The 144,179-nt window shown below is 46.6% G+C and overlaps 1 protein-coding gene and 1 long non-coding RNA gene across 5 annotated transcripts; one reads left to right on the forward strand and one right to left on the reverse strand.

Moving 5' to 3' along the window:
* Positions 1-1,735: 1,735 nt before the first annotated feature.
* Positions 1,736-83,148, reverse strand: PTGFRN (prostaglandin F2 receptor inhibitor). 3 transcript variants are annotated; one of them, XM_036071023.2, is made up of 9 exons: positions 82,549-82,846; positions 45,188-45,556; positions 41,919-42,332; positions 37,465-37,845; positions 24,415-24,840; positions 19,904-20,323; positions 11,318-11,425; positions 6,710-7,015; positions 1,736-5,229 (listed from the first exon to the last, which is right to left on the reverse strand). In XM_036071023.2, exons 1-9 carry the CDS (start codon positions 82,595-82,597, stop codon positions 5,063-5,065), a joined length of 2,640 nt encoding a protein of 879 aa, XP_035926916.2. In that variant the 5' UTR covers positions 82,598-82,846; the 3' UTR covers positions 1,736-5,062. The 3 variants fall into 3 exon arrangements, with proteins under 3 accessions (XP_035926916.2, XP_077928690.1, XP_077928689.1); XM_078072564.1 differs by lacking the exons at positions 1,736-5,229; positions 6,710-7,015; positions 11,318-11,425 and adding an exon at positions 11,693-11,959 and having other exon boundaries at positions 82,549-83,147; XM_078072563.1 differs by lacking the exons at positions 1,736-5,229; positions 6,710-7,015; positions 11,318-11,425 and adding an exon at positions 17,850-18,067 and having other exon boundaries at positions 82,549-83,148.
* Positions 83,149-102,367: 19,219 nt separating this feature from the next.
* On the forward strand, positions 102,368-112,734 carry LOC118522178 (uncharacterized). Of its 2 annotated transcripts, none has more exons than XR_013447530.1 (3): positions 102,368-102,467; positions 110,590-110,760; positions 111,674-112,734. It is a non-coding gene; the product is annotated as an uncharacterized LOC118522178 (long non-coding RNA). The 2 variants fall into 2 exon arrangements; XR_004910514.2 differs by having other exon boundaries at positions 111,677-112,734.
* Positions 112,735-144,179: the final 31,445 nt, after the last annotated feature.

Genomic DNA, 144,179 nt, shown 5'->3' on the forward strand with positions numbered 1-144,179 from the left:
CCCGGAGCTAGCCAGTTCCTAGAGAGAGGAACTGATTCACCGTGAGCCCGCCTTCCACGTACAAAGCCACCGATCCAGAGCCCGCATCCCCGCTACCTTCTCCCCCGGTGCTCCCACTCAGGACCACTATCCCCTGCCCTGCTCACCCCAGGACCAGGTCCCAGAAAACTAGGGACAACCCCTGCACCCCAGAGCCCACTGAAATGATCCAAACGAATCATCCCTAAGCCTGCGGATCCTGACTCGCCTGTTCTTCCCGTGAAAACCACAATAAAGGCTATTGCCCATGCTTCTCCCTCCCTCTGCCTCCCAATGGCCCCATGCCTCCCAGACTGTGGCATGATGTGCCCCCTCCCCTTGGGATCTGTGAGAACACACTATCTTTTCAGTGGCAGTCATCTCTTGTTCTGCTATCCCTAATTACCTAATAACAAAACCTATATTTTAAAAAACAGGGTGCCACACGCACTGGGCTGTGGGTCCGAGATTAGTAGCTTCTCTCTGGAAGATCCAGCTACATGGAGAGCAGTTAAGAGAGCTTCTGCTGGAGCCACCCTGGGATGACTTGAGGCACTGAACCCGGTCCATGGCGTGTTGTAATAATCCCAGTGTTAGCTCTTGCCGTAATCAGGCCCTGGGGTGGGGGTGGGGGTGGGGGCACGGCAGGCAATGGTCCCTGCCCTCACACCACTTTGAGGCTCCCAGAGCATTTGTCAGGGGACCCTTGCCTAGCCTAGAGGGGCAGAAGAGGATTCCTGGGCCCTGAAGAAGTACGAGCTAGACAGGCAGGAAGAGGTTTCTAAGCAAGCAAACAGTACGTGCCAGGCCTGCAGACGCCTAACTAAGTGGCAAGTTCCCTGTGCTCATCAGCCCAACGCCGAGGCTCACAGTAGGTGTGTAAGTAAATTTTCGATTTGTTTTTAATTTAAACCGAGGCAGGAACAGTTCCAGTCATCAGAAGGGGACCGCGAAAACCCAGCTCTGTGTCCCATTCTGACGTGGGCAGCATCCTCCCAGTTCACCGAGAAACACGCAGTGATGGGCCATTTCCCACAGCAGAGCACTAATTGTGCATTGACAGACTGCGTGTACCTTCTACGTGTCCGGAACTCTCAATCTCTCGGCCAGGTTAGGAACTAGGACACAGCCCCAGCCGCTGGAGACCTCACGATGAGAGATGCTCCCTGCCCAGGACACACACAGGGCCCACAGGGGAGGTGGGGCGGGAGGCCAGCAGGGAGTCAGGGTTCTCAGTGTTCTCTCCAGTCCGGGCTCCGGAAGCCGGCGGCCTGGGAAGGAGCACCGTTTTTACATCACAGGGGCTGGCACCTTCTGGACCGGTTTGGCTCCAGACTGGGTCATGAGTCAGAAGCGCCGTTGTGCTCACCACAATATGATCACAGAACCTTGTGTTTATTTCCTCATCTACAGACAGGAACAACATCTAACTTCCCCCTTTCATGACGAGAGACCCAAAAGGTCATGAGAATTCACCAAAGAACCAGGGGACCTTGCTAGGCAACAGGACCCTGGCCCTCAGCTTCCCGCCTGGCGGGGATCCAGTACGGATCCTGTTAAATCCACTTCTTTTCTCTTGAGGGAAGACCTCTAGTGCTATCACAGCGTTCAGAGAGCCTGGAAGGTGCTGGAGATGGCCCTGGAAATTCAGCCACAGTCCCTCACACAGAGATGAAAGGGCAAGGAGACCAACATCAAGTTCCTCACACAACTTCAATTTAAATTAAACTTCCTTTAATGAAATAAAAAACAAACGGTGCATTGCATAATATTTGTGGTCACAGTATAAAACAATACAATTAGTTCGTATAACATCGGATATGGACAAAAATACACAAGACCCTTTCTTTGTCTACGTAAAATCCGGCAGATCCTTAATGTGCCACGCTAAGACAGACAGAAAGTCACCTTTTCTTCTCCTAGTGATCTGCACACAATATTTATCACTGAGAATTTGCTCAAACAACAGAGGAGAACTTACCCAAATCCTAGTTCCCTTCTTCCTCTGTTGTCATCGGTGAAGCTAAAAAAAAAAAGTTTTCTGAAAGTAGCAAGTTGTGTAGTATTGCTTATTATTCCTGCCAAAAAGGCTCAGTCTTTGGCTCACAGAAGTCAGTGACAAAATCATGGCTGCAGGCAGTCTGCAAAACAAGAAGCAAGAGCCGCCGGGGAAGACAGACAAGGGTCTGGGCAGGAGGGGCGTCCTTTGCCAGGATCTTGGGGGAAAGCCACATGGGTAGGGAGGGGAAAAAACACACAAATAAATAAATGTCTAAATTAAGGTTTAAATCCAGTTGGTGAGTCAGAGTTCCACCGTCCCATGAAAAAATCTGAAAAGTTGTTAAAAAGTCAGTTTGCATTTTTTTTCTTTTTTTTTTTTAAAAAGTGAAAAGTGTATGTAAACATTATAAAGTAAACAATTTAAAGTAATTTCGAGGCTTCTATCTGAACATAGCTCAGGCTCTTTCTGGGGATATTTTTGTGATTAGAAAAAAACCCAAACTTTTGATAAAGTTTCTTTTTGTTAAGAAGTGCAATTTCATCTAGGTTCTTCTTCCATTCATATGAGTGCTTCCGGCAGGAACCCCTTCCAGAAGAGCACTGTGTGGGGAGCCCTATTTGGTACAGCTAAAGAGTGTATCTCACACTTTTAAAGGGACACACATTCCAGGCCAGTTTCTCTCTGGAAGGAATGTGGTCCCTGGGACAAGACCCTGGGATTTCTTCCTCCTCTGGACCAGCCCCTCTAGGCGACTTGCAGTAGGGCCCAATGATCAGAGGGTGGGGTTGGGGTCAATGCCTGAACACCCCCAGCCTTGAGCTACAACGGAGTTCGAAAGGAGAAGGTACAGCGTGAGCACATGTTACTTCTCCTGCCGAGTGTTTGCTGTGACCCCTCCCTGGTCTCACATCGACCTGGGGCCACCTGGTCACATGTACAGCTAAGTATCCTTTCCTCTACCAAGAAGGGCCTGCACTACAACAATCCTGAATCTTCTTTTAGGAGCGATAACCGTGTAGGCTTGAAGGGCACTGATTCACTAATAGCACCTGTGAATATGTGGTCTCTCTTTAATTCCCTATCTACAATCACCTGTGACCCACCTCCTCTGAAATCGCAGGGTCCAGAAACGATAGGTAGAAAAGACCCGAATCTAGAGCTATCAAGGCCTCCCCCTCTTCCTCCGGTCGCCCGTGCTCCGGTGGGGCAGACGCTGGGCCGGGAACTCATCTGTGCTTCTACCGTTAGCATGGTGTCTCCCACGAGGGGTCCCCTGGGTGGGTAGAACAAAAAGGGGAAGCTGGGTGGCAGTCTGTACCCCCTTCCCCGGGGAGCGGGAGAGGAGACTCGGTGACAAGGGCAGAACGGACTGTCGGCAGCACAGTGAGGGAAGTGGAGGGGACGATGGTGAGCCGAGGGGGAGTGTGGCTCGTCCGGCCCATTGTGACAAAGAGCCGCACATGAATGGCCATCATTTTGTATGACTTTATTGCTCAAAACAAACGAATCTTTTTTCCCTTCGGAAGACAGAGCAGTGTTAGATTCGTCAGAGCCAGGATAAAAGCACAGAGGATTGCAATGCAGGGCATGAGTCACCAGTGAGCCTCAGAAAACCCCACTGGGACGCTTCCGAAAGGCCAGTCCTGTGCAGGGGCAGACGCCTCAGGGAGCAGAGGATCTCTTTTGGTCCGTGTCCTACTCCGGGTACGAGCAATCGGGCAAAACGGATTGCTCTCAGATCTACTTTGTAGGCTGTTCACACGGCAGTAAATTGCTGGTTTCCTCCGTGTGCCTAACAGGAAAGCAAACATATCACAAAGCATACCCTTTCTCGCTAACCCCCTGCAGGGGATCTTACAAAGACTTGAAGGACTGAAAAGGTCATGGAAAATGCATGGTTTTCTTCCAGGCAATTTCTGATTCTGTCAAGTCAGGCAGTCTTGCAAGCAGCAACACACCTTCACGTGAAGGAGCCCAAGCAGCCCGTGAAGGACGCGGGGCATCCGTGGGTGCCACTGGCAGTCCCTTGGTGGCCAAGGCCTTTGCCACCCACAAAGGGCAGGAGGGGGGCGGCGGTGGCCCCCTCCTCTGGACACAGCCCCGGCACGAGCCGCGGGCATCTAACTCCCAGGGCCCTCTTCCACTCTCCCTGGGGCCCCCCGAGGCACGGTGGCCTCGGAACCACTGCAGTGAGTGCCTCCTCCTCCCCTTGTCCCCATCCTCCTCTTCCTTGAGGACCTTCGTACTGCTCTGGACAGAGGTGGCTGTGTATTTTTCTTCATATTCATATTCATTCTTAAGGCTAAGGTGGCAAGATAAGGTGCTTGGTGGAGAGCCAAATTCTAGATTCCAGGGCCATGTCAGCACGCTCACATAAAAGCAAATACAAAAGAAATGGAAAGGGGGCAGAGAAGCATTAAAAAAAAAAAAAAGGAAAAAAAGAAAAGCATTTGGGCTCAGTAAGAAGTTACATACTGCAAGTTTAGATTTCAAATGTCGTCTAAACCCCTGAAAATCCGGGGTGGGTAGGGCGGTAAAAGCCACCAGTTAGCCTTCGGCACAGGTCGGGGCGGGGCAGAGGGCTGCATTGGCAGCTCTCCTCACACGGGCCCCCCACGCAGAAGCTGGCCCCGGCGGGCAGCTCTGTCCTCCCCCCCACCCCCCGAGACCAAGAACTCTGAGAGCCATCGTCCTTCCTCCCCGCAACCCCTCGAAACCAAACATATGAACACACATAGGTCAGAGATCTATAAACCGGCAGGAGAAAAAAAAATTAGACGAAGGGGTAACCATTAAAAAGCCGCAGCTGGGAACACACACACGCGATTGTTCTACCAGAAAGTGCCGTGGGAAGGAGAGCCGTGTGCTGGTAAACGTGTCCGCGCTCAGGACTGGACATGCAGAGAAGAGAGCGCGCCAGGTCCCACCTGAGATGAGAGAGGACTGGTTTTTAGTGTCACACACTGCGTGTGAAAAGCTCGCTGTCCTCTTCCCGCCCAAATCGCTCCTGCACCGCCCCGGTGGCCGCTCCCTGGCGGGGCCCTAGTCCATCTCCATGGACATGAGCCGGCGGCGCTCACGCCTTGTCTCCTGGACCTCCTTCTTGCAGCACCAGTGCGAGCTGCAGTAGCCGATGAGGCAGGACAGGAGCCCGATGACGGTGGACAGGCCCACGCCGATCAGCAGCGGGTACTTGAAGGCGTTCAGCACTGGGAGGAAGGGAACAAAGGGATGCCGGGTTAGTGGTGCAGGAGGCGGCCACGGGAAGCCCACCGCCTGGCCTGGCCTCCCCTTCCCTCCCCAGGAGAGGTAAGCCCCTTCCACCCCCGCCCCAGAGGGCTCAAGCTGTATCCAGCATCTAGCACAGTGCTCTCGAGACACGAGCACTCTTATTTGTGCACAAAGTGAGCAGATCACACCCCACCCAGTTCTGTGGGGGAGAAACAGAAAAAAACAGGAAAAAGAATTCATTTGATGTCTTTGAATGTCAACTTGCTTTTTAGGGTTTTGGCAGGAGATGGATTTTTAAAAGTCAGGATAAGGGCACCGTGCATTCAGCAGCAGATGCATCCTTAAAAAAACGGTTCATAAATCAATTCTATGCATCAAATAACTGAAGTGTACTCGGGGAGCTATTTTAAGTAACACTATAGTAAATTACCTAGCAAAGTGAATAATCGCTCCCTTGTTCGGGAAATCTGGGTTTTCATATGGAGCTACTTCAAGCAAGGAATTTCTAAGATGCAAATAGGGTGTAAATGATGAAGTTTCAGGAATGCACAAACACCGTACAGATCGCACACATTCAAATCCCGAGTCTCTTTGCCCAGAAGCACCAGCACTCCTTGGGCGGATGCTGGCATGCGGGCTGCTGCCTGCCATTTCACGTGGCTCACCTTTCAGAGCAGCCCGATGAAAAGACGGGTACCCCATTGTAGGAGAGAGGAAATCAAGGACCACAAAGGCTAAGTCATCTGTGGACAAGCTGGGGTTCCAATTCCAGTCTCCCCCAAACTGACATCCCATCAGGGAAACATACTCCAAGGCCCCTCCTAACCCTCGGAGGTGCTGGGGCTTTAATGCTCTCCATGGAATTTCCCCGTTAACATTTAGTCTGAAGCTTTTTGCAGAGAAGATGGGTTTCTCACTAGCCAAGGACCAAGTGCCCCCACTCTGGGATGCTTGGGGAGCAGAGGGGTGGGAAGGGGGCCTTCTGACCACCTAGTTAGAATGACTCTGGCTGCAGTGTGGGCTAACGAAGCAGGGAGCCCCCTTCCCATCTCAGGGTTCCGGAGAGAACCCCCTCTATGCTAACAAAACCAGGTAGAGCCTCCCTTTTCCAAGAAGCAAAACCAGGAGCAGGGCAGGAGTGGCAGGAACCCACTCACTGCCTCCGCTGGGGACCTGAACCCACTCTCTCGATGAGGTTCTCTGCCTCTGCCCGGCAGAGTCCGTGCCAACCCTATGACAAGGAAAGTGGGTTTGCACGGAATTTACAGAAAGCAGCAGAAATCTCTCCAGGAAGTCTTAAAAATCGTTTCCCAGTGGTGCCTCCGACGCACAGTACCACACCTGGGGAAACAGCTGCAGGCCCTGGCCAGGTCTGGAGAGAGCACAGTCTCAAACAGTGGCCACCTGAGCCCGTCAGCTGCGGCGCAGCACAGAGACTTCACCACGTGTCGGTCTTACCATCCATCTTCACAGTTACAAAGATGGGCTTGGAGTAGATCTCGGCCTCCTTCTGCCAGGAACCCGTCGGGGACTTGACCCACGGAGTCACAGAGCAGTAGTAGTTGCCAAAGTCCTGGTCCTCGGAGCCATGGACTTGCAGCAAGAATTCCAGCACGCTCACACGCTCCAGGCTGAGCTCACTCTTCTGGTCCCTCTCGGCCGTGGTCACAATCCCCTTCCGGTCCAGGGAAGACAGGAGGACAGGAGCCTTGTCCAGACCGAAGGAGTGCACCGCAAACCAGGACACGTCAAAGGCCATGTCGTCTGCGGGTGACAGACCAAGCCGAAACCCTGGGTCAGTGCAATGGGCAGAAATCGCACGTGTGGCTAACACACACGTCACGTCACTGGGGGCCAGCGTGGCTCGTCGTGTCTTAGGCCAGCCCCACGATGGAGGTCCTGTCACACTCCCCGCCTCTGTGGCGGGGCCTGATACCTCGTTCCAGGTCACAGAGCCGGGAGCAGCACAGCACACGGCTTCACCCACGGAGTGTAGCTCCAGAGTCCTCCCTCTAACCACGCCGCCACCACCACCCAACCTAAGGAGCACCCAACACTGTCTCCCACAGGGAACACAGGACGTAAAGCTGCTAGGTGGCGACGCTGCATGCTCTGTTTGCCAAAGCAGGGTCCTCTGACATGTCAGGCAGAAGAGCCCAAGACTGGGAGGACACTAATGCAGTCAAGAACAAAAGGTACATAAAGTGAACTGTACACAATTTAGAGTGGTAAATAGTTTAGGGCTTTTTTGTTTTTTGTTTTTTGTTTTAGATTTTATTTATTTACTTGTCAGAGAGAGAGAGCAAAAGCAGGGGGAGTGGCAGGCAGAGGGAGAGGGAGAAGCAGGCTCCCCGGAGCAGGGAGCCAGATGCGGGGCTCAATCCCAGAACCTTGGGATCATGACCTGAGCCGAAGGCAGACGCTTAAAGGACGGAGCCACGCGGGGCGTCCCAACAGTTTAGGTTTTATTGTTCACTGTGTTTTTTCCCTTGCAGATGTGCTTAAGTTCAAGACAAGAGGAAAAAACACGTTCAGCTGAGAAAGTGGAACACAGCTCAACAGTCCCGGAGAGGATGCTGCTGAATCTTGAAGCACTTTGCAAAGTTAAGGTTCTAACAGCCTCAAACCAATGAACATGGGCATAGGAGAAGGAAGACTCTGGCACGTTGAAGACGGAGCACACATCATAAGCCCCTGACCTTGTCTTCTGGCCCATTCCCTACTGACACCAGCCGTGTCGGGCCCGGGGTGCATTCAGCAGGCCAGGAAGGACTGCAAGGCCACACACACCTTTTATCTTAAATTCACCTGATAAGGCTTTCTATATAAATGTTAAACGACACCATTTTTGTTACACAAAAAATAACATTTATTCACTTCGTGAAAATACACTAATAACCTCAGAAAGCACTATCTTAAGTGCTGTAATATGAATACACAAATCATATTCAGGTGCTTACATACTGGAAAGGAAGAGAAGCAAAACGAAAAGCAAGACTTTCTACAAAATTATCCAAATGATGATTCCTTTCCAGCTCACTCTGAACATGTTAAGGGCCAGGGCAAACCTCAATCCCATCTACAGGATGACTGCTCTCCACTCCAACGCTCAAAGTACCTTCTTTTCCACCCCATCGGCCCACTGTGGCACTTGGGCAGAAAATCTGATTGTTGCCAGTGTTAGGGGTCATCTCGTCCCGAGAAGACCACCTCCCTGGGGGCAGGGGGAGTGCTGTCAACGCCCTCACGCCCTCACGCTGTGCTGCCGTCATCTGCAGGGGCTGGGTGGATCCTGAAGGCAAGAAGTCACGACTGTGTCCCCGTTACTTGGGTGCAGATTCTAGCCCCAGTCCTGCCATGCCTCATGGAGCTCCAGGCTACCGCGCCAGACTCCCAGCACCAGTACTTGCTGGCCATGTGGCCTGGACGAGTGACTTAACTCTCTGTGACTTAGGTTCCTCAGCTGTAGAAGGAACATTACAACTTCGCCCATGGTTAAGTGAGTCATCTCTGCGAAATGCTTATAAGTGCACCTGCCTGGTACATAGTAAGCACTCACTGCCTGCCCGCCGTGAACATCCTTATCTCTACACTGCAACATACACAGTCTACGAACAGATGCTGCCAACAGGGAGGGCCTTACCGCCGGCAGCAGAGGCCCTTGGTGCCCCTAACATTCTCACACCCATACCCTCTTCCGGAGGACTGGCTTCAGCTGATGTAAGCCACCTCCCGGAGGTTAAGAAACACCCTTGCTCCCCAAGCATTCGGCCTGTGGACAGTGACTGAGGAATGGCGGAGAGCTAAAAGCCTAGCGCCTTAGCTCACAGAGGCCGTACCCTGTGGGACCACCATGCTCCAGAGCTCCCTGGGGCGGGGGGGGAGTCAGACTTGTTCTGAATCTACATCTTTGCCTGGCTTCTTTCCCTGCTCTGTCTTGACTCCCTTGCTCCCTGGGAGCACATCCTCAATCACTTGCACGCTCATCTCAGGCTTTGCTTCTAGAGAACCTGACCTAAGACACTGCCTCTCAAGGGCAGTGATCTGCCCTGTCCCTCCCCCTCTCCGCACCGGAGCACCTTGGCGCTAGGCCCACTTACACGGTGTGTCCTTTCCAAAAGAAAATTCCTTCACAGCCCATCGGGTGCGTGAGGAAAAACTAAATTACAGTGTGCTTAATTATTCAGAATCTTCTACCCACACAGTCCAAGAGTGCGAAGTTCTGGAAAACTGTGATCTGCATGGTAACAGCCACCTATAGCTTCTGTAATTACCCTGGAGGAAAAGACTTTTATATTAAGGGCACAACTGGTGACCCATTAATTTACTGAGAAAGAACATCTAAATGATTTATTTTGGTATATATCATCCATGAGCTTCGAGGGTAAACATGGTACCTACTTCTGAACGGGATTCCCTCCCCCGTGTCCTGGCAGCCTCTTCAACTTTCACTTTCATTTTCACTTCTGAACCCCACTCTCTGTCCCCAATCCTCTGCACCTCAGCTTCCTCAAGACCTGGGCTCCCTACCCTGTGCCCCCGAGAACACAGCTCACCAACCGGTGGCTTGGATGGATTCCTTTTCCTTTTCTTCTACCTTCTTTTTCCTACCTCTGCAGCCCAGCCATGTTCAGGCTCCCTGAGAGAGCCAATTTGGTATCCATCAGCTCGTCCAGAGGTCGGTAGCCTAATCCAGCCCACCACCTGTGTTTTGTCAATAAAGCTTCACTGGAACACAGTCAAGCCCATTTGCTTACATGCTGTCTACGGCTACTTTCACACCAAGCGCAACAGGGCTGAGCAGTTGCTGCGGAGACCATCTGGCCCACGAGGCCAAAAAGACTTCCTACCGGAGTAACTGCCGACCCGGAGCTGGTGACCACCTGCACCTTTGACCGGCGGTCCCGAAGGAGCTAGATCTCAGCTGGTGGCCACCCAGGCCACTGCTCCTCGAGGCCAGCTCTGCCCAGTCCCCTGCTCATGCTGTCCACTCTCGTTCACTGCAGGCCATCCTCCCTTTGCTTACAACCTGCCCTTACTACAGAATGAAAACCCGCTTCCAGTTTCCACCCCAGGGCCACACGCCCAGTGGTCTCTGCACAGAACGTTGAGAGCCTTGTACACTTTGGCCTTTTCAAGGCGCCGATCGGTGAGAGGCCTGGGCTCCGCCTGTGGTGGGGTGGGCGGCACAAAGATGCTCAAGGACAAAGCGTGTGGGAGATAGCGCAGCTCTCTGTTCCTCCAGGGTAATTACAGAAGCTAGAGGTGACTGTTACCATGCAGTGAAGCAGGCTCTCTGCAGTCTCTTTGGGAGAAGGCAGTGGAGGGTACCGTCCTGCTCAGCAGCAGACACCTTATGTGCCTTTAATGTTCTTTCAAACCCCGGGGGTCTACGAGTGAGGCAGGGACACCAACTGGTCACTGAAGAAAAGGTGTTAAGATTGACGTCCCAAAGCTCTTAGGCCCGTTGGCAAATGCTAATAATTTTTGCAAAGAAAAGATTTACAAAGATTTCCCAAGAATTTAAACTACAATAACACCACGTGGTCCTTGCTACTCATTTACTCTGCTCTGTCCTTCACCATAGAGTTAACACCATCTGATATTATATTACATGAGGATTGCTTTGTTGTCTGTCTCCTTAACCAGATTGCAAGCTCCATGATGTGGAGCCTTTGGTCCCTCCTCTATTCCCAGTACCTGTTACTAGAAGAAGCTCAATAAATATCTGAATGAATCAATGCAATGAAAGATAAAGTAAAGGAGCTAGACTCTACTGGTAGGTTTCAAAGCAGCTTGAGCTTGAATCAGCCCTGGAAGAGGCCCACTGACCGCCTTGACAACTCAGATTCCAGTGTCTGGATGGGTTTCCAAATCATCTAACAGACAGATGCGTCCATCAACAATTTATTAAACACCTACTGAGTACCAAGTACAGAGCGAGGCAGTTTGGGGATTTAGACAGTCCAATCCCTGACCTCCACGTCTGTGTCACACAGTGGGGATGACACGAGGGGGCATTTACAGAAAGTGACAAGGGCAAGGAGAGAGGACAGAGAGAAATACCTGGGTCCAGTGCTGCTCCTTCAACAGTGATGATGCAAAACAATCTGATCAGATCTCCCCGGGTGACCGATGGTGTGTCCGAATGCACGGAGGCGTTAAATAGAGGCCCTGGGGAAGAGTGACAGCACCTCATTATTCCCGCTCACGCTTTTGTTTCAATTCCACTCCCAACGCTCTCATGGGCATCTATGTGCGGCCCACCTTCCTTGGAAGTGGGCGAGGTGGTGTTCTCAGGCTGCTTTCCTTTCTCTTCAGAGAGACACGTGCACCACGCACAGCCAAACGAGCATCATCTGAATTACAACCACAACAGAACTCTTCCTACAGAATGACCTTTGCTTCTGGCTTTTCCTTTACCCCTTCTCTGATGACAACCACGGTCCCCTTGGAAGGCCACCCCCACCTGCTACCCGGGTGCCGCTTCTGGTTCTGCGTGGTTCCCTTCCAGGCCGAGGTGGCAGGAGAGCAGAGGGCACGGGACTGAATCGGCGACACTTCTGGCCCCGATGGAGTGGGCGGCCTCGCTGTGCTGGGGACAGGGGCTCTGCCATTAGGAGGCTGAAATGCAGTCAGCAGCCAGACATGTCAACCATGACGACACTCTGTAGGGGACAGTGGGAGCACCAGAGGTACGGCTCCAATCTGTCAGGAGAAATTGAGGCAGCACGGGCATCGCTTCAGAACACTACCCAGACCCGCACCCCTTCCTGAGAACACCCCCTTGATATTCAATTTGCTTTAAAAAAGACTCTTTCCTTCTTCCAGAGGCCAAAAGACGTGTCTACCCAAAATGAACTAACTGTGCAAGGCAGAGATGCTCCCACTTTTTGAGTTGTGAGCATAAAAATGAGCAACAAACTATGAAGTATAAAGATTGAACACGTAGAATTTAGTGTTAGAGTAATATTTATCATAGAGTCAACTGGGTGCATTTGACTGTAGGTAGAATTATTATTATGCTATTTGATGACTAGGCATAAATAAGGGACTTATTAAATTAAAAAAAAAAGTATGCCTTGCATGGAAAGAATCTGGCTCCTAGTCGCTTCTTAGAGAGAGGGGCTACGTACTACATTCTTTTTTTTTTTTTCTTTTTAAAACCTTTACTCCTCAGTTTCAGGTGACAGCATTGCACAGCTTTAAGTCAACCTGATCCTAAGAGCCCGATATTTACCTTATCCTAATAAGAACAGGCAAGCCTGAAGAAGGTTCCTGAATACCAGTGCCATGGGATTTCCCCTGGGTTTCCTGGGAAGCAAAAAGAGATGGCCCTGGACACTGATTCTGAAACTCATTACAAGCTAAGAATACAAGTGCTACTACATTTTAAATCAGATCACCAAATAGGAAAAAGTACTTTAACATACAAAAAAAAATGACTGAGAAAGTGTGTAAAGGTCACGCAAACCAATGAGGCAAGTCACGAGAACCGATAAGGCAAAGAGCTAAAAAGGCTATATCTTCACTTCACCATGAGTGCGAAGATGAACTCATCAGACTGCTTTCCTCAAACCGAGAACCGGAGCAGCCGGTGTTCTGTTGGGAGAAAGGTGAAGGGCGGGTGGAGGAGATGGCAACCCAGGGAGGTGGGGCAGCCCTGAGCAGGTTGCGGTGAGAGTTCAGATTAACCAGAGCAGCAGGAGGGCATCAACTCTGGGTGCAGGGGAGAACGTAACAGAATGGTGGTCACGGGGCATCAGGAAAGGGAGGAAAGCAGAGAAGATGAGGAAACCTGACCTACTTGCGGGTAGCCTGCCCTTCAATCAACCTCTCTCCCAGCCACAGTTCCCACAGGTCCCGACCACCCTGGATTTGCTCTGCTTATTGGAGCGAGGCAGGACAGGATTGAGCCAGTGGCTCTGACCTGGCCCCGTGTTCATGACCGCAGAGCACTTCATACCACAACGGCCCCCTGGGAGTACAGGTTAGTAGCAACCCAGGTAAGCAGTGAAGACCACGTTGTTTTCTCTGACTAGAAATTTCATGGTAAACAGAGCTACACCAAGGGGTTTTCTTCAAGTGTCCGAAGCCCCTTCTAAGAAACCACAAAATGATAAAACATAAAGACCTCATAATGGATTTAGGTTCCTAAATTTGAAACCACACAGTAAGACTTACCAATTTGGACACATTTCACTTTCTTTTCTTTATATTTCCAAAGAAAACCCCAAATGCCTTCTAGGTCACAAGTTATGGTTCTCATTTCCCCTAGTGGCTATGGCTGTGGGAACAACAGAGCATTTGTGCTATGGCTCACCACGCGGACATGGGCCAGGGAGAAGGCCTTCATTGTAAAATATTCACAGCAGTGGATTTCCTTCGAATGAACAACTCACTGTTAATGTGGGTCATTATCCCAGGCTTGGAAATACTTTTATTATGGTCAATTTCTGTGATAATGCTGTTTTCGCGAGGGAATTTGTCTGGTTAACTTCATGGATGACAGACTACGGCACGGAGAATTTAAGTGAACCAGAGTCACTAGATGTCCCCTGATTCCTAGTCTGCGGAGAGTACATGGACCACACTCAGCTCTTAAATACAAACATTGACAGAACCATGTTCTAACTCCAGCCCCTAAAAAGGGCTGTAAATAGCAGTATTCTTGTGAAAGCCAAAACTGCAGACCATCTGCGTGTCCATCAATAGGGTAAAATGACTAAATTCTGGGAAGTGTAGTCATTAAAGTTGTTATTTACCTAGAATTTGTTTTAACGTGAAAACTGCTTATCTTAGAAGGTTAAAGGGGGGAAAGCAGATCACAAAACTGCACATACAGCCTGATCTCACAGCCATGAAGAAAACATGCAAGGGACGATTTCTAGGAAGACAAACAACACAAATTAACAGTGTCGGTAGGTTATGGCTAATTCTTTTCCTTCTTTCTACTTTACCGTATTTTCAAGTTTTTTCTATTAAGGAGAAAAACTTTATTATTATCCTTTTTTAAAGGCCAACATCTTGAACACCACAACATTTAATCCGTATTTTCCCCGACACTTTGGGTCAGTGAAATTCATGACTCAGCAGCACCCCTTGGGAAACATGGTCCTCATACCAAGAGGCAAGCACCCCAGAACCTGGGGATAGAAAGGTGGACACCAAGAAGGACCTCTTTGTTATGTGTATCTTATGGTGTTGCTGTTGATTTTTAGGAAGTGAAGACTCTTCAGTATCTAGTCAGTATTTGCTGGGAGCCATTCAGGGCGAGGGCACTGTGCTGGGCGGATCAGATGGCAACTTCTCCTAATTAAACCATGAACTGGACATGACAACTCCGTGGACTAAATAAAATAAAAATCTCAGCCAGTTCATTCAACCTGGAAGCTACAGTCATTTTATCTGTTATGCAGAGATGTAAAGAATTGAGAAAGAGATTCAATACCCATTCCTCATCCAGAAATACAAAAGATTTTATGTCTCCCCTATTTCCCATAACAATTCTAGAGAAACACCAAATAACAAATGTAAAACAAGATGGAATAACTCCTACATAGAATAAAACAGATACACAAAAGACAAAAACCACATAATCATCTAACTCTCAATAGACACAGATAAAGCATTTGACAACATCCAACATCTCTTCATGGCAAAAACACTCAACAAACCAGTAATGAAGGGAAACTTCCCCAACTCAATAAAGGGCATCTATTAAAAAAAAAACCCAAAACAACAAAAACCCACAGTTACAATGATTTTTTTTTTTTTTTTTTGACAGAGAGAGAGAGATAGCGAGAGCAGGAACACAAGCAGGGGGAGTGGGAGAGGGAGAAGCAGGCTTCCCGCGGGGCAGGGATCCCGATGCGGGGCTCGATCCCAGGACCTGGGATCATGACCTGAGCCAAAGGCAGACGCTTAACGACTGAGCCACCCAGGCGCCCCTACAATGCTTTTTAATGGTACAAGACTGAAAACTTTCCCTGTAAGATCAGGAACAAGACAAGGATGTCCACTTGTGCCACTACTATTCTACATTGTATTAGAGGTGCTAGCCAGGGCAATTAGGCAAGAAAAATAATTAGAAGGTGTTCAGTTTGGAAAGGAAAAGGTAAAATTGCCTTTATTCACAGATGCCATTTTATTGTATTTAAAACACCCTAAGGAATCAACCAAAAAACAATTAAAACTAATAATAAGTCCAACAAGGTTGCAGAATCCAATATCAATATATAAAAATCAGCTGTGTTTCTATATACTTGCAATGAATAAAGGGAAAAGGAAATTGAGAACAATTTCATTTACAATGGCATCAAAAAATAAAATACTTAGGAGAAATTGAATGAAAGAAGTTCAAGATTTGTACACTGACAACTACAAAACACCACTGACAGAAATTAAAGAAGACCCAAATAAACAGAAAGATGTTCCATATTGATGGATTGGAAGGCAATACTGTTAAATGGCAATACTCTCCAAACTGATCTACAGATTCAACACAATTCCTAGATGTCATCTTTGCATAAATTAATGGGTGATCCTAAAATTCATACAGAAATGCAAGAGATCTAGAACAGCCAAAACAATCTTGAAAAAGAACAAAGATGGAAGGCTCATACTTCTTGATTTCAAAATTTACTACAAAGCTACGGTAATCAAACAATGTGGTCCTGGCATAGGAAAAGACATACAGAGCAATGCAACAGAACTGGGAGTCTATAAAAATCCTTACATTCATGGATAAATGATTCTCGACAAGTGTGCCAAGACAAGTCAAGGTGGAAGGAAGAGGCTGTTCAACAAATGGTGTAGGAACAGCTGGGTGGTTCACATGCAAAAGAATAAAGCTGAATACCATCCTCTGCTACACACAAAAATCAGGGCGCCTGGGTGGCTCAGTCAGTTAAGCGTCTGCCTTCAGCTCAGGTCATGATCTCAGGGTCCTGGAACCAAGCCCTGTTTCAGGCTCCCTGCTCAGCAGGGAGTCTGCCTCTCCATCTCCCTCTGCCCTTCCCTACCCTACTTCCCACCCCCCACATCCCCACCTGGCTCATGTGCTCTCTCTCTGTCTCAAATAAATAAATAAAATCTTTTGAAAAATTAACTAGAATGGGTCATAGCACTAAATGTAAGAGCTGAAACTGTAAAACTCCTTAGAAGAAAACAGAGGCATAAATCTTCACAACCTGGGATCAGGCAATGGTTTCTTAGTTAAGACACCAAAAACATAAGCAACAAAAAGAAAAATAAATTGGACTTCATCAAGATTACAAGCTTGGGTGCTTCAAGGGACACCATGAGCAAAGTGAAAAAACTACCCACAGAGTGGGAGAAGATATATTTTTTTAAGATTTTATGTATTTATTTGATAGAGAGAGAAAGACAGTGACAGAGATAGTGAGAGAGAGCACAAGCCGGGAGGAGAGGGAAAAGCAGGCTCCGCACTGAACAGGGAGCCCGACGTGGGGCTCGATCCCAGTACCCTGGGATGACGACCTGAGCGGAAGCCAGATGCTCAACCTACTGAGCCACCCAGGCACCCATGGGAGAAGATATTTTTAAACCATGTATCTGTTAAGGGGCTTTTTCCAGACTCTATGAAAAACTTGACTAATCAACAATGAAAAGATAAATAACTCAATTTAAAAATGGGCAAACAATCTGAATAGACATTTCTCCACATACAACCAATAACCACATGAAAAGATGCTTAACATCAACAGTCATTAAGAAAATGCAAATTAAAGCTACAATAAAATACAGCTTCACACCCACCAGGTTGCCTATGATAAAAAAGACGGAGGATAACAGGGTTAGTGAGGATGTGGTGCACTTAGAACCCTCACACATCGCTGGTGGGAATATAAAACGGTGCAGCTGCTTTGGAACACAGTTTGGCAGTTCCTCAGAGTTAAACAGAGCTCATACGACCCAGCATCACTCCTAGGTGAGAAATGAACTCCGATGTCCATCCCCAAAACTTGTACACTAATGTTTATGTCAGCAGTATTCACAGTAGCCACAAGGGTGGAAATAACCTAATGTCCATCAACAGATGAATGGATAAACAAAATGTGGTCCATCCACATGATGGAATATTGTTCAGCCATAAAAAACCACGAAGTACTGACTCATGATATAACGTGGATGGACCTGGAAAACGTTATGTCAAATGAAAGAAGCCAGTCACAAAAGTCCACACATATGATTCAATTTACGTGAAATGTCCAGAAGAGACAAATCGATAGCAATAGAAAGATTAGTGGTTGTCAGGGGCTGGGGGTAGGGAGTGAGCACTCACGGGTACAGAGTTTCCTTCTGGAGTGGTTAAAAACTCTGGAATAAGATCGTGGCACCGGCTGCACAACTCCATGAACATACTAAAAACCACTCAACTGTACACTTCACATGGGTGAATTTTACATGTTAACTATAATTCAATGAAGCTGTTATTAAAAAACAAACAAGCAAATATACACAATAAAAGAAGCCTGCACTTTCTCTGCTCTTTCCAATCTAAGGGTTTAAATCAATATTTTCTCTTTATCAATCTAAATGTTAACAAATTGAAGAAACTAGAAAATAATTTCATTATACACTATTGAAGTTTATTATTTTTTTTAAGATTTTATTTATTTATTTGACAGAGAGAGACACAGCGAGAGAGGGAACACAAGCAGGGGGAGTGGGAGGCGGAGAAGCAGGCTTCCTGCCGAGCAGGGAGCCCGATGCGGGGCTTGATCCCAGGATTGGAATCATGACCTGAGCCAAAGGCAGACGTCCAACGACTGAGCCATCCAGGCGCCCCAACTGAAGTTTATATTAATACAAAATAATATTAATAAAAAACTTTAATAAAAATAAACTTTAAGGTCTAGTTTACCTTTACTCTAAAAGGTAATCATGTAATTCAACAAATATCTTGTATTCATTATGCTGATTCAATTAATACCTGAATTTTTACAGGTGATTATAAATTTATACATTCAGAAATTTCTAACTGGAATCCATGGCAGATTTAGTGAAAACATTCAATATTAAACTCATAAATGATGATCCTTCATCTTGATATCCTAAATAAAATTAGGGGATCAAAAACTTTTAAATATCTACCTGCTGAAATATACACGCATACACACACACACACACACACAAATTATTTCAGAGGAGTTTAATGAATTACATGGATGAATAAGAAATATTTCTATTTGAGAATATGTATCTATGCCATTAAAAAAAGTTGACCTTTCCGTCTTATAGCATAAAAACATTTTACTTAACCAAAAACAAAATCAATTCAGAATAGACACAAAAATGCTCTTGTTTTAATTAACCTTGCCATACATGACCACCACCAGCAACTATTCTTAACGAGCTGGTTGACATATATTCATCCATACCACCATAGCTCTGGCAACTCGACTAATTGATGGGAAATCTTTTTCCAGTCCCAAAACAAGGTGAGGCACAAGGCTGGGATACTTATCCCCTGTGTGGAAATACTGCTCTATAAGACGGGACAAAAATAGTGCCCATGACCGTCAGTCCTAGGGACCCCTGATGAACTTGTCTCTGAGCCTTGCACGTGTGGCAAGTCATGTAACCCCTCTGGAGGTCCAGTGCCCTCTTCTCTTTATTTATACTCCACTGTGTTCTCTAAAGGAGTTAAAATAGCTGAGTTTTGGTTCACCTATTAAAAAAAGGAAAGGAGGGGGGCGCCTGGGTGGCTTAGTCAGTTAAATGTCTGCCTTCGGCTCAGGTCATGGTCCTAGAGTCCTGGGATCGAGCCCCACGTCAGGCTCTCTGCTCAGCAGAGAGCCTGCTTCTCCCTCTCCCTCTGCTTGCCGCTCTGCCTACTTGTGCACTCTCTCTCTCTGTCAAATAAATAAATCTTAAAAAGAAAAAAAAAGGAAATGAGGATAGTGCGTGCACACAAAAATTTGTACACAAATGTTCACAGGATCATTTCTAATAGTCCAAGAACTGTAAACACCCAAATGGCCATTAGCCAATAAATGGATTAATAAAACATAGTGTCTCCACACCGTGGAGTATTATTCGGTCATAAAAATGAATGAAGTACTGATACATGCTATGACACGGATGATCCTCAAAAACACTGTATAACAATGAAGAGGAAAGAAAGACGAAAGAAAGAAAAGAAAGAAAAGAAAAAAGAAAGAAAGAAAGAAAGAAAGAAAGAAAGAAAGAAAGAAAGAAAGAAAGAAAGAAAGAAAGAAAGAAAGAAAAAGAAAATGCTATGTTACAGTGAAAGAAAACAGACGTGAGGACCATGTATTATATTCCATTAATGTAATGTGAAATGTCCAGAATAGGCAAGCTGATAGAGACAGGGAGTAGATGAGTGGTTGCTGGAGGGCTGGGAATTGAAGGGTGTCAGCTAAGGGAGACAGGATTTCTTCGAGGTATAATGAAAATGTTCCACAAATCAAATGTGGTGATGGTTGTACAACTCTGTGAATATACTGGAAGCCACTGAATGATACCCCTTAAATGGGTAAAACTATATGGCATGTGAATTACATCTCAATAAAGAAAGCTGTTTAAGAGAAATTAAGCCACTCGCTCAAAATCCTAGGGTTGCATTCTAGTTCAGTCTGTGGTTCAACAGGGTTCCTGGCTCACCTGCAGTTTGGAAGTCAATCTCAATAGGATTGGAGAGACTGGTGGCTGCTTCTCGCCACAGGCTGCCCCTGACAGGAGACCAGGCTGTCACCATGCAACGGTACAGCCCCGCATCCGAGACCTGAGTCTGGTACATTCGGTAGCGAAATTCATCTTCCTGCACTTTCTCCAATACAACGCCATCCACCCGCGACGCATCTGTCCAATTCTCCAGCTTCACCACAGAATCCTGGTCCAGGGAGATGATGTACTTGGTTTCATTGGGACTGGAAAGGTCCCCCACAGGCTTCTCAGCAGTGATGAGAACAGAGTAGCGTGGTGACTTAATATTCTTGGAAGACACTTTGCAAGTCATTTCAAATGTATTTCCTGCAGCAAAGAAAGGCTTCGGCTGCCTTGCCTTCACCACGAGCACAGAATCTGGAATGAAGTACCAGAAAGAGGTGATTTCCAACAGGACTAGTGAAAATGGATATGCATCTGAAAGCACAATGACAAGGAAATTGGAATTTATTTGCAAATTGCTGCACAATAGCACTTAAGAAAATCTGGAAACTCAGAAAGAAAATCACGTGTTATCTGTAAGCAGGCTACGAACCACCTCGCTAGATGAAGCAGAACAGTCTGAAATGATTTAATGGGTGTGAGGGAATCCAGGAGACGACCAGTACCCTCAAGGACGTGAGGCAGGGCTCACTCTTTGTGAATAGGAGGAGATGCGCCTGAACACAACACCCAGGTCAGGCCCTAGACCATGCCAGGGGCATCCTCTCCCTGAGGTTCTGCTGGGAAAAGTACAGGGAAAGTCTGCTTGGAAGATCAGAGCAAGGGAGAAATGGGTTCTTTCTGTTTAATCATATCATGGTCACAGTAGAGAACAGATTATTAGTCAGGTGACCAGAACACACACCTGTCCATCTAGTGATTTCCACAGAGATGCCATTTTAACATTTTGAGCAAGTGTCCACGGCTACACTAACTTTACGTTTAAGTATGTTACTCCCTGCTTCTCTGTGAAAAAAGAAATCCCTAAGCATATACACATTAGAAGCCATCTATATTATAATTGCTCAATGTCAGGCACTTGGAAGGTACTTAAATATTTGTTGACTGGATGAATAAATGAATTAAACACATGCTTTTTATCCTTTAATAAGATTATTAATTCTATAATCTGTCTAGTTATAAAATAAGATTTTTATGTTGGGTTTTGTGGGCTGTTCCACCAAACCTATTAAGCAGAACAAGTGTGTTATAGTGTCTCTCCAGTATCACAGATTCCTGAGGTTCCGTTGAGCCACCCACATTCTTTCCTGATTCTCCCGTGAGTTTGGTAATCCATCCATTCATTAAACAAGTACTTAGTGAGAGCCTCCCATATTCCAGGCACTGGGAACGCCACAGTAAACAAAGCATACAGAAGTCCCTCCCTCTACATGCTAGTGGAAGAAGATGAACAAAATAAATGAGTAAAATATATGGTACAGTTAGATGGTGACAAATGTTTGAGAGAATAAAGGAGGGAAAGAGGAGAAAAACAGTGTGTGTGGGGGGAGGGGAAGGTGGGGGCAGGGAGAGACAACACAATTTTAGACAGAGTGGCCAGGGATGGCATCCCTGACATCAAGGAGCTGAGAAGGTGAGGGAACAAGCCCTGTATCCATGTGGGGAACAGCATTCTAGGCAGAGGGAAGAGCAAGTAGAAAGCCAAAAGGCAGAGGTATGCCTGGCGTGTTGGAGGCACCATGGGAAAGGCAGAGGGGATGAAGAGGAGTGAGCACTGGGGAGAGTTACAGGTGAGGTCAGAAGGTAATGGGAGCTGGATGCCATAGGGTATGCAAGGCTACCACCAGGACTCTGGGATTTGCTTTGAGTGAGATGGGAAGTCTTTGAAGGTTAGGGCAGAGGAATTTCATGATCTGACTGACATTTTAACAAGGCTGCTCCAGCTGCCATTGCATGGGCGGGAGCAAAGAGAACAGTCAGGAGGGCAGTGATAAAATCCAGGCAGGAGGTGGTGGTGGCTTGCTAACAGGGGAGCGTGGCTGCAGCAACACTCTGAGTCCATCTGAAGAATGAGGAACTGAGGATGAAGGTTTTGGACTGAACAACTACAACAAAGGTGCTAGAGAAGGCCAAAAGACGACCAGAAGCACCATTTTGAACAGGAGTTTGAGATGCCCGTTAGACAAGTAGACGTGTCAACAAGGCAACAGAGTGTTGAATCTGGCATTCTGGGAAGAAGTCTGGGGTAGAAATATACATTCGGGAGTTAATGGTGTGTAAGCAGCTTTCAATTCACGAGGTTAGAAGACATCATCAAGGGAGGGAAGTCAACTAGAGAAGAAGTCCGAGGACTATGTTCTGAGGTAATCTCATGTCTCAGGGTCAGGAAATGAAGAAGATCCAGCAAAGGAGGCAGAGAAGGAGTTGTGGTGAGTTGGGAGGAAAGCCCAGAGGGGGTGGCATCCCACAGCCAAGGGAAAACCAAGGGATTTCTGGGAGGAGGGAATGACCACCTGCGCTAAATCCTGCTAAGTGAAGCAAGACAACAAACAATTGGATTTTGCAGGATGTCAATCACTACTGGTCTTAACACAAGGACCAGGGGCAAAAGTCTGATAAGAAGCAGGTGCCATAGAGAACGGGAAGAGAGAAAGTAGAGACACCCACTGAGTACAGACAAATCAAATGCTTTGGCTATAAAAGGAAAGAAAGAGCAATGGGTGGGGGCAAAGCGGTTTGGAGAAGGGGAAGACAGAGAGAGAAGTGAGTTCAAAATTATTTTATAAAATACTAAAACAGGAACAGGAGGTCTAACAATATTCAGAGGCCAACAGAAAAGGTCCAGAAAAGAGAGGAATATTGATGACATAAGAGAGAGGGGCCTCGTGCCTCACCAGTGAGAGGGGCTGGCCTTTGCTAGGACATGGGCTGGGGGCAAGCATGTGGAAATTCTCCTCTGATTGTTTCTGTTTCTTTAGGGAAAGAGAACCCAGGACCAACAGCTGAGAGTAAGGCTGGGTGAGGAGGTTTTCAGACAAAGAAGGTGGTATGCTATAATCATTTTGGAGAGTAGGGAAGCAAACGGATTATGGAAATGCAGAATGATTGCCAGGCAGTGTTGAGAGCCCCGTTGACATAAATGATCACAGATTTAACGTGAAGCCAGTCAACACATTTAAATGTTTTTATCCAACTACAAATGTAGGTAGGGAGGTAGCAGAAGGTTGGCTTTGGACTGGTTTGTGGTTTGGCCAGAGCATAATGCAAAACAAGAGCAGGGCAAGGGAGCTTGGGGTGCAAGGGGCTGTTCTGGCTGGCCAGGAATCTAAGTAGGGTAACTGTCCATCTTATCCTCTCTTCCACCCCTGGACATATCTAAGAATGGAAGATACATACATACATACATACATACATACATACATACAATCTTAAAAAGAAAAAATTCCAATGCCCAAGGCTGCACACACCCTCAGCCAACTAAGATAGGACCTCTGGTGGGACTCAAGCATCAGTGTTTTTTTAAAGCTCCTCAGGTAATCATGAGGTGCAGTCTAAGTGTGGGCCAGCGTTGTATGTGGAAGAGAAGCTACAAGTCAGTGAGAGTACTTGAGAGCATGGCTGTGAAACAAAAGTTAACCACTTCCCCAAGGGAACGAGGAGGACCCAGGAGTCCAATGAGGGGGGTGACACAAGCTGATGAACAGGCCCCACTGTATGAGGAGCATGGGGAGAAAACACTTCCGCTCAGGAGACCCCAGGGCAAACAGCGGCCTCGGGGGGAAGAGGAGAGCGAGGTTGGTCATGTTTAATGTGGGAAAGAGCAAGGAACATTCCAAGCTGAGCCTCAGGCAACAGGAGATTCTGCTGAGCTCCCAGAGGGCCCTGTTTGGGGCTGGGGATGGGATGGGGGGGGGGTGGCGGCAATCAGTCAACTAAGGCGTGTCGAGGGGCGTGTGATACTTCACATCCAGGGCACGAGGGGGACCTAGGAGGCCTGGGCTTCATGTAGTGATGGACTTGACAAGTCCGACGTCCCCACGCAGACAGTGCTCCGAGCATCGGGAGGAGATGTAGCAAAGAAACTTTCCCTCAAGTTCTTGTCACCCCTCTCCAGAAACGATCTCTCTGAAGGGATGACTGGCACCTCAGGAGCACGTGCAACAGTCTGGCCCCCACCCCCGTGCCCCCGGTATGTGGCCCTGCATCCAGCGGGAACTCGCAGACGTGAGCACACCCCCAAGGCCCGAGACCACCCTGCAGAGCAACAGCGTCAAGGGCCGTGGGAACCGATGAGCTACCACCCCCAAGCGCCAGCTCTCTCATGGGGACTGAGCCTTCGCCAGCGTCAGCATCTTGAAGGGGTCCATGCTGTTTTTAGAGCAGTAGTCATTTGAGCTCGCATTTTCTTGGATTCCTAGCAGGGAGACCCGGCATATAAAACCGCACAGTGCGACGAGCTGGGCCAAAAAACCCCAAACCTCAGTGAACAAGAATAAAGTGCCTACCTTCGGATGCCCAAAATATGGTGACGGGTTTGGAGAAGACATCCTTGCTCTTCACCCAGCTGTCGTTACGCTGCCTGGTCCACGCAGACACAACACAGTAATAATTGCCTCTGTCTTCCTCTGTAGTCCTTTGGATTCGGAAACTGAACGTGTCCGTGTGCTCTTTAGAAAAAATAAAGTCTCCGTCCTGGGCGCGCTGCTTGCTCCGGTCTCCATACTTGAGCGTCCAGTCCCCGCTCATGACTGCAAGAAGCTCGCTGGCCACCACGTCGTCGCTGCGCCGGTTCACCCTATAGTACCAGGACACGGTGAAGCGGACGCTGGCCTCCGAGCTCTTCATGTCCACTATCCGGCACTCCAGCTCTGTGAGGTCGTCGGAAAACTCGGGGACTTTCGAAGCATTCAGGTACACCTGGTAGTCTGGTTCTGAACGAGAGAGGAGCAAGGATTAAAAAAAAAAAAAAATCAGACATACTAAGAATGAGCCAGAGGAACGAGGCGAGTGCTACTCCTGTCCTGACAATCAAATGCCCAACCCACCAACTACAGTGATGGAAAGGAAAGTCTTCGCCCCGGATAGGAAGGATCCGGAAAGAGTCTGTTATGGCAAAACTCGTACAACGCTGCACCGCTACGGTCCCCAGGACACCTTCCAAGGCCAGAAGCCAAATGTCCGCAATCCGAGTCTGGACCTTTCCGTAGGGTTGGGAGCTGCCAGCAGTGTCTCCAGGAGGTCAGTCCTCCGAGAAGGATCTAAGACGGCTCGGGGTTCACACTCCACCAAGGTTTTGCGTGGAGTGCCAAGCGGTGCCCACAGACCTCCAAAGCCCCCGCTGGGCTGCACAGGGAAACCCCATCCCAGAGTACATTCCAGCACTCGAGGCCAATCCCCACGGGGCTTGGGGTCCTGCCATCCCTGGCCAGGCCCCAAACGCAAGGCCCTCGGGTTTCCCCCTGCCGATTCTCGTTCTCAGTTTCCTGGTCCTCTGCCTTTTTCCACTCAATCTGTGTTCAGTGATCAATAAGCACCCATCCTCACACTCCCCAGATGACATTCTTTTCACAGCCACATGTAACCCTCCCAACACAATTCTGCCAACCCTGAAGCCGGCTCCTGCGGATCCTGGCTCTGGGAAAGCCTGCTCCCTCAGGGCCACCCCCCCTCCCCTGCCCGGTACAAATTCTGACGGGGGTGGGAGGAAAGCCAGCCCTCTCCTGGGGTCCCCTGCCACTGTTGCAGCCCTCTTCATCTTCACTTGTGTGGAAACCCCTTCTTCCTCTGACATTCACTGTGCCGGTTTCATCCATTTTTGTAACTCCATGTTTCTGTCTTTGCTGACCCCTAGGCCTTCCTCCATGCTTGCCAAGAACTGGTACTGGAACCTTTGTCGCCTTCCTCCCTCTGCCCCCACCCCCTCCCCAGGTCATTCCCAATGACCTGAGGATCTCCAGCCCCCACACCATGTCACACCACTGTGGTCACCTACCAGCAGTGGCCTTCTCCTCTTGACCAGCACTCGAGGCCAATCCCCACGATTGCCTCCACTCCTTCAAACTTCCACTCCTTCTTCAATGTAACCTCCTCTGGGGTCCCCTCCCAGGTCCCCAGAGCGTGGCCCCCTTTCTCCATGCTCCCACAAGCCATGGAGGGGCACTTGGTCAGCAGCAGCCTCCCCCTGTTATCATGCCTTGTTGAAGGTCTCGTCCCCAAGCTCCAAACACACAGCCTTACAAGCTCAGTAGGCGCTCAGCCAATGTGTGCTGCCTGGCTTTTAGAGAAGGCTACACTTTTCTCTTGTGGCACGTGGCCTGCTAGGAGCATCCGAACTCTCCCTAAACAGAACTTTCCATCTGCCACCACTATCTTTATTCCCATCACCTCAATCAAACAGTTTAGTTTTATTTAACATTGTTTTTATTTATGACTCACTCAGATTATAAACTGCTGAGGTCAAGGAACTGTTCTTTTGTGATTTACGCTTCTAATAAAATGTGTAACATCATGACTTCCCTAAGAATGATTCAGTGGCCAGGAAAAGGAAAGCAGTCAAAATCCTGTCCCCTTCAAATGTCATCTTCATGAGCATTTAATTGCAATGAGGGTGGTCCCCACGGCACACACAGTTAAACCAACGGGCCCCGGCCACCAACAGGAGCATGCCGCATTGTGAGGGGGACACTGTGCAGAGACACCGCTGGCTGCTAGAGCATGACCCCCCCGAGCTGTACAGCTCGGGGGCGTCCTGCCTCGTGGGCGGAGGGCCAGCACCCCACACTGCCTCTGCAGTAACACCGACTGTGGAGGAAATACCACCGAAATGCCTTTAGGCCGTCACGTGCGTAAGACAAGGTGTCCCAAGGGACCCGACATCCCAGGCTTCAGCCCCTTCCCTCCTGGCGGACTCTGCCAGAGCAACGTAGCCGCAGCCAGGACCCTCAGGTTCCCTCACGTGGCAAGGACAGCCGCGGATTGGCTGGGCGCCGGGCAAGACGGCGCCCCTCCGTCAGGACTGGCCCGGAACACCGCACCGTCACGAGCGCTCGGGACACGGCGGCGGCCCGCCTCCCGTGTGGAGCATGACACGGGGACCCTTCACGTGCTCCCATGTTACCCTGAACGACAAACTGAGGCCGTGAAGAGCAGTGGTGAAGGGCCAGGGCTCTGCAGCCAGCCTGTTCGGATCCTGGCTCTGCCATCAGCTTGCTGTGTGCTCGGGCCCATGCCTTCACCTCTCTGGTGCTCACTTGTAAAAACAGAGGTCGTAACAGTAACTAGCTCGCAACCTGGCTGTGAGGATGAAGAGTTAAAGTATGCAGGGGCGCCCGGCTGGCTCAGTCAGTACAGCATGTGCCTCTTAATCTCAGGGTTGTAAGTTCGAGCCCCGTGCTGGGTGTAGAGATGACTTAAAAATAAAGTATTTTTATTTTTTATTTATTTTTTTAAAGATTTTATTTATTTATTTGACAGAGAGAGAGAGACAGCGAGAGAGAGAAAACACAAGCAGGGGGAGTGGGAGAGGGAGAAGCAGGCTCCCCGCTGAGCAGAGAGCCCGATATGGGGCTCGATCCCAGGACCCTGGGATCATGACCTGAGTGGAAGGCAGACGCTTAACGACCGAGCCACCCAGGCGCCCCAAAAATAAAGTTTTTTCTAAAAAGACTTAAAATATACATGAAAGTGCTTAAACTAGTGCCTGGTACGTGTGCAAATGTATATGTACACACACGTATTCATAGATATATATACACACAAACGTACGTATCTGTGAACTACTATTCCCCATCCAGAGCTCTGAAGAGTCAGTCACGTGCCTATATAGCTCAAAAGTGGCAAATCTGAACCCAGGGCCATGTCCCTTCTATCACCTTTCAAGGACATCCGCACCTCACAGATGAGCCAAGTTCCCTGTCTTCTAAACTCCATTATTTTCTCACGACCACCGACTGGCTCGTGACCTGCAGCAACACAGAATGCCGTGACTGGCAATGACATGACTATGGTCCTGCCACCAGGGATCTGACCCAGGAAGACCGCTCCCCACAGGCCGTCCCCTCAGCCTGGATGACCAGCACAGTCCAAACGGCCAGGAGGCAACCTGTCGTATTTCTCTTCTGTCTCATCAGTCACCAGCTCTTAAAAAGAAACCCTTTGGTCCTTTGGGGTTTACTTCCTTCCCTTGAGCATAGTCCTCTGAAGTGGCACTGTGAAAATAAAGGCTGTCCAAGTTAGCATGAAAGATGGTAGAGAAGCGGTGACATCAGTGGTCAGACCATGGGACACATGGAAGAGGTAGGCAAAACTAGCTCCCGCACCAACCACCTGAGCAGCCCTCTCCCTCTCCTCCTACACCCTGGCCTGGCCGCCCCCAGGGCGCCCTCCTTGTTCCAGAACCCAGCTGCTCCCCTGGGTTCTTCCTTAGGCTCAGACCCTAACACGGGCACAGAGCAGGCTTCTAGGCATCTCGGTTTCATGTTTCCATGGCATCACCAGCACAGCACATCTGCACCCTGATCCCCTCACTCTCCACCTGCCTCTGCCAATGCGCACGCGCATGCACACACACACACACACACACACACACACACGTGCAAGTATACATACACAAGCACATTCATACACTCATACATGCAGGCGTGCACACACACGCACACGTTCATACACAGGCACACTCGTTCATGAATGCACACATATATGCATATACACACTCACATATCCATACACACACGTGTGCAAACATACACACAAGCACACATTCATACACTGGCACTCTCGTCCATGCATGCACACACATATACATATACACACTCGTATATCCATGCACACACACAGTGTGCAGGTATACATACACAAGCACACATTCATACATGCATGTGCGCACACACAAGCACACACTCATACACTGGCACTCTCGTTCATGCATGCACACATATACATATACACACTCATATATCCATGCACACACGTGTGTAAGTATACACACAAGCACACATTCATACACTGGCACTCTCGTTCATGCATGCACACACATACATATACACACTCATATATCCATGCACACAGTGTGCAAGTATACATGCGTGTGCATTCATATGCTGGCACACTCGTTCATGCATGCACACACACATATACATACTCATATATCCATGCACACACACAGTGTGCAAGTATACATACACAAGCACACATTCATACATGCATGTGCGCGCACACAAGCACACACTCATACACAGGCACACTCGTTCATGCATGCACACACACAGTGTGCAAGTATACATACACAAGCACACATTCATACATGCATGTGCGCGCACACAAGCACACACTCATACACAGGCACACTCGTTCATGCATGCACACACACGTGTGCAAGTATACATACACAAGCACACATTCATACACAGGTACACTCATTCATGCATGTGCGCACACATGTATATATACACACTCATATCCATGTGTGCGCGCATACACACACACACACACACGTGGACACAGCTGACTCCCACTCCAAACAGACATGGCCAACTCCTCCTCCTAACTTCCAATTACGGTTCCTGCTGCCACACCCACCATTCACTCTCCCAGTCACCTCTGCTTGAATTGTGTGCCATCTCCCGACTCTCCACTCTGAGGGTCCCCAACTCTCACACTGCCCCCATTCCAGGACTTGCACACAGTGGATGCTCTATAAATATTTGTGAACAAAAGTGGAAACCTCATGAACACCATCCTCATTCAGGCTCTCTTTGCTTCCAGCCAAAACGATCATAACCTCCCAACGCACCTCTAGGCAGACAGTTATCTGCACAATAAACCTCCCGTGGCTTTTCTTCTCACTTTCTGAGTAAGAACACACTCCCCAGCCTGGCATGCAAGGTGCTCATCAGTGTGAGTCTAACCCATGTGTCCAGCCTCACCGCCTCCCTCATTCCGATACATAGTCTACACTCCACTGAGACCACACCTCTCACCATTCCCTAACCACCTCCTATGCTTCCAGGTTTTCTGTCTCCCTTCCTGCTGTTCCCTCTGCCTCAGCACCTGGGACAGCTGCTCGGTTGGTTGCTGAACAGATGACTGAACAGACTCTCCCATTCTACTCCATCCTCCACCTCCAAGTGAGTCAGTTTAAACCCTATGGATCCAAACACAGAGAAAGGAGAGCACAGCGGGGTTGCAGCTAGGGCATATACATACATATACATATACACACTCATGTGCATGCATGAACAAGTGTGCACATCTAGAGGAATCGCGGCCTGGCAGGAGAGGAGAATCTCTTCGTTGACTGGTTGGTCTCATTCTCTGTTAAGACTAAATCTCAGGCCCCCAAAAGGGAGGACCTTAATGCAAAGGCAAACAAAAACCAGTGGGTTCCTGGCTTGGGAACTCATAAGGCACAGGTTCCAGGGATTTAAAGGATGTTCAAAGGTCGTCTGGACTACCCACCAGCCTTTCAGGTCCACTTTGGACTTGGACTCCCGGAGAAGCCATGGCTCCACTATGTCACAGTGGCAGGAGCGCCGGTGGGCTCTTCTTTAGTTTTTGTTTTAGTGCACGTGTAGACATTTTCCTTTATTGTTGTTCTATTCTGTGCAGAAACGGCCTGTTCCCTGAAATCCATCATGCACGTACTTCTCCTATATAGCCTTTCCTACTTAAAGGAGAATGCCTACTTCGAACTTACCTGTCATACCTCTACTTCATGTTCAACAAACCTTCACAGAGAACCCACCACCCACCAGGCTTACTGCTCTCTAAGGATTTTATCTGAACGCTGCCTTGAACTTTGATTATTATTGTATATATGTCTTCTGGACCTTCTGTAGGACTCTGCCTGGGGACAGGGACCCCCTACCTAATTCATCCGTATGTGCTATGCCTGCAGTGCCTTGCACATAAAAGACACTAACACTCTTGCTGAATTGGAGTAAATTTAATATTTTGCATAAAAATGCTCATTTTTGGCATAAGCATTTCATCACTACTGATTACCGCTATATCCTGCTTGATCTCATCAAGAAATCAGCTAAGAATGCTATGGTGGTTATGTTTAAAAAATGCTTATCAGTTGAGGATGCATACTAAAGTACTTAATGTCAAAATGACATGTGTCTGGGATATGCTTTAAATTCTTCCAGAAGAAGAAAAAGTGCGTGTGTGCGTGCGTGCGTGTGTGTCTGCAGGAGGGAGGAGAGATGAAATAAGATTAGCAGAATACTGGTAATTATTGAAGCTGGTGCTTCTTTCTACTTCTGTGTTGGTTTTTTTAAAATTTATATTCCAAAAAGTAAAAAAAAAAAAACCTAACAAACAACCCACCCACACTGTAAGCCCTTTCACAGAATACTGAGGCCAGTCTCACCATGACATCATCACTTCTATTCTTAGAAATAAGGATCTGCTCCCTAATCGGGCTCCAGGACGCTGTCTGCTCATAGACACACCACCTCCTAAAGCTACGGCCTCCAACACGGCAACCCTCTCCCCACCCCCTGCCCAAAGAAAGACTTGGTTTTTTTAATACGGGTCATTAAACTCCCTTGTTACAACTTCCAAAAACAGTGAAAAGCTGTCAGAGTCCTTGGCTAATTTGTTAAAGCAGATACTTTGTGCCTACTGTGCGCAGGGACCTGCACTGGAGGTTTTCACAGAGACCGCCTCCTTTTCCTCTCACAGTAATTCTGTAAGGGCGGTGTTTCATCATCCCTGTTTGAGAACGACAAGCACAGCAGCTGGCCCTGACTGAGGGCTTCCTGTATGCCGGGGGCCGTGCTGTACATTTTCCTTGCCTTCTTGCTTAAGCTTAACAACCTTATGACACAGGTACGATTTTCATGTATGTTTCCTAAATGGAAAAAAAAAAAAACAACAAAGCAAAACAAAACCCAAAGCCCAGAGGAGTCAGGTTGGAAGCCGAAGGTCTCGCACGGCGCGTGTGAGCAGAATGACGGCTTGGCTCCCACCAGGACCAAACCGCACAACCTCCTTATACGCCCGGTTATTAATGCTTTCTCGAAGCCTGCTCCGTCCCAGAAGGCAAGAGTGGTAATCACAGCCGAGGCACTGATCCCAAACTGTGTACAACAGGGCCCTGTTCTAATACCCGCTTTGAAGCTTCGTTAACTTGGGAGAGCTCATCAGAGGAGCAGGCTGCGTACACGAGTTAGAGGAAACCAGGAGAAGGCGTGCCTTCGCCTCTGCTGAGGCCGGTTCTAGTCTCTTGAACTGGACAGGTACTCCGGGGGCAGCCGAGCAAGTTGACTAATTGTCAGAGTTGCTACTCTTGTCATTTGCCAAACAATTAAATGTTCTCTCCCGTCTAAACAGACAAGGCTCTAAAAGCCTGTTGTTTGGGGGAGACACTTTACCCTACGTGGGCAGAACCTTTATTAGGAGGTTGTTTTCAGCACTAGCCATTTTGGAGGAAATAGTAGTATCATTTGGATGACCCTTGTGCAGTTTTTCTCTCTTCATCCTCACTCACTGCTCCCAGAAGAGGAAGAGTGAATTCCCAGGTTTGGGAGCAGGGGCAGAAAGACGGCTGGGTGTGGTCAGCCCAACCCCTTCTCCTTGGGAGCGGCTGCTTCCAGGACACACATCCCTAGTCCCTCCATGCCCTGAGACAGACCTGTATGTCTTAGTTAGATAAGCGCTTGGTGCGGAAGAGTATGTTACATACTGACCCTGCCTTCCCCAAACACCAGTATCATTATTACCACCCTGAGAATGAATAGAGACCTTGAGTGCCAGGCACTGTGCTAAACACTTCATATGCATTCTCCCATGAAACCAAGGAAACCAAAGCATCACACCCAAGATAACACGCCTAGAACGTGGTGGAGCAGGACCCCAGCACTTGCCCAGTGCTACCTTGCCTTCAGAGATAACCATGGGCAGAGAGCTGATAATAGTTGCCCATAACAGTCTGCAGACCTGAGTCTGATCTCCCGTGGATGGCGCAGGACTCTGAAGTCTCTACCAAGTACTGAGCAGATTAGCAGCTCCTTTTAAAGAAAAATAATTGCCTCCCTTGCTGGCACACTGCTGGAAGAGGAGACAGTCCTCTAGTGGGGAAGAGTGCCAATCAGGTTCTTAAGACTAAAACGCCCAACTCGGCTCTGCCTTCTACTCTTGTAGCCGAAACCCGTGGAACGCCCCCCAGTTAACACCACAGAAGCCTGGTACTTTGGGCACAGAGCCCAACCATAAACTGATTAGTATCCAACTCGTGCCAAAGACTCATTTGAGACATCTGATCGCGGAGAGAGATGGCCTACTATGCAGACTAGCTAGCCACGCCTTCTTAGATTCTCTAGTTTTAGCCATAGACTAAATTGGATCCACACAAAGCAACGTTTGTCCTCCACAGTAACTCAGCTTCTTACAGAAACTCCTTCACACACTTAAGATTTACGCCCTCAGCTTTTATAGAGAGTGGATATGAGAAACATCCATTTTAACAATCACTCAGAGCCTTTCATAAAAGAACAGTTGAAAGCACTGTCCATTATGTTCTCCAATGCCCTTACATAAAAAAAGCACATGATGAATTCAGTGCCAACAAAAAGTTTGGCTCTCCCGGGCTTCCTTCATCAGAGGTGAACTGTGCAATCACATTTCTCTGTGCCCCAACTCTTCAAAACTTCAGAGGCAAATTCAGCGCTCAAGTACAGCTAACTAATGCATCCCAACCACCTTGCGGTATCTATTCTTTGATTTGTTTTTACTCCTTTTGATCTTGATTTTATTTTTATGTCTCTTACTTTAAATCGGGCTTCATTTTGCAAGCCAACTGGAATCTTTTTTTTCCCCCTCCTTCAAAAGTAGGACATAAATCCTAGTAAAAGAGGCTTTTTCTTACCTTCTACAAAATCATCACAGTCCTCCCAGCTGCTGCAAGTGCTCTTGGACTCGCTGGACCCACGCGCATCACTGCCCTGATCTCTGTCTGGTTAACACGACGGAACATATGAGAAGACCCCAATTAGCTTCAACTCCCTCATCTGCTCTGTGTACCAACCCCAAGCAAATAAGGACAAGAATGGCCCAGCTTTGAGGCCTCTAGGCTCTAGCGTTTCAGGAATAAAGGCGATTCCCAAAGCCAAAATATTTCCACAAGATGGCAATACTTGGGACAGACTTGACTTTGGGACATAATTTTCTAAGTCATTTTAAACATTTCTTTTGAAATAAAAGAAACAAGCATTCACACCAATTGGTAGATTCTATTTTCCAAAGACATCTGCAGTAATGTTTCTTATCCCCCACGCCCTTTTGCCATGTGACCTTGCTACTCTCTCATTAAGAGACGGGGTCTCTTTCTCTGCCCCCTTGAACTTGGGCAGACGCTGTGATGGCTCTGACCCATAGAAAACAGCCAAAGAAGTGGCGCCTGCGTGGCTCAGTCAGTTAAGCGTCTGCCTTCAGCTCAGGTCACGATCGCAGGGTCCTGGGATCGAGCCCCACATCGGGCTCCCTGCTCGGCGGGAAGCCTGCTTCTCCCTCTCTCACTCCCCCTGCTTGTGTTCCTGCTCTATCTGTCAAATAAATAAATAAAATCTTAAAAAAAAAAAACAGCCAAAGAGACACTGTGTCAAGCCCTGGGACAGCTTTCCACTGTGGAAGGCTGGGCTTCCTGCCTCTTGGAAGCCAGTCACCACCTAAGAAGTGTGACCGTCCCAAGCAAAGCATCTGGTAAGAAGCCAAAGCCATGTGGAAAGGGCCTGAATGAGATGCCACGTGGAGAGGGAGAGGGCCGGGGACACAGCGTCATGCGCATGAGAAAGCCATCCGGAAGGGGATCCCCAGCCCTACTCGTCCCAGCTGTCCCTGTGTGCATGAGAGATGAACCCTGTTGAGTCCTTCCCTAAATCCTGACCATCAAAATCATAAGCAAAATAAAAATCAGTGGTTTTCAGATGGGAAAGAGGGGGAGTCCTTCACTCAAAAGGGTATTGTGGTATTTAACACATGCAAAGTCCTTAGCCTAGTGCCCAGTGTACAGTAAGTGTTTGATAAGCAGTAATTATTATTTTTAATCTATCAAGCAGCAAAACTGAAAGTTCTGAGTAACACCTGCACAGGAAACCAACTTTCTCAAGAACTCTTTTGCGCCAACATCCCATAATCACATAACGTAAGATGATCTCCATAAACAGAGTCCTTGGCAGGTCACCTGTCTTCCTGTCTCTTCTGGACACCTCTCAGTCATCTCCAACAGGCCCCACAGTGCATGCGGTAAGGTATCCACATACATGTTGTGTATCTAGAGACAACTGTAGAGCATCAGGTCAGGCCCATCCAATCCCGGGCAGAATCCAGATTGGAGGTCCTGGAGAAAGGTCAGCTGCTGTACTCACGCCTGACTCAGCTCCTGAACAAGTGTCCAAGCAGCTGTAACAGTGTGAGGCACAGGGAAGGAGGAGGAGATACAGGAGGAAGAAAGAACACAAGCGGTTTTTCTACCACTTACACGCCCAGAAGGTTAACCCATGTGCTACTATCTCTGCATATTCTGTAAGTTGGACGTTACTGCTTTCTTTGCAATTCTTGTTTTCCTGTGCACACGCCTGCACACTATCCAGGTTTATCTACCCATTCAGCCAACCTTTACCAAGTGCCCATCACGTGCAAAACGCCGCGCAAGGTGCAGGTTCTGCGTCCCTTCCGTCGGTCAAGGTAAAGCACACTGCTGACTTTCACTGACAGGGGTGCTGGCACTCTGCAGGAAAACAAACAACTGGATCCTTAGGATCCTAATGGAGCCTTTCCCCACAATTTAGTCTCTTTATGTCTTCTCACTCTCTGGAGAACAGAGCCGCCAACAAATCCCTTCCGGTGAAAAGAGCCCCATTCCCTCCCGGAGCAACCCTCCTGATTTCTGACAGTCCCTGCGTCTCCCCGGGCAATGCCGGGATCAGTGCACCAGCACTTCAAAGAGGCCCTCACACTGGAGTGCAGGCAGCGCTTTCTAAAAAAAAAAAAGAAAAAATCCACCAGAGCTCTGATTCTAAATTGGGTGGGGGGAGAGAAGGGGGTACCGGGAGTCAGCGCTAGGATCTGACAGCACCACACAATGCACCGAGCATCAGAGCCATGAGACAAATTCAGCTCCAGACATGAAAAGTCTTCTTTCGGTGCTGACAACATCTGTTTTATTTTGAAGGTTGCTAAGGAGAGTTCTAGCTGGGCCAACATTGTTCCAGTTCAGTACTTCATAGAGAGACTCTCGCACAGGGTTCAGACGGCAGGAATAAAAGCTCGCCAGATAAACCCTGCTCCTTTTACTGTGCAGATATCAAAGAATCACTTTGCTACCAGCGATGATTAACACCCTGCCTGGGCTCACTCGGAACTGGCCATACCTTCTGCTCACTCTCATTCCTCCTCTTCTCCCTGCCCCCTCTGTCCCCACTTGCCAACTCCCCCTCTCTGCCAAATAAAGGCTCATTAGGAAGAAACAGACAGCGAATGTGCCACTAACCCGGTAGTATTTGATGCGGAGACGAGGAAGAGCGAAGTGTGAGATGAGGGTCACGGTGGGAGGATGCTCAGCATCAGACGATGGAGGAAATGATTTCCCAGACTTCAAAGATCTGGTTTACCTACTAACATCAGAGCGTTGCCAAATGCCCGCATCGGGGCTCAGAACAGCCACGGGACAGCGAAGAGATCAAGCTCAAAACAGAAGAGTCTGACTGGTAGGTCCAGCTCCACCTCTGTAATGGCAGAGGTGGGAGGCGAAGCACCCCATCCTCCACTCGCTCCTATCCTGCTTAAAGCTATTCTAAGATAGTAACAGGAATTAGAAAAGTCAGGCCTGAAGGGCAAGCATTTAGGAAAATAAGGGCCAGGGAAGATGCGAATGAAAGAAAGGCACAATAATTTCACATATATGCCAAGCTGTTATAAAGTGAGGGCCACGGTGGCCAACAGCTGAGGGCCACTCTGCTCCTCCAGCTGGGTAAAGAGCCCACCAGGACAGCCCAGGGAGCCAGGAAGGCCCTTCCATTTAACTGGTATCTGCAAATAAAATCATGTTGGGATTCCAGGGCATTCAGGAAAAAACAAACAAACACCCAAAGCACCACATTCCGTTCACTGAAGGAATTCTCTTTCTGTTCTGGGCTTTAGGAAAGCACCAGCTCCTGCCAGAGAGCACCTCAGAGTCTAGGAAAGGAAAGTAAGAATGGCCAGTGTTCTCACTCCAACGAAGATCCATTTCAAAGAGCCATTCAGCAGGGCCCACCCTGCAAATCTTGACAACAAAAGGAAACTCTATCCTCTCAAATGAGGGCCTTGAGACAACTGAGGCCACATTATCTAAACATTTCCCTTGCCTGCCAGATTCTATTTCAGCCTGCTTTGCTTCTCTCCCCTCCCCCCGCCCCGCCCCCCAGCTTGGGATCTCTCCAGGCTAAAGCATGCTTGTCCTGATGTAAAGAACGCCAGGATAATGCAAAAGGCGCAGAGCTCTACGGAGTCCTGATATCCCAGCAGAGGGAGTAAAGCCCCAGAGGCTAAGGGCCACCTTCCCAGCCACTCACCTAGCCAGGTCACGTCCACACTGGCCGGAGCAGACCTGGCCTCTGCCACCTTGTACCAGCTCCTGTTGTGTCCGGGTGCCCAGAGCGCCACGTGGCAGAAATAGTAGCCGGAGTTTTCTTTGCTAACATCTCGAACCAGTAAATGGTAGGAGCGTGCATCCACATGGCTCAAAGCAACGTGGGGAGAGCTGTGCACCAGGGAATCCCGGTCCAGCCGCGCCAACACGGGCGAGCCAGGCAAAGTGCTGTCGGGCGACCTGCCGAAGTACCACGTCACCTCGGGTCGGACATCATCTGCTCGGTCTGTTGTGATGTTGCAGGTCAGATCCAGCTCCTTTCCCTCAGCCACAGACACGCTCCGGGCCACGGCTGCTCGCAGAACTTGAAAATGAAAAAAAAAAAAACAAAATTACATCTAGATCATCTGGGTTATGTTTGCCCCTCCCTCCCTCCCTTTAGATCATCTCCTTCTATGTTCTTATTTATGGCATTAAAGTTAGAAGGCTTTGTGCGATTCTAAGTGCTTGAGAAATATTTACTGAATAAATTAAGGAAATTATAATACATTTCTTTCCATTACATGAAAATACTAACAGCAGCAAACACTTACATACACTTATGAAATGCCAGGCACTGCTCTGAGTGCCTTAGAAACGTTAACCTTCAAAACGACCCGACCGTAGGAGGGTAAGTACTATTATTATCTTCATTTTACTGATAAGGAAACTGAAGCACAGAGAAGTTAAGTAATTTGCCCAAGGTCACACAGGTAATACTTGGCAGAGCAGGGACTCAAATGTGAGCTGTCTGCCTCCAGGGGCTCTGCTCTTAACTGTTAACGCTTGTTTGAAAAGAAGTCGAAACATCACAAAACTAAAATTATAGCTTCTCCATGTGCATGGTAAGACTTGGGTGATTTTACAGAGAAAGGATAGCTCAGTGCTGACCGGCATGCGTTATTAGTTGGGGACCAGGGGCTTGGGGTTGGAGGCTGGACTGCAGGAGGTGAGGGTGAAACCATCTTCTGGGTGAAAAAGGAGAAAATCCTAAGCAGAAGGACCAGGAAAGTGAAACCAGACAATATGCCTTATGAGTCAAGCCTTCAAAATGCAATGTAATGGAATAAATGCAGAGCATCATTTATTCCATTAGACATACCCACCTTAAAGCCAAACATAAAACAGATATTCTAAAACCAAAACACAATGACTTTCGGATTATCCACGCCACTGCCTTCTCACAAGACTGTGGATAATTAAAAGTAGACTATATTTAGATGAAGTATTGAAGTATTTGGTGTCACAGTCTCAGGGCAGATCTGGTTTCAGCATTCCCCTGTCAAAGCTTTTTACATGGAAACATTTTACTTTGAGTGTTTTGTTTTATTTTTAAAGAAGTTGAACATCTGTAATCAGAGTAGAAAAACATTCAATTCATGGTAATGCTCTGGGAACCACTGCTTAGATGAGAAACAGCTAACACCTCCCAGGGGATTCGAGTGGAGGCACAGCCCTGGTCTTCCAAGACTGGTTCAGCCTCAGCTGCTATCCTGAGTAAGCTCAGCAACAAAGGCTCGTGCCTGGCTCAAAAAAGGCCCAACCCCAAAGCCCATGCCCTCTGGAGCAGACTGCTTTCATATAAATGTATCTAAAGCCTGACAACATTTTCAACAAGCATTTTAGGTCAAGTTCAAGACCCACCTTGATGAAGACAGAAAATGAGGTGGGTATAGTATTATAAAAGGTAATTTAAAAGTCTGATTTCTCACCTCCACCCACCCTCCAAATTCTTCCTCCTCCTTCACCCCTTTAAAGGGGCCAAAAGTAACCTGAGGGCATCTTTTGAGAGGAGTCAGTATGGGAACCGCCACTCTGAGCCTGCACTGTGTGGGTTTCGAACAGCCCCACGAGCAATGCCTATGGTCAGAGACCCTGGAATACTGCTGGAGTACCTCTGTGCCGGCTAGAAGTAAAAGGCGGCTCAGGAGGGAAGCAGGTGAGTGTGGAAGGGGTAAATACACAGCAGTGGACTGCAGGTATGGACAAAACGGATTCTTAGCTTTAGGAATAACTGAAGAGTTCACTTTGTAATCTTCTCTCTGCAAGGCGCTAAATAGCTTGCCACATCACTAACCATTGTTCCCGTGTGTTCTGGATTGCGGGGCGATTCACAGCTGGGAGACAGGACAGAGCAGGTGGAAGGAAAAAAAAGAATAATTTCTAAGGACTCGTAATGCAAGGGGATACCCCGGACAAAGCCTGTGGTGGTGAAGCTTTCTCTGGATGGATAGAACTGAAGCCATAAATTAGACACCAAGATCTGCATGAAGCAGACCACTCCCAACATGGGGGGGAGGGGTATTGCCACATATATAACACAGCCCCACTGTCTAAGTAGCTTTGGGCTATTTATCATAACAATGCAGTAAGAATATTTAAGAAGCTAGCTATGGATAATACAGGTGTTGACAAAAAGAGAGAGGCCAGCCCTCTACCTGGGGTCCAAGAAGATAATTTAGGAAGTCTGTGACCTGCGTGGGAAAAAATCTTGTCTTTGTTTTTACTAATCTCTACCTGAAATATAGCATCTCCTCTCATTACGAAACTAAGCAACAAACCACTATACTCTGGTTTCTCTTCATATCGTATAAATCTTTCGCCTTTTACTATATATTATTTAATGCATTAATAAAGCACAATATTACTATGTAACAAATTTGTCTTAAAATATTTCGATAACTATTTCAATAGAATCATTTTCCCTTGTCATCTTATATACATTTTTAATGAATTAAAACACGTTAATTCCAAGAAGGGGTCTGTGGCTTCAAGACTCTCAAAGAAGCCCATGGCAACAAAATGGTTATGAAGCCCAGGCTCAGGAGAGAGCCAGATGCTATTACGTGCATAAGAAGTTCAGAGTTTTCAAGTCTTACACTCGGTATTATGGGTTTTGTGGCTTGTCTGAAATAAAGAATACCTTTACAATTGAAATTCTGCACAAAAAGATAACTTGTTGCAAATATGAAATTCTTAATCGTTCTGCCGCTCCACCCCCCCACCCCACCCCCCACCGAGAACAGTTGTGTGATGCAAACTGAATATCCCAGTTTCTTAGGACAGATTCCAGGCAGATCATGTCCTCAAACGCAGGCGACCTGAGTCCACTTAGAAAGTGATTTCTGCGGCCACTGGAAGACTGGCCATGATGAGTAGCCCCTTTCCTCGGCAAGAGCACCTCCCACCTCACTGATGGCCGCAGTCACTCAGGAACCTCAGTGCTGCTTTTTTACCAAATCCAACTCCTGGGCAGTGGTATAAATGCAGAATGAAGTGCTCAGGACCATGCAGCCTGGAGGGGGAAATTATTCCCCGTGAGGACCGTCTCCTGCTTTCCTTCCCATCTGAGCAACAGAGCGGCTACACATTCACATTTATACTCAGGAAATGAGTCTGCCCAAGGTCTTCCCAGTTTACAAAGCAGGAGGCAGCAGCGACAGATCTGAGGATGTTCGCCTCCCAGAAAACCAAGGACAGCCATCCATCCACAGCAATGACCTCATCCTGAGATAGTCTCCCTACACTGTCTCTGCTGGAGCTAGAGGCTCTATGAGGCCCAGGAATGTTCCTCAAGCACCTATGACCCCAGGGCCCAGACAGAGCTGATCATCCAGTAGGTTCTTTATTAATGTTTATTGGACACTGAGTCAATAACAGCTTGTTTCTCCTCTCTTACTTTCTATGGTTTTTTAAAAATGTATCTTGTATTTTCTTGCTTTCTAATAGGAGTAGGAAAGTGTGTGTGTGTGCTTTTTCAAAAACAAAGGCTGGTTCACAGGTGAGAGCACAGAGAACCGCCTGCAGGGAGACCCCAGGGCTGGATGCACACTCCTGGGGTATGTGTCATACACAGACCAAGAAGAGGCCCAGCCCTAGAGAAGTCTCATCTAGCTGGGATGGCATATCTAGAGGAGCCAAGGTAGACCAGATGTCTGGGGGAGAGCCGGCCGTACTCCAACGGCTGTGCAAAATAGCCAATCCAGAAATTCAGGAAACACCCAAATAAGATAAAGCCAAAACAAAATAAAGGGAGCAGAGCGGGGGCAGCTCCGCCCCGAAGCCCCCCTGAACACCAGGCCAGACCTCATTCTGGCACTTGAAGGGACTTAATCTTTCAGTCAACAAATTGTCTTAGTGTTTTATGCAATTCGCAGAGTCCCAGGAGTATGAATCAGATGAGAAGCAGCTGTAAAGCAAAACCACAGGCAGCCGGCACAAAACAAATACACCTTCCCCAAACTCTCACCACCACCCTACTCGCCCTGCCCGTCAACGGGAGGACGTGGCCAGCACCGACCTTGTCCCGCAAAGGACGGGGCTCCCGGCTGGTTCTTTACCCGGCCCCTGGCCGGAAAACAGGCCAGAGCGTAAGCCAGACAAGTTCCAGAAGCTCACCTGTTGGCTGGATCAGCACGGTGGCCACTTCCACGGCTTTCTCTTGAATCTCTTGCCAGCTGCCCTGCTCGCCGATCCACTCGCTGACCACGCACCTGTAGGAGCCCTGGTCCGAGGCCAGGGCGCGGGCCACGGCCAGGCGGTAGCCGTCGCCGCCCACGGTGTCCAGGCGCACGTCGCCGGCGCGGTAGCGCTGCTCGTAGCCGGGCCCCGGGCGGAAGCGGCCCTCGTGGGTCAGGGCCAGCACGCTCCGCCGGGCCGCGCCGCGCTGCAGCTCCCACAGCAGCGCCAGGTGCGTGTGCAGCGGCGACGCCGTGGAGGCCGCGCAGCGCAGCTCGAACGGCTCGCCCAGGCGCAGGCTCAGGCCCGGGGCGGGCGGCGCGGCGGCGCCCACGCGCAGGGCATCGGCCAGCACTGCGGGAGGAAGCACAGCCGTCAGCCGCGCCTCGCCGCGCCCGCTGCCCCTGCCGGCACCCGCCCCCTTCTGGGGCTTTCTGGCCCCCGCGGGAGCGGCGCGGCGCCCTTGCCCTGTTCTAGCGCCCACGCGGGAACGCTCTCCCGTTTTAATGCGTGTGTAATCCCAACTGACTTTCTGACCTGAAAAAGAAACTTAAAAAAAAAGGAAGAAAAAAGGGAAAAAAGAAAAAGGAACGGGGAGAAAAAGGAAGGAAAAAAAAGAGAAACAAAAAAAAGAAGAGGCACTAAAGACACCCCGCACCCTCCCCCCCAGCTAGAACTGAAGGGAGAACACTCCCTTTTGGGAGTTGTGCCTTGGGGATGGGTTTCTGCCACCCCTGAGCAAGTTACTTCACTCCTCTGTGCCTCAGTTTCCTCATCTCTAAAAAGGGATGACAACTGGAACCATCTCAGGGAGCTGACAGCGCTGAAAGAGTGATAAGCAGAGGTGCTTGGCGCTCAGCAATGTTGGTAAAATAACTGGCTGTTACCGTCACACACTCCTCTGTTAGGGCACCAGGCTCCAGAATCTTCTACCAGTTAAAGCAGCATGATCCAAAGAGGGCAAAAGTGTGGCATGAGCTGCCTGTGCCCTGAGGCCTGGGAAATGCCTGAGAACAACTAGGGTGAGCAGAAAGTACATGCAGAAAAGGAACCTATCAAGGAAAACAGAACCCTCAGCTATGTACCCTAAAAGGCTGGCTCTTTACAGAGTCTAGAATGAGGGGGCCAGAAATCCAGAAAGTATTGGTGAGTGCTATTTAGGAAGGGAAGTGATAACTGAGATAACCAGAGAAAAGGCCTCTACCAAGGGGCGTGGCCAATCTCTGAGGCTTGTCTACAAGCTGGATAAAAGAACCCTCCAACCCTACTATTCATTACTTCTTTGGTTTTTCTCGATATTCCACACTTAGAAACTAATTTAGTGTCCTTGAGAAAAAACTGCTCTATCTTTAGAAAGACCTATCCCAAAGACCCTTCTCTACTGCAAAATGAATATAATGACCTAGTATATCCACCAGTCTGTGAGTCCAGTTAACAGGACTCGGTTCTCGAGGCCAGATATCTGTCAGCACGTGGCTGAACAGTTTCAAGACCCACAAAGCTGAAGACCAGACAGACCCCGGACCCTGCATGGCAGCCACCAGAGGCCCTACCTAAGCAGCCAGCCAGTCTCATTCATGGCCATCTATCTGCTTTCCTCACCCAAGGAAAGCCTCTCCTTGCTCCTTCCTTCCAAAGACTGCAGAAGAAACAGGAAGATACTGGGGGGACAGGGTCAGGGGGAATTCTCCTGCTGCCCCCTACTCCTCAAGATAAGAATTACAGGGGAGATAAGTGTGCATCTAACCTAATGGAGGTACAGCATGTTTGTGATGACTAAAAGCAACACATCATTCAACTGCAATGCAAGAATGTCTCATGGGACTTTTTTTAAAAAACATCTTTAGGATTTTCTATAAAGAAGAGGTGATGGAAGAGGTAGATTCGATGTTTTAATACCTACATAATGGATATGGCTGTTTTATTCCCTCCTGAGTCGAATGAGGGGAACAGCCCCTGAGACATAGCAGGTTTCTGTACATCATTACAGAGGGGATGAATACCTGGAGCAGCCCCTTCTTTTTAGATCATCACGTACATCCTCTACTTTCCCAATCGTTACCTACATTCCCTACTCTGATATAAATGCTTTTTGGAATAAGGCAGGCTATAAATAAATGCATAATTAAGTAATAATAACAATAATCATGTTTCTAGGGGTGCCTGGGTGGCTCAGTCATTAAGCGTCTGCCTTCGGCTCAGGTCGTGATCCCAGGGTCCTGGGACCGAGCCCCGCATCGGGCTCGCTGCTCGGCGGGGAGCCTGCTTCTCCCTCTCCCACTCCCCCTGCTTGTGTTCCCTCTCTCACTGTCTCTCTCTCTCTAATAAATAAATAAAATCTTAAAAAAATAATAATCATGTTTCTATTTTGTTGACCCCAAATTAGTTTGTTCTCGCTCATTTACCAATTAGCTATATGATTTTTGGGCAAGTAATTAACCTATGCTCTTCCATTTCCTCCTATGTGAATCAGGGAAATAGTCTGCCTGATCTTCTTCATTGGGTTAGAGAACTGAATGTGGGAATAAATCTAATAGGACTTGGAAAAGGGAAAAAAAAAAACCCCACAAAACCCCAAACCTTCCAGATATATAAGGTGTGATTCTCTGCAGAATCAGGCCAATAAGCTAGTAGGGTTCCATCATAAGCTAGCAGTGACCACATCGTTCTTTCTCTACATATAACCCACACAAATTCCAAAACAAACTGCCCTTGGTGGAGGGCACAAAGAAAGACATGAGCTTCGAAGTGTCTGATATTCCCATAAAAGTGAACATCACCGTGACCATCACCTTCTCAGTGCAAACCTTATGAATGCTTACTATGGAACTGCTCTGAGGCCTGACACATGCTAACTCACCTTGTCCTCATAACCTTTAAGGGGAGCACTCTTTCACAGACGAGGAACATGAGGCACGTAACACGCCCACGGCCACTTGGTGACAGCTGGTAGAGCCAGCAATTGGATTGAGTGCGGGCAGCCTGGCTCAGAGCTGGGCTTTGCCACCACACCAGCCACGGATGGTTCAGAATCGTAGTGAAGAGAAAGGGCCCTTGGAGGGGACCTGGCCTATCCTCCGCTTTTAATCAGGTAAGATACTTCCGTCCACTGGACAGAGGAGGGAGCAGAGTCCCAGAGGAGTTAAGTACCTTGACAAAGCAGAGTGGCAGAGAAAAGTCTGCCCCGATGAACCCGGTGAGGATGTTACCTTTAACCTGCACTGTATCCTCATAGTTGCCCTGGACGGTGGCGTCGGTGCTGGGGGTTGAACATTTGTAGTGGCCCTCGTCTGAGGGCTGGACATTCTTGATGTGGAGCTCCACGGCATCATTGGCGGTCCTCCTCAACACGATCTCGCCCCTCTGCAGGCGTTCGCGGTACAGCTGGGCTGCGAAGCCCGCCTCCCAGGTGCTGGCCAGCTCCACGAAGCTGCTCCCCGAAGACGAGAAGCTCCAATCAAAGTTCTGCTCGCTGGGGCCGTCATAGTCACTGACGTTGCAGGGGATGACCAGCTCAGTGCCCACCACCCGCACCAGGCTCCCTGTGGGGACTCTCACCACGCGCCCTCGACAAAGAGCTGCAATGACAAGAGATGAGAGGCAGGACTTGAGTCACAGAAGGTCATCCCAGTATAAATGTGTCAAACCCATGGGTGCTCCTGCTCACGGGCTCGTGGCAAAAAAAATGTGACATCTGGCCACCTGGGAAAATGGTGTGCTGCCTGGGGCTGCGCAGAAAGAGTTAGTTAAGCCTATCCCTAGAACTGGGAGCCAGGAATATGACCCTGAAATGAGTGCCTCTCCCACAACAGTTTCCTAGGATTGACAGGGAAGAAGACAAGTATGAAAAGTAGGCTAACCATAAACCTGAATAGCTTCTTCCCTCCCGTTACTATTTAACATACCATTGTCACTCAATGTGATGTAGAAGTATTTTAGGGGTGGTGTGAAAGAAAAGGACACAGCTAATCAAGTATTTACATTTCTGCCCACCCTAGATCAACCCTCATCCCTAGAGACCATTCCCCAGGGCTCCTGAGACCTGATTTACAATGATCGATGCCAATTTTTAAACCCTAGAGCGGCCTGCTGATAAAAAGATTTAACTCTGGTTATCTGACATTGCCTATAAATTAATATTAAAATATGACGACTCCACCAAGTATTAATTTTCTATTTTCTGGCTCATTTCCTTCTCTCTGCTCTTCACCCTGATCTAAATTCAGAATGAGGATAGGGAAGCACAAAGGGAGACCGTGCCTTGTCTCGCTGGTTGCTGGGCGTTGTTAGGAATGCAGCAGCTTGCTGGGGAAGAGTTCAGTGGATAAAGCCAAGAGTTTACTGGCACTCCCTGCCCCAAGAGCACACACCTCCCAGGCCTCTGATAGGGCTCTAGGGACCCTCACCTGTGTGTCCTTTAAGGGATCTCCTTTGCCGTGAACTTCAGTGCGATTTTGTACTGCATTTATTACCTGTGCATAGCATTTCAATTTGGACCAAGTGAACTTGTCTGGCTCCTGCTTGATGTTCTAGGAACAGGTACAGCACTAAGGCAAACAAGGGAAAGCATGGGCTCTGAAATCCAGGAGACCCAAGTTTGTTTATTTTCTTAAGTCAAAAATTTCTTTTATTTTGTATTTGAGTGACATAACACAAAATAGAACACCCGCATCCCACACATATTCCTCGTACTGGGATGAGGGCACATTCACTAAGTTTCTCTAAATTAACTTCTTCTTCAATATTAACATCAGGTATAGCTATGTCAAAAGAAACATCACTCAGGGCGCCTGGGTGGCTCAGTCGGTTGAGCATCTGACTCTTGATTTCAGCTCAGATTATGGTCTCAGGGTTGTGAGATCCAGCTAACATCGGGCTCTGTGCTCAGCTGGAGTCAGTTGGAGATTCTCTCTCTCCCTCTTCCTATGCCCCTCTCCCCGTGCTTGCGCTCTCTCTCAAGATAAATAAATCTTCTTAAAAAATTTTTTAAAGATTTTTTAAAAATTTATTTATCTGAGAGACAGGGAGAGGGAGCACGAGCAGGGGGAGCGGCAGAGGGGGAAGCAGACTCCACGCTGACCAGGGAGCCTGATGTGGGGCTCAATCCCAGGACCCTGGGATCGTGACCTGAGCCGAAGTCAGACCCTTAACCGAATGAGCCACCCAGGCACCCCCAAAAATAAATAAATAAATCTTTAAAAAAAAAATTTCAAGGGGCTCCTGGGTGGCTCAGTTGGTTGAGCATCTGACTTGATTTTGACTCGGGTCACAATCTCAGGGAGCCCTGCCTTGGCTCTGCACTCAGCGCAGAGTCTGCTTGAGATTCTCTTTCTCTCCCTCTGCCCCTTCCCCTGCTCGAGCTCTCTCTCTCTCTCAAATAAAATCTTTTTTCAAAAAATCGCTCAAAAACTGTAAGAATTTTGAAAAAATACTCATTGTTTAAAAAACTGAACAAAATCAACACCATGCTAACAATTATAGTGAAAGGAAAAGAAAGCATGAAGTTGTTAGAACGACTGGGAAGAGCTCATTCCTGATACAGAGAGATTATATTTTTATAAGGGAATCAGTTATGTTTTACACAGAAATCACACACAAAATTGAGTAATTTCCCCAAAAAGTTTAGTTGCAAGAGCAACTACCACACCAGATTTACCCTCACGGATATACTCTGAAGGAGACCTAAGTTTAAATCTGAGAGACTGACCTCTCTCAGCTTTGGCTTCCTCAACTATCATATGGGGCAAGAAAGATTTACTGAGTTCATGAAATAAAATGCCTGGCTGAGAGTCTGCCATGTAATAAGAGCTCAATAAGATAGGAACTTATGTCTTTTCGATTTTGTATTTTTATCATTTGTTACAGGTTGAGTTCCGCTCCCCCCAACAAAACTCATACGGTGGAGTCCTAGCCCCCAGTACCTCAACATGTGACCTGACTTGGGAACGGGGTCACTGCAGACGTGATCCGTGGTTATTAGACACCATTGGGTGAGGTCATACGAGAACAGGGTGGGACCCTAATCCAATGACTGGTATCCTTAAAAAGGGGGAAGCCCGCATGAACACAGACATGCATACGGGGAGAACACCATGTGAAGATGAAGGCAGGGATGGGGGTGAAGTCTCTACAAGCCAAGGAACATCAAAGATGGCCCACAAACCACCAGGAGCTGGCGGGGAGGCCTGAAACAGACTCCCCCTCACCTTCTGAAGGAAGTGACCCCGCCGACAAGTGGCCTGCTCAGCCCCGGAGCTGTGAGAGAGCGTGTTTCTGCTGGTTAAGCCACCCAGTCAGTGGGTCTTTGTTGCAGCGGCCCGAGCAAACTAATATTCCATTGTTGCTTGTTTTTCAATGATTTAATTCATGTTTTTCAAAGTCTGAGTTGCCATTTAGTGGTTGTGAAATGAATTTATAGTGGTTGTGACCAGCATGTGTGTGTGTCTTAATACAATGAAACAGAAGAGGAAATATTAGAGTCCACTGCATTTAGTAAGGAGTAAATACTGTTTCAGTACATTTTACGTACACAAAGGTGTGTGTGTACCAGAATACAACGAAAACATTTAATTTGTGTTGGAGTAAAAAGGGAAAAAAAAGTTGCACACTTTTTAAAAGCCATCTCTGGTTTTCACCACCCATTATCATTTCCCTTGAAAAGGGAAAGCATCCATAGGAGAGAAATGGTGGTAAGGTTAGTGTGTGCTCTGAGCAGGGGGCTGTGCGCCAGCCTGGCTGGGGGGCAGGTCCAGACTGCTGCCCAGTTCGAAGAAAAGATGCTGCGCCCAAAAGCACTCCCCTTAAAAACAGAGTTGCAACTCAGGCCTATGGGTCACATCTCTTCCTGCAGACAACAGAACCAACCTCAAATATTCTTTTTTTTTTTAAGATTTTATTTATTTTTGTTAGAGAGAGAGAGCGCACACACACGCGAGAGAGTGAGCAAGAGCACAAGCAGGGGGAGCGGCAGGCAGAGGGAGAAGCAGGCTCCCCGCTGAGCAGGGAGCCCGACGCGGGACTCGATCCCAGGACCCTGGGATCATGACCTGAGCCGAAGGCAGCCGCTTAACCGACTAAGCCACCCAGGCGTCCCCCAACCCCAAATATTCTTCCGCAGTAGGGCTGAAACATGCTGCTACTTTCTTCCTAAGGCAACTCGGTGCTCATAGGATGACAACGCCCATGAGCTCACACCTACTAGTTCTGACAAACCGCAGCATATCTGTGCCTGTGGCCCAGTGTTCCTCAACTGCTCCTCAGATGGGGCTGACCCTAAATGACCCAGCCCCAGGGATGGACACTGGCTGAAATCAGGTCAGTCAGGATCCTCCTGGCTCATTTTTGCTGAAGCTACTCAGAAACTTTCACTTCCTCTGGAATCAGAGTACTATAAAGATGATTTGTGGAAAAAAAGAATCCAAGGTGGTTGTGTAGGAAGGTCCTGAACTCACCTCCTGACACATGAAATCAACAGCTACACAGGGATCCTTTCCCTCTGGAAAAGATTTGAAAACTAGATGAACTGCTCTCCACAACAAAAGATAATAGGACTTCACTGAAATGGGTGAGGCAGGGACACGGTCTGGCCAAAACACGCCCCCCCCCAACCCCGCCCTGCAGTGACCCCGCCAGAGGGAAGGATCTCACCGGACAGGCACTTCTCCTGGAGGAGTGAGGGGTCACAGTGCCCCACATCAGGCACTCGAACCCTTGGGTATCTGCATCAGAGAGACGAGCTCCCAAAAACTTCTGGCTGACATCCAAGGAACCCAAAATGCCACAGGAAACCAAGATCCTCCTTTTAAAGGGATCACCTGCAGTCTCACTTGCCCCAGAATCTGGCGGAAAAAGCACCAATTTCAAAAGCACCTGGACTGTATGTAAAGGAGGTTCATTTGCTGGCCTGGGGGCATCTGATGGAGGGGCAGGGGGCAGCCCGGGCTCTCTCCAGGGATGGAGGCACTGGTGGACACTGTTTGTAGCTCTCCACCTACCCTGCTAGCGCAGACTGGGTGCTTGGGCACACACCCTCCGACTGCCTCACCGGGTCGGACGGGGTGGGGAACGGTTATGCCGCTGTCCTGCCGCCTTGCTGAGGCTGGAGATCCTGTGTGGCTGCAGGAATTCCCAGCTTCCTGGCAGGGGCAAGCGAGCATGAACAATCACAGCATTCTCTCCCACCCGTGCTAAAGTCCATGAGCGCAGGTGGCACTTGTGACACGCCCCCACCCCCTGGCTGGGGCTGGTGAGCACCAGTGGTCATGGCATTCCCCCCTCCCCAACTTGGGACAATACATGCACGCAGACAGGGCCCGCTCCGGCTACACTGCTAAACCCCAGAGGCATGCACGGTGAGGGCATTTTCCCACTGCCTTTCCGAAGTTGGTGAGTGTGCCTCACCCCTACAACCCCCCGTTGCCCTGCTAAGGTCAGCAGCCACACAGAAACCACGCAGGACACAGCCCTTCTTTACCTGGCCCTGGTGGCCAAGGGGGCTGGTGTTCCTGAGCTCCAAGGGACTCTAATAATCAGAAAGACAGTTCTTGGCAGGCCAACACCCGCAGGGCACTGCAGAGACAGCAGAATGAAACACACGTACTGCCTTCCTGTGAAAAAGGCCTATTTACTTATCCTGAAGCTTCAGCCTGAGGGACAACTCTCAGGTTTCCAACACATCTGAAGGCTATGAAGGCGCTCTCAGGGAAGTGCCTGGGTATCTCTCAAAGAGATACCATTCCTGTGCACCCCACTGGCCTCACTATGGCTTGATGAGACTTTGCAGTGAGATTATACACTCGTTTGGAGCCCCAATTTTTGCAATGGTTGCCCAACCCTGGAGGCCAGCAGGGTTTACAACTGCAGCCCCACAGGACTGGATATATTTGCATACTTTAAAAACTGCTGCCTAAGGGTCTGGCTTCTAATCAACCTGAAACTAGGTGATAAATGAGATTCGTCCCCTTGGAACACTGACAGGTCTTGGCACACCCTCAACAACAGGGACATATCAAGAATAAATCAGGCTACTTATACAACCACAAAGGTTCGAGAGACAACCAAGAGCTAGGGCAAGGTTGAACAAGAAGGATCATTATCTACACAAGGCCACTCCTTCAAGACTGAAAGAGGAAGCTGTTTCACCTAATACACAGAAACAGAGAGTCAAACAAAATAAAGAAACAGAGAAATATGTTCCAAACAAGAGAAAACACACACACACACAAACACCTCAAAACGAGACCTTGATGATAGGGAGATAGTAATCTACCTGATAAAGTATTCAAAGTAATGGTCATAAAGATGCTTGCCAAACTTGGGAGAAGAATGCATGAACCCAGTGAGAACTTCAACAAAGATAAGATATAAGAAAGTACCAAGCAGGGTGCCTGGGTCAGTTGGTTAAGCATGCAACTCTTGATCTCAGGGTTATGAGTTCAAGCCCCATGTTGGCCCAGTATGGAACCTACTTAAAAAAAAAAAAAAAAAAGTACCAGGCAAAGGTCACAGAGCTGAAGAACACAAATACATACTATATGGGTTCAAGAGCAGACTGGATGAAGCAGAAGAATGGATCAGTGAACTGGAAGACAAAGCACTGGAAATCACCCAGACAGAGGAGCAAAAAGAATTTTAAAAAAATGAAGATAAGAGATCTATAGGACAACATCAATAACATTCATATCATAGGGGTCCCAGAAGGAGGAGAGGCAGAAAAAAGGCAGAAAACTTACTTCAAGAAATAATGGCTGAAAACTTCTCTAACCTGGAGACAGAAACAGACATTCAGGTCCAGCAAGTCCAGAGAACTTCAAATAAACCCAAAGAGAGCCAAACCAAGACACATTATAATTAAAATGTCCAAAGTTAAAGATAAAGAGAGAACCTTAAAAGCAGCAAGAGAAGAACAACTTGTTACATACAAGGAAAACCTCATAAAGCTACCCTCAGATTTTTCAGCAGAAATTTTGTAGGCCAGAAGAGGGTGGAGTGACATATTCCACTGAAAAAACTTCTGACCAAGAATATTCTACCTGGCATGGTTATTGTTCAGAATTGAAGGACAGATAAGAGTTTCCCAGATAAGCAAAAGCTAAAGGAGTTTATCACATAAACCAGCCTTACAAGAAATGTTAAAGGGACTTCTTTAAACTGAAAAGAAATGTCACTAATTAACAACAAGAAAACATACAAAAGTAAAAATCTCACTAGAAAAGGTAAATGTAGGGGCGCCTGGGTGGCTCAGTCATTAAGCGTCTGCCTTCGGCTCAGGTCATGGTCCCAGGGTCCTGGGATCGAGCCCTGCATCGGGCTCTCCGTGCTGCAGGAAGCCTGCTTCTCCCTCTCCCACTCCCCCTGCTTGTGTTCCCTCTCTCGCTGTCTCTCTCTCTCTCTCTCTCTGTCAAATAAATAAATAAAATCTTTAAAAAAAAAAAGGTAAATGTATAATAAAAGTAGTGGATTAATCACTTATAAAGCTAGTATGAAAGTTGAAAGATAAAAGTAGTAAAATTAAAGTGACAATAACTAGTTAATAAATGTATAAAATAAAATGGTAAAATGTGACATCAAAACCAAAATGTGGGCCAGCGGGGAGTAAAAGCGTAGAGTTTTGGAATGTGTTCACATTTAAGTTGCTGTCAATCCAAATAGACTGTTATATACATAGGACAGTAAATACACAGTAACCACAAAGCAGAAACTTACAGTAAATACACAAAAGAAAATGAGAAAGGAATGTAACACTAAAGAAATAAATCATACCACAAGGGAAGAGAAAAACAGAGAGAGGAACTACAAAAACAGCCAGAAAACAATGAACAAAATGGCAAGAAGTACATACCTCTCTATAAATGTAAATGTAAATGGACTAAGTTCTCCAATCAAGACACAGAATGGATGAATGGATTTTAAAAAACAAGTCTCATTTATACACTGCCTACAAGAGACTCACTTGGGCACACACAGACTGAAGGTGAAGGGATGGGAAAAGATATTCCATGCAAATGGAAATGAAAAGAAAGCTGGTATAGCTATACTAACATCACACAAAATAGACTTTAAAACAAAGACTCTAATAAAAGACAAACAGGGCCACTACATAATGACAAAGGGTTAAAGCAAGCAAGAAGATATAACATTTATATATTTTCATGAACCCAACATAGGAGCACCAAAATATTTAAAGCAAATATTAACAGACCTAATGAGGGAAACCGACAGCAATACAATCATAGTAGAGGACTTTAAAACCCCACTTACATCAGTAGATAGATCATCTAGACTGATAATCAACAAGGAACATCACCTTTAAACAACACATTATTGGGCCAGTTGGACTTAACAGATATATACAGAACATTCCGACCAAAAGCAGCAAAATACACATTCTTCTCATGTGCACATGAAATATTCTCCAAGACAGCTCACATGTTAGGCCGTGAAACAAGTCTCAATAAATTCAGGAAGACTGAAATCATATCAAGCATCCTTCCCAACCACAATGGTATGCAACTAGGAATCAATTACAAAAAGAAAACTAAAAAAACCCACAAATATGCGGAGATTAAACACCATGCTACTGAACACCATTGGGTCAACAAAGAAATCAAAAGAGAAATTAAAGAAAAAATATCCAGAGAAAAATGAACAGAAATATGACATACCAAAATCTACGGGACACAGCAAAGTAGTTCTAAGAGGTAAATTCATAGCGATGCAGGCCTACCTCAAGAAGCAAGAGAAGTATCAAATAATCAATCTAACTTTATGCTTAAAGGAACTAGAAAAAGAAGAACGGAAGAAGCCCAAAATTAGAAGGAAGGAAACATTAAAGATCATGAGTGGAAATAAATGAAATAAAGACTAAAAAGATAATAGGAAAAAAAATCAATGAAGCTAAGAACTTTGAGAAGATAAAGAAAATTCTTTAATAAACAAAACTGACAAGTCTTTAGCTGGACTCACCAAGAAAAAAAGAGGAATCACATAAATAGAAATGAAAGAGAGGTTACAACTGATACCACAGAAATACAAAGGATAATGAGACTATTGTGAACAAATACATGCCAACAAATTGGACAACCTAGAAGAAATGGATCAACTCCTAGGAACATTCAATCTTCTAAGACTGAACCAGGAAGAAATAGAAAATCTGAAAAGACTTATTACTAGAGTAAGGAGATTGAATCAGTAATCAAAAACCTCCTAACAAAAGTCCATGACCAGATGGTTTCTCTGGTGAATTCTACCACACATTCAAAGAAGCCTTAATACCTATCCTTCACAAACTCTTCCCAAAACTGAAGAGGAGGGAATGCTTCCAAATTCATTTCATGAGGCCCACATTCCCCTCATACCAAAACCAGACACCACCACCGTAAAAAAAAGAAAATTACAGGCCAATATCCCTGATGAACACAGATGCAAAAATGTGCAATGAAACATTAGCAAACTGGATTCAACAATATATTAAATAGATCACCATCATCAAGTGGGATTTATTCCAGGGAGCAAGGCTGGTTCAACACCCACAGATTAATCAATATGATATATACGACATTGATAAAATGAAAGATAAAAATCATATGATCATCTCAATAAATGCAAAAAAGCATTTGACAAAATTCAACATCCATTTATGATAAAAACTCTCAACCAAGTGGGTACTGAAGAAACATACCCCAACAAAGGCCATATATGACAAGTCCACAGCTAACCTCATATTCAATGGTGAAAAGCTGAAATCTTTTCCTCTAAGATCAGGAATAAGACAATAAGCCCACTCTCCCCACTTTTATTCAACATAGTATTGGGAGTTCTAGCCACAACAATTAGGCAAGAAAAAGAAATAAAAGGCATCCAAATTGAAAAAGGTAAAACTTTCACTATTTGCAGATGACACAGTGCTAGAGATAGAAAACCATAAAGACTGCACAAAAAAAACCCTGCTAGGATAATTGAATTCAGTAAAGTTGCTGAATACAAAATTAACATACAAAAATCTGTTGCACTTCTAGACAGTAATAATGAAACATTAGAAAGAGAAATCAAGACAACAATCCCATTTATAATTGCACCCAAAAGAATACCTAGGAATAAATTAAATAAATTTAATCAAGGAGATGAAACACCTGTATACTGAAGACTGTAGGACATTGATGAAAGAAATTGAAGAGGACACAAATAAATGGAAAGATATTCCACGCTCATGGGTTGGAAGAATTAATATTGTTAAAATGTCCATACTATCCAAAACAACCTACAAATTCGGTATAATCCCTATCAAAATCCCAATGGCATTTTTCATAAAACTAGAACAAATAATTCTAAAATTTTATGGACTCACAAAAGACCCCAGGACCCAAAATCACCAAAGCAATCTTGAGAAACAAGAACAAAGTCAGAAGTATCACACTCCCAGATTTCAACCTGTACTACAAAGCTACAGTAATCAAAACAGTATGTTACTGGCATAAAAACAGACACACAGATCAATAGAACAGAATAGGGCCCAGCAATAAACCCATGCATATCTGGTTGATTAATTTATCACCAAAAAGGCAAGAATATACAGTGTGCTGGGCAAAACTGAACAGCTATAAGCAAAAGAATGCAACTAGACCTCTCTCCTACACCATATATAAAAATCAACTCAAAATGGATTTAAGGCCTGAATGTAAGCATTAAACCACCAAGCTCCTGGAAGAAAACATAGGTGGTAAGCTTCTTGACATTGGTCTTAGTGATGTTTTTTCGGGGATCTGACTTCAAAGGCATGGGCAACAAAAGCAAAAATAAACAAATGGGACTACATCAAACTAAAACACTCCTGCACAACAAAGATAACCATCAACAACATGCAAAGGCAACATACTGAACAGAAGATATTTGCAAATCATATATCCAATAAGGAGTTAATATCCAAAACATATAAAGAACTCATACAATAGCAAAAAAGCCCAAACAATCTGATTTTAAAAATGGGTAGAAAATCTGCATAGATATTTTTCTAGAGAAAACATACAGATGGCCAACAGGCCCATGACAAGATGGTCAAGATCACTGATCACCAGGGAAATGCAAATCAAAACCACAATGAGATATCACCTTAAACCTGTCAGAATGGGTATTATCAAAAAGACAAGAATAACAAGTGTTGGCAAGGATGTGCAGAAAAGGAACCCTTGTGCACTGTTGGTGGGAATGTAACTTGCTGCAGCCACTGTGGAAACCAGTACTGAGGTCCCTCAAAAAATTAAAAATAGAACTACCGTACGATCCAGCAATTTCACTTCTGGGTATCTACCCGACCTTGAGGGTATCCTGCTAAATGAAACAAATCAGACAGAAAAAGACAAATACCATATGATTTCACTTACACGTGGACTCTAAAAAACAAAGCAATCAAACAAAAGCCAGACTCCTAGACACAGAGAACAGCCTGGTGGTTGCCCAGACAGGTGGTTGCCCAGAGGACAGTTGGGGAAGGTGAAATGGGTGAAGGGAATCAAGAAGTACAAACTTCCAGTTATAAAATAAATATGTCATGGGGATATAATGTACAGTGTAGGGAATACAGTCAATAGTATTATATTAACTCTGTATGTTGACAGATGGTAACTAGACTTATTGAGGTGATCATTTTACAATATATACAAAGGTTGAATCACCATTTTGTACACCTGAAACAAATCTGATATTTTATGTCAATTGTACTTCAATTTAAAAAAGAGAGAGAGAGATGATTTGCTCTGAAGTTGCACTTGGGCAGCCCTCCTGACTGGGTAAGGAGGGCATCCAGAGAGGAGAGCCAGGCCAGCACCTGGACCAGAGTGGAATGAATGTGACCTAGTGACCCAACAGCATCATATAAGCCACTGGATCCAGCCACACCATTTAATCATTACACACACACACACAACACACACGCACGCACACACTTCCTCCCCCGCACATTTCAGTTTCTTGCAATTTCTCTCCTCCCCACTTACATTCCTTTGGTGAATTTCTGTCACTGGCAACCCAGGGCCTTGAAATAATACAGAACTATCCAGCCCTGAAGCTGTCCATCACCAGAGTTCACAAAGGAAATATGCAATCTCTTTTTTATGTTTAATTTTAGCCATGACCAGACAATTCTGCATCTCCCTAAGAGACCTTTCAGAAGAAGTGTCGTGGGGAGAGACCCTTCAGGGACAGTACGGCCTGGTGCTTAACCTCCTTGAGGCCAATGGACCTCATCTGCTCATGTGAAGCAGAGACAGCAGTAACCCCCTCCCCCCAACCCCCAGACTGTGCGCCCTCACCACGGAGCCCCGCGCTGGGAAGGAGCTGTAGTTATCTGCTTTGTAGACTGTGCTAGAATAACCTGATCACAAGCCTTCCACTCTGCTTTCTTGGCAAGGTTTATAAAGGAATTCCCTAATGTGTAAATCTTGTCAATTCCTGTCCCCTTGTCAAGAAGTTGACCAGGGTTAACAAGCTGCCCACAGCGCCCTCAGGCAGGACCCTACAGCCCTTATAAGGTCTCTCTCTTTCTTTTTAGTGATTGGAGCTTGGGAAACTGACCCAGCCCCTAGTCTCGGCTCTGTAATCCTTTCTCCACATGGTTGCCAAAATCATCTTTTTAACACACAAATCATATGTCCGTTCACTGGTCAAGGTCTGTAAAGGCTCCTCATCACCTCCAGGATACAATCGATCTTCCCAGCACTTCCCACATGATCACCCCAGTTCAAGCCACCATCCCTCTCACCTGAAGGATAACAGCCTCCCAACTGGCCCCTGGCTTCCACTCGTGCCCTCCACTCCCCTCACGGCAGCCAGTGTGCTATTTTAAACACTTAAGCTCGATTACATCATCACCCTGCTGCACACTCGACAAGCACTCCCCATGTCAGGTAAAAGCCCCAGCCTACGGAGGTCTCACAGGACCCGGCCCTCTGTTTCCAGAACCTCCTGCTCCTCTCCCACCGGCTCCCTTGACCGTAGCCAGCCGTGCTTTCCCCCTATTTCTGGACCAAACCAGATCCACTTCCCCCTCGGGGCCCTTACACACTCCCTGCGTCAGAGCACACTCCACCTGCAGACTCCTTCACCCGCTTCAGATCTTTATTCCTGGGTCAGCCTCCTGCACGCGCGTGTGTGCATGCACACCTTCTTGCACTGCCAAATTTCCTTATCACTTATCACTAACATACTTGATGTGTATTTGTGCATTTTTACTATTATTTATTGTCTGTCTCTTCTTACTAGAATGTGAGTTCTACAAGAGCAGTGATTTTTATTTGCTTTGTTCACTGCTGAATGCCAGTGCCTAGAACAGGGCCTGGTACATAGCACTTGTTCGATAAATATTTGCTAAATGAGTGAATAAAAGACACAAGATCATTCAGGGTCTGGCCCACAGCTACCCCCTCATCTCCTGCCATTCTCCCACCCTCTAAAGTTTACCCTCCAACAAAACAAATGGCCCTTCATTTTCTCGAAATGCCCTGCTTTCATGTGCCCCATGGGTCCTGCTTCTGTGTCTCCTTCACTTGAAATGCTCCTCATCCCCCTTCAAGAAACTGCTCCAGCACCACCACCTCTGTGAAGCCTTCCCCATCTCTCCTGGGAGCACTTGGGCACTCCTGCCTCCATGTTCCAGCTCAACCTGTAAAAATCCCTCCAATGCTGGCTATGTTATCATGCCACTGGGAAAAGTAAAGCAGGTATGAACAGATGCTTGAAAGAGCAAATTCTAATCTAAAAGGATATAAACCCAAGCAGTGTCTTGCATGAAGAACAGAGATGTCCCCTCATCCGTACAAATCAAGATTTTAAATTTTGGTAACAGAATTTCAACTTGCTATGAGCAGTCTGGTATTCAGCACAGATTTCCCTTAATATTGTTAAATAACAGCTAATAATATTTTTAAATAAACAGAACTTGTAAAAAATTAAAGCATATGGCTCTTTTCAAATCAAAGAGTATCTGCATAGCCACCCATTGCCAATTTTTGTCAAAACCTCTTGCAACAGTTGATAACTGAGGGGAACAAGAACAAAATTTTCCTCTGGTTTTCCAAATTCTACCACTATTTCAAATTAAGAGCCCCAGACCCTTAAAGGTTACCAAACTGTATTAATTTAGCTCTCCATAAATATGTCTTTTCAAAGTAACAATTTTAAATTGTGGCTTCACTTGTTTTTAGGGGTTAATATAAGAAACCTTCATATGAAAAGCATGTCTTTATCAGTCTCAAAAGTACTATTGGGGAAACCACTGTGTTGTTCAATGACACAAGAATCTATATGATAAAATTCCCTCAAAATTCAGTGCCAGAAAAAAAAAAACCTATTGATGGACCACTGTACATCCTTCCCCCAGAAAACAAGAAGTATGTAGGTATCTCTTGTATCCAAGCCAGTTAGCACAGCCCCAGAGTACCTCTGAAACTCAAGACAAAATAAGGGCACTTTAACATCACATCTGTGCAGTGGTACAAAGGCTTCTAGGCCAAAGCATTAGCACTCCCAATTCCTAAGTGGCCCCCCCACATCCCAATGCTCTAATTGGGTTAGACCCTTACAGATAAGTCTCAGCACCTCCTACAGTCTCCGAACTCCTGTTTTTAAAAAAATTTGCCTAAGGCTACAAAAAAAAAAAAACAACAAACAAAAAATACCCCATGTAATCTTTACTGCTAACTTCATCTCTTTTTTCTATTCCAACTTCCAAGTCCTGTTTCCCCCAACTTATATAAAATTCATGAGTCATCTGTACCTTAGCTTCAAGTCCAGTACTAAAGATGATGGTCAACTATGAAAACCATATGTAGTCTAAATTTCTAATAACCTCCTTTCTCCATCTCTATATTACACCTTCCTCTGCCTTCCCTGCTGCCCTTGCACCTTTCTTTTAACCCTTATTTTAAGGTTTTTCTTGCATGTGTATGTGTATTTCATTGTAAATTGCCTCAAATACTCTTTTGGAAGGAGGGGAGGTAAGTGGGGTATAAATTTTAAGAGATCAATAATTCAGCTTTCCTTTTCCAGGAGATTTTTGCTTTCTGCTATGATGGAGCAGTTTGCATCAGATCAGCTCTGGCCCTGAAAACAACTACAAAAGATGGATAAAATACAAGAAACAGCTAATTGAATGCATTGTGAGTAATCAAGGTATGCAGGACCAAGGGGCCAAGATCACAGGAAAACACCAAGGTAGGCCCCGCTGCTTTTTCTCTTGAAACATTTGCCAATTTTTAAGTGATAGAGGCCAGAGACTAAGAAGTTAGTGTAGCTCCAGAGCCTCCCAACACCTCATGGAGCCAAGAAGACAAGTAAAGTTAAGGACCCTGTAGAAAGTCATAGTTTGAGAAGCCAGGACCCCAGAGAAAAAGGCAACAGCAAAGAAACAAGCCTGACATGCTATACTGCTTTCTCCTCAAGGCAAACTGACATTATGAAAGCTACACTGGGAGGGAACGGATTGGGGTTGGGTAAGTGGCTGAGAAGCTAAGAAGAAAGTAAATAGTAGGAGGTTAAAAGGTTAAGCAAAGTTCTCAACCATCTCCCAGTACTGGGGAGACAAAAATTGGAATTCTGACTTTACAAAGGAAGGTAGACGATAGTAAACACCCCAGGCTTTTGGTTACAACCCTGGAAGGGCAATGCCCTTGGAGTGAGAGCAAAGCTCAAAACACTAGCTCTCCTCAACACTGAAATCCAGTCTCAAAACATCTCAATTCCTCATTGGATCACGGTGAGTTTCTCTTATTAGGAAAAAGAGAACATCATGCAGAGTCTCCACAATTTTTTAGTATACAACCAAAATTTATCAGACATTCCATATGACAGGACCATATGACTGAATATAAAAGAGAAAAAAACAGACAATAGAAATAGATCCACAGGGATCCAGATGTTGGTGTTATCAGTATGGACTTTAAAATAACTATGATTAATTTATTAAAGAAACAGATAACAGGATTTCACCCCTTAATTAAAATCTCCTAAAATAATCAAATCGAAATATATACATATATAGAATATCTGAAATTCAGAGCTCAAGTAGGTTTGATAGCAGATTAGATGTAGCAGAAAAAAAGTCTGTACAAGTTATCCAAATTGAAGCCTAGGGTGCAAAAAAAGGATGAAAAGTACAGAATATAGTGTACAAGACACATCAAAACAGTAAAAAGGTTAAATATAGGTGTAAGAGAGTCCTCCAGGAGAAAGAAAGAATGTGGTAGAATTAGGCAAAATTAATTTTTGAAGAGATAATGACCAAGATGTTAAACTGACAAAAGACATCATGCCACAGATTCCAGAAGTCCTAGGTACCCTACGCAGGATACATACAGAGAAAACCACACTTAGGAACATCATGGTAAAACTCTATAAGGTAAGAGAAGGAAGCAACAACACAACTGACAGCTGACTTTTAACAGACACTGCTCGTAAGACAATGGAATGACATCTTTAAAGTAATGAAAGAACATAACTGCCAACCTCCAACTCTCCACAGAAAAAAATTTCCTTAAAAAGCAAGCAAAATAAATATGCTTTCAACCAACTCTCAACAAGGGAAAGAAAATTAATTTAAAAAGTACTAAAGAAATACCAAAAAGGAATACTAAAGGGAGTTCTTCAAATGGAAGGAAAATGATCCCAGATGGAATCATGGAAATGTAAGAAGGCATAAAGAGCAACAGAAAGGATGATGCTGTGGGAGGATGGGGGGCAGGATAACTGTGGTAAATCTACGGGATACTGACTATATAGTACAATATTACTAATACCTTCTGGAATTTAAAATATAGGCATAATTAAAATATATAATATCAATGACACAAAAAGTGAGAAAAGGAGTAGAATAAATGGAGTTTCAATGTTCTAAGGTCTTGCATGATCCTGGAAGTGATAAAAGGACCAGCAGTAGACACTAATAAGTCAACAGTGTACATTCTGATCTCTAAAATAACCACAAAAATGAAAGAATGTATAACAAACTAATGGAGGGAGGGGAATAATACAAAACAGCTAATAAATCAAAGAACCCATAATTTCAGCTAAAATCATGTAAGCATTTCTCATTTATTTTGTAACCGGTTCACTTTGATTAATCAGCAAATATCTCTCAACAATAAGGTTGGGATAGAGTATAAGGAGGAAAAATAATATGCTGTGTGTCTCTTATACCATGCACTGAGCTAGGTGCTATCCATAACTTAGTTTAATTAATCCACAGAGCAGAACCATAAAGTGGATACCACCTCCCCTGTCACAGAACTGACGAGACTAAGAACTGAAACTGAGGAAACTGAGATTCAGAGAAGTTCAACAACTTGCTGCAGGTCACAAGAGCTATCAAATGAGGGACCCGAACCCAGATTCATCTAGCCTCTATACTGCCATGCCATGTCAAGACGAAGATGGGCTGGATTGGTCAGCTTTCAACTGCACAATCGATATTACCACCTAATATTGGTTTTGCCCTTGCTCTTAGCAGGAAGAAGAAACAGCTTGAAATTCCCTATAAAATATTTCAAATTCTCCAAGGGCAATGTGAACCAGATAGGCAGCAAAGTAACAACAATGAGGGCCTAAGAAAGGAAATATTAAAGATCCTCAGTATGAAGCGGATAGGCGAGAGAAACAGAATTGTTAAAGATAATTTCCAGTTTCTTCATAACCTTTTCTGACCTATCGCCTTTATTGTTTTAAGCGATACTAACTCTAACGTCTCACATATTCATATTCAAAAAAGGTGAAAAGAACTTTCTCCCAAAATCATAGAGGAAGGACTTCTGGAATCCTCCTGCTGTGACTTGTCAGCAGTAGGAATAGCTATGAAGCAAGAGGTAATCGCTTCCAGATTACCATTTCCCTACCTTTGAAGTACTCAAGAAAATAAGTAAATGCCTTCAACTTTCTTCTCTCATGTAGAATGGATGGGGAGAGAAAAGAAAGGCAGGCAAGTGTTTCAAGGTAAGCTATTGCTGCAATGCTTACTTCAATAAGAGCTTACTGGCAACCGTGAGGAATCATTAAGAGAGACAAGCTAATGAAGACTAAACTGTATTTATCTACCCTTTTCCACCCCTTCATGATATCCATGGGAAATATGTAGATTTTATTTCTTGGGTTATCATCAACATTATTCTAAATCAAGACCCACAGAGTACAGCCTATCTGCGAAGGATTTTTCACAATTGTTTCTATTATTGCTCCAATTTTATCATCTCACTGAGCTGCCTAGAAGCAAAGAATTGGACTCTCCAACCTGAGCCATTTGTAAGATAAATATTGGCAGTTACTGAATCCATTGGTAGAGGCAGACCTGAAATACTGCAACAGAGAGATTACGGTATTTCAGCTTGCCTTGTCAAAGGACACCTAAATCCCTCTTTCGGAGTCCTTACAAGGCCATTAAAAGAGACTGGGGGGCTGTGGATATCCACACGCAGTCCCCAGTCCACGCGGGAGCTAGAGATGAGCGCAGAGAAGGTCAAACCTGTAAGCTCTCACAGAGCCTTAACTGGAGTATCAGACACAACAAATGAAAAACCTTTGTCTCTTCACGTCTGCCACTGAGAGGTCTGGCAGGAAGAGACTGTGCCACCTCTCCCTAAGTGAGGAAAATGCAGCAATGTACACATTAAACAAGCTCCAGCCAGCAGAGAATGTGTAATGAAGTCACATATGGCCGTACTTCAAAATCCCATCTGAACGCAAATAAGGTTCTACTAGAGCAGGCCGTTTAATCATTAAAAAGAAAAAAAAAAAAAGAAGGTTCAGCTAAGACCTCACTAAGGTACACTAGACAAATAGAAGACAGTTTTACTCATTCGACAAAGAGCTATCAAGCAAGAAGCCCGGGTGCTAGAGGACGTGGGAGAGAAAGGTAAATCAGCCTCCAGATCTTCTTTTAAGAGACTTAGAGTACGTTAAGGGCCATGTGGTCCACGTGAAAACCACAATATAAGGACGCATAGACGAAACCAAAGAGAGGTACCAACAAGTGCCATGGGGATCAGTGGAAAGCTTCATGCGGTGTCAACACTTGAATGAGGCCTTTGAGAAATGGCTGGGGGGGTGGGGCGTTGGACAAGGGACACTGAGGATGAAGGTGACTAGAGCTGAGGGGAGGAGCATGAGCAAAGACCTGGAGTGGGGTGGAGGGGGCATGTGGGGAGCAGGGGGGTGAGGGCAGCATACCAAGGGCAGACTGGAACGGACACACACGAGGCCCATTGGGAGCCCTCTACAAGAGGACAGGGGACACATAATAAGAACCCAAACTAGGGCAAAGCCAGGAATGGGAAGACAGCAGCTCTGGGGCCACGCTAGATGCAGCCCCAGTTGACAGACCTGAGGCATGAGAGAGACAGTGAGGGGAAGCTAACACCTGGGGAAAAAGAGCCAGTGACATTTAGGCAAGTTGATAGGTCCACCAGGCAGCAGGGATGGAAACCCCCAAAAGGTATCCGAGCCCAAAATGAATGTGGAGTCACATGCATGGAGGGAGGTGGGTGAAAAGGAGATCTGCCTAAAGGTGAAGATGTGGGATCACTGGGGTCACCAAGGGACAGGGTGCAGAGAAGAGCGGGAGGGACAGACCATCGTGAGCTCCTGTATTTAAGATAGAGCAGAAGGAAAAGACTTAGCAAAGAAAAAAAAATTGCAGGCAGTTAGGAAGAAAATGAGAAAAGGCTTATATCCTAGCAGCCACGGGATGCAAAGATCTCAAAAAGGAAGGGCTGAGAATACATCTGCCATTCACTCCTGGACATACCCACCTACTTGCTCCCCAGTAGGCCGCGAGCTCGTCAAGCAGGACCCGCTTCCTACCCACCCTGCATCCTGCACCGTATGTATCTAGAGCAGACTCCTGTGATGTTCTGGTTTGAAAAAAAAAAAGAAAGAAAGAAAGAAAGAAAAATGAACGGCAATGTCAAACCTGCAGAAAAGTCAAGGCAGAGAATTGCTGAGAAAAGATGATGGAATTGATGACCACTGGTCATTGGTAACCGCTGCGGAAGTGCATTCGCAGTGACGCCGTGTGGGATTCGCAGAGAAAGGGCCAGGGGAAAGGCACCGATCAAGGAGGCAATAAAGAGAGGGCACAACCATGAAAAAGATTCAAAGCAGCAAGAGGAGATGAAGGGCGCAAGTGGGAAGTTTACCCCGGAAAGTCAGCCCGTGGGTTCCCTAAGCACCTTCTAGGCCCTGCAGACATGCAGCTCAGGGTCCCTGCTCATCAGAAGCTGGTTTTCTAGTAAGGACGGAGTGAGAACAGACCCAGAGGGCTGATAAACACTATCATAATAACCTGATGTGATAGTGACGGGGGCGGGGAGTAGGCTGCTTTAGCCAGCATGGTCAGGAAAGGTGGACCCTCTCACAAGGTCACCTTGACCTTGAGTTCAGACCAGAATGAAGAGGAGGTGGGGGGGGGCGGAATCTCTGGGGCAAGACTGCTCCAGGCACAGAGAATGGCTAATATAAAGGCACTAAGATGGAGCAAGCTTGGTGTGTTCACGGGATGGGAAAAAAAAGATCAGCGTGACTGGATTATAATGAATGAGGGGCAGAGGCCTTGGACTCTGGCTGAAATGGGAAGCACATAAGCTAGGGAATGACCGACCCTGCTTTTTTGTAGAAAGTTCGCCCCGGCTGCTGCGTGAAAAATGGATTATGGTGGAGCCAATTTGGAAGCAAGGACACCAGTATGGAGGAAGTTATGGTAGACCAAGTACAAGACGCCTGGCCTCAGGTTGTAGTGGTGGTGATTCTCAGGAGTGGTCGGAGTCAGGATACAGCTAGTACAGTGGATCCTTAAACTACATGGGGATTAGGGGCGCTGACCCCCCCCCCACACACACAGCCAAAAATGCACATATAATTTTTGACTCTCCAAAAACTTAGCTACTAATAGCCTACTCTTGACTGAAAACCTTACTAATAACATAGTCAATTAACACATAGTTTGTATGTTCTATGGATGATTATATTCTTACAATAAAATAAGGCAGAGGAAAGAAAATATTAAGGAAATCGTAAGAAAGAGAATATACGTTTATAGTACTGTAAAAAATCCACATGAAGGTGAATCCGCATATGTAGCTCAAACCCATGTTGTTCTAAGGTCAACTGTGTGTGTCTGGAGCTGGGGGAGGCCCAAGCAGAGACCTTCATTAAAGAGTCATCAGTACATAGATGGTGTTTAAAGCCACAGATCACATGGGTTCACACAGGGAGAGAGTATGTACATAAAGAGGAAAAAGGAGCCAAAAATAGAGCCCTTACTTTTGTTAGAATTTAGGAGAAAAGGATGGGTAAAATTATAGAAAAGTTTTGAGGCAAAAGCTTGAGGCACATTAGGTTCGTCTCCAATGTCTCAGTAAAGTAGCAGAGAGGGGTTGCGACCCTTTTCACAGAAAAGGTTCAGAACGAGCATTAGAAGGAATGTAATCGGAAACCATCACAGAACGAATACAAGAGAGGGCTGACATGCGGTAAAGACACCCTGACTTTTGGGAAACTCAGATCTCAGGGTTTGAGATTTTCCCAGCTCAGGCTCAGAGACAATGGTAAGTGGGGATCATTCAACCACAGCGTGAGGACTGACAAAGGAGCACGGGAGAGGGTCCTTCAGCCCACTGCTGAAATGCACACCACCGGGAGTAGAGCCCAGGACCGTGAGAGTGGCCTGGTGGGCTGGACAAAGGAACGTTCAAGATCAAGGGATCACAGGGAGGATGAAGAGCAGGTTCCACAGACACGGGGAAATGTGAACGGAGTAAAGGGAAGAGGTTGCGGTCACAAAGGGAAATATCAGAGATGACAATCAAAAAGGTGAAAGACTTCTGAGTGATGACAAGGTCCAGGTATGGCTGTTAAATCTCACAAATTGGGTTCTTTTCCCAGGAGCTAATTACCATAGCAAGCACTCCCCGGGTCCTTGCTGGCCCAGGCTGGCTGCGGACGCACGAGGAAGGGGCAGTGTGCCTAAAAGACCATGGGGTGGAGAAGGGTGGTCCAGAGATCTAAACCTGGTTCTCACCTAACCTCTATATGATAACTTCTGGCTCTAGTCTGTAGCCATTCATACCTGGAAATCTTGGAGCCTTCCTACAGGGCAAGGAGGAGTAAGTATCTATATTCCCTGGGTCAAACAATAACTCTGTAATAGAAAGGAGATGGATTCCACCAGAACGGACAGGCTCTTCAGGACCAATCCACCTTTACTTAGCTTTTGGTGCCGAGATAACCGTCACCTCCGGCACTATACACAGGATGGCAAGGAAGATCAGAGAGATGCAGGGCCACCAGCAACTGAGAAACACAACTGCAAGTCACGTTTTAAAAGACTGGATCATTAACTAACTGAACTTCTTCCTGGTAAAATGCTATATCATATAACCATGACATCGCGTCCAGTTCTGTGGCCTTCAAGAGATCCTGGGAGGCCAGAGCCTTGCCAAATCTTTAATTCTCTATTATGAAATTATGAGGTTGGGTACTATGTCAGCTTGGCCAAGTTGGAACTACATTTCCCAGAATCCTCCTCCCTGTGCAGTTCCGGGTTAAGAGTTAGACAAAATAGAAGTGCACTTGAGATTTGGGAGGTGGAAGCAAGGGAAGCTGCAGCCATTATGCTCTGGTGGTCACCATGGTTAACGGTGGCGAGAGACGGATGCACAGGTGCTGGTGGGCACTAGTTTGTCCTCGTTCTTTCTGCTCCAGGTTTCTTCCCAAGTACTATCCTTACTGACCAACATGACCCCGAGACCACCAGATGCTTGGCTGCAAAGTCGGAGGTGGTAGCTCTAAAGAGGTGGTAGCCTTCCACAGACTCCTATGCCATCCCCCCTTCCCCACGCCCCTCTGCGTGGCTCCCAGGCTGCTCTGCAAGCCCCAGCCTGTCCACCAGTGCTTCAGGAGGGCTGACTAGTGGTTTTCCTCTGATCCTCCAGCTCGCCTTTCCAAGCTGTCACTTCCCTGGCCCCTCCCATAATTGTGTACAGATTAATTCCTCTAACACATGCCTCGTTCCATAATATTTATGGTGGCTCTGCCTCGCTGATGGAACCCAAACTGATACAGTAAGCCAAGTACTGAGCAGACAGCTTTGCCCTCAAGGACTCAGTAATTGACAGAAACCACCTTACATTTATAGCACTGCTTTACAAAGCAAATCCTGTTCACATGATTGAATACTCAACCTTGAGAGAATTAAATAAGGAAACTGAGGTTCAGAGAAGTCAGGTGACCAAAGGACAGAGGCGAAAACCACTTTGCGGCAATCTGCGCTGAGGAGTAACCAAAATATCTCAATACACATGGAGTGACTTAAGCAATTCTCGGTCTGAGGACCAGAGACCGAAAAGGCTGAGGCAAGATCTATCCACAAGGATTACTCTAGAGCATTCTATAAAATTAACAGCTGCTAGTGGACCAAGCACTGCCCAGCATCCTGCACTACTCAGCCATTTTCAATTCTCCCCATGTTTGAACTAGCCAACATAGTCTGCCAAGTTCTGTGTGAACACCTGGTCCTCCTTTCAGTCTCCAGTTTAAAGAGAATGGGGGATTCATACTGGGTTTAGACTTGCATGTGGGCATAAAAGGCACCTGAGGTAGCAGCTGAAATTCTCCCCCACTCCCTACCATGGGCAGCTTTGTCCTTTCTCCCTATTTCACTGTTTCCTGTACCTTTTTCCTGTTCTTCCTTTGCCTTGTTCATCCTTCTTCCCCAACAAGGCCTTAAGTCCACTCTTCACATCTCCAGGCACGTTGTCAGATGCCATGGGTTGTGTGGAGGTCCCTGCCCAGCTTCCCCACTGAAGCCCAGTGAGGAATACAGTGTGGTAATCCGGCTTGACCAGAAGACTCTGGGTTCACATGCCCTTCAGGGAGAAGACTTCGGCTCCGTCAATCTGGTATTTCAGTCCTCCACTCAGCAGGCCTTTACTGCACACCTAGTGCGTGCTGAACCACACCACCAGGTAAGCTGCCAAGCTAATGCCTAGCCAAGTGTCAGAGTTGAGGTGAAAGGAACAGGAACAGTGTGGCAGTTATGCCGAAAGGCCAGAAGATGAGTTCTCCAACAATGGGAATCTTAAAATATAAGTAAATAAAGCACATGAGAGGCTTAGGGCATTCTAGGGAAGACAGAACCGGAAAAACAAAACAAATTCACCTACAACACCAGGCTTAAACTCCTCCAGGTGACATTCAAAGAGCTTCCCAATCTTATGACTTTCTCTCCAGTCCCAACTCTTTCCCTCTGAAGAACCTCTAACACAACCTTCCCCTTCAACCACAAAAAGTTTTTTTCATGCAAAACCAGCATACTCTTATAAATAGGTCTATTTTTACCCATGCTCTTCCTTCTGCCTGAAACAAATAACCCACCCCTTCTGTCAGACAAAACCCCACTGATCGACAAGACTTAGTGAGCTCACGTGAGTCCACCTTACGGAAGCCTTTCCTGATCCCCCCTTGCCTTTCCCTGGCCTGAGCTCTGAATGTGTCTGCTGGGGGTCAACTCGGCCCACCCACTGCTAACAGCCTGAGCCTATTTGCTTATCTGCCTCCCGCATGGGACTGTGAGCCCCTCGAAGGGGCAGATCATTCCCTGCTCATCATCACATTCCCAGCCCAGCAACATGCCTGGGGATAGAACGATGTGATCACTGCGATCTCAAGGAGCTTCTGCAAACTGGAATTTTAGAACCAAAACTGACCTTTGGATCATCGTCTAGGTGGGTTAACGGGCATTACTTAATCTCATTTATATCAGAAACGACCCCTGATCAATCATTTTCAAAAAAGCTCTTTGCTAATAAGCTCATCACAGAAAGAGAAGCGCCCATGGCTAGAGCCACCATTAACACACAGCATCAGTCAAGAGACCCCGGGGTGGGGACCTCAGCACCTCGGGATGTGACACAATCACAATATTCCAAATCCTGAAGTTTGACACATCGGTTTTATCATCATTCTTCGTTGGGGCTAGAGAAGTCAACGTATCTGGGTGCTTCGGAACCTTTTAGAAGGTTCTCATTCCAGACACATGGCACGGAAGCCTAAAAGATGTGTTGACAGGTACAGAGCAGACACAGGTAGTAAGTAATACAAACAGGTATGGAGGATTATGTCAGTCATCTGACCTTTTCTGCAAGAGCATCTCCGTCTAAACTAGCCCCCAGTACTCTCCCTTTCCTCCAAACTTTGGACATTTTTCTGTCTCGACCCATCTTGGACACTTCAATGCCACCTCTCCTCCTGTGCATGTGTCACGCCTCCACAACTAGACTAGCAGCTACAGGAGTCGAGGGACTGTGTCTAGGTCCCCATGTGCCCAGAGCTCTAGAATAATGCGTGGCCTAGGGTGGATAATAAGGAGGAGTTGCAAAGTAGGCAGACGGAGAGACGAGGCATGTGCTGCCGGCAGCACCGCTGTCCCTTCCGGTTTGGGATGGGAGAGGTTGTGTCAACCTCACCAAGGGAGGAAGGGGTGGGGGGAGTGCGGGGACAATAATGAGGACCCGTGAGTCGTTTGTCTTCCGCACCAGTGGCCAAGGAAGAAACTGGGGAAACTCTCACGAGGAAGAATAGAGACGGTCCCATCCCTTTGTTTTCGTGGGTGGACTCCATGTTCGCCTACCCCACTCCACAAACCTGTCCTAGAAACGGAGTCACAAGCCATTCTCTCAGAAATCATGTGAGAGCAACAACAACAAAAAAAGTGAGCAAGGACACATGGATAACCTCTGCCTCCTTTACAACTTACGGTCCCACAACACAGATTTTATACACGCATCTCACACGGGTGACGTACGTCACAGCGCAGATGTGACATGTACCTGTATATAGACCTACAGCTGTTCTCTACTCACATAAATTAACCTAATCACTCACAGACTTGAATTCCTAGATACTGGGATAAACAAAAACGGACACTGCCCTGTTTTTGTGGTGCTTACAGCTGGGATGACACAAACACCCCTCCTAATAAACAGATCACCATCAGTGGACGGCTGTGCTCCAAAGGGACATGGCTCAATGAGAGCCCACGACAAAGGAATGTGCCATGGGCAGCCTCGTCCTGGATCAGAATGTGTCGTCCTCTGGGGGCAGCGAGGCTTGACGTGGGCTCCAAAGACTCAAACAAATGGAATTAATTCCAAGACGACATGTAAACAAAAGAGGGGCGCTGCATACAGAGATTAGATGGGCGTCTAGAAGGGCATGGAGCTGGGGTTACTTGGGAAAACTTCAAGAGGAGTCCTCACCACTCAATTACGTGTTCCGTTTTCACACTTCTTCATTTGGAGGCCCAGATGCCCTCAACGAACACGCTGGACGGAACGCAGAGCTTGCCTTGCTGCGGCATTGCTGTTTTCTTAGGGCCAAACTCACACCCAGCTGTGGCTTCTGAGGCTACAAATGGGCAGCTCACACCTCCTTGCTACCTCTGTGAGACTCCAGAGATGTGCCAAGAGGTACCTCCTCCCATTACTTACAAGCCAGGTACAACACTAAGCTTTCTGGGACTCGTACTGATGCCTTGAACGCAGCTTATTTGTGGGATAAATTGTTATTAAAGTGGGACTCTGATGAACAGGCCACATGATTGCATAAACCTTGTTTCCCCTGAAAAGCATCTAAAATTCCCCATCTTTCCTCTAAAACTTATCTGTGTCTCTTATCAGGTGTTAGCACTTTGAAGGAATGCTCTGATCAGATACCTAAGGGGAGTATCGATAACTGTTTTGTGAGCCATTTTCCTCGTCAGAAACAACCCCAAATAGGATTATGGCTTGACTTATCACCTTAATTTAGCAGGCGAGCTTCCTGCACGCCCCAGCGGACCTCACCAGCCTTACGCATGTGGGCTCTTAGCTGCTCTGTGGGCACTGAGAGCGCGGCCAACACCTTTCAGGGTGACTTTGTGCACATTCTGCCTCCCCGCCAACCTCTCCTCCACAGAGTTTAATATCCACATCCCCTGAGGTCTCCCTTACTGTTCCAGTTTAAGTCAGCTAATTCCCAAATGGAGTGCCAACCTGCACACACTGATCTGCTCCCACCTCCGAGAAACCGCACTGGTCATTTTCCTACCTGAAATGCTCTGCCTGCTCCTGGCTCAAACTGCTTTCTAGTCCCACCTGCTCCATGCAGCCTTTCCATAATAACAGCTCCCGGCCTCACTTTTATCCCTATGACTCTGACAGCTCCATATGCACAGCTATCTAATGATTCAGCCACTTCGATGTTTAAAAAGCACCAACGATCCATTCTGTTATAACTGGTTCAGTTTCCATGCTGGCCCCCGTTTCCTAATTCCTTTGCAATCTCCCAGTGTCAGAAACATCGTAAATAGTCCCTAAATGCTGCCGAAGTTCTAAAAATTAAGATCACAAGAAAGAGCAGAAATGTCTTATATTGTAAAGTAGGGTCGTAGTTGAGCACGAATTATTTATTCACCACCGTGTTCACTTTGCCCAACGGAAGCGCCTACCATGTGCCAGGCTCCGGGCTAGGCACTGTGGTCTGAACTTGAAACGTACTGGATGGATTTCTCAATCGAAGATGATGGACTATAATGTCTTCTAATAAATAAGAAAACATTTGGACGTGCCAGCCTTCGGAAAATGGAAAAATGAATAGCTGTGCCAAAAGTGGTTTTGTTTTGTCTTTTTTTTTTTTTTTTTAATCCTCACTGCAACCTAAGCAAAGCATGGCACACTGGACGGACACCAAATGGGCTAATATTCTGCTCTTAGGACATCCTCGGGGACAGTGCATTTATAAAGCACTCCCCACCCCTTCACCTCCAGAATAGCACAAGCCAGCAAGCCACTTCAAACATTTGTAAGAACTCCCTCCTAGAAGGCTCCTGGTTAGCCTGAAAGATCTCTGCATCCAAGATGAGTGAGAGAACACCACTGGGTCAGCAGTAAGGGTTACGTCCCAAAGTAGCCAGGCTGCAGTGAAGACCAAGGCCACAAACACGGCTCCTTATCAACAACATGGAGGGTCTCCAGGTTACACCCTTTTCGCTGGTGTTGCATCCCACGTCATTTTTACCTCCCCCCTTCAGACGAAGAGAATGGAAAGGAAGAAAGTCCCCAAACACTAGGAACACATTTCTTAGCCAATTAAGGCTATTGATTGGAAACGTCTGAGTTTCGACTCTCCTATCCTTTAGGAAAGTGGAAAATCCAAACTAGTGTCAATATTTGGACACATTTAAAGATGTCTTTGTCTCTTCTCACTGCGGTGTGGAGAGTATTCGGACCATCTGCCAGGCTCTCCCCTAGACCTGAAGGCTAAATGGGGGAAGAACACACAAGTCACATTTCTGAGGGCTGAAACTTGATTATTTCAACCGCAACTTACTTAGGGCTGATTTCCTCAAACAAAACTGCAAAAAAAAAAAAAAAAAAAAATTAGTAATAAGAGAAAGTCTGCCATCTAGAAATGCCTATCTGTTTTACTGTTTCTGCAACTTCTCCCAGAAGTCCGCCTGAAGGTGCAGTTAGCCTGGGGGTGGGGACACCTCCATAACCTGGAGAACCACAGGGAAAAATGCTCTGTTTCCCAGCACGGGAAGTAGTCTGGAAGGAGGAAGTGGTTGCCAATATGGGGCCAAAACAACAAACTCTTCCCAGCGCCCTCTGAGGCACCAGCTGACCCTCTGTGGAGAGGTGCCAGGCAGGTGAGAGGTGAGAGGGGCAGGCTGCAGACAGGGGGAGTGCTGGGGAAGAAGGATGGGCCAGGAGCCAGGGACTCCAGGGCTGGACCAAGCAGCCCATATGGCCACCAGCAGGGGTCAGCGTGGACTCAGTGAGTTCTGGAGATGGAAGGGGGCCTTCGGGATCAACTAGCCCAGGCCCCACCTGACTGAGACTAAGAGCTAGTCAGCAACTTGTCCAAGGTCACAAAGCTAGTGAGTGGAAGGTCAAGGGCCAGAACCCATGCCTCCTGTTTTAAAAGCCAGGGAAACAAATGTTGTCACATTTTGGCTAATTGTATCAATTCCTCTCCTATGTTTTCAGACACATGTTTGCCTCTGAGTATCTATACTGACACAGAGATGCAGAACAGCCTTCTGTGGTAATAAGCCCAGATTCTGGAGCCAAGCCCTGTGAATCTGAATCCCTGCAGCTCTGTCAGTTACTGTAACCTTGAGCAAGTCACTTCATGTCTCTGCGACTCAGTGTTCTCATCTGTCAAATGGGAGTAATAACCGCCTACCTCATGGGTTATGAAGCCTCCTAAATGAGTTCATACATGCTAAGTGCAGTGCCTAGCACAAAATAAGTGCTATGTAAAAGGTAGGAAGGAATTTCTTAGGGAGGAAATAATCCCCATATTGGTTTCTCCCCAGCCCCCAGTTCATCTTAGTCACAGGTTACTGACTTTTCCCTACAACATCTGGACATAATGCATCCTCACACCACTGTCTCTTCATCCATTCAGGCCCAACCCAGTCATGCATTAGAGGTAAACTGGCCAAAATGCCCAGAGAGGTACAAACTCTGGCTAAGTGTCTATTTTGGCTACTGCTCGCCCAGCCTACTGCCCGCCCAGATTTCCACTTCCAAGACCATGGACTCAGAAGTTACCTCTTTGGATCCTCACCTCCTACCTTCCCAACCCACCCACTCCTGTGAGCCTTGGGATCTGCTTTTTTACCCTCATCATGCGCTCTAGTCCCTCAAACCTCCTGTCATCACAGGCCTTCCAACCTCACTTATCTGCCTGTCCTACTTGGACTACCTGGCCAACCTTCTCTGTGATGCTGTCACCAGCTCGCTACAGATTCCTGCATCCCTCATCCCACAGAGAGATCACACCACATCCCTCCCAGGCTGCCAAACTTGGTGGAACAGTCAAGAAACCAGGCCAACTGCCTCCAGGACAGACCCATGCTAACCTCGCCCTTCACGGCTAACTGGAGGACTGCCACATTCCCATGGAGCCCACCCCAGCCCGCTCTCCTCTAGCTCAGACTCTGACCACAGCCTTTGCCTCAGAGTTCACCAAGGAAGCCAAGGCCACCAGATAACCGAGATGACAAGCTCTCTTCCAGACTAGGGCTTCTCAGACTTTAGTGGGCATTTGAATCCCCTGGGGATCTGGTTAAAATGCAGACTCTGATTCAGCAGATTGGACTGGGCCCTGGGATTCTCCCTGGTGCTGCCAATGCTGCTGGTCCCCAGACCCCACTTTGAGTGGTGAAGTTCGAGGGGTCACATAATGTTTAACGTCTGCATTGTTCTAGATCTATTCTTTTTAATCTTCCTGACAAACCTGCAAGAGAGATATCTGTCCCATTTTACGTATGTAGAAACTGAGGTTCAGAGAGGGTAAGAAACCTACCCAAGGCCGGAGGGCTGCTGGAGGGCAGATTCCAAAGCCTGACGCCTACTTCTGCTCTACATAAGGGATTTCCACGAGCAGAAATCGTTTAGAAAAGCACATGGAATGGTTTATTCGTAATACAAAATCTTCTTAGCTGATGAGGATGAGACAAAGATGGGTTATAAAACAGCCACAGAGTCCCCATGATGGAGATGCCACCTAACAGCTGAAGGCCTAAAAGCAGCTCTCAGAAAGTAGGTTAATTCCACCAATCAACATGGAAGAAGACATCCAGAGGAACAGGGGGAAAACTTTCCATTTGTGCAGGGAATGAAAGGGAACACACAGATAACCTCTAACTGGCATGCCTGGGGCTTTGTGGCCACTCTTTGGGCTAAAAAGGTTGAGAGCACGGCGGAGACCATGTGTCCCACACCACAGTGCTCCCTGCACAGTCGCCCTTCCCTCCTCTCTGGGAGACGGGCCTAGAGCTCCGACCTCCAAGGCCAGGGGCGCCCTGGGAGCCCCCCACCCCGCACTGCCCCACCTTCCCCAGAGGGCAGACCCAGCCGTCATCCTCCCAGGAGGCACACTGGAGCCCTGGGTGCTGCTCAAGTCGCTGGTCCTGCCGCGCTCCAAGCTACTCCCCTCACTGTGGTCTCCCACTGGGGACCACTTGAAAAGGTGGGCTGTGGCGTCTGATGGCGAGCCCACTCCGCTCACTCCTCCACATTGGTGCTTCTGCCTCCTCCTTCACTGTTGCGTCAGACTCACAATCTCCCAGTCCAGGGCTTCTCTTCATCTTGATCTTCCCACATTTTCAGCAGCAGCTGCCCAATCCCTTTAACAAGTCCCCTCAAACCCTCTCTGCTTGCTTCTGACAGAGGGCTCTCCTGGATCTTCCTCCGTCCCTGCCCACTCCTTCTAGAACTCTCCTTTCCCGGTCCTGCCCCCTCACTGCCGTCATTCCCGAGAACGTGCCCTTGACCCTCACCTCAATCATCCAGGTGGTGCCGCGCTTTGTGGTGACACCACCCGCCACCCGTCCATGCCGCATGCTGTGTGCCCCCCCGCCCCCCCCTCCAGGACGGCAGCCCTGAGTCAGCTCGGGTCACTGAGCAATCAGCACTCAGAACAATGTCGGGGCTGGAGTAGTGTGCGCTCTCTCGGGAGTCACTGAATGAATACATGACCTCCTTGGCAGGTCACTGGGCTGCTCAACTTCCATCTTCAAACAGCTCATCCCAAGGCCGGGCCGGGGCTAACGGGCTGTGGCTGACAGGGTAAAAGAGGTAACCAGCAATCTCCGTCAAATCAGAGGACACACGGGAAGTGATAATATCTGTATGACTCTCTTCAGTAAACAGGGTTTCTGGTTTTAGAGGCAGCTCTGACCTGGGGGCTGAGGGCCTCAGCGTCATGACACACCTCCCACCCACCTGGGGCCCCTTCCCATGGCCCACAAGCTGCGAAGTTCTGCCCCCGTCCAGCTCTAGGTAAGGACGAAAGACGAGCCATCGTCAGGATGCTCTTGGCCTGGCGTCCCTTCTGAGAAGTAACCCAACTGCCTGCACACCGCTTCTAGTTCATTAGGATTCAAAGGTAGCGCCCATTCTGAAGTGTGCCCTGAGCCCTTAATCATAATTCTGTTCTTCACGGTGCTAAGCAAAATCCACCCTAGACAGGGCAACACCAGCCAATGTTTCTCGATTCCCTGGAAACATCCTTCATGATGTAAATGCTCACGTTCCAGCTGCTTATAAAGGTGCGCAGCAGGATGCAGTTACGGTCCCAGAACGTCATACTTAAACTTGAACCATGCTGCTTAGCGACTCCACAATGTCACGCAAACACTCAGGGAGTACTGTGGAGAAATCAGCATTCGAAGGGCACCAACGTGCACACAGTGCCACCATCTCTAGCCTCCTGGAAATCCCACTGCTGGTCCGCAACGGTGCTAACTCCCGGCTCTAATTCTGTTGCTTCGCAAAGACTATACAGTTGGCGTGGGGGAAAAATATTCCAAGATCTAAAAACCACTGACTGTGCCAACTGCAGCACTTCGCCTTTTCCAGAAGATAAATTATGAAGAATTTTTGCCAGTTCAAGTTATTTTCCCAAAGCAGAGAGTCGAATGGCCTTGCTACCCTGCCTTTAAGACTCCGATGCAATTAAACTGAGTAGCTATGAGCTGCCCTGACAGCTTCCCCCCAACTTCGTTTGATAAAGTGAGACGCAGACACACACTGACAGACAAGCACACACCTTATTTAACTGCCAGACACAGCGCCAATATGAAAATGTACATCCAATCTACAGGGTAAAAATCAGCTCTGCAGCTCCGTGACTAAAGCAAAATAGCCATATACATGCCGACCAGTCCGACTGCCCTGTAAGGAACGATCACCGACAACTAGGGTTCCTATTCAGCAGGCTAATAAGAATAATTATAGCCAGGGCAGGCATTAATCAGCTTGGCAGATACAGGAATTCTGTTAACAAGGCTAAAATGAGTGCCAAGGAATCTCTGAAGGCCACAGCACTTCAAAGACCGTTAAGCTGGGTGGATTCACTAGGGTTCCTCCTGCCAGTCTCCCCCCTCCTTCTGCCTTTGGGTCCCAACCCTCCGAGCAGGCGTGGGGACCTGCTAGGGGTTAGAGGTCGCCACATCTGAGAGGGGGTTCGTGGTACAGCCGCTCCAGGAACTGCACCCGGACTGCACTCACCCCAGACCCTCTTGTTTGCAACTGCGCTCTGGCTGTCAAAGCATGACCATCCTTTTCTGCCGAAACTAGTCTCAGGCAACACACAGCATGAGGTTATGGCGAGCATCGGTCAACTCGTTCCTGAGTACAGGCACAGTGGAGTCCCATGATCACATCCTGGCTCTGCCTCGGAACAGCTGTAGGACTCCGGACACGTGATTTAACTTTTCTGGGCGTCGCTTCCCTCGTGTGCAATGTGGAGAAAAGAACAGCACCTTTCTAAAAGGGTTGTGAGGATTACATAAGAGAATGCACATAAAACCTGATGCTCGATATGTACTCTCTGAACGGCCGCTATTATTGCTCCGTTCCGTACAGAGCCCTCTATAGAAACTAAGAGAAAAGAAACAAAACATTCGCTATTACGGGCGCGCGCACATTATAGGAGTGGCTCCGCCTGGGCTAAGCTTTTTACCTTACATCCTTCGTAACTGACACAGAGACCGCTAGCTCTCCCCCCAAATCCACTGTTTTCTCCCACAGCGGGTGGTGCTCGGTGGCTGCCAGGCTACTTTGCATTTCTCGGCTTCCCTTGCAGCTAGTGTGAGGAGGCTAAGTTCTCCTGAATGGAAAGTGTGCAGAAATGATGTGCGCCCCTTCAAAGCCTGGCCTAGGAAATCTCCATGCGTTCTCCTCCATGCTCTTTCCCCCTTATGGGGCTGGAAAGGAGATGAGGACAACCAAAGTGATCTTAGATGGGCTGAAGACGGGGGAGCTGCCATCAGCCTGGGCGCAAGAAGGGCTGCAAGGAGCAGGGATACCACTTACCCTTGTCATCTGAAGCACCCCTTGGCACTGTTATGAAAGACACTTCTATCGTTTGAACCATGATGCTTCAAGTCTCTTTCTTTTTTAAAGCAGTTTGGTCTACCTAATTAATATAAAACTCTTCTATCTCATTTGAATTTGAAAATACAGAGGTAATGCTTTTGTCATTTAAAAACCATTTCAATGGATTTGAAAGTTGTTTTTTTTTAAAGACACAAATGAAGAGAATATCTTAATCCCTCCCCACGGGTCTTCCTCTCACTCTCTAATTCATGCTGTATACTAGTGAGGACTGACCTCCTCAAGCACATTGCTGTGTTGTATTAATTTCACCCTGAGAGCTTTTAGTGGCTACCCATTACCCACAGATAAAGGGATATATGCATGTATCTATTCAGTTAACCAACATTTACCAAATACCTACTATGTGCTGCCAGGTGCCCTATTGGTAATAGGAATACTATAGTGAACAGGATGAACATGATCCTTGCCCCTGGGGATATAATCAGGGTGAGGATTCGGACCAGAAACAGACAACTATCTACAGTGAAATAAATAAGTGACATTAGAGGAAAAGTACGGGCTGGCCGGCAGTACCCCCAAAACCAACGAACCCATCCCTCACAGCCCACACGTCTCAGCCCAGCACGAAAAGCCCTCAGGAGCTCCCCAAGCCCACCCTTCCAGCTTGCTCTCCCATTAGAACCTCCCCCTCCCACCTCCAGCTCCATGGAACTTACATGCCCTTCCTGAATGAGCCGAGCACTTTCACTTTATCCACACTCGATGCCCTTCCACAAGTGTGCTTTTCCTGGAATGCTCTTCCACCCCTTCTTTCAAAATTCTAATCATCCTCGAGGATGCCACCTTTTCAGCAAAACTAACCCCAAGTCAAAATTAATCATCCTCTTCCCTGCTGCCTACCAGCACTTGGTGTTTCTGTCAGGTGTTTCATTTTGTCTTGCAGTTCGCTGTTTTATTTATCATCTGTCCATCCACCCGCACCGACCACCCAGGGAGGCATTTGTCTGTGATGTTGTGTGGACTCTGATGGGTATTCAAGAAATGCCGTCATGAATGGATGGACGAGACAGGTCCGACACAGGGCCCTGCTCCGGGAAGCTGAGTGGGTTCTGATACGATCACTGAGAGGGAGACTTAGGAAAATTTCATGGAGGAAGCGAGTTTTAGGGGAAAGGGGAATACATAGGTAAGAGAAGAGAAGCAGGAGGGACGTTCCCAGGCCATGGAAAAGGGAAAGGCCAGAAGGTTCACACAATTCTCTGTAAAGGATAGCAAACAGTTTCCTTACAATGAAGTGTTTGATTCAGAGGGAAGCAACACAAGGGGCAGACTATCCTTGGAAGAAAAACCATAAAGAACCAATGAGCAAAGGTGGGACTCCCAAAACTGATCCTTCCGGAAAATAATGAACTAAGAAGGGAGGCTGGAGGAAAAGGTCAGTGAGGAAGATGCCCAAAGTTCTCTGTGTGGGGAATTATCAGAACCTGGGCTAGGACAGTAGCTGTAGAAACAGGAAGAATGGGAAGAAGCCTCAGTCTGTGCTAGGGGAAAAGCCACAGAGTTGAGGGACTGTGTGAACATGGAGGTCACAGAGGGCAGTGATGGCAAGATTTTGCTCAGGATGCAATACAAGAGGGAAGATGAGCTTGTTTATCAACATATTAAGTTTCAGGAGACAGTACAACATGGAGGGCTTCCCAGAGGTCACAAAGAAGCCACACCGGTGAGACGCTGGAGGGCACACCGGAGGGCAGGGCTGTCATCTGCAACACCAAGTTCAGGAGATGTTAGGTGGAAAGGCACTGGCTGGTGACACCTCAGATATTCACATCTACTTAACATGCAATGCCCTGCAGCGCAGGACACAGTGGTGCACTTACAACCAAGATTTCTCCAAGTTGTGCTTTCCCCACTTCTATTTTTGCTTTTGCCCATCTCTCTTTGCCCCCTCTCCCTTTTTCTCCCTCATCATAGTTACTCAAGGGCATTCTTTTCAGACTTCTACGTGAGCCCACCATCGAAGCTGGTACATGGCTTGTCAACTGCACAGCTCTAGAGGGTCGTTCACCTTGGCTACGAAGTGAAGAGCAGTTCTTAGGGTCGTGCAGTGCACAATCTGCGCGACCATGGGGCATGGCCTGGTTCGACCCAGACACATTAGCCAATTAATGGGTATGGACTATCACAACAAATGGAGAACTTCAGGGGTCCCGGTATGAAAGGGAAAGCTCTAGGACCCGAGACCATACAATACATGCTACAAAACTAAGTGAAGGATCTGGAAGCGTTCTGCACATGGTTGCAGCTAAAGCAATATGGCTGGATGAGCTCTCTTGGGGAGTGAATTCCAGAAAACCCTTCAAAGATGAAGAAAGAAAACACAGTAGCAGCTAGAAAGGCTGGCCCACCGGCAGCAGGAGTCATGGGGGTGGGGACAATGTGGGCCCTGGTGTCAGCAGGATGGGAATGGCTGTGGGAGGCTTCCACTGGGACCCTCTGACTGTAAGTGCAGAGTAGTCATTTGCCCTGTGTGCAGCTGGGGCCTGGCTGGGACAAACGCCACACACCATGCATTCTGCAAAAGATTCAGATCTGCCTTCTCTAGGGGCTTGGAAGGGAACCCTGGGTCAGGTCACAGGACTCCTTCTGTTCTGGCTGACACAGACCAAAGGGATCCAAGAATATTAAAGAATATCAAAGCCCTGGGGTCAGCCCTCCAGCACCTCGGTGGGCACTTAACAAACATACGTATTTCTATGGCTGATAACTGCATAGTTATGTTAAATAACCATATTACCATAATCATGTGTATCTACACGAAAATGGTGTCTGTGTGTATGGGGTAAAAGGAAAATGGAGAGGAGGAAAAAAAAAAAACACCAAAGATTCCTTGGGTTGGGGGGACGGCGCTGGGTCAAATTATCAAGAGGCACCCAGGTTTGGGGAGGGTGGAAGACAGGGGACCGTAAAGGGAAGAAAAGTAACAGGTAGGAAAAGTTGGAGAAGCCAAGGCTCCCAGGTCTTTGTGTGCAAATGTGCAGCTAGGCAGCTTCAAGAAGAGCTAAAGGAAAAGACTGAGGCAGAATATCGAGCCACCGCCAACATGACGAAGGACGCGCACACCGATTTTTCCTAGCGCTCTGGGCCACCCCGTGACCTTCGTAGAAGGAAGTTGGCGGATTGTCTCCCTTCCCTGGAAAGGCAGCTCAGCGTGGGCTGGCATGTGCCAGGGACGGGTCGGCCGGTCTCGGCTACGGCGGGGCACATCAAAGGCGCATATTTCCGCCCCCCTGCTGCGGACGCGGCCGGGGGACCGCGGGCACCTTCCAGGCCCGGAGTTCAAGGTGAGCCGGGCTCCCAGCGGCCAACAGGTAGGGAGGGCTGGGGGAGGCCGGCCACGGGCCACTCCCCCCTTCCCCCCGGCACAGGTGGGGCGAGGCGCGGCCTGGCGGAGCGGCCCGGCCGGATTCGCGCCCGGCTCCGGGCGGCCCCGCGCCGTTCCCCGCCGGCCCGCGCCGCCCGCGGACCCCGCCGCCTCTCCCGGGAGCCGCCCGGCACCCCCGCGCCCCAGGCCGCGTGCCCCAGCTGCGCCCCCGCCGAGCCTCTCCCCCGGCCCCCGCGCCCCGCCAAGCCCCGCGCGCACTCACCCAGCCACAGGAGCGCCAGCAGCAGCGGCCTCGGCGCCAGGCGCCCCATGCTCGCCGGGCGGGAGCGACTCTCCCCCGCCTCCTGCGTCCCCGCCGCCTCTCCTCCTCCTCCTCCGCCAGCTCCGGCTGCTCCAGAGTCCGCACTCCCCCGCCTGGGCCGCGCGCCTGCTCCGCTCTCCTCGCGAGCCGAGAAATCCCAGCGCTGGGCCGTACGTGCGCCCCTCGCTCCGCGCCGCCCGCCCGCCTGCCCCCGCCCGCCGCCGGCCTCCCGCCTCCCGCCGGCCGGGCACCGGGAGCCGGGCGCCGGAGCCGCCCCGCCGAGCCGAGGAGCGCGCAGCCCCGACCGCTTCCCGAAAGCAAAAGGGAAGAGCCGCAGCGCCCGCCCGCCCGCGCCTCCCATCCGGCGCTCTGCCAGCAACAAACACAAACTTTCCCAAGCCCCTCCCCGCTCCAGGTAACGGAGGCAGCGCCCCGCCACCCGCTTAAAGGGAAGGAGGCGTCGGAGCCCACCCCGCTCTCCCCTCGGGCCCCCGCCCCACGACAAACTTTCCTCCGACCTTTAAAAGTTGGCCCGGGAAGGACTCGTCTGGAAACCCCATCGCCTGAGCTCCATTCCGGGACACCCCGCGTTCCCGTCCCTCTGGAGTCACCCACGCGTGTCTGCGTGTCACCCACGCGTGTCTGAGCTAACCCTCAGCTCCCTCCCCGCCGTTCACCCACTCGTCCCAGGCTCAGCACCCCACCCACCAGCCGCTGGGCTGTTGCTAAAAATGACTCAGGTAGGACTTTCCCAGAGATGAAAGGACTTTAAAGGTCATGGGGGGTTCCAACCTCTTCGTGGTACAAGGCCATAAATGTTCAGGTGACCTACCCAAGGATTCACAGCGAAGTGCCAAGAGCAGAACCTAGATCTCACAGGCTCTGCTCGCAGCCCTGTGGACGGGAGGTGGGCCTCCCCTCTCCAGGGTGCCTATGGCATTGATTAGAACACTTCCCACAAGTAAACCTATGGGGAAAAAACAAACAAACGAAGTGTATTAATAGCTACAGTTCTTCATATGGAATGTACTCTTAAGACTAAATATGTGTTGCTTTAAGTGGACACAACTGGTTACCAATAAAGACTCTTTTTTCCCCACAATAGGGTTTTGTGCTTCTAATTTGAATACAAAAGGCCCAGTAAAAAAAAAAAAAAATAGTGTTCATTGTTTAAAACTTCACAAGGGTGATTCACAAGGTGCTCCTATAGGGAGCAACCCTGATGCCCAATGCCCCCCAGGACCACAGCCTTTCATTAATACATGCAACACACATCACAGATGTGAATGGACAAACTGCCCAGATTGGGGACAGGAGCCCTGCTTTAACTCTGATGCAGCATTACTTCCACTAACAAGTGTTTCTTATTTCCAATTACAAGTGTGTGATTAGCCAGGTATGGACCCCTGTGAAAGGCACTCAAAAATTCTTCCCCGGTGGCACAATGGGAATGTCTTAATGCCACTGAACCATACACTTAAAAATGGTTAAAATGGTAAATTCTGTTTTAACACAAAAAATTTTTATTTCATTTTTGCCACCGAGCCTTTCTTCATACTGTTCACCCACCCTGAAATCCCTTTCTTCTTCCCATCTCATGGAACCCTCTAGAATTTCTCTGAGAAGTTTTGGAATTTAATTCAATCGACCTCAAATGCAAGGCCTAATGTTAGGCCCTGGGAGATGCTGGAACTACAGAGAAGAAGAGTAAGGCCTGGCCCCTCTGGAAACTTGAATCTTTTCCTTTCTTAACCACCCACAGCACTTAATGTCTGGACCACACATTTTGGCACTTGGTGACATTCAGGTTAGCACATGCTTGGACTAAATGTTTGTATCCTTCCCCCCCCCCCCATTCATATATTAAAACCCTAACCCCTAATGGTATTTGGAGGTGGGGCCTTTGAGGGTAATTAGGTCCTGAGAATGGGATGGAGCCCTTGTGAATGGGATTAGTGCCTTTATAAGAAGAGACACAAAACAGATGATCTCTCCACCGTGTAAGGATACAGCTAGACAGTATCTGCAAACCAGGAGAAAGGCCCTCACCAGGAGCTAAATCTTGGACTTCCAGCCTCCAGAACTATGATAAATAAATGTTTCTTGTTTAAGCTACCTGGTCTATGGCATTCACCATGGCAGCTTGAGCCTACTAAAACAGCGCAACATACATACCACTCCCTTTTTTTGGCTAAAAAAGGAATGAGTCAATGCCCGAAACTCTTTTGTTTAACAAGTAAGTGCAAGTCTGGAGGTGTGCCTGGCACATGATAGGTCTTCAGTAAATATTTATAGACTGAATTCATGCCAGGCACTGGGCTGGACCCTGGGAATACAGAGATGGATAAGATAGTTCCTGCCCTTATGGTGCTTGCAGTCTGTGCTTCACGACTTGGTAGGTGTGACAGCCTATGCAAGGTGCAGGTGTGACACAGGGAGTGGTCAGTCCTGGGAAAGGTTGTCCAAAAAAGCTGCTCAGAGGAGATGACTGTGAAATGAGTTTGGAACGATCGGGAAGTCTTTAGCTGTGAGGTGTAGGGATGTGCTTACTGTTGATGTTGTATATTTAATATGATAGGGATTCTTCTCCCCTCCCGTCTCCACCCCTAGGTGTTATTAAATTAATGATGCATTTTCAATCATGGAAATAACAGTGGTTAGTAGTTGAAATGGAAATAATAAATAAGACTGTCCAGGCAGGGCAAGCAGAATGAGGACTGAAGTGGATAGCCTGTTGGTAGTGGGCAGTCAGCTATGTCGCAAGAGTCAGCCCAAGACAGCCGTTTTGTAGCAGAAAATGAGTGTAAGTTAACAACTCAGCTCCAGACAGTTGCTCATAACCACCACCCTTTGCATAGCCCTGACTACCAAAGGGTAAAATCCTAAAGAAACATAACACCCGCAGCAGACCAGCACACTTTGTTCATTCACGACTCTGGAATCCGATGATGCTTTTATTATGAAAGATATTTATTTGCCAGAGTGAGTAACCTCCTTTGCGGGTAAGGCTTTCGCCCCAACCAATTGTTCTCAGTTTGGTTAGTCTGCGGGATTGCCTGGGGCAAAAGGGTTCATTTCTCCAGCAGCTCTGACCCACACCCATCCCCAAGGAGCTGAGCCGTACCCTGGATTTCCTTCGCCAGATCGCAGTGACCATGGGAGGCTCTGGTCACAGCAGCCAATCCTTGTCTCTGGATTACACATATCTGCCTACAGGCACTGCCCCGAAAACCCGGTGAAGGTCCTCACACTCTCACTCCTGACGGATTTTCCTGCTGAGATCAGAAAAGTCACCCTATTATTTAAAGTTGAGAATGGAAATATTAAAAGGTCCCAGTGAATGAATTTGCTGATTGTTCTAAGATTCACCCAGACCTGGTATGTTAGTTCTGCCATCCCACCAGCCCATGAACACACACACACACACACACACACACACAGTCTTCAGATGACCCTAACCCTACTTCAGCAGAGTGGCAGGGGTAGGAGTGTGTTCAACCTTTCATTCCATTAATCATTTTCATTAAAATACGTCCTTGTTGTTGTTTTTTTCCAGGTGTCTTTCTCCTACGGAAATTAAGGGGATTACTAATGAAAAAGAAATGTAAGATTTAATCATAGAATTAGAGGATGGAATTAAGAGTTAAAAGAGGGGGACACCTGGGTGGCTCAGTGAAGCGACCGCCTCTTGATTTCGGCTCAGGTCATGGTCTCAGGAGATGGAGCCCCAGGTCGTCACACTCTGTGCTCAGCGTGGAGTCTGCTTGAGATTCTCTTCCTCTCCTTCTGCTCCCCCACCCCCCGCCCCCACTCCTGCTATCTCTCTTGCTTGCTCTCAAATAAATAAATAAATAAATAGAATCAAAAGAGTTACAAGGGAAGAGTGGGGAGAGGAGGCCTTCCTTTCCTGATGAGTGACAGTCATTTGCCACCGCAGGGAAGCCCACGGGGGAAGTTATGAAATGCCCAACCGTCGAGCTTGGAAAACAGTAAGGGCCTCATCTGTTTGGAATGGGTTAAGCATGGTCCTGCCGAGGCCTGTGCTCTGTGACCTCCAGCCTCAGGCTGGCACGGGAGATACTGGAGAAAGTGTTCTTAGATGACCAGACCTGCCCCTGATTGCACTTTTGCCAGGTCAAAAGTGTCTCCTGAGTCCCCGCCCCCGCAGCGTTGACTCCCCCCGCCTCCCCGGACACGGGGTCGCAAGAGCATGAGGGGAAAAGCAAAGAATGGAAGGAGGCTGGCCTTTTGCAATAAAAGCTCTCCAGAAAAGTGAGGCATTCGTAGGAAGTAGAGCATGTATCTGGCCCTTGCCCTAGAGAGGCTTATAATCTAGTCGGATGTATGGGAAGAGCTACAGTGCTACAAAGGAAGGGAAGAAGACTGAGGCCAAAGCAAAGGGAATTGAATGGGGGTAAGTAGGTAAGGGAGGCTCAGCCACTGTGTGTAGAATTCCGCAGCTACCCCCTCGTCTGGGCTGAAAACACCTCCCACAGTGAACAGACACAACAGAGTCAGTGATGAGGAAGAAGAGCCGCCTCGTGCCAGAGGTTAGAAGTCGCTAGAAGGAGCTTCAGGATGTCAGAGGAGACTCTTCCCTAAGGCCAGGGCTGCCCCACCAGACCTGACCTTGTGCCTGGCAGCTGGTGGGCCAGGGAGGGGTCTTCATGCCCTCCTAGGAAGGCACCACAGCATTCACAAGTACGCGAGGCAGGGAAGTGAAGAAGGGGGGAAGTCCTCCTTCCTTCCCCTTACCATTTCCCCCCCACCAGCCTTTCTCACCCCACTTGAACTCTGCTTCGGGGTTCAACTGGAACACAAACACTACAGATTTAAAATATTTGCAACCTAAAATGCATTCAGAGTGGGGCTGCTAGCTAAAACACACGAGGGCCAGTTAAATTGAATTTTGGATAAACGAGGAATACTTTTGAGGATAAGTATGTCCCAAATAGTGCGCAGAGCGCCCTCATACTTAAAAGTATTCCTCGTTTATCCGAAATTCAAAGTCAACTAGGCATCCTGTATTTTTATTTGCTGAATCTAGCAATCCTTGACCGGAGAGGAGTTACCTTATATGGAAATAGGTTCTTCTGGATGACAATGGGGAGCTCTAAGTAATTATCTTCTGATTATTTTGGAGTTCTGCATTTCAAAGGAGGAATAGACTTGCTTCGGGGCGCTATGTTGAGTCACTGGGTAAAAACTGCCAAGAGACAGAATTGGCCTCATTTGTCATAACCAGAGTGAGCTCAAGGATGAGGGGAGCCACATGATTTGTTGGAATCCCCTGCTCTCTAAAAACATTCGGCCAGACACTAAATGCCTACCTGTAAGGGCAGCCACAGGGATTACTGCATTGGATGGGGGGGGGGGGGTACAGAGAAGCCGATCTAGGGGCAATCCTTTCCAACCTCAAGATCGTGTGATTTATCTAAGGCCAGCCAACTCTTTCCTAGTCCCTCTTCCAAAGTGAAATCTTTGTCCATGCCGCCCCTCCCTTTTCTGGACCTTCTACCTCTTGGGGCTGGGCTGGCTGTCTGTCCCGCAGCTTAGAGAACATAGCAAATTCATGCAGATGCCACAGCTTTATTGTGAAAAACTAGGATTACTACCCCTGCTACCTACCTACTCTCTACCTGAGAGTACTCAGATGAGTTATTCTAAAACCCAGCCGCCATTTTTGGGAGACATCTCCCATTTTTATCCACTCTGTAGCTCATAATCCCCCTCAGCAAGTCACTTAGCAGAGGGGTACATTTTGCAATTTTGTCTATCGTGGAAGGTGCCTGGCAAGTGGCATTTTGCCAGCCAGCCACTTCATGGTACTTTACCGAATGACTTTTGTCCTCCCATAGCAGAAGCAGCTTTGTAGCACCTGCTTTAATACTTTTTTCTGGCCTGAAATTGTATCCATGCTTTGTGACATAAAGCTTGTGGAGGTCTTAATCAGCCATTTGCCTCCGGGTTAGGAAGAACACAAAGTTACTTTCTGAGTAGACTCTTGGGCACCTTGCCCATGAAAACACTGGAAGTCCACTTCTGAACCACGGTGGGCTGTCCTGGTGTGGCCCCAGCATCTTCACGAGAGCATGTCGGACCTGCCCCAAGTGGGCTGATTGATGGGTAGGGTAAGTGTGTCTGTGCTTAACCAGCCACCCGGAACAGCAACCATCCAGATGATGATTGCAAACTTACTGCTCCTCAGTATTTTTAAAGGCCCAGCTGAACGGCGCCTGGGTGGCTCAGATGGTTAAGCGGCTGCCTTCGGCTCAGGTCATGATCCCAGGGGCCTGGGATTGAGCCCTGCATCGGCCTCCCTGCTCCGCGGGGAGTCTGCTTCCCCCCCCCCCTCTGCTTCTCCCCCTGCTCATGCTCTCTCTCTCTGTCTGTATCTCTGTGTCTTGAATGAATAAATAAATAAATCTTTAAAAAAATAAATAAATAAATAAAAGCCCAACTGAGAGCAACAATATTTATGGAAGATTACCTGAAGTAAATGCAGCCTGTACATTCTTCTAGAAACCCTAAGATCCCCCCTGAATTATGAATTAAGTGGACCATTAGTAAGCTTGATACCTATCTATATCACACTGGCGCCCCCATAAAGTTGCTTTTACTGAATTCCATTTTGTCATGATGCCGTCAGTTGATATTGAGGGACGACCTAACAAACAGTCCTGTGCACTTTGTCCCTGTCTTCTCTGGAAGGACAGGTTTACAGAGGCTCTTCATTACATCAGGCAGCATCCTCTCCACTTAGGACTCGTGGCAAATTTTTACTCTGTTCTCAGTACTACAAATGACGGTGCTTTTCCTTAGCTACTGGTTTCTTTTTACCTTATGGATTCTGTAAATGTTATAAGCGGTGGTGTTTTTCTTTTCATGGCAGTGATTAGAAAGCTTCTGGTCAGATCTATGCCCTTTCCCCCCCACCCCCCCAGCAAATGAATAGGACAAAAAGCACGAATTTGGATAACCTTTGAATAACTTGCCACTGTTATTTTCCCTTTCCCTCGTTTGACTCTTCATTTTCCTTTCTTTGCGGCTCATGCATGTGCACAAAGTAGGACCCCGTTTCCCATCCTCCCTACTACTGTCATATTCTATTGCACACCTCCTGCCCTTCAAGAGACATTTTACATTCTCACTCCTCATTTGCAGATTAAATACAATGAGGTAATAATCACAGTGAACTCTGCTTCCAGGGAAAGGATGGAATGTGATAAGGCTGAGCCGGGCCACCCTGGAACTTGAGGCCCCGTGTGGCAGAGGTGTGGCATCCCATCAGAGACCCAGGAGCTCCTGAGAAAGGACATCTTTTCTGAGAGAAGCAGACAGCGGCCTCTCCTCCCCTCACCCTAGCACGGGGCACTGGGCATCTGTCCACACTGGCTGGCAAATATTAGAATTCACTCGCTTTCTCCGAGCACACAATGCGTGGAGGGTTGCAAGGGTCCGAGCAAGTCCTGGGTGGGGGGATGGTAACTCACCTTGGGTTCTACATAGTCAACGGCTCAACTGTGAAGGTCCAGCCAGCCCTGAACTGCTCGGGGTTCCCCACACTCCGCTGCTTCTCCCTTCCGTTTGCTGCCACCCTGCCCAACAAACGGAAATGCTCTTCATACTACTCCACATGGCCACTCTGGAGGGTTGGGTTCCCTTGAAAGCAAAACGTGGGACACGGTGTGAGTCATTTCTTTGGGAAGTGAGCTCAGAAAGCAGCGGTGAAGAAGCAGGGGGAGCCAGTCAGTGGGGGAGAGAAAGTCAATAAAGCATGTGCTACCGACAGGGTACCGCTGTGGGCCAGCTGGGTAGAACGGGCCTCTGAACTGTCCCGTCCGTCCCCAGTGGAAACAGAAGGTTCAGCCATTACTCTCTCACTCTCCAGCCTCAAGTGTTGGAGTTGCCCCCCCACGCCAACACCGCGACATGAACTCCTCCATTCCTCTGGTCTGCACCTGTCCTAGCCTAGAGTCTTGAGGCAGGCAGGTGGAGGGACACGGGTGTGCTCGAGGTGGGTCGCTGATGGCATGCGCTGAACTGTCCCCCCACAGCTTTGTGGGAAGCCCAGGAGAGGCCAAGGGATGTGACTCGGGGCTTCTGCTATACCTACTCATCACTCCTATTTCCAGGCTGGTGTCCCCCTCCCCGCAATGGCTCTTCGTTTAATGTGTGTCTTAGAGTTAAACAACAGTGCTGTGCGTGTCTGTCTCCCCACCAATGGGATCAGAAGCTGCATTCTACTCGGCTTTGGACCCCAGCGCCCGGCACAGCGCCTGACACAGAGTAGGTCTGCTCAATAAATGTGTCAGTTCCGACTAGCATGGTTTGTGTCTCTTTCATCTGTTGGAGTGTCAATCACATTTTATTTGGGGAAAAAATAATCCAAAACCACTTATTTAGTCCAACCCTCTCGTTTTACAAATGAGGCATCAGAGGCCCAGAGAGCCTGAGTAACTTGTCTGAGATTACACAGTATATTAAAGTGATTATGGAATATTAAAATGATTCCCCAATTATGCCAAATGCAGACAAGGGGGCCGGCGGGAGTTACAATGTAAATTATTAGCACTTCAAATGGAGGGTATGACCACTCTGTGCTGGATTTCCAGCAGGAAATTGCTTAAAATAAATTAACTTGGAAAGTTCCTGAGCTCTGATTAAAGAGGTGAATGGCTTGAATGGGGCTCTCTCTTTGAGGAGAAGAAATTCACCCTCTGTAAACACATTTTCAAGTAATGTACCAAGGACTTTGAATCAGAATGAACTTACTTAGCATTCTCTTCCTCCAACCCATTCATCCCACAGTGGCAGCTATAGGGAGAGGCGTTTTAGTTTTTAATTAAAAAAATGAGATGTGGATGGTACTATCTTAATAAATTGAAAAAACCCTCTGAAGCCCTCCCCTTCACCTGTGCTCCCTCCTATTCCTAGAAAACCTTCTGCTGCAGTCTTAAGCAATGTGTGAGATACAGAATGCCAGGGATGGTCAAAGATTATGATGAAAACCAAGAAAAATAAAAGCTTACCACCCCCTGGGGTGCCTGGGTGGCTCAGTCGTTAAGCGTCTGCCTTCGGCTCAGGTCATGATCCCAGGGTCCTGGGATCAAGCCCCGCACTGGGTTCCCTGCTCGGCGAGAAGCCTGCTTCTCCCTCTCCCAATCTCCCTGCTTGTGTTCCCTCTCTCGCTGTCTCTCTCTCTGTCAAATAAATAAATAAAATCTTTAAAGAAAAAAAAAGTTTACCACTCTTCACTGCACGCTAATATAAATTTAAAAAAAAAAAAAACAGTGAAAAACTTTAACTTGCGAGGGCAGGGGGAGATTGTGAGTCATGGGAACTAGTCATCCTGCCAAATGAGAGAGTTAGGACTTATTTGAACAGACATACTTGTACTAAACTTTTCTCATGTGCCTGGACATGGGCCAACATTAGTCTATAAAAGAGGGGCTGGTTTAGTGTTTTCAGAGTCCATAATCCTGTGACAAAAAAACAAAACAAAACAAAAAACCAACCTGATGAGTCTAAAGCAGACTCCTGCTTCTCATCTGTGTGGCCCATTCTCTAAAGTTTTCCTTTTGACACTCACCTGGGCCAGAAGGTCCAAAAGTCAAGTGATAAAGGAGTGGTGACGCTTTTCTTCAGGCAATGTAGAGACGAAGGTTAAGAGGACTGAAGTCACACAGCGTAGGTGAACATTCAGGCTCTGCCACTTAAAAAAGCCCTCTGACCTGGCACGAGTTTATTTAACCTCTCTGGGTCTCAGTTTCCACATCTGTAAAATGGGGACTACTCTAGTAATATTTATGGCAAAGGATTATTTTGGGAATTGAGAAAGGGTTCATTGTATATTCATAAGATAGAAGCTGTTGGTTTGGCACTCAGCGGTGAGTGTCCCCACCTCCACCATGACTGCCTACCAAAATGTGTGCCCCGCTCCCCATTGTGGAATCATCAGTGGAAATTGGTCCTCCCGCTGGGGAGTACATTTCTAGCTTCCTTTCAGCCTAGATGAAATGACAGAAATTACACATATAACTTGGAGGGGGCAGGTTAAAAAGTAGTTTTGTGGCTTTTTTATACTCTCTTCCCATCTGCTAGTTGGAAGCAGAGGCTTAAGAGGACAGATCCTCAAGATGGGAAAGAAACAAGGGTCCCCAAATCGCTATATGGAGGAAAGCTGTCCCCAGCCAGGAACACCAGCAATTGTCCTGTTACGGTAGGGAGAAATAAGCTTCAATGGTGTTAAGTCCCTGGAATGTGGGGCTTACTTGTTCCAGCTGCTACAGTTACCCCAAGTAGTACACCTCCCTCCTTTTTTCCTAAGAAACCTTACTGTTGCTGAGGAGTCTGCCCACCTCTATTGAACCGTATGCCCTAAGGGAGGCTGGCTCTATCCCCAGGGGAATTCTTGATTGCTCTACAACTGGAGGTCTCTAAAGCTCTAAACTTGAAGACTTAATAAGTTTAATTCCCTTGTCAGTGATTGGTTTAAACATGACCAGGTGAGAAAACTCTGGCCATCGAGATGTAAGGCAAAGTCTTCTGGGAGGGGTCTTGCAATCTCTTCCTTACATCAACGTCACTCCAGCTTTTTTGTGATTACTGCTTTTTCTTGTTTCTGTTTTCCTCTTACCATTTTTAAGCTTTATTGAGGCATAATTTATATATAATAAAATTCACCAATTTAAGTATAGTTTGAGGAGTTTTTACAAAGTCATGTAACCACCACCACAATCATGATCAAGAATATTTCCAGGGCACCTGGCTAGCTCAGTCGGAAGAGCATGTGACTCTTGATCTCAGGATTGTGAGTTCAAGCCACATGTTGGGTATAGAGATTACTTAAAAAAATAAAATCTTAAAAAAAATGAATACTTCCATCTCCCACTAAAGATCCCTGTGCCCCTCTGTAGTCAATCCCTTCCCTTCATACCTAGGCCCTGCAACCACTGATCAATTTTCTATCACTATAGTTTTACCCTTCTAAAATTTTATATAAATCAAATTATACAGATATAGTCTTGTATGTCAGGCTTCTTTCACACAGCATAATGCTTTTAAGATTCATCCACGTTGTTGTATGGATCAGCAGTTCACTCCCTTTTATTGCTGAGGAGTATTCCATTATATAGATATAACTCAATTTGCATATCCATTTACCAGTTGATGCAAATTTGGGTTCTTTCCAGTTTTTGTTTATTATGAAAAAAGGTACTATAAACACTTGCAAGAAAGTGTTTGTGTGGATATACCTTTTTGTTTCTCTTGAGAAAATACCTAGAAATGGTAGTATTGGATCATATGTTAAGTTTTATGTTTAAATTTATAAGACACTGCCCAGCTGTTTCCAAAGTAGCATTTTGGAATATATTACTTGGCATTTCTACCCAAAATATATGAGAGTTTCAGTTCCTCTGTGCCCTTGTCAACACTTGGTATTGTCAGACACGTTTAATTTAGGTTATCCCAGTGGGTCTGTAGTAGAATCTCATTGTGGTTTTAATTTGCATTTCCTTAGTGACTAACTACGTGGAGTATCTTTTCATGTGCTTATTTGCCATCTGCATATCTTCTTTGGTAAAATGTCTATTCAAATATTCCACCCATTTTTAATTGGGATGTTTGTCTTCTTATTCATGAGTTATAAGAGTTCATTATATATTTTGAATACAAGTTCTTCATCCATTACATGTTATATAGATTTTTTTCCAGAGTCATGTTTTCATGGTTTATCTTTTTTCATCCTTTTACCTTTACCTGTTGGTGACTTTATATTTAAAGTACAATTTTATTAGATAGTATATAGTTGGGTTTTGCTTTCTTATCCATTCTGGCAATCCCTGCCTTATAATTAGGATATCTGAAACATTTACATTTAATGCAATTTCGATGTAATTGAGTTTAAGTCTATGATCCTGCTATTTATTTTCTTTTTTTTTTGAAAGATTTTATTTATTTTTTTGAGAGAGAGTGAGAGACAGAGAGCCTGAGCAGAGGGCAGGGGCAGAGGGAAATGGAGAACAAGACCACCTGCTGAGCAGGGAGCCCGATGTGGGACTCGATCCCAGGACTCTGGGATCATGAAGTCAGCCAAAGGCAGGTGCTTAATTGACGAGCCATGCAGGTGCCCTGCTATTTGTTTTCTATTTATCTCATTTTTTCTGTTCTTTTCTTTTTCTGCCTTTATTTGGTCAAAGTTTCATTTTGTTTTTTAGTATTCCTTTTTATTTCTTCTTTCGGCTTTTAGCTATACCTCTTTGCTACTCTTTTTTAAATGGTTTCTGAGCTTACAATATGTGTCTTCAACTTGTCATGACCTATCTCATGTAAATATAGAAGTCTTACAACATTGTACTTCCATTTACTCTTCTCCTCTTTTGTACTATTTTTTCCCATTAATTTTGTTCTACATATGTTATAAATCTCAGACTACATCATTGTTATTTTTGCTTTAGATAATTACTTTACATTTTTTTTAAATAAGAAAAATGTCTCATATTTGTCCACATCCTTACATTTCCAGAGCTCTTCATTTCTTTGTGTGGTTCCAAGCTTCCATCTGGTATTGCTTTCCTTCCACTTTAAAAACTTTCTTAACATTTTTTTTGTAGTATAAGTCTGCTGGTGATAAATCCCCTCAGCTTTTGTTTACCTAAAAATGTCTTTGTTTTGTTTGTATTATTTCCCCTGGATATAGAATTCTAGGTTGTAAGCTTTCTTTTTCTCTCAGAATTTTAAAGATGTCATTTTGTTGTCTCTGGCTTACAGCATTTTTGACAAGAAGTCAGCCGTTATTTTTATCTTTGTTTGCCTGTTTACAATGTAGCTCTTTCTCTTTTTTTTTTTTTAAGATTTTATTTATTCATTTGAAGAGAGAGACACAGCGAGAGAGGGAACACAAGCAGGGGGAGTGGGGGAGGGAGAAGCAGGCTTCCCGCTGAGCGGGGAGCCCAATGCAGGGCTCAATCCCAGGACCCTGGGATCATGACCTGAGCCGAAGGCAGATGCTTAACAACTGAGCCACCCAGGCACCCCAAGTATCTCTTTCTCTTTAAATTTTCCTCTTTATCACTGGTTTTCAGCAATTTTATTATGATGTGTTCTGCTGTGATTTTCTTTGTGTTTGTCCTGTCGGGAGTTTATTAAAATATTAAGATCTATGCTTTTATAGTTTATAGTGAATTTTGAAAAATTTTGGCTACTATTTCCTCAAATATATTTTTGGCCCTCATTGTCTTTTTTTCTCTTTCTGAACTCCAATTATATGTCACTTGATATTATTCCATAGGTCACTGTGGCTCCGCCCATTGTTTGAAAAGATTTTCTGTCTGTGCTTCAGTTTTGATAGCTTTTATTGCTATGTCTTCAAGTTCATTCATCTTTTCTTCTACAGTGTTGATTATTCTGGTAAGCCCATCCAGTGAATTTTTTATTTCAGATATTGTATTTTCAGTTCTAGAAGTTCTATTTCATTATTTTTGTAGTAGTTTCCATGTATGCCTTTATTATTTTCATGTTTGGTCTTGAATTCTTGGACATGTTTATAATAGCCATTTAAATTCCTTTTTTTAAATTCCACCATGACTATCACCTTTAAGTCTGATTTTTCTTCTGGGTAAGAGTCACATTTCTCTGCTTCTTTGCATGTTTAGTAACTATTGGATGCTAGGCATTGTGAGAGTTAAGTATCTGGATTTTGCTGTCTTCTTTGAAAGAGTGATAGGCTTTGCATGAGGAGGCAATTAGGTTACCTGCAGATAGCTCAGTTCTCTTTTTTTTTTAAGATTTTATTTCTTTATTTGAGAGAGAGAGAGAGCCAGCACGAGAGTGGGGTGGGGGTCAGAGGGAGAAGCAGACTCCCCACTGAGCAGGGAGACTGATGTGGGACTCAATCCCGGGACTCCAAGATCATGGCCTGAGCCAAAGGCAGATGCTTAACCGACTAAGCCACCCAGGCGCCCCCACCCCTTTTTTTAAAGATTTTATTTATTTACAGCTCAGTTCTTTTTAACTACTTCAAACGTTTTTATTACTAGAAATAATGTTTGCTTTCTATACAAGAGTTGGAAATCTGGAAAGTATAAAAAAAAATAAAATAAAGCAGTCCAGATTATAATTATCCAGCAATAACCACTGTTAATACTTATATATTTCTTTTCAATGTTTTTTACCCCTTAAGGATACATTTTATTTTAAAAAATACATAGATATTATCACAATGAATACACAGCTCTGTTTCTTGCTCGTTTTCATGTAAGAACATTTTCTCGTGTCATTAAAAATCTTTTATAAACTTGGGGCTCTTGGGTGTCCCAGTCGGTTAAGCATCTGACTTTGGCTCAGGTCATGATCTCAGGGTCCTGGGATAGAGCCCCACGTCAGGCTCCCCACACAGCATAGAGTCTGCTTCTCTCCCTCTCCTTCTTCCCCTCCCCCCGCTAATGCTCTCTCTCTCTCTCTAATAAATAAAATCTTTAAAAAAATCTTTTATATATTTAATTTTTTAGCCTTTTATTTGAAGTAATGTTAGATTTACAGAAGAGTTGCAAAGGTAGCACAGAGTTCCTGCATCTCCTTCCCCCAGCTTCCCTTGATGTTAACATGTCCATAACTATAGTACATTTATCCAGTGTTGCCAGATTTAGCCACTAAAACACAGAATGCCCAGTTAATCTTGAACTTCAATGAGCAATTTTTTAGTACAAGTATATCCTGAGTATTGCATGAAACAAAACAAAAACAAAAACAACCCCCCAAAAACAAAAAACTTGATTCTTTTGAGCACTTTTTAACTATCATTAAGCAAATTGCTTTTAATCTGGGGTTCGTTTAGCTTTACTACTAAGGCATGACCCTTCTGGAGTCCCTAGTGAATGCCCAGGTACCCAGAGAAGACTCTCCAGTCTAACCAGCTAGGCTACAACAACTGTCATTCCTGTGTGAACACAGAATTAGGCAGCTTCAAGAGTTGTTTTATAACCCAGCCCCGTGCAGTTTTACTCTGAATTTATGCAGCTTAGTTTCAACCAAAGACTCGAAGTTTCCCCTTGAGCAGATTGCTGGGGGCTCTTTCTGCGTGGCTTTCATCCCTCCAGGGCTCTGACTCCCCCATTCTAAACTCCATGTCCCCAGACTCTGATCTCTGTCTCCCAGACTTGGAGAGGTTGCCATGCTCCGTGTGGGATTCCTGCGTTGGGATCCAGAAATGTCTCCAGGAAGAAAGCCAGAGCAATTGTAGAGCTCATCTAATTTTTTCCACTTCTCTTGAGAATCATCCTGCATTGCCTGTGTACAATGGTGGAAAACAGTTTTTTCATATATTTTGTCCAGTTTTGTAATTCTTTATGGCAAAAGGCAATTCCAATATCAGCTACATGTTCATGGCCAGAAATGGAAAAATCTATTTTTTAACAAAAACTCACATACACATGTGATGTCCTCTTGCTCGGATGCTGTTGTGCCTGGCTGTGATGCTGGTTATGTGTAAGCCAATTTATAGACATGGCAGAGACCTGGCCTACAGACAAAGCCAATATGACAAGAATGGCAGGGAACAAAGATGGAAATTACCTGGGTCCTTGGTGACATTGTTGATCCACTGATCCAATTAACCCCGGAGCCCCCCAGTTTGGAGACTTACTGCTATGTGAAAAAAATTGTTTTCTTAATTTTTAAGCCAGCTGGATTGAGATTTTTGTGACTTGACATTAAAAGTACCCTAATTAATACAAATTAGTGTACTAATAAAATCGCGATTGCTCAGTAATTGTCAGCAGGTAATATTTAAAATATGACCATAGAGCACTATGTGCCAGCTAGGTAGTGTGCTAAGAGTTTTATATACATTATCTCGCCTACTATCATAGCAAACCAAGGAGGTAGTTAGTAGTAACCCTATTTTATACATGCAGAATCTGAGGTTAGGAGAGCAGCACATTTTTCAAGCTTACAATGTTTAGTCTACGGCATGGCCAGGATCCAATCCCGGCCTCTCTGCCTTCACAGTCACACAGTTATCTAGTCTTCCAACATTGATTTTCAGGTCCTTGAACTTAATCTAGACCAAAGTTCTTTTCACTAAAAAGGGGAAAGCTGATCAATGAAAAAAATATCCTTCAAGAACAGGGATCCAGGACACTGAGTGTTAGTCCAGACTCAGTGGATGGAGAGTTCCAAACTGAGTCCTGTGTCCTCACTTCCCCTGCCTGCCCATTTCTGGGATATCGGTTTACACATCTTCTGCTAAGTCATGACAGTTAGAGGAGTCGTAATACAAAATACCCCAGTAGAAAACCTAAGCAACCCAGCACCCAGGAAATAGTCAGATCCCCTGAAACAAGAGGCCCGGATGTGCAGCGAGGGTGGAACGAGCAGCCAGGGAGCATCACCGGGGGTCTCAGAACTGAAGGAAGACCTGGGAGTGAGTGACACAGGAGGTGGGAAACAGAAATTGCCGGGGGGGGGAGGGGTTAGGAATCCCCCAAGTCCTGTGTCATGATCCCATTATGGGCAGGAACCTGAATGGTGCTAGTTTGGAGGTACTGCAAAGAGCCACAATCCTTAAATCATACTCTGTGCCTGCTAGGAATACCAAAGTCATAGTTTTAAGACTTTGAGAAATGTAAAAGATGGGATGCATCATGATGGTATACAAACACTATAAATCCTTTCGAAAACCCTTCCCTTAGTCACTTAATGTAAGCGGAGGTTTGGAGAGCTGTTATCAGTGGAGAGAGAGAGAACTCTGGAGCAGGAACAGGGAACGGAAGCAGGGAGCAGGGAGGGGCGATCTTGGCCCAGGGCAGCATGCCCAGGCTGGGCTCCAGGAGGTCAATTGCACTTACACGTCCTTCTGCAATGACACACTCCGGGCAGGCTCGCAACCAGACCGGGCATGAGGCTGAAAAAGCACGTTTCTGTTCTTAACAAGTGCCTTTCCCGAAGAAGGTGGGCAATGAACTGGAGTCAGCTAGTCATTGAAGACACATCACCAACAGAAAGGAGGGCACCTGGACAGAAGGAGGGAAGGAGTGTGGCAGTGTGTGTGTGTGTGTGTGTGTGTGTGTGTGTGTGTGTGTGTTGCGGGGAGTGAGCCGAGAGACATAGAGAAGGAGAGCCGCCACTCTTTCCCCCTCTGATCCCAGAAACCTGCAAATGACAATAGTTTGGGTAGAACTGCCTTCAGAGGTGGGGAGGAGACGAGAAATCTAGGCATGACTGATGGAGTAAAAAGAGCAATAAAAATTGCATTAGCTATGGAGAAGAACATGGAAAAATGAAAACAGTGAATTTGCTGGGGTGTGGGGTGGGACTGTGCATGATTTTCTTTTTAAGTCCGTTCTTTCAAAAAAAAAAAAAAAAAGAGCTTTTTAAAAATGACATCCTGTATTTGAGTCAAGATTCTCTCTGGATGGCCCTGAGTCCCTGTTCCTGGAATTGAAGTCCGTGCCCAAGAGGCTGGTAGCGCTTTAAATTGATCCTGAGAACAAAGAAGGGAGCCTTTGCCACATTTTAATGGCCTCCAGCTGCTGGACCAGCCCCTCCCTAGGGCCTTAGCCACACCCTCAGTGTGCTCTCTTTTTGGGCAGGCTGTGCTTCCCGAGGTTTGGCTGTCTCTGAGTTAGGTTGGCTCCCTGGAGTCACCAGTTGCAGAAACCATCCTGCCTTTGGCATAAGGAGCCTTGCTGGCTTTGCTTTCCTTAGGCTCTCCCGTGGGAGGAAAGCCATGCAGCACTGACATGGGGCCATCTCTCTTCTCTGCATTGGAGGGTGGGCAGAGAGACTTCCCGAAAGCCATGGGCTGGTGGGTCAAGAAACGCAAAGGCCTGACAGTCCGCTTGCTAAATGGTTCAGGCTGGGTAAGACGATGTGACCTACAGCCCGTCACAGCCCGCCTTCCAGCTTTACCTTCAGGGCATCTTATAGGGGAGGTGAAGCAAAGCTAAGCCATTTTAGGGGCGCCTGCGTGGCTCAGTAGTTAAGCGTCTGCCTTCGGCCCAAGTCATGATCCCAGGGTCCGGGGATCGAGCCCCGCATCGGGCTCCCTGCTTCACGGGAAGCCTGCTTCTCCCTCTCCCACTCCCCCTGCTTGTGTTCCCTCTCTCGCTGTGTCTCTCTCTGTCAAATAAATAAAATCTTAAAAAAAAAAAAAAAAAAAGCTAAGCCATTTTATAAATCACCGGATTTGAAGGTCATTCCTCCTTTTTCCCAACAAGGAGAACCTAGATGTTTAAATTGCTTATCTCCTGTACTACTTAATTAAGTTTTTAAAATTTAAAGTGAAATGAAATGGTATGGAGGCTCTTCAAAAAAGTTAAACATAGTATTCCCATATGACCCAGCAATTCCACTTCTGAGCATATACCCCAAGGAATTGAAAGCAGGGACTCATCCAGATATCTGCACACCCACGTTCACAGCAGCACTATTCACCATAGCCAAAAAGGTGGGAACAACCCAAATGTCCATCGACTGGTGGCTGGATAAGCAAAATGTGGTGTAAATACACAAGAGAATATTATTCAGCCTTAAAAAGGAAGGAAATTTGGACACATGCTACAACACCCTTGAAGATATTATGCTCAGTAAATAAGCCAAACACAAAACCCACAAATATCTTATGATTCTACTTTTCTGAGGTACCTAGAGTAGTCAAATTGAGAGAGACAGACAATAGAATGGTGGTCGCCGAGGGAAGGGGAGAATGGGGAGTTATCGTTAATGAGTATGGCGTGTCAGTTTGGGACGAGGAGAAGGTTCTGGAGATGGATACTGGTGTTGGTCGCACAACATAGGTGGATATAAGTCATGCCACTTGAGTTGTTCACCTAAAAATGGTTAAAATGGTACATTTAGGTTTTGTATATTTGATCAAAAAAAAAAAAACTAAATGAAATATAAGAAGTAACTGAGTAATTCATTTAGCCAGCAAGCATTTATGCCGGTGCTGTACTAAGCTGAATAAGAAAGTGAGTACAAAGTATTCCCGACCCCTTACAAGGTGCCAAATACAGTCGTGCCAAACTGACTTGCTTTCCTTCCTAGACCCTGTCCAGAGAATCCATAGATAGAAATCCATCTAATTCTGCCTGACCTTTTCTTTTTTTTCTTGTTTCCAAGTCTTTGTGCCCTTCTACTCTGTTCCTTTCTCCCCTGTCCTTATACGCATTTGTATGCACCTTTGTTAACACTCACTACATTATAATGTAATCATTGGCTTATATATTTCTCTCCTGTTCTAGACTCTCCATTTGCCTGACTGGCCCCTGTCCCTAGACCCTAAATGCCATGAATGTTGCGCTCCTGCGTCAGATGAAAGCCTCCCTCCTCAAAGTGCGGTCTGAAGATCAGCACCAGCATCCCTTGGCAGCTTATTAATGCAGACTCTCAGACCCACCCGCCCCCCCAAGACTGATTTAATTGGAATCTGTCTTTTCTAGAATCCCCAGGCGATCTGTATGCCTATTCCAGTTTGAAAAGCCATGGTTTAGAGGCTGATAGAGGTGAACGGTGAGCCTGTGTTTCTGAATTCACATGCACTTTTTATGGGTCTGACCACCCCCAAAGGAGGCCCTAATTGGTAGCCTCTAGAAGCATCCCCTCTGATCACTCAAGCTAGCTCTGGTCTTGCCCACTACTTTCCTTATATTATATAAGAAGTAGCGAGAAATGAGCTGCAATGGAGAGGAATCCAGCGGGCCTGGGTGGGGCTCCCTTCGGTGCAGAGAAAACAGTCACTCCTTCCTCAGATCAAATCTTATTACTGCAGCAAAACTGGCGTGGCACAATCCCTAGCGCAGTCCTGATTTCTACATTCCAGATGACTGTCTACTTTTCCCGAGGAAGAACTTCAAAGATTCATGTGATTTTTAAAGGTACTCAATTAACCAACATTTGTTAGGCTTCGACTTTTTTTTTTAAAGATTTTATTTATTTATTTGACAGAGAGAGAGAGAACACAAGCAGGGGGAGTGGGAGAGGGAGAAGCAGGCTTCCCACCGAGCGGGGAGCCCGATGCGGGGCTTGATCCCAGGACCCTGAGATCATGACCTGAGCCGAAGGCAGACGCTTAACGACCGAGCCACCAGGTGCCCCTAGGCTTCGACTTTTAAATCCTTCCCTCCACAGGGCAGCAATCCGAAGGCCAACTGAGGTTGGAGGAACGTGAGCTGATTTGCCTGCAGATCAGCGCTAGACCAAAATTGACAGCACCTGGCAGGCTAATGAACTGTTTTGAAATATTTGTTCAACATTTATTTAGTGACTCGAGAAATAAACTGATCTTCTATTAATAAAAATTGCATCTAGAAACAGATTCTCTTGTTCACTTACACCCACTGGCCAAAACAGACTCGATGTTTTGGGGGGAAAAAAAAAACTTGGCAAAATATTTTCCTCTCTTCTGATGTTCTTGTTCTCAATTCAGTTTTCTTTCACAATTTTCTAAACAAGGCAGCTTCATGATAGGAATACGAAAGGGTTTAAAATTTAAACAAAAAAGAATTAGATCATTCAATCTCAGTAAGTGGCACTCTGTTGCCCCATTCTGGTTCAGAATTCGTTTACTTGTGACTTTTGGCTTCGGGTTTGGTTGCATCAAGCATGTGTAGGAGGCGTATCTGAGTATAATCCAGAGATAGGTCAACCTGGCAGTGTTTTTAAATTTATCACTCAAGCATGCTGTGTGTTTTCAGGAAATAGACCAATGTTCCCATGACTTGGGGGATACCTGAATTAAGTGGCAATCATTCCCATTTATAACAGTGGTGTTCTGCTACCCTGGACAGTTGCTTGGCTGGATCTTCTTTATCTCTGATTGAAATTCAGCTGCGTCTGGGCATATCTGGAGGATTAAAAGCACAGCCTCCTGGCAGATGATTTGCATGAAGGGGCCGGGAGTGTTTAGACATTGGAAAAAAGAGTCATCCCAAAGAGTGAGACCCACAATCCTGTGTCAAACCCTCCCATTCTCTAGTGGCGCCCCTCTGCCCCAGGACAAGGGTAGGGGCTGTTGGGATGTTCCCTGGCTTCCTCCCGCTTCCTCTTTCCACTCTAGAATGGTGGACTTGACCCAGAATGGCAACTCTGGCTCTGGCATTGAGGACTAGCTCCCGGGTTCCTCCCTGCCAGCACCAGCAGCAGAGCGTCACGGGACCCATGGAAAAGCAGAGAAGAGGAGGATGGAGGATGTCACGTGACAGCTGAAAGGGCTCGTGCCTGAGCACACGTGAGTCTTCCGGGGGGTCCCCAAAATAAGTACGAGAGACTTCGAGGTTGACTGGAGAGCCAGCAATAGCACTTAGGAGGGTAATACTGTTTGCATCCTAAAGCTCCTTTGTCTGATGAATAAACGATAAACCAGGAGTCAAGAACTCTGCTTTTCCTGGGTTGGGTGACCATTGGCGAGTCAGTGACCTCTGTGGGCCTGTTCTCAGTAACTGCCTAACCCCATCAAAGGAGTATTGAGTTTCCGGTGATACAAAGTACTTCCCAGATACACTCTACTTGAAAGCAAGCTATTATTACTAACCAGAAGAAATGTCAACTCCCAAGGTCACAGGCTAGGGGAAGGGGCTCTAAGATGAGAGGGACACCTAGGAATCCAATGCTAGAGATGGTATATTTGTGCCAAGAGAACTAAGAAATGATGTGAGACAGCCAACTCTGGGTTGTTGGCAGAATAGCTGTGTGTGAACAGCGCCCCCTGGAGTTGTGCAACCCAGCCGCTCGGGTTCTTTGGACCCCCACGTTTTTTCATATTGAACAGCTTGATGTGTGTTTGAATCACCTATCCTAGATTTCGTGGGGCAGGACTGTCAGTGTGGTACCTTTGGGGGGGGTGGGGAAGAACCTAAGGAAGGTTTAGAAATGATAGAAACAGTGTGAGTGGACATACCAACTTCCATATTCCCCTGGGTGGTGGCAGAAAAATTTAACCCGAGATCTCCCAGACCAACACGTCACATCCTGTCTGGAAGAGGGCTTTCCCAGGCAAGGAGGAGACTCATTCAGCATTCTGTGCAGTACTGCCATTATGTCATAGTCTTGGGCTTTCTGATAAGAGGCAACAGACACAGGTTAGGGCATGCAGTGCTCCAACAGGTTCTGGCCACACAAACCAAGGTGGAGCCTTGGGTGGGTGGTAGAAACCTTTCCGTGGGAGATTCAAATGGCCTGAGTTATGTCAGTAATTGAAGTTAACCTCACCCTGGTGGATCCTTTCACAATGGAAATTTTGGGTGTTTTCCCAGCCTAAGTAGGGTGTGCTTTCCTTGGGAAGGAATACTACAGAATGCTGTGCTAATCACATTTGGACAAAAAGTATTGCAGAGATTTCCTTGTTCCATACAGAAAGCTGTAGCAGTTAGACCAGAAAATGCAGTCTTGGCAGGGACCGCTGGGGTTCCTGGAAAGCTCTTCAGTGCAGACACCTGAGGCCAGATCCTTGGAGCAACAGAGGTATTCCCTTCTTCCCCTGGCCAGGGAGAGCTGCTCTGAGATCCACTCTCCAGGCTCCTAATCGGTTCAGTTTTCAATCAAACAATCTTCTGTCAGCCATCAAGGTCCCTTTCAGCTTTAGATTTCTACAAGTCTGTCATCAAATATTGATTGTGCGACTAAGTGTTCAGTGCTCCATCCCTGGCATTGTGGAAATTATGTGCTTTTTTTCTTCCCATCCCCCACCCCCCCAAGAGCTTCTCCATCTGAGAAGCCAATGAAAAAACTAGAGAACATTCGCATTTACTTAACATCTTCTGTTAAAGCATTGCAAGCAAATTATTTTTGCAGATAACTGAAGCTTACTCCATTAAGTGCCAAGAGTTGATTTGAATCTGTTTTGATGGAAATCTTTTCAAAATGTATTACACAGGCCTCTGTTTTCTTAAAGCGATGGTGCTGGATATTATGTAACTATTTGGGGTTTAATGTTTCCGGGTTCCTATTCATTTGCAATCATTTGTTCAACAAGTGTTTATTAAGTAACTATTACTCCCCCCACGGAGCATGCACTGGTGAACAGGACACAAATCCTGCCCTCCCAGAGCTTTCGGGTGCTGGAGACAGAGAAATCAGCAAGCAGTTGCCATAGGGTGAACTCCTGTCACAACAGCGGATGCAGAATGAGGACTTTATCTAATCTTGAGGTCAGCAAAGGCTTCTAAAGAGGTGCCCTTAGGCTGAGAACTGAAGTCCCGGTAAAAAATTAGTTGAGCTGAAGGGAATCCCTCAGGAAAAGGGAACTGCGAAAGCCAATGCCAAGAGCCAACATGGAGTTTGAGGGAAGTTGCAGAGAAGCCTGGGGGGAGAGGGCACAGCAGTGGAATGCCATGTAGGTGGGGTGCACCTGCCGCTGGTGCTGAGGCTCAAGGCTGGAGGCATTACCAAAGCCAGGACACAAAGAGCCTCCCGTGCCTTTGGATACAAATTGGATCTTTATCTTCTTTTCAGTCTGTGGATAGCACAATTTGATTAATTAGTGGACAAATGTTAGCTGGCCACTTACCAAATGGCAGGTGGTGATCGTAAGAATTCCTGACCCTGAGTGCTTACTATATGCCAGGCATTACACTAAGCACTTGTATGGATTGCTGTATTTCATCCTCATGTAGCAGGCATTAATATTATCCCCATTCTATGGATGGGGAAATGAAGGTTCCTAGAATTTAGGCAGCTTGCCCACAGTCTGGCGCATACCGTCGTAGGTGCCACAGACGATGAAGTGTCTGGGGAGATCTCTGTAGAAGTGCATGGCATGTTCATGACCTAGCTCCAGAGGTCACACGTCATTTCTGCCATACTCTCTTGATTGAAGCAATCACAAAGATCTACTCATGTTTAAAGGGAAGGGATTTCGGTCGGCCTCACCACTAGATGGGAGGAGCGTCCAGGTCACGTTGTCAGAAGAACAAGATGGATAGGAGATATCGAGCAGCCATGTTTGGAAAATGCAGTCTGCCACGCGGTACCTTGGGAAAAGGTAGCAGATTGAAGGCTTGATCTACTGCCCCACTGAGCACCGTTGTGCAGTGCACCTGCTACAGAACATACATCGCACCCTTGGCCCCAGGGAAGACCCCTGACTGCACGAATTGAAGGAGAGGAATGTTTTCTGGATCCCCGTACTGTACTTCCCAGAATTATTTTTACTTTGTGAAGCCAATATCTTATCACCAAGGGTGTGGCTAGGTACACAGCTGGGAATAATTCCTATGACTGATGCTCTGCAGTCTACCAAGCAGTGGGGGCAGCTGTGAGTGGGGGAGGCAGTAACTGGAGCATTTGTCCATGAGAGTTGATTATTTCTGAGTCACCACCTCTCCAGACAACAGTGGGCTCTGTTTCATTCAGAATTATGAGCATCTTAGTTACTCTTGGGGAGCTTATTTAGGACGGTATTAGGGTGGTATTCTGGAAAGGACTGGAATCTGCTGGTAGGTAAAGTGGTTGGAGGCTCAATGGATCCAAGCAAACACGACCTCATTTGTGGGTGTTTGACCAGCCAAAACACAAAAGCAAGAAAGTGTTAAAAACAAACACAAACAGGGGATTAACATAACAATAAAAAAATTAAAAAAAAATAGATACATAAATAAATAGTGATTGGTTTAAAAAAAAAAAGTTAGTGAACGAATAAATAAAGCTTAATGGTGTGTCCTCTTAAAAAAAAAAACAAAAAACACAAACAACTCAGGGCTCTCTGGATGATCGGATCCACTTTACTGCAGTGGTGTGCTGAGAAGTGAAACAGCGGGACAGGAGGTAGAATAGATCATTGCAGGGGACCTTGAACGGCAGGCTAAGGGGGTTCATCTTGCTTAGACCAGTCACTTCCAAACCTTTTTGATCATGCAACCTGTTAAAATGACACCTTTTGCACCCCCTTGTTGAAATGAATACTCATCACAGCTGTACTAATATACGATGTACGTTATACAACCTATTCAAGACTAGAAATCGAGGCAGAGGCCAAGGTTCTTGCTACAGGGACAGGCATGGTCAAGGTGGCATATAAGGAAATCTAAGCTAGTTGAGACTCCAGAAGAGGAGCTCATTATCTCTGGACCTGGGCTGGCCCTAGCCTTCTCTGTGATTTTGTTACCAAGAAAACCTCTTATTCAAGCGTGAACTCACCCGGCTCCCTCCATGCTCTTCACATCTCCCCTTTCCCAGCTGTTCAGGTGGGAAGACTCACTGCATTGTTCCACACACGGAACAAATTGCACTGAGTTCTCTAGACCTGCAACATTTCAAATAAAGGAAAATCATATCTCATCCTGTCAAAGCTTTTTCTTGATCCATCCTGGAAAGCTATCTGGTCTATCTTCCTCTGTTACCACGTGCTCCAATTTCTCTCATCACCAAAATCTTGATAGGTCTCTTTCTCTGGTGGCTGGTGTTGGAACCTCGTGAATCACCCAGTGGGCCAATAATGCTGCTCTGCGTAGGAGAATGTCTGATAATATTGTGTAATACGCATTCAGCAGTGTGAATATGCACAGCTGTTGAATGTTAATTCTCTCGGCAGGCTTAAAACCATGAGTACCAGTCCGCCAGAAGTCAGGCTTTGGGTTGTCTGTATGCTTGTCTAAAAGCCCTGGCCGGCAGTTGGTTGGAGTACCCAGGCTTATACTTGCAAACAGGGCACGGAAAAGCTGTCAGCCTATCCCCTTCCATTATTGCTACCTTTTAGTGGAGGAGACCTTTTTTATTTTTTAAACGTGCCACGTTTAATTAGAGTCTAATGGGGAGGTGGGCTTCCGGAGGGTGGCAATGATCAAGCCAGAGCCTTGCTGTGATTTTAGGGCAGGGCCGGGATGAGGGTGAGGCCAGTGAGGTGCCTTTTAAGATATGGGGCGATAGAGGGGCACCTGGGTGGCTCAGTCGGCTGGGTGTCCGACTCTTGGTTTCGGCTCAGGTCATGATCTCAGGGTTGTGAGATCGAGCTCCGCATGGGGCTCTGCGCTCAGCGGGGAGTCTGCTTGAGATTCTCTCTCTCCCTCTCCCTCTGCCCCTCCCTCCCCACCCTGCTCACACATGCACACACACGTGCACTCTCTCTCTCAAATAAGTAAATAAATCTTAAAAAAAAAAGATATGAGGAGATGGATCATTTTTTTACGAGGGTTTAAGCTGAATTCCATCTGGTCTAAACATACACTAGATCCTGAGAGGTTTTCCCATTAGTCCAGAGGAGCTGAGCCCAGATGGAGTTGGGAATGCAGTTGGTGATGATTCATAGTTTTAAAGGCCTCTACTTGAGGTTAGGAAAATGAAATAGCAGAGATTAGGGAGGTTAGGGGAGCAGAAATAATTCACGTCTCCTGCATATTCACACATGGCATCGCGGCCCTTGGCAAGTGGATGGTGGCAGCTTCTCAGCTTGAGGAGAGCATTTGAATCATATGCCTGCGTCCCGTTGGTTTAAGGAGCCCTGACCTTTTGAGCTCTGGCCAATGCGCCATCTGTTACCGAGTTAAAAGTGTCACTTCTGCAAGTCTGCTGCTCAGCCTGCTCTGCTGGTCTCTGTTACCCACACCACTTCTGACACCTTGGCGGCAACATTCCATTCCAGAATGAGTGTCATTCCGGTCACTCTTCCACGTCTTCCGAATCCTTCCATAAAGAAGAGCATCTGTGAAATCCTTGCAGCTCACACACCTCTAACCTTTGAGTAAACCTTGGGTGCAGGCCGAAGGTTATCAGAATGGCTCCAATTGCACGGATTAATTGACTCTCCTCTGCCTAAACACAGTTGAAGTAGTCAGTAAAAGGAAAAAATGGGAGCCCAGATTGTTTTGTTTTGTCTTTTCCTTTTGAAATGGTGACATGCTGGAAATAATCTAAATGTCCAAACTGGGACTGGCTAAGTGAATTACGGTACATCAACTCGAAGGAATGCTATGCAGCAGTTAAAATCAGTAAGAAAATAACCTTATGAAAATATCCTTATAATGTCACCTGAAAAAGCCCAAAGAATACAGAATTAGATGTTCACTCTGTGAAATATGTGGAAACATGCATGTATAGAATCAAAGGGGCAATTTTAACAGTCACTGCTTTTTTTTTTCCATTCTAGCACGTTCTTAATGTTATTTATATAACGATATTGGGGTTTAAAAAATTCCTAAGCACTCTGAAAAAAATGAAGGTAATCTGATGAAGACTGGAGGTTTGTGTCGCTCAGTGAAGGTGCAGATCTCACTCCGAGAGGCTAGAGCGTGGCCTCCGGCTGGAGACACTTGGCCGCTCTCTAGCTATACGACCTTGAGCGTATACTTATCTCACCTGTCAGAAAGAGATAAGAATGATGTCTATTTCATAGGCGAATGTAGAATGTACGCCTAAGTTAGTATATGTATAGCGCTTGGAAAAATTCTGGGCCCAGAGTGTGCACTCAGTAAATATTAGTTCTCGTGATTACATTGTGGATAAGCCCGAAGCTACATCAGCCTGGGCAAAAAACTAAAAGCATAGAAATTTCTCTGGCTTGACCATGACCTGGTCTTGCAAATCTTTCTTGGTTTTCTCCAGGAGGCTTCGGGGGTATTTGGCAAGCGTGGGGGTGGAGGGGGGGTGGTCCTGGCTGCCTCAGCGGGCTGGCAAGAGGGAAGTCCTACCGTGCTAGCTGCCGGCCTACTGGCCACCACGCAGAGGCTGGTTGTGTCCTCCAAGGACGGGGAGGTGCGGGCTGCTGAAGCCGCAGGGAGGGCAGTCGAGGCAGTGGCTCCTGCAGATGCCACAGCTGGATGCCCAGAGTCTCCTGCGGATGCCCAGAGTCTCACATCGGCTGCCCCACACCCATCCACTCTGTCCTGGTGAAAACATGGCTTTCCGTCTCCCCATGCACGCAGCCCCCACACACTCAGCCCGTCAGGATGGAGGCAAGTCCGGGTGACAAACCCTGTGTTTCTCTTCACGCCGCCCCTCCTCTGTGCCGTTGAGTCAGTGCAAGCGTTGAAGACTACGTGTGACTGACTCTCCTCTCTTTCCCTTGAGGCCCCACAGGCTGTCCTGCCTCCCAGCGGGACAAGCCCAGGCTTGACCACATCCTCACAGGAGGACAGTTCTGCTCCAGCTGGGACCCCATGCAGCTCAGCGCCAGACTGACATCCAACCTGGAGAAAACATTCGGATGCAGAAATGAGGCGCGGATGCCTAGACAGCAAGGTCAGCGATGGCCAGAGTGGAGGGAGAGGGGGCGCCTGAGGCTGCTGACTGGACAGTAAAGCTGTGGGGAGGATGGGGCGGGGGGGATGCAGCTGCTGGAAAGGAAGAAGGCAGTTCCCCAGCAGAGGCTTAAAAAAAAAAAAAAAAAATCCAACCCTGAGGCTGGTTTGCACAAATCTGCTTCAACCTCCCCCCAGAGTGTCAGGAAGACCCCAAACCACTCCATCCCCCCATTTCTTTTCTGACTTCTAGTCTATACAGAAAAGGGTGTTGGGGGGTGTTGTTCATAAGTGTGATGGTCTCACACAGCTCATTCTAGAGGCAGTCCTCTTCTCCCCAGCGATGCTTTCTTTCCCCTTCGTGTGAGTGGGATTGGAAATGGGGACAATGCTCCTTAATAAAGGGGGAGGGGGTGTCTGAGCAAAATTGGATGTTGCATAAAGGGAAGAAGATACACGTAAAACAGCCCTGGTGGAAATAAAGTGCTCAACCAGTCCTGTATCCATTAAAGTAATAACATCGTAGCCTGGCAGGTTTATCACTCCCTTGCAGCTCCTCAGTGTGGGTGCTGTGGCTCTTTTTAAACATGAGAACAGAGTTGTGTGTTGAGGCTCTGATGTGGAAGGGCAGGTCCCCCTGTCCATCTCCCCAGCCATCTTTCCCCAACCCCGCCCCCCAACCTTGGACTTCTCCCAGTCTCTAGAACCATCACTAAAATTCATTTCACTCTTTAATTAGATTTCATGGAGTAAGGGATTGGGAGGGGTTTTGGGAAAGGCGTTCATATGACCTCTTTCTGTAGAAAGGGGTAACGCTGTTGATAGGGGAGGTGGGACAATGGTTGCTATGGAGACATATTCCCAGACATACAGACACACACTCATTTTAATGCCGTTTTTTTTTTTTTTTCCAGCAGGGGAAGGATCCGGTGCCCTATTTTTAGTGTCAGATTTCAGCAAAACAATTCACTTTCATTTCATCACACACACACTGCTGGGTTTTAAAGTAGGTCACATTTTCTAACCATATCAGGAGCTCAGATCTGTCTTGCTTGAGTAGTGCAAGGTTCCACGGAAGATTTTACTGATTGAGACGAAGATCTCAGACTTGCCTTGATACAGCTTTCTTTCATCTCTGTTTGACAGGCTTTAGAATAGGCAGAATGAATAGCTGTAGGTAAATTTACATTTTAAAGACAAATGCAAAATGTCTAGGCAGCAATAATAGTGAGGGGAGGTATAGAAATTAAAAATGACAAACTGATCTGTTACTCTATTATCAGATTATCACTGATTATTATAAAAATAGTCCTTGAGTGCCAATTTCTACATAGTCCACTGGGGAAGAAATAAGTCCTGACTGGTGGCTGTCCAATTTAAATTTTTGATCTTTGTTTCAGTTTGACTGGGTATGTCAGAATATGTAAATCCAGAGTTTGGGGTTATATTTCTGCCCTGTGCCAAGCTGCAATTTTTAAGTGTTTCTATCTGCATTTCTTGCTTTGTGCTCTCTGCCAAATCTCACAACCCCTCTGTGACTAGAATACCCTATTGACTGGAATGAGCACTGGACGTTCCTCGGCAGAACTAGCCTGAGGCGACCCACCCACGCCCCTGGATCATCCCAGTGCCTCCTAATTTAGGAAAGGCTACTCTCTAGTCCCTTGCAACTTGGTATATATTAACAAAGCCTTTTTGTGTCTAATGGGGGAGTTACTTTCACAGCGATTGACTTCTGGCTTTCCTTCCGTAACACAGAGTGGGGAACTGCCTGTGTGTAATGGGATTTGTGGTCCACAGCCTTAAAAATAATAGCCTGATAGAAAGAGAAAGACTATAATGAAGTCATGGAGATATAATACTGACAGTGTCATCCCCAGGAATAGGAGTTCAGCTGAGTTTTATTTTCTCCTTCCTAACTGAGTCTTTTTCAAACTTGGTCGAGCACACATTATATTCTTAATAAAAAATAAAAACAAAAATGATAATCTCACCTTGAATGACTGTTATGTGCTATTTGCTGTGCTATACGCTCCTTGTTCTTTTGCATATAATCCTCACAACCACACTCTGAGATGGGTATTATGAGCCCCATTTAACTGAAGAGGAAACTGACAAGAAGAGAGTTGGCCCCTGGTGATACCAATTGCAAGGGGCAGTATGAGGATCCAAACACAGATTGCCCAAATTAAGACCCAAGTTCTAACATCCTAATCACATGCTTCTAAATAGGTATAGCTACCATTTATAGATACTTACAAAATGCCAAACATCATTTTATATGTATATATTATATATATATAATATATATATAATTCTATTCTATTATATATATAAATGTCTGCACAATAGGTAGTTTTGTTTTTTCATCTCTATTCTACAGTTAAGAAAACTGGGATTCAGAAAGGTTAAGTAATTTGTCCAAGTCACAGACGTAATAAATAATGAAAGTAGGGGCTATTTGAACCCAGGTTGGTGTAAAGCTCATAGGAGTTCCCGGGGGCTGCAGGTTCAGATTGGGGAATTGAAAGAAGCCAATCTCTCAATTAGGGAATAGACATTCTCTTATATGGATGCTCTATTGTCACACACATGAAACTCTATTAGTTGAAAACTTTTGAGTTTTGCCTACATAGCTATCTACTGTGCAGACTGCGGGTAGGTTCCATCAAGACCTCTTCAGAGGGGGCGCCTGGGTGGCTCAGTCGTTAAGCATCTGCCTTCGGCTCAGGTCATGATCTCAGGGTCCTGGGATCGAGCCCCACATCGGGCTCCCTGCTCGGCGGGAAGCCTGCTTCTCTCTCTCCCACTCCCCCTGCTTGTGTTCCTGCTCTCGCTAACTCTCTCTCTCTGTCAAATAAACAAATAAAATCTTTAAAAAACAAACAAACAAACAACCTCTTCAGAGGCCAGGCTCTAGGATAAGAGGCTCTTAGTCAGCCTATTCTCTAATATTAGTATGGCTGCTTTGTTTATGAAGATGGCCTCGGGTGGTCTGGGACCCTAAATCTCTGGAGCATCTATCCCCTACAGTTACGTCAAAGGGAAATTCATTTCTTTTGTCTTAGCATGATTAAATTCTTAGGTCTACTTTCGGTAGCCATTTTGCCTATCTTAGCTAAAACATGAGTTGGTATTGGGATTTGGGGTTTGTGGAGTATTGTCATTACACAATCCTAAAATCCTTGAACAGCAGGAAGAGTAGAAAACTAAAGCTAAATCTATCCAATTTGTAAGATGTTAGGAAAGTGATAAGGGATGTTTCCTGCCTTTGGCCTGCCATCGAAATTGACTAGCAGTCCAGTGCTTTAGGAACTTAAAAGTGAAAAAGATAGATATTCTGACCCCCAACCCCCCCAAAAAAACATACGTTCATAAGCAGTGACTCTAAAGCTGTAGTAAGTTCTATTCTGGTAAGTGCCATTAAAAGCTCTCAAATCTAGAATCTAGAATCAAAGGGATTCGTGGTCCACAGCCTTAAAAATAATAGCCTGATAGAAAGAGGAAGACTATAATGAAGTCATGGAGATGGGTGACAGCTTAGCTGTTAATATCCAATTAAAGGTGTTGCTTTCCTTCCCAAATGTATTGTTTCAGGTAGCCTCAACTAACTGCCATTAAACTGGGGGGAGGGTGGGGCAGAGGACAAATGGTCTGTAAGTAAAAACCTGAGTCTTCACATGTAAACACCATTTTTAGATAAGATTTTTGGCTGTTGTTCCTTGTGCATGGAACCGACGGAAGGTAAATGGAAGAGATGCCTACCGAGTGTTTGAAAGAATCGCATTCCCAAAGAAACCATAGCCCTACCCTGCAAAAGCCTATGACTATTCAGTGTCAAAGCAACCCTTGCGCCTCCACATCTGCATCAGCAGGAAACAGTTCCGAAAGCTCTGCCGAGGGCATACGCACTGCTCCATGCTTCAGCTAGGGCCATGGAGGATAATGGACACAGGGGAACCTCCCGGAGGACGGTTGGTTGACCTCTTCTGTTTAAGAAGTTAGCCATCTCTACTTTTGCTCAGCAGGATTTGATAATTGCTGTAGACTGCGACTTCTTGGGCTTTCCCATTTTCTGAATGGTAGTTTTAATTGTGGTTTTCCTGTTTTTACTCCATCACTGTGGATGTAGTGTGGTAGGGGGCAGATAGCTAGTTTTTTATTGGTGGGTTGCAAGATCATGGAACATCACCTCTGGACTCATGCAAAGAGACTACACATCATCCACTGTTCTCGACTTTGAGCTGGAGGCAGTCCCTTGATAAAATTTTGGTGTTTCTCCTTTTTGGGGAGGGAATATGTCTTGCGTGGGGAAAGAAAGGTCCACATATATTTTTGGGAGTCAAAGGGGTTAAACTATGGCAGAGACTGCTTAGTTGTCTGAAAACATGTGTTTTCCTTGATTCGACTGTATTGAACGCTTAGTATTTAGGCAGGCATGTGCTGCTGGAAAGACTCCATTTCCCAGTCTTCCTGCCTTCCAGTTAGGTAAGGTCACGTGATTAAGGTTTGGTCAATTGGGTGTAAGTAGTAGTGTGAGCGATTTCTAGCAAGTGTTCCTTTTTTTTAAAAAAAATAAAGATTTTATTTATTTATTTGACAGCTAACACAAGTAGGGGGAGCAGCAGGCAAAGAGAGAGGGAGAAGCAGGCCCCCTGCTGAGCAGGAAACCCTGTGTGTGGGGCTCAATCCCAGGACCCTGGGATCATGACCCAGACCGAAGGCAGATGCTCAATGACTGAGCCACCCAGGCTCCCCTCTAGCAAGTGTTCTTAAAGGAAGGGAGAATTTCCTTCTCTTTATCTTTCTCTTCTTTCTCCTGACTGGAATGGGATGTGAGGGCTGGAGCTAAAGCAGCCATTTTGGGCCATGCAATGATTTGGGAACTCGAGATCATGCAAAAATAAGGAAAAGGAATCTGAGTCCCTGATACTGTGAAGCACTTTACAGTCTGTGAACTACTTACCCAGGCTCATTGAAAAGAGAAATAAACTTTCGTGTTGTTTAAGCCACTGTGTTTTTTTGGTTTTGTTTTTGTTTCATAGGGGAGAAGGGTAAGGAGAGTTCAACTTCCTGCTGCCAAACCTAACCCTAGCTAATACATGAGAAATTACTTTCTTAAGTTTTCCCAACTTTCCTAAAATGAATATATTTTGGAGGGTGAAGACCAAAAGTGGTTTAGAGAGGCCACAAATTGAAGTAAACAAGATGTCACCTTGTCCTATGATACATGAGTTAGAGGAGAATCCCACGCTCAGGGAATTCACATTCTGTTACACCATAATTTACATTATTGTCAGTCTCTCTAGGAAAACTAATACCTAGCCCTCTGTATTGAGACACTGGAGCTTCAGAAACCCAAATTCATTTACTTCTCTGGGTTTTAGCCAGGGAGTTTGTCTGCAAAGCTCCCTTATTAGACAACTGTCTGCCAGGTTGGTTTAGGAAAAATTTCCCAACTGGCACAGAATATCTGTGGCTCTGGAAAATGACTAAACTATTCCAAACTGTTTTAAAAGCGAATCCATTCTTAATATCCCAACAACTGTTTAAATTTTGCTCCATCTAGTTTGGTATAAATCTATTTTTATTCCTTAACTCCTTATCTCTCCATTGGCTTCAGTTTCGACATGGAAATTTTCATATTCTATTTCTTCCAAATTACGTTTTATTAAGTCGATGCAGTTGAAGCCTCCCTCTGATTCCACATCATTATTTAATCACCTCGGTGTAACACTGATTCAATGATTTTGCTATTGGTTACCTAAATATTACTAGCTCCCTTCCGTTTCCTCTCTGGTAACAATGATAGTGCTTGTTTATAAAACTGCTTTGAAATTACCAAGGGGAAAAAGCTACATCAAGATGAAGTGCTGTGTTGTTCTTCCCTTGGAAATATGCCTTGGCTCAAAGTGGAACGTGGGGTATAAATTGTAAAAGATTCTGCCAAGAGCACTCCAGTTCTGATATGCAGTGTTGGATGGATTTCTGCTTCCAAGCCAGGTCATTGCGCAACGTGAGGGAGATGGGAAAAGAGAGGCAGGCAGAAGGGATTTCTAGGGCTATCACATGCAATCATCACACTCGGAAATGGAAGTAGAGTTCCGTTTTCCCCCTTGCTCCCTCCTTTATGCCTCCCTCCCTCCCTTCCTCATTTTCTTCTTTCTAAAGTTTCCCTCCCTTCCTGCCTTCCTTCCACCACACACATACCTCTTGAATGCTGCGGTAGATGTCACCCCCAATGAACTGGGAGAGGTCATGTCATGTGTAGGCACTCCAGACCACAGGCCCAGCTGAACTCTTAGCCGGCAGTGAGCATCGGGTGCCAGGAGTATCTTTCAGGTGACTCCAGCCCAGATGCCATGCACTCCAACCACATGAAAGCTTCCCAAAGAAGAACCACCCAGCCAAGCCCAGTCAACCCACGAGATTGTGTGATTAGAACGAACCATTGTTTTCAGTCACTACATTTTAGCATGTTTATGACATAGCAATGATTAAAATGAGCCAGGCACTGTTCTAGAATTTAGAGAGTGAACGAAACAAATGAAAATGTCTTCCCTCATGGATCCACAGGCTAGCAGGAAAGAAAGTCAAAAAACAAAGTCACAAATAGTAATAAAAGCCAAGGTGAGAAAATAAAGCAGAAAGGGAGAGTCCGAAGTATGGAGGAGTGGGGGGCTAGGTTAGGTTTGGTGAAGGTAGCTGGGGAAGGATCACTGAGATGACTTCTGAGTCAGAAACTCAAAGCAGTGGGAGTTAGCCCTCCAGCTGCTGGGAGGGTGTCCTGGGGAGCCAACAGTTACTGCAAAGACCCTGAAGTGAGAGCCTATCTGGAGAGTAAAGAACAGCAGAGGCAAGTACAGCTCGGACAGAGAGAAGGAGGGCGAAGTAGCTGGTTTTAGATGTTGAAGAGGGTCGGGGTGCAGAAGAACTTTGGCCTTCATTCTGGATGAGATGGGAACCACTGGAAGACTTCGAGCTGGTGGGTGATATCATTTAGCCCATGACTGAAAGAGATCCTTCCAGCTGCCGTGTTGGAAACAGAGAAGGGAAACGCAAAAAAAAAAAAAAAAAAAAAAAACCAGGCCCGTTAGGAGCTTTTGAGACCGTGCAGGAGAGATATGATGACGGCTTGAGTGGGTGGTGGCAGTGGTAAATGGGGAGGAGATGTTGAATTCTGGGTTTATTTTGAAAGCATAGGGGATGATGGTTTGAATTTGTGTTGGGAGAGAAAGAGAGGCATCAAGGATGATACCAAGATCTAATCCATCAGAAAATGAAAATAGCATTAATTGAGATGGAGGATACTGTGGAAGAAGTAGTCTGAGGAAGAATATTTGGTGCTCTTCCCTAATTTACTAATTTATGTCCTTTGTTCCTTTCTGTTGAAGTGGCTGTCTCTCTACCCAGTTGGAGATGCAAATAATGTGCCCAGTTGGTTCCCAGAGCATATCACTTAGGAGCCCTATGTTGGTAATACACAGGAAGTCCAAAGGGAGAAGCTAGCCTTTCCCCCACCATATCTGTGACCACCATATTATGTCCAGGGATCCCAGAGGGCAAACCAGTGTCCAGTCCAATTTGCTCCTCTCTTAATGTGCTCACTGGGCAAAGAGATGTTTGGCTGCTTGACAGAGATTGGCCAACAGGGGTCATGTTTCAAAGCATGGAAGTTGTGCAAAGCCCCTCTTGTAACAGCTCCTGATATGAAGATGCCATGCCTTGCCTTGTGATAGCATCTTTCTGAGGGGTGGCCCACTCACCAGAGTTATGTTCCATGATGGATACTCCTCAACCAAATGCCCAGGACTGCTCAGAAGAAAGAACCTGGGGTTCTTCATTTTGTTCCTTCCCCAAGGCATTTCCTGGACACACAAGAGCAGAGATTTGGGCTGGGGAGCAATATGGCCACAAGGTGACTGAGAAACTTGGTAGAAGAAAAGTTGGATCAGTAACATCATAGTGGTTGAGTCTTCCTGGTAGAAGGCAAAAATTTCAGAAAGCTGAAGCAATTCCAGAATCTTTCAAGCCTGGAGAATAGACGTAGGACCTGAGCCCACTGCTCCAGATTCTTCAGGGTCCTTCTGCCAGTGTGTGCAGTTGTGAGGACCCACGCCCTAGCTGGTCTCAGCCAGTAAAGGCTGAGAGAATGAGTAAGTCTCAAGGATTAGTCAGGGGTGTGCTGCTAAATGTTTGACGACTATCTAGGGTGAGGGGAAGGAGTGCTGATTAATAGTTTGCCAATTCCCATGGTGTAAATACCCCCACCATGGCTGCTTTCAAGCTACCAGCACTAAAGGCAGAGTTGGGGGTGCGTAGTAGCCCACATTAGGTATAAAATCTCCATCCACCATGCAGCTATGATCGATGTATATAATCTCAAGAGCATAAATAATAGTAAAATGTGGTCAAATAATTAGTAAGTGATGACTTTTGAGTATTTATTACCCTTGTTTTTAATATAATGATTTAGTTGAAAGTTTACATCATTTAATATTGAATAATGGCTATATTGAACAACTGGTTGGCAAAACTCCTGACAAGTTAACAATGAGTTCTTACAAGCTGGTATGAACCAGTTCCAGAACACCACTGGTTTACAGCTTTTACCAGATAACTCTTTTGTCCACACACACACAGCCACCTCCGTGGTATCATGCTGGCTGAAAGTAGTGAGTTCAGGACTGGTGCTGATGTAGGAAAGATGTTAGGGTTCAAAGCCGATGGCCAAGAAAGAATTCTGGAGACATCTTTGGTGCAAAAAGGTGGTTTTATTAAAGCACGGGGACAGGACCCATGGACAGAACTGCACTGGGGTCATGAGGAGTGGCCCACTATATACTTTCAAGTTGGGAGGGCATTAGGGATAGCCTAAGTCTCTAAGGAATCTTGGAAGCAAGGTTTCCAGGACCTTGAGGGGGCTAGCTATTGCTGGGAAATGTCATTTATTACCATCTAATAAAACCTTAGTCATGAGACCCTTCAGATGTATATCGGTGGGCCATATGCTTGGGGGATGATTACCAACACATATCTTGGAGGGTTTAGAGAAAAAGGAAGTTTCCAAAGGAATTTTTATATGTTAAAGTAGACTTACAGGATCGGGGTGGGGGGGGCAGGGACAGTCAGGCTAGGATTGCCTTTTGCCCTTAGCAAAGTATTAACATTGAGGCAGTTGAGTCCCTAGAGGAATCTCCCTCTGCCTGTTTCAGGGACTTGTCAATGGGCCGTAAGTAGTAAGGAAATTTAATAATTTTTCTTCTGCCTTTGTTTCCCACATCAGTGCAAGCCCTTGCCACCTGACGGACTCATCTGACTGGAGGATGCCACCCTCTGGTGAGGCTTGCTATCAAGGGCTAGAGATGCCAGGTGCACTGTAGAGTCATGGGAACTCTACTGCCTAGCCCCTGAGTCATGCCACCATGCAACAGACTCTTAACTTTGAACCTCAAGGAGCAGGGTCTTGAATTTTAATCCTTTCCGTCCCAGGAGGCACTGGGCTCTCAGGAAAACAGGTCCTCCAGTTCCAGAATATCTCCATCTACATATGAAAGAATGGAGACTGGTTTGGGGGGGGGGGCTGAGGGGAGGGGAGGGAGGAAAAAATTCAACTTCTCCCAGGACAAAGCGTCTACTTGTCTGACATTTCTAGAACTAAAAGAGACTGTGAGTGACTTTCACTGAGCAAGGGATATCTGCCTCAGGATGATTTACCCCTCTACAGGGCAATGGTCCAACCCTACCACATTTGTAAAAACAGCAGTAGGAAGCCACTTAAGAGATTTTCACAGAACAAGGAAGATACACTTCAATGTGATTTTCTATCCTTGACTATAGAAGGAGGCAACTTCTACCAGAGACAGAAAAGAAAACCACAAATTTCTCTGTGGTGGAAACCTCTGGTCCCCCTCTCTCCTTTTTGTCTTCTCTCCCACCCTCCCTTCCCTCTCCAAACATTTATATAGTGCCTCTCTGAAAGCGTGCTACCAAGTGCTAGGAATGCCAAGATGAGTCAACGGTGAATCTATTCTTGTTTACTTTCAAGTCTTTCTCCACAAATCTTCCAGAGTGCTTTTTTAAAATGCAAATCCAAAGGTGACCCAGCTCTCCTCTTTTCCATTCCCTTCCCTTCTCTTCCTTTTTCTTCGTGTCTTGAAAAAAATATTTATTGGCTTCTTTGCTTTCTTTCTTCATCAAAAAAACATGAACAAGGGAGCTGCAAGCTTGATCAAGGAGGGGTGGGGGGTTGGCGTGAGTCAGTGGTGTTGAGAGATGGGCTATGTAGAGATAGGTTGAGCTAACAGAAACCAGGTTTCTCTCTCTTGGAGAAGAGAGGCACAAAAATGCAAGGGGAAACAGAAATAAACTTCATGGTGTTGGATTGCAGCTGGATCTACCAATGTAAATTGTGGCATAGATAGATGATAGATGATAGATAGATAGATAGACAGATAGATAGGAAATGAAAGGGGTTATAAATATGTGTGTGTATCTATGTATACATATGTGATTTCTAGCTCTGCGCAGTGAAAGAACCTAGAAGGATTGACATCCCAAGTAGCAACAAGAATTTTTTGTGCTCAGATATTGGTTTCCAGCACTACTTTCCACCATAAGGGACATTGGCTTCCTTGAACAAATGGCTGGTTCCAGGGGTGGGGCAGGGAAAGAACAAGATGGTGTAAGAACAACATTTGTTGCATCAGAATGTAAGGAATTTCTCCAAGAATGATGAGGATGTGTCAAAAGGACACAGAAACTATCTTGAAGGGAGCTTCTGTTGACCAAATCTGGGACAATTTGACGATCAAAATAATGATAACCCATTGAATAAAATGGAAGACTTTAAGTCCATGAAGATATAGACATATAAATGAAAAAAAAATGTGAAGAAAATTATTTCTTACAGTAGAAAGTCACTAATAAATGCAGAAGAAATAATGGCATAAGGAAGTCACCATTTGACAATCATCAGTGTAATAATTTAGGCAGGAAACATCAATGGATAGTGGTGAATATGGGTAACAGTGGTGTGAGGAAAGAGCCCAACCTCTCCACCCCTTATCTCCCGGCCATTCCTGGATCAGAGTGGGTGGCAGTGCTCAGGCAAGAGTCCCTCAGAATTACACCTGCAGCGGCACCTGGGTGGCCCATTCGCTAAGTGTCCAACTCTTGATTTCGACCCAGGCTGTGATCTCAGGGTCATGAGATTGAGCCCCGTATTGGATGCTCTCTCTCTCTGTCTCCCTCTGCCCCTCCCACACGCACTCACGCTCTCTTGCTCTCTCTCTCTCAAAAAAAAAAAAAGAAAAGAAAAGAAAAGAATTATACCTGCAGTGTTGACCAGGGTGCATACTTCTGCCTTTCCTTCTCTTTCTTTATTGCCCATGATCTAATTCATGAGCTTGAATTTTATGAAAGATTTAAAAAAATTATTCCTTGGAATTAAGCACTGTATATCTCATATCTTCTAATAGAATAATGACAAAGGGGGAAGAACAAAATAGGTGAAGGGGAGTGGGAGACCCAGGCTTCCAGCTATGGAATGAGTAAGTCACAGGAATAAAAGGCACAGCATAAGGAATATAGTCAATGATATTGTAATAGTGTTGTATGGTGACAGATGGTAGCTACACTTACAGTGAGCACAGTGCAATGTATAGACTGTTATACACCTGAAACTAATGTAACATTATGTGTCTACTATACTTAAATTAAAAAAACTCACACTGATTTTAAAAAAATAACAGCAACAAAGAGTCTGCAATTTAACCATGTAGCCTGCTTCCCATTTAATTGGTTACTGGTGTTACAAATATAAAATGAAGTCTGTGCTTCTCAAAAAAAAAGGAATAATAATAATAATAATAGCAGGCAACTTTTATTGAGTGCTTACCATGTGCTGGATGCTTTACATATATTCTTCCGTTTAATCCTTACAACAATCCTTCCAGGAAGGACAGTTCTTTTTTTTTTCCTTTTTTTTTAAGAAGGATGGTTCTTAGCCACACTCTACACGTGAAAACACTTGAGCCCAAAGACATAAAATAATAACTTAGTGAATAAAGAAACTGGGTCATAAATGCCAATAATGTGACTCAAGAGGTGAGGGTGAGGGAGTTCCTTAGGCCCCACAAAGATCAAGTCTCCCCCTCTAACACTAGCATTAACCCGCCAGAGAAGCTCATGCCCACTCAGCTAGGGGCCCTTGTTTTCTGGTTACATTTATGCCTTCAAATGAATTTTTTTTTTTCCCTCCAGCACCTACTCAGAGTACCTATGATGGCCTAAATTGGGGGAGTGTGGTTACAAGCAGAAGGCTATGGTGAAGGGGCTGGTGGGAGAAGTCAGCCCAGGTGTAGGCAATAAGGGGTGTATTAGTCTGTAGAGTGTTTAAAAATAATAAAACCAACGAAAGCCATCTGGTTTGTATTATCACCATGTACCATGGCGATCTAAACAATGTCAGTGACAAAATGCTCCTCCCAGCCAAAGGCTGACTCCTCTACCCTCCACCACCCTGGAATGCCACTGGTTGGAGGAGATCCATCTTCCTAGATAGGGAGCTTTATCTAGTTTTGAATTCCCGGAACTTGCAGTGCCCCGGTGTAATAGATGCTCAATAAACACTGAACTGACTGAACATAAACTTGAACTCAGATGTGTGTGGGGCCCTTTAAAACTGGCCTGGCGCTCCTCCAAAGACATGCCTGGGTGTCACCTATCACAAAGGAAACTGGCTGCAACACAGGCCCACTCTGTTAAAGCACAGAGGAAAATTGAGGCAGGCACCCAAGATATGTAGGCGAAGTTGGAGCTTTGCCGGAATGATATAAACAACTGCCTTCCTTTCTCGCTCTGTGTTGGCAGGGGCTATCAGGCACTCCACCGAGGGGTTTTATTTATATATTTTATTTCCTTTTTTTTTGGAAACCCGGTGAAAATCACCTCATAATTCAGAATATTAAAGGATCCATTAGTTCTAGCTGGGCTTGGGATCCTAGGGAAGCTAAGTGCTTCGGGAACACTCCTACTGCACAGACGCCCTGCACACTCTTAAATTACCCCAACCAGCTCCTAATTGGGACCAGCTGGCAGGAGGAGAGAAGAGGCCCCTGCACAGAGCCAGGAATCATGTTACAAATTTCATCCCTAGAAAGAAGCTTGACTTGCTCCTTGAAGGGTTAAGATGTGGAGAGGTCAAAGGCATGGTGCTGAGGAGCTGGAATTTAAATTTAAATTTGCAGAACCTGCAAACAAAGGGTGTTGGCATTAGTAAGCGTGGCTCCTTGCTTTGTCTAGAATACAGTACGGATGAAATGATAAGGTGACCGTGTGGGGCTTCGGCACCAGCCCAAGTTCAGCTCACAGTCTTTCTAGAACAGGTATGATTGATTTGTATACTGCCCCAAAGCTCTCCTTTTCCCAAAGTTATCCCCACAAAGCAGAAGTGCAGACCTCCCATCTGTGCACCAGAAAGAGGGTGGGTTGGAAGTGAGTGGTGTCTGTGACACTGGGAGTTTCCTACCCTCTAGTGTTTCTGGAGATCTGCTCTCTCCTGCTTTCTCGTTTGACTTCTCAGCCCGCACCCCCTTTCATGTTGAGCCAGAACTACAGCTCTGCTCTTGGAGAGCAACGCATGAGGCCTGCCCTCCCTCCCCGCCTTGGCATCGGGCTCTCTGGCTTGGCCTGGGAATCTGGAGGGAACGAAGCAAGCCCTTGGAGTAAGTGCACACTTATTCCGTACGGTCAAGTGGCAGCGGCGGCTGGTGGCCGTTAGTGGCTGGGGGCTGTGGCGCCGGTGGCCCTGTCCCAGCCGAGCGGTTTTCAGTGGTGTGACCTTGGCTGTCTTCTCTGGTGCCAGGCTCCTTTGGTTCTTGCCTCTTGGCCAAGCCAGATTCTGCGGGCTTCCTGTTGATTCTGTGAACGACTTGATCACTTTCCAATAATTTTTTTTCTTCTTAACAGAGTCAATTTCAAGTGTCAGAAACCAAGACCCCTGACTGGTACAGCATCTGTCCCTGCAAGACTTAGGAAGCCAACTCCGTTCTTACCAGGGAGGAGGAGAGATGAAAGATGGGAGAAGCAGAATAAAGAAGAGGAATTAGCAGAACAGGGGGAGGCATTGTAGAAGCCCAGGGAGAAGGAAGGAGAGTCACCGTAGGGGCAGGAATGGTGGGGGGAGGGTTGGGGGAGGAAATCCAGGGATTGGCAAGTGAAGCAGAACAGCCTAGAAGGGGTCGCCCACCTTGTTAATGCTTGTAACAGGAGCCCTGAAGGAAATTGCCAAAGTGGCCTCCCTGAGGTATTTCTACGTTTCTATTTTTGGCAGACAATGTGGTTTAAATGGTTTTATGTGACTGTTTCAGGAACAACAGCTCCTTGATTTGGATTTGCTTCTGGAGAGAAATGAAGGTGTGAGCTTTTACTCCATACATTTATCAAATGTGCTGCATGCTTGGAAGCACACAGATATATGGGCATGCATAAGCTTACTGTGATATGATAAATATATGCATGAGGAACACGGGTCTTGGGCTAGTTACATAGGTGGGGAACTTTTATGTAACAAGCCTATTTAATATCTCAAAGAAAAAAAATTACTTAGTATGCCATATTAGCATATCATTCATCTTACTGAGAAGACAGAATGAAGAATATTTAACAATTAATAGAAATCATAGGAAGAATTATGATTAAGTGCCATCTGCTGGCTTCTGTGGGTTTTATTTTTATGCAGCTTCAAGCCTGTCCTCATAATTATCGAACGTCTCCCTTGTGCTAAGGGTGAACTTGGTCGGTCCATATTTGGCTTATTAATGGATGCCTCGTTTTGTGGATGCTTACGCGTGTGTGTGCACGCGTACACACGCATATGCGTGCACGTGGGTGTGGATGTGCATGTGTGAGAATGAAATTAATTTGGGAAAACAAATTCACCTTACAAAAATCCATCTTCCTCTAAATTCTGATTTGAGAGAGCAGACTTGGGTTTATTTTAAAATTCTGTTTTCGTAGCAGATTGCAAAAGCTCTGTGTGCTTAGCATGTGTATAGAGGGGGAAGGCAGGGGGATGGTTCTTTGAAAGTGACTTCTCTCTTCCCATTTCACTCCTCTCCTCTGAGAACGTATATAGTTTGCATCTCAAAAGCTCTGTCTAGCTCATGGCAGGTGAAGAATTTCCATGTCTCATTTTGATGACATTGCAAAGAGCAAGTGTCTAATCGCTCAGAAGTTAGTGGAGAGGGAAACAGGTTCCATGTGAGCATATTTGACCCCTTCCCCTGTGGCTAGTTCTGGAGCTGGGGCTGGAAGTGCTCAGCGGGAAATAGGTCTTGCTGTTAGTAAATTACCCTGGCTTGTGTTTACATGGTGAGTCAACAGGCATAGGTCAGCTCTCTTCTCCAACTAGACCCTTGAGCTGATTGTTTATCTGGGTAACTCACATTCCAGATCCATTATTTGCCTGGGATTAATGAGATTGATTGTCAGTAATTCCCAAGTAATGATAGTAACCATTTACTGAGTGCCCGCTGTGTACTACAAAATTGTGATAGACTATTTAGAAATATATAAATACAAATACTTAATATATTCAAATACTTATATATTTGAAATTAGTCTTAGAATTTCAACAATACATAATGTCAAGCGAGTGTCTTTATTATTTTAGCGTTATAGTGACACATAAAAAAACATGGGTGTGTTATCAAATACACTAATAAAATAAAGTGAACCTATCATGTGACTCCAGATTAGAACCAGAATGTCACCAGTACTATTACAGTGCGGCAGATTCTTCATGTGCCTTAGTTCTGTTTCTCACGCTCTTATGATAGAGGTGCTATTCTCCCCACTTTACAGATCAGTAAACTGAGGTTCAGAAAGAGAAAGTGACTTCTCAATCCCTCAAAGCGGGTAGGTGGAAGGCTGGTGTGGTAGATGATTTCAAGGCACAGCAATGTCCACTTCTCCTTCCCTCCCTCAGGTCAAGGCAGACTTCTCCCAGCCCGTCACAGGTGGCCCAGCTGACTTAGTTCTCCCACTTCTGGGAGGAAGCACAATCGCACTCCTCAGAGGTGGCACTCCGTCCCCGCCCCCCCCCCCCCCCAGCCCGTGGCCGACTCTGTGAGTGCTGACTCATCCCCGTGGTGCTCACTGTTCACACCAAAGGCTTCTTCCCACAGTCACCTGAGCCCCTGCTCCGGTGGGCCACGGAAGTTGGAACTGCCACGGAAGGCCAGCCTCCAGGGGTGGCCAGGGGTCATGATGCCCAGGATTTGGCAGATAATTACCCCCCTTCTTCGGCCCTGGAGTGGGACAACTGAAGGCCTGTTTTCGTGTGTCTCGGAGACTCGCCCACAGTGCCCTGCTCAGGAAGGCTCTCCCTACTGCTTCCTTTCCTTCCCCGGCCCACTCCCATGTTCCCACGTAAGCTACACGCACTCCCATCCCAGGCTGGGGCCGGCCTCCAGGAGGGGACCAAGCCCGGATCCCCTGGCGCGGGGTCCAGAGGTGCAGCAGCTACTAGATGACGTGGAGCCTCTGTGGGCTCCGTCCTGCATGCTTCGCAGCCCCTTCCGTGGAAGACGTGTTGCCCCCCGGGGCTGGGAGTGCAGTCTGCAGTCAGCTTTTAGCTGCCGGTCCCTGCAGGGATCACCTCAGCTGCCCAGAGCCACCTCCACCACCTCCCCGCCCCCCCCGCCGCCGTGGTCCACCCCTGCCTGACGTGGAAGTGTAAGGACCCACCTCTGGGCTCGACTCTGGACAGCTCGGGAGGGCTCTTCAAGCTGCAGGCAGCCCCGGGGTTAGGCCAAGGTTGCCATGGGCCTGCCCTGCAGCTCATCTCCCCGGCACAGTCCAGTTTCCCTCTGCCCTTTTACACAGGTGTTGATCCCAAGGGCACTTCCCAACCGCCCCCCCCAATGTTCATTTCCTTTCAATGTCTGCCTTGCCCTGGGACCACCGCACTCCGTCAGTGTGGGTCCCCCTCACAAACACGCACCGGGAGTGAGACTAGCCCTGTGTTGTGTCAAGTCGGCGATATTTGGGGGTTGATTTGTTACCACAGCATAACACCATGGATTTGCATTTATCCGACTCCAATGCCTGTGTTCTGTCCAGGCATCCTTTTGCTTCCGAAAAATGATTATTCTTCCCCGGACTTTGGTTAGCGAATCTAACATCTACGTACATCTGGGCTGCATTTTGGCTTCTCACACATTCTGTCCTTTGACCTCAGTAGTCTGGGAGACTGCTGAGCCCAACATCCGGGGCTAAATGCAAGGTTTCAGAGGCTTGGGATGACTCAGCTAGCGTCTCGCCTCGGGGCAGGGACTTGGAGTCTGGACCTGGGCCTCTCGCCCGCAGTGAGCTTTCATGACGCTGCATGACCTTTATTGACTGGGTTTCTCCAGAGCTCCAGAAGGAGGGGTGGGTGGGTGGGTGCTTCTTTACACATGGAACCTGTTAACTCCACACACATTTTTAAAAGAACTCCTGTGTACCACATGCTGAGAATATGACGCTGGATAAGAAACAGCCCTTATTCTCAGCTTGTCCTAGAGACAGGCAAGTAGTCAAGTCATTGCAATGCAGGGTCGTAAGTAAATAAAGGGTGGAGAGAAGGGGCCCAGGAACCTGGATGGAGACATTCAGAGCTGGCATCATGGAGAAGGTGCTGTTTGCACTAGATCTTAAAGATTCAAGGGTGCTCACTAACTGAGTAAGTGGGGGGAAGGGAACTTCAAGCAGAGGGAATAGTCTATGCAAAGGCACAGAGACAGGAAAATCGAGGAATGTAATTGACTAGGGCAGAAGGAGTGAGGCCAGAGAGGGGGCAGCAGGTCAGGTCCTTGGAACTCATTTGGTCTTGAGACTTTATTATGCAGCCAGAAGGATTTATATGACCAGATTTGCCTTTTAGGAGGAAGGTAGGAGTCCTAATATGTATTGAGGAATTAGCACGATCTATATATTTTACATAGATTATTTTACTCATTCCTTGTAAGAGCCTTATAAGATAAAGAGCATTATCACCATTTATGGATTATTATGCTTACTGGAGAAACTACTTCTGGCAGCAGAGTGGGGGATAAACTAGAATGCACAGAGCCTGGCGGCAGAGAGAATAGGAAGTGTGTGACATTCCGGGCAAGAAATGACAAGGCCCTGAGCTAAGGGGCAGCAGAGGGAAGGAGAGAAAAGTTTGGAAGTCTGTGCTGTTTCTCCGCAATCTGGTGATGGACTGGCTGAGGCTGGGAGGCTGGAAGCCCCCCCATGAACCATGGAAGGGATCACTGGAAGGGCAGCTTCATGGGGAAGCATGTTGCATCTGAGGTTCCTGCAGATGTCCAGGTAGAGATTTCTATGGAGGAATTGGGTGCATGGGTTTGGAGACCAGGGGAGGGGCCTGGAGTGGTAATCAGATTTGGGATTCTCTCCCTGTAGATGGTGCATGAGGACATAGCAAGGTGAGTGACAGAGAGAAATAACCCTGACATCAGATCCCACTTCATCATTTACTGACGGTTATGACCTTAAACAAGTGAGTCTGTGACCTCAGTTTCCTCATTTGTAAATTGGGGGCTGATATTGCTAACCTCAGAGTGTTATAATAAGCATTACGAATGACTAACAGAATGTCTAGAACATAAGAAGTGGAGGAAGAGATGAAATCACAGGGGACGTGTGCACAGTGGAAAGCAAGCAGGATAAGGCTGGCATCCTGGAGAACAGCAGTATTCCAGAGGTAAAGAAAAAGAAGCCAGCAAAGGGACAAGAAAGAGGTACCAAAGAAATCAAAAGATGGAAGTGTCCCGGAAGCAAAGGGAAAAGATCTTTTATTTTTTTATTTTTTATTTATTTTTAAGATTTTATTTATTTATTTGAGAGAGAGAGAGAATGAGAGAGAGCACATGAGACGGGGGATGGTCAGAGGGAGAAGCAGACTCCTTGCCGAGCAGGGAGCCCGATGTGGGACTCGATCCAGGGACTCCAGGATCATGACCTGAGCTGAAGGCAGTTGCTTAACCAACTGAGCCACCCAGGCGCCATGGGAAAAGATCTTTTATAGATGTTTTTTGCTGATGTCAATACTGAGATGAAGTTTGCAGGGAAAAAAAAAAATCAATGGCAAATAAATATATGAAAAGATGCTTAATCATACTCATCATTACAGAAGCGCAGATTAAAATAATAATGAGGTACCACTTCTCATTGTGAGATTAGTAAAGATGACAACGGTTAGTAATAATTGAGTCTTGGCCACGGTGTGGAAAACAGATGGTCCCAGACACTATGGGAGCATACATTCATGGACATTCACATCATTTTTTAAATAGCAATTTGTCAAAATATACCCAAATTGTGAATGCCTATGTCCTTGACTCAGACGCTGCACTTCTAGGAGTTTACAACAAACTCACAAGTTTACATGACGTGTCTTCAGTGGTATTAATGATGACATTGTTTAATGTGGCAAGAGAAAATTAGAAGCCTCCTAAAAGTCCATCACAAAGGGAATGGTTAAATAAAATGTGTTGCATCCTTGTATTTTAACTGGGGTGGGTTGGGAGAAGGTATGGGGTTGGGGTGGAGATGCAGAGGCCTTGGAATAGGCATGGCAGAATTACTGGGAATGCACGTGTACGTGTATGCATGCGTGTGTGTGTGTGTGTGTGTGTGTGTGTGTGTGTTGGCAGGATATAGTGAACAGGGGCCAAAGAGGAGTATGCCCAGTATGGGCTGGCAACACTGTGGAGGAGGAGATATATATTGAACATAGTTTTGTTTTATTTGAGTGAGAGATGAGGATGCCAGACAATGTGACCCTTCTCCACAACCCCATCGATCTTTAATACTACTTTAAACATCAGGGGCGCCTGGGTGGCTCAGACGGTTAAGCGTCTGCCTTCGGCTCAGGTCATGATCCCAGGGTCCTGGCATCAAGCCCCGCATCGGGCTCCCTGCTCGGCGGGAAGCCTGCTTCTCCTTCTCCCACTCCCCCTGCTTGTGTTCCCTCTCTCACTGTGTCTCTCTCTGTCATATAAATAAAATCTTAAAAAAACATAAATAAAAACAAACATCAGAATATATTTGGTATGATTTGGTATGATTGGGTTTCTTGTAAATGCTGGTCAAGGGGCTGAGTTTTGCATCAAGCATGGCATGGGACCAAAAGAGACTCAACCATGCAGATGAGGTAGCCAGCGCACATCTGGACTACACATGTGCTGTGCATGTGTAAAGTATTCTAGAAGTGTATGCAAAAATGTTATCAGGTTGACCTCCGAGACGGGAGACTGGGAATGTCGTGTGGGTATGGACTTGACTTTTCAGTTTCTATCCTTTCAAACCCCTGGCATTATTACTTTAAAAACTATTTTACAAATGATATCGCTCAGACAAAACAAGAATCGAGCATAATGACAACTCCCCACCAGCTGAGTTTAGAGTCTCAACTTTGCTTCTGACTTAATCCTCGGATGACTGTAAAGAGTACGGTGATTTTTACAAGGAAGTGTAGGTAGAGAGATTGTGCTTGCAGAAGGTTGGAATGTGACACATTCCTGGAATTACACAATCAGCATTATAGAAAAAGGAGTGTTTGCTCTACTTCCTTATATTGACATGGTAGGGAGGAGGTGCTCGACAGGTTTTATTGGCTTCAATAATATTTGAAATATTTAAACCTTTGTCCAGAGTTAAAATATACATGTATACTCTTCGTTTCACTAAATGCTAAGGGAACCATTACTCAGTTCGTTGTGAACTGCTGTTATAATAATAACCCCCTACTCTGGGTTTGGCATAAATACCACACCATTATCCTGACTGATATCCTGTGCGATCCATCAGACCAAAACATGACATCAGAGCTCCGATGAATCACCTGCACAACACTTAGTAGTGATAACACGCGCTTTTCATTTTCAGGACGTCTGAGGCTCCCTTTTACAAGCAGTTCTGAAATTTCACCATTTCATTCTCGAGGAGCGGGGTGCCTCTCACCAGCTCCCGAAGCTCCTGTTGAACTCCTGGGGCTGAAATTTCCCATTTTGAAAGCAGAGGAATTGTTTGTAATGCAGCTTGCCCAGGCAGGCTGGAAGCAGAGCTGGAAATGATCATGGCCGGGCTGGCGGGAGAAGACCCGCGCACATGTTCCAAGTGATGCAAACTTTCCTGGCTGCACGAGCAAGGCCCTCTGTGCACTGGGGTTCCAGCTGCGTGTCCACTGGCAGGAAAGAGCTACTTCCTCTGCCTCCCCAGTACACTCGACCCTCAGTTCTCTGTCCCTGGTGCGCCTGGGCTGATGGATCTGGACAGTTGAGATCCTTGTACATGGTTGAGGTTGCTCATGGCCATGACAGCTCAGAGGGGGCCACATGATATGATTTTTTTTTTAAGATTTTTTATTTATTTATTTGACAGAGAGTGACACAGCGAGAGAGGGAACACAAGCAGGGGGAGTGGGAGAGGGAGAAGCAGGCTTCCCACCGAGCAGGGAGCCTGATGCAGGGCTCGATCCCACGATGCTGGGATCATGACCTGAGCTAAAGGCAGACGCTTAACGACTGAGCCACCCAGGCGCCCCTCGATATGATTTTTAACTTTGTCTCCTAACATTTTATTATAACAATTTTCAAACATTCAGAAAACCTGAAAAAAAAAAATACTGCAGTGAGCAGCTGTATACTGAGCACGGAAATTCTGAAATTGACATTTTACACTATTTGGTCACACATGCAGGCCTCCTGTATTGAGTACCACTGGTGTTCAGTCACCACACAAGGGTCCTGCGGTGTCCACAAAACTCCCCCTCTCCGAGCTCCTATGGCAACTATAGACTTAAATGCATAATTTAATAAGTACTTACATTCAAAGAGACACTAACTTTTAGTATCTGCCTTGTGCCAGGCCCTGAGAAAGGCATAAGGTATTTTTACACATATGATCTTATTTTTTAAAGATATTTATTTATTTTACAGAGAGAAAGAGCACAAACAGGGGGACCAGACTTCCTGCTGAGCAGGGAGCCCAATGCGGGACTCGATCCCAGGACCCTGGGATCATGACCTGAGCCGAAGGCAGACGCTTAACCTACTGAGCCACCCAGGTGCCCCTACACATACGATCTTATTTAATTTTTAACCCATGAAATAAATATTATCGTTGTTCCTAACTTATGCTTACAAAAATCGAGTCGGGAGACAATGGGACTTCCAAAGTTATTTATGGCTAAAACTATTACTATAAGAGAAATAATTACAAGGGAAATAGCTTACTGTATATATTTAAAACAAAATCGTTATATTTAAGCGCTCTTGTTAGTATATAACTAATACACTGGCAGAATTACGTCGCACTCACGGCCGGTGTGTTTCAGAGCAAGACGTCTTGAAGGGGTCGTTTGCACGGGGCCATGTTGACGGCGCTGTCTAGAGGTCCACACCGAGTTCCCAACTGCTTTTTTGTTTTTGTTGGCTTCTACAGTTGGCGTGGTTGTTTAACGTCAGCAGTTTGAACCATACCACTCCACTCTTCTCCCCTCTGGACAATCTGGAGTGTCTCTTGTGTTTCAGTGATGCTCGATAAAAATTCACGGGTACCGATGACTTAGTGTAGATAATCTAATAGAGAATCCTGGACAACAGCGGAAAATACCACGCAGTTTCTTACTCATTTTACTGGCCCCAAAACAAGCCATAAAACTTTCAGTTATAAACAGCTGTTGTGGGGCCTCTGCTCCCCCCCCCCCCCCCCCCCCCCCCCCCCCGGCTTCATAACAACACAGTACACCAGGGACAATGGCAAGCATTCAGATGCGCCACAAGGAAAAACATCTTAGCCATTATCAGTTAATGCTGATGGGAGGGACGGATATTGGAATGTGTGGAGGTCTACAGGAAGGGGATGCAGAGGTTGCGAAGATCAAGCTTTGCATTGCTCAAGACCAGCCCCTGAAACTCTCCACTTTCCTCCACTGTTGCAGAGGCCCTTCCTGCTAGAAAACTCATCTGGGTATGACACATTTTATAAGGCACTTGACAGTTTACAAAGCACCTGTCTAGAAATTATCAGACTCGAACCTCCCAGCAACTAAGAAGGCAGGTTCTAAGTGGTATTGTTCCCATTTTTCTAAGGCTGGGAAGTTAAATGACTTAACCAGGAGCATCCAGCCTTCTCCTACCTCACCAGGTAGAGCATGGGTGCTAGAGATGAAGGACTTGAATCTCAATTCCAGGCTCCAGGCCTCTGAGCCACTGACTTAACCTCTCTGAAATTATTACCTGTGAACTGGAGATAATAAAACCCATCTCGGAGGCCTAAGGTGAGGATTACAGTAAATTACATATGGAAAGTGCTCTGTAAATTGCAATGTATGATGAATTTGGTTATTCTTAATTTGCAGATAATATGCCACCTACGATGGCATTTTATTTCATTAAACTTTTTATGATGAGATTTTCAAACACACACTAAAGTGTGTTTGGATATAATAAATATATTTATAATGAACCTCTATGTACTTATCACCGAGCTTCACCGTTTACCAACATAAGATCATTTGCACTAGATAACCTCTACTATCTCATCCTTGACTAGATTATTTTTTAAAACAATCCCAGACTTTATGTCACTTCACATTTTTTTTAAGTGAGCTCTATGCCCAGCGTGGGCTTGAACTCATGACCTCAAGATCAAGAGTTGCAAGACTTTATATCGTTTCATTAAAAAATGCTTAAATCTATATCTCCAAGGCATAAGGACTCTTTTAAAAATATATCCACAATACTATTATCACATCTAAAAGAAATGAACAGTAATTCCTTAATACCATCTCTTTATCCAGTCAGATAAAAATTCTGATGATCTCTTAAATGGTTTTTTATCTGAATTAGGATCCAAACAAGGTGCACACATTCCTTCTGGTGATATTTCTCAAGTTTAAAAAAAATCTCTGTGACAGTGTCCCTTCTGGCCCCAGCTTTTTTTAAACTTGTTATTTATTTGTTGAAAAAAATGGGATAATTTGTCCTACAGAATCTCCCCTATTTTGTATCTGGCTATATTCTCACAGTGTCTTTTTCATGTTCTTCTATCCTAAGTGTTTGTACAAACTAGCGATTTTTTAGAAAAAGATTTATTTATTTGAGAGAGTGTGCGTGCACGCACGCAAGACAGAGAGAGAGAAGAGAGTGCACAAGCAGGGGGAGTGGCAGAGGGAGAAGCAGGCTTCCCGCTGAGCAGGGAGTCCGATGCGGGGCTCGATCCCAGGACCCCGGAATCATGACCTGAGCCGAAGGCAGACGTTTAACCGACTGAGCCACCCAGGCCCACAAACTAGTGGTTCTGTCTGTAGGCCTGATCGGTTTGAGAATAAACTTTTGATGAAAATATCTCGCGGATGAGTTATCTCCTGTTCCATCACATGAGGAGGCACACATTTGGTTGTCTCCTTTTCGTGATCTTAAGGTTGGTCAGGGCGTTCACACAGGGATCCTGGTTTTGTGAAGATCAAAGTTCCAAATTGAGGAGCTTTCTTTTTTTTTTTTTAAATGTTTTATTGTTATGTTAATCACCATACATTACATCATTAGTTTTTGATGTAGTGTTCCATGATTCATTGTTTGCATATAACACCCAGTGCTCCATGCAGAACGTGCCCGCTTTAATACCCATCACCAGGCTAACCCATCCTCCCACCCCCCTCCCCTCTAGAACCCTCAGTTTGTTTTTCAGAGTCCATCGTCTCTCATGGTTCGTCTCCCCCTCCGATTTCCCCCCCTTCATTCTTCCCCTGCTGCTATCTTTTTTTTTTTTTTAACATATAATGTATTATTTGCTTCAGAGGTACAGATCTGAGATTCAACAGTCTTGCACAATTCACAGCGCTCACCATAGCACATACCCTCCCCAGTGTCCATCACCCAGTCACCCCATCCCTCCCACCCCACCCCCCACTCCAGCAACCCTCAGTTTGTTTCCTGAGATTAAGAATTCCTCATATCAGTGAGGTCATATGATACATGTCTTTCTCTGATTGGCTTATTTCGCTCAGCATGACACCCTCCAGTTCCATCCATGTCGTTGCAAATGGCAAGATCTCATTCCTTTTGATGGCTGCATAATATCCCATTGTATATATATACCACCTCTTCTTTATCCATTCATCTGTTGATGGACATCTTGGGAGGAGCTTTCTTTTTAAGAGCAAGAAATCAAAGTTACAAATATAAAATTAGGTTCTAGGCCTTGGTGAGGGGGACCATACCGGTGAGGGGTACTGAAACTTAACTGTATTAGCTCACGGTAAATCTGTCTCTGGATTCAGATGAAATCAGCATGGTCCATTCCTTATTATGTTTCCTGTCAGCCTTTTACTGAAAGCCTGCATTATCCGTTAATGGTCATTGCCTAGATCCAATTTTTTTTTTTTTTAACTGTAAAATCTTCTAATTCTACCATTCCTTGAACATTTATTACCTGGTCTTCCCGTATCAATTATTTGATTTACCTTGACAGTCAGTCAAGGTCTAGGTAGGATATAGAAACCACATAGTCATCTGAATAGAAAAAAATTAATGTAAGAAATTATTAACTAATAATGGAAGATTAGCCATAAAGGGATAAGTAACTCTAAAGAATACAGGAATAGCAGATACGGGGAGTCACCACACCTCCAGAGCGGAGTCAGAGCACCCGAGGGGGTGACAAACCGGAAGAGGGTCTCCCCACCTCCAAGAGGGTGGCAAACCGGAAGAAGGTCTCCCCACCTCCAAAGGGGTGACAAACCGGAAGAGGGTCTCCCCACCTCCAAGGCTGGACAGAGGGTGGCTGTAGCCTACCGGATACTGGAGAAGTTCACTGAAAGAATTTAAGCTAGGGAAGCAGGAAACTGCCCACTGGGGTGCTGACCCAGCTCGATGGAAACCTGCCCGCAGGTGCTGCTAGAACTCACTGAGGTATCCTCCACACTCCTGGGCCACTGTGCCCCCACAGAAACAGGCAGGAAAGCCCAGTGGAGCCAGGAGAAATTCCTTCCTCCTGCAATGTCCTTCTAGCATCCTCTATTGACAAATGCTTATACTATGCCAGGTGGTAGCAGGAGAGATGTTTACAGGGTCCAGCACCAGTATCCCCATGCACAACCAGGAAGGGTGGATTGGGGGCCAAGAGTCAGTACATTCATAACTGGTGTGCCATGAAATATAGTTTATGAAGGAAAGGCAAGAGAGACATTTTGTCCTTTCCCTTTATTTTCCACTTTTCTGAATGAGTTAATGCCCTGGAAACGTCCAAAGATTGCCATCATGATTTCCATTGTTGTTGTTTTGAAATCATTATGAACTTATGCATTTTAACATATTTGAAGTGCTCGGTGCATTGCATTATTATTCTTGATGATTGGCAGCAGATATTTTAAACAGATCCAATGCATGAAGAATGCGTGTATTCTCTCCTTTAACGTTTACGGGAGATAAGACAGAAAATGATCTTAAAGCTTTTGGACACATTAGAGCAGAGAAACCTAGCACAGAGGAATCAGAGCTGGGGAGTTTCCTTTCTGTTGGCCCAAAGATTACCCTGAAGCATGTGGGACATCGTGCTCTCAAGAGCACATTAGTCAGAAAGTAAGGAAAGGAAGCTTTGCTAATCACAGATGGTTCCTAACTGGTGTGTCTTGAACCACACATATATTCCCGCTTTCTGTGTGCTGTGAGGTGACAAAGGTTGGGAAGCATTGGGTTAAATGACAGAGATTTTTCCAGAGTTGGCTGAAATGATATTTCTTACTCATGTGCTCCCTTACAATGTGATTTTTCCAAGTCCCCCTCAAGAGGCGGAGCCTCATTCCCCTCCCCTTGAACCTGGTCTGTCTGGTGATTCACTTGTGAACCCACCGTATGCCAAGGGAGTGGTGCTGCAGGACGTCCAAGGCTGGGTCAGAAGGGCCTCGTGGCTCCTGTGGGGTTCTCTCAGACACCAGCTATGAAGTCCTACCGCCCCGAGGTGGCCAGACTGGAGGGGCGGTGTTTGGACTCTCCAGCTGACAGCCTGTTCAGACCAGCTGAGGCTTCCGACACTGCAGCTCTAGCCCACTTCACCACAAGAGACCCCATGTGAGGACTGCCCAGCCATGTCCTTCCTGAAATTTTCACCCAGAAAATCCTAAGGAAACTAATATGATCGTTCTAAGGTGCCAAGTTGGGGGTGATTTGTAACCAGCTGTGGCAGCTGGTGTAAAGGCCTTGAAGGTTTTCTGCCGTACAGATGCCTAATCAAGACTGTGGGGAGGCCCAGGGATTACAGGATTCTACAGAGGAGATTCGCAGAACAGAGGCCTCCTTCTAAGCTCTGATCGGAGGATTCCCTGAGCGCATGAGCAAGCCGTGCTCCTTCCTCCCGAGTCACCTGTCCCCAAGTCTGGGGTGGACCAGTACCCTCTCCTGGTCACTCACGGATGTTTGCAGCCCCGTCACTCCTTCTGGGTATGAGCAGGAGAGGTCCAGTGGCTTTCCTCCTGATACATCTTGTTGTGTTAGCTGTTGGAGGAATATGCTATTCTTGGGAAACAGGGAGAGTAGAAGAAAGAACATGGAATCTAGAGTCAAAAGACCCGGGTTAAGGAGCACCTGGGTGGCTCTGATGGTTTAGCACCTGACTCTTGGTTTTGGCTCAGCTCATGGTCTCAGGGTTGTGAGATTGAGCCCTGCTTCGGGCTCCACGCTGGGCAAGATTCTCTGTCTCCCTCTCCCTCTACACCCTCACCCTCCTCCTGCCTTGGGCTCTCTCTCTCAAAAAAAAAAAAAAAAAGACCTGGGTTCTAGTGCAGACTCATTCATGTACTAGCTGTGTGAGCTTAAGGAGACAGTTTAACAGCTCCAGCCTCAGTTTCCCCATCTGAAAATGGGGAAAATAATCTGTGTCCCATACAGATGATTTGAGGATTAGGGAAGATTACACCTGTGAAACCCTAGGGGTTTCAACGAGTTTGTGCTGCTTTTACTATTTTGATGCCTTTTCATTTTTTTTTTAGAAAATTAAATGTAGAAAGTACATAAAACAAAAAGACATTCATGCTCTCACACTGGGAATTACCACCATGGACATCTTGACTTACTTCCGGTCTTTTATTTTTTTAAAGAGCAAGGTGTGCATGCGCATGGTGGGAGTGGGGCAGGGAGGGGCAGAGGGAGAGGGAGAGAGAGAGAATCTTAAGCAGGCAAAGGCAAGCAGGCTCCACCCCCAGGGAGGAGCCGGATACTGGCTGGCTTGCTCCACCCTGAGATCAAGACCTGAGCTGAAACTAAGAGTCAGTCTTTTTTTCTTTTTAACCACTTTGTTGGTTATTTTGGAGAAACTGAGACATATTCTGTATTTATTAGAAATACTTTAATCATACAGAAAAGTCCCTGCCAATAGGGAGTGCTTCAAGAAGGTGCAAGTTGCCCAGTGCTGGGGCCGTGCTAATCCCTGTGTCATCCCAACGTTTTCCTATCTGTGATGCCCCTGTTAGCATCTGGTTTGATTTTAAATACTAGGATCTTGGGCACCTGGGTGGCTCAGTTGGTTAAGCAACTGCCTTCAGCTCAGGTCGTGAAACTGGAGTCCCAGGATCGAGTCCCGGCATCGGGCTCCCCGCTCAGCGGGGAGTCTGCTTCTCCCTCTGACCCTCCCCCCTCTCAGGCTCTCTCTCTCCCATTCTCTCTCTCAGATAAATAAATAAAATCTTAAAAAAAAAATTAAAAAAAATAAATAAATACTAGGATTTTTATTGGTACCTATGAAGAAATGCAGTTATTTCTACTGTCAACTCCCCTGTTCTTTTGGGCACCCTTTAACCTAGGTCACTCTTTGAGTACAACTATTTACTGCCCTGGCTGGATGCTCCTATGCTCAGGAGGTGACCTTCTCCATCGTTCTAGTCAAAAGGAGAAGTGTGTCCGCCACCATCTCGCCCTCTGCCTCTTTTCTGCTGCAAATGTTACTGAGCCATATCCTGCTGCCCACCACTCAGCTCCGCCTTCCTTCCGCCGTATCCCTGCTATTACAGAACATGTCCTCGGCTGTGTCGGAGCCAAATTTTACCCGAGTCCGCATCTGGTGGCGTGGCCATGAAGGCTGTGCGGTGTCCCGTGTGTGTTGCATACTGGCAGAAATTCCTACTCTTTTGGAATTCCCTTCTCTGTGGGTCCCACAGCAGTCGTGCTCACACAGTTGACTCTGTATTTGATGTATTCTTCCCTCCAGCCTGTGTGGCTTTGCAGCCTGTCTGCAGGGGCAACCTCTCTGGCTCCTCTGGGGTCCAGGAGCGGACAAGGCAGTGCCCACATCCTCGCTGGTAGTCAGGGTGGAGGTTTCTCTCGCTGGGCACAACAAAACCACGTAAGGCTTGGAGAGGGCATGCATCATCAGCCTGCTTCCTCAGAGAGGACTTCTCTTCAGCTCGTCTGCACATTTTCTGGGAGTCCTTAGGAGCTTCCCAGGCTTAAGTGTTGTGCATGTGAGCTCTTGGTATGAGACGTTAAAGAGAAGATACCATATCTGTTAAAGAAGAAATTATTCCTGGCCCCGTTAAAGCCAAGTAAGGCAGACTTTGTTCAGGGGCACTGTTGTGCTAGGTGTAGGGACCACTGCAATGGGGTTTTGCAGAGGAGGAAATAGAGTGGGCTCGACTCTGAATACAACAAGGAAAAGTAGTGGGAATTTATGGCCAAGGAGCAGGGTGGGGGGTGGTGGATGGAAAATTAAGAGGAAGCGTTAAGGAAAGATTTTGGCTCCATGGTCATCCCAGGATTCTTGCTCAAGGGAGGCCAGTGGGGGGATGGTGGAGGATGAAGAACAGATCAGATATGTGGATCACCAGCTATTCTTGCTAACCTGACTCAGCAGGATTCTTGCTAAAATTGGGCAACGCAGAGCCAAACACGGAAGCCTAACCTCAGGGCCTGGTTGAAAAGAGAGTTCAGAGGAACCCCGCTAGAATTTGCTCAAGGAGAAGGTCTTTGTCAGAGAGCAGGTGTCAATCAGTGCTCAGAAATCTGGGTATCGTCACAACACGTGACTGGCACCTCTTGGGCCTGGGACCCCGGGGGACAGATCGGGTGCTGCTTACATCATTCTCAGTGTTTCCTACCACCTGGGCTTCCTCTACCAAGTGGCCATGGCCCTGTCAAGATTGAGTAAGCAGAGGGCTGGAGGAAGAAGGGCCTGCCTGGGCTTCAGCACAACAGGAACTGAGAGCAGGAGCCAGGGTTTGGAAGAAGGGAACTTTCCAGATGCAAGTGGCCTGGAGGGGCCCTTAGCTCTTCTCATCTCCCTCCACAGGGCATTTCAGAGTTAGTACTTACTTCTCCTCTCGTCTTCCCCAAACACCCAGGCCCCTGACCCCACAGGCTGCTGGCAGACTGGTGCGAACAACCCCAAAGGGCCCACTTCAAAGCCATGTCTTTGGAATCAGTCCTCTTTCTCTCAAAAGTGCCTTTAAGGATAATTTTTGCCCAGAAACCGCTTAACCCATTTGTGCTCATGTTAGTCCATGGCCGACTAATAGCTTGAGCCATTAAGCACAGTGTTTGGCTGTTCTCTTCCCCGCCACTGGCATTTGTCTGTGGGGCTGTGAGGCTGCTGCCTGCCCCAAGAGGGCCTGGTCAGGCAAGGAACAGACCTACGAAAGGTGCCTGATTCCTCACTTCGGGGATCAAAATCCCCATCTCTTGCGAGACTGACAGACTTGAAGTACAAAGAGACAGAACAGGTTTCTGCCCAGGGTCCCCTCCCCACTCTAGACACACATCCGGAGAAAGAACAGTGATGGGAGAGGAGATGGGGAGAGCTCTGGAAGTTCTAATAGAGCGCAGGAACGGGAAGTTCTGCCCCATCTTTATCCCCCACCAGAAGGTGATGGAAGGCAGGATCTAAAATAGAGTTGCCTTGGAGCCTGGGGAGCTTCCTGCATGGGCATGGGGAGGGGACAGAGCGTCACATGGGCCACTGAGGCATGGGACCCTGAAGGCTCCTGAGTGGTGAGGGAGGGCTCCAGTCCAATTTGTTGGGGCTGAGTGGGAGGGCAGATGCCTGTCAGGAAGGCCCAGGAGAAGGGATGCTGGTATAAGGTTGTTTTAGGAGTCAGAGGGGAGGGTGGATGCTCCTGTGTTGGTCATTTTCAAGGAGCAAGGATGGGAACTGAGTCAGCAGGGACAGCTGCAGAGATCTGCCCCCCAGGGAGGGCTATGCACTGTCTGAGCCGAGAGCAACAGATGGGAAGAGGTCACTAGCCACAGACATGAGCAGAGCACTGACATAATCAAGGACTGAGAAGTCAGATGAGTTGCAGGGGCCTCTAACGCGGAGGGGAGGCAGTTAGCCAAGTCCCCTAGAAGGGAGCCTGGGGAAGGCAGAAAAGGACACTTTAATTCTGAATGTGAAATGTTTAAGAAGGCAAAGATTACCTCATGCCCTTTTGATATCTTCCTGTAGTGTTGCAAAATTAGCCCATCTGATGTTCGAAGATGGTGGTCTCAAAGTGTGGTCCAGAGACCCCTGGAGGTCCCAGAGACCCTTTCAGAGGCTCATGAGGTCAAATGATTTTCACAGTAACTCAAGACGTTATTTGCCACCCATACAAAAGCCCCCATATTGGACTGGTAAGAGACAAGAGACTAATCCTGCTCCTTAGGGACATACCTAGACTGCATCATCCAGCCTCCCTGTGCTTAGGTTGGCTCTGTGACCTAGTTCTAGCCAATGGCCTCTCGGCAGGAGTGATGTCTTCCACTCCCACACCTGGCCCAAAGGCCTCCTGCAGGCAACCATCCATGGTCTCCCCTCTGGCTGGTTGGAATGAATTGGGCCTCCCTTCTCCCATCCCCCAGCACAGGACAATCTCGGGGGCAGCCTGTTGACAATGGCAGAAGAGGAGGCTGGATCTCAGAATCCCTGCTTAGGAGAGAGCCACCTATAGAGAAGCTGCAAGAAAGAGACAAGAAATAAACTTTTATTGTGTTAAATCACTGAGCCTTCCGGGTTTATCTGTTACTAATACAATGAGTTTCACACCATGAAGACTGAGGCCACTTATCTAGAGTTAACTGCTATTGTCAAATTCAATGCATGGCAAATGTAATCTGACAAATCCCTCATTTGTTTGGCAGCCCTTCAGATTTTGACATCAGCTGTTATTGTGCCGCATGACAACTAGGCATCAATAATAAACATTTCACAAAAATGGTCGTAATAGCTTTTGCTTTTGAAAAGACAAACTAATTTCCTCCTCTTTTTCTCCTCCAGTACCTACACTTCACATTGGTCGATAATTGCTTCTGATACTCTGCACATTGTCATCATTAAAACCATGGCATTCATAGGCATATGATATCTAGAACAGGCTGGTGGATAATCCTGTTGCAGTCCAGTCTGGTCATCTGAGAACTGTGAAGAGTAAGCAGAACATGTCACCCGAAAAGATGCCACTTTGGCACAAGGATTATTTGGGGCTGGAAGTAGTTGAGAAGAAGCAGATACAGAAAAGCTCTCTGCCCTCCTCATCTGCCTAAAAGCAGAATGTAGATTTGTAAAGGTGTCCCCCTCCTCCCCTCTCTACTTGGAAGGAGAGAAGTTAATCACCAGAGATAACAGAGGCCTTAATCAGCCCAGAGACAGCACTAAAGGAATCTAGGTAACAAATTTTGCTAAAACTAGCCTTTAGCTACCGTTGGTTTTCCCATATATTTGCCTCCGTAGAAACTCAGTGTTTCCTTTGTCTTGTCACTTCTCTACAATGTATCGTTCTTCTGTTAAAATCCTATACGAGCCCAAGTTCTAACCACCTTTCTGAGTTACTCATCACGGAGCACTCCCATCTGTACCATGATGCACATGGCTAATAAACTCCTGTTTGTTTTGCTCTCATTAATGTGTCTTTTTTTTTTTTTTTTAAAGATTTGTATTCATTTATTTGAGAGAGAGAGGGTGCATGAGTTTTGGGGGGGAGGCAGAGGCAGAGAAAGAGGGAGAAGCAGACTCCCTGCTGGGCTCTATCCCAGGACCCTGGGATCATGACCTGAGCCAAAAGCAGATGCTTAACCTTCTGAGCCACCCAGGGGCCACTGATGTGTCTTTTGTTAGTGTAATTTGCAGGGCCCACCAATGAATATAAGACAAATAGGGGGAAACCTGTTTTTCTTGCTCTACAACCAGAACTTACCTTAAGGTTGGGCTCCCCTCTATCTGTTGGGGAGAGACAAAGTGGAACCCAAGAACACATCAACCAGGATGGAGAAGGGTTCCAAACCTGCCTGTTGGGGGATGGCTGAGGGGCTGAGAGAAACAGAAAACACCAGGTGATAAATGTCTTAACCTATTTGAAAGCCTGTCATGCTGAAGAGGGATTAGATTTATACTCTGGCCCCA

Source organism: Halichoerus grypus, chromosome 5 (genome assembly GCF_964656455.1).
Source record: "Halichoerus grypus chromosome 5, mHalGry1.hap1.1, whole genome shotgun sequence".
Taxonomy (NCBI): domain Eukaryota; kingdom Metazoa; phylum Chordata; class Mammalia; order Carnivora; family Phocidae; genus Halichoerus; species Halichoerus grypus.

Excerpts from the sequence above, each read along its gene's own strand:
- PTGFRN (XM_036071023.2), bottom strand. The coding sequence starts at position 82,597 with ATGGGGCGCCTGGCGCCGAGGCCGCTGCTGCTGGCGCTCCTGTGGCTG. Across the intron at positions 42,333-45,187 it reads GGATACAGTGCAGGTTAAAG|TGCTGGCCGATGCCCTGCGC; the intron begins GTAACATCCTCA and ends TTCCTCCCGCAG. Across the intron at positions 37,846-41,918 it reads CGTGCTGATCCAGCCAACAG|TTCTGCGAGCAGCCGTGGCC; the intron begins GTGAGCTTCTGG and ends TTCATTTTCAAG.